The 144,179-nt window shown below is 42.7% G+C and overlaps 1 protein-coding gene across 1 annotated transcript; it reads right to left on the bottom strand.

Moving 5' to 3' along the window:
* Window positions 1-54,218: 54,218 nt before the first annotated feature.
* On the bottom strand, window positions 54,219-109,383 carry LOC144797983 (vomeronasal type-2 receptor 26-like). The gene is made up of 3 exons (XM_078668783.1): window positions 109,265-109,383; window positions 104,432-104,555; window positions 54,219-55,123 (listed from the first exon to the last, which is right to left on the bottom strand). Exons 2-3 carry the CDS (start codon window positions 104,529-104,531, stop codon window positions 54,219-54,221), a joined length of 1,005 nt encoding a protein of 334 aa, XP_078524909.1. The 5' UTR covers window positions 104,532-104,555; window positions 109,265-109,383.
* Window positions 109,384-144,179: the final 34,796 nt, after the last annotated feature.

The raw sequence follows: 144,179 nt of genomic DNA, 5'->3' as shown, positions 1-144,179 counted from the left end.
GGCTATATTTATATATTCTAGATTTCCAGGAACAACTGTTGGTGCAGTAATTGTTTTAAACTTCCTTAGTAGTGCTGTTTTCTGCAGCTCAAGCTGTGTAACCTCGTTATAAATAACGCATGGCATTTAAAGAATGTCTTTGCACCTTTCCACTGAAACAGTAAACAAAGAAATGCCACATGCTTGTGCCCTCAGCAAGAATGTGAACAAAAACTACTTGAGGTATAAGGTCTCCAAAACACATTTTGCGTCTCTAACCTCTGATGGAATCAGTGAGGCAGGGGAACAGATTCCTCCTCGGAATAACTGGGTTTTGGTGAGAATGTGCTTTTTGTCCCTGGACGGGGTGAAGATGGGTAAGTTCTAGGGGGGATGGGCGGTGTGGGGCAGATTTTGTGACACTGAGACTCTGATTGATCCCTAATGTATCTGCCATGTGGCAATATCTCACTTTGCAGCCCCCATCTTTTTTTCTCTCTCCCTCCTCGAGCAGAGTGCAGGCCCTAGTCGCAACTATACTGTTTTGGGTGGGGAGGGCTATTTTGGCAGACAATCAAATAATGGTGAAATCGGATGAGGGTCTGGATACTACTCTCGAGCGGAATGTGTTTTTTAGTAACACTGTTCAATATGACAACATTTTAAAGAATGCAATACATTTCTGGCTCCTTCATTTTATTGTTATTATTCGGGGCAGGAATATTTTTTAAAATTATTAGTTATTAGAGCAAATTAAAGTGCAACGGCTCAGCAATAATGGTCAAAACCAGAAGGCTGATCATTCTCACCTCAGATTTGTCTTGGACTGTTATATTTTAAGTACACCAGAAGAGTACATCAGTCAAAACTTAATGTAATATGAATATACTGTTTGAGTGCGCTAGGGCCCTGTAAATATATTTGTTGTACAGATTTTGCTTTTTAAAGTATTTTAAACCAGTAATATTAATGGAAATAAAAATTGAAAACAGAATTGCAAGGCTTTGGTGGGATCCACACAAGGATTTTGTTTCTTCTAATGGCATTTGATACCATTTAAATACAGAAAAGTTCTGCAGAAAATTGTGAATGTTTAAATAGCCATAAACAAAGACATCTGAGGACAATGGATGTGTTTCAAAAGCAGGTATTTTCTTATTTATGTATTTATAAAGTTTTGTAGAGCGCCAACAAGACCCCTGGGTTTCAGAGCGCTTCACATCTAGGATAGTCAGGATACAGTCGAGGGCAAAGAATATTTGTTACAAATATAAGTATAAAATGGCTACGCTGTCTACCCATATGACCAACAATGTAGTAAACAATCATAGCATTAGTAGATTCGCCATGGAAAAAAAGCAGTAGCGCCAAGGCACTTTAGGGAAGAAACTGGTTCATTAGTATTTTTTTCACTTCCTTTTTAGGTTTCGCCTGGAGAACGGAGCGTAAGCTCCGCCTCCAGAGAAATCTCTTGATTTTAGTAAGGACTCTGGAATACGCCCCCCTGTCCCATTGGCTAGCTCCATAAATGGAGGCTAGCCATTGGAACAGAGATCTGTCCGTCATTCACGGACCAGATTCGGGGGCGTTCCCGAGATTTTTTCCCTGGGCGTGCCCTCTGTGTAGTCATGCGGCCGTGTGCGGGGTTTATTTTTTTTTTGTTGACCAGGTTTTTTGGGCCATTCCGCGGCCGACCGCCAACGGAGAAAGCCTTCCCGACCCCCCCCTGTCCGTTCCCGCCGCCCCCCCCCCTGTCCGTGTGCTTCATGTTTTTCCGAGCGCACATTAGCGTGGGCGGGGTTGCCGAAATGCCCGCTCCGTGCTGGGCCTCCGTTGTTCCCCAGGTGAGTGCTTATTACACTATGCATACGCAATAGGGGTTAATGTGGAGAAAGAAGCGTTTGCATCGCGACTTTTAAATAAAGTTGCGGTGGTGTTGAAGTGGAGCTTTAAATGAGCACGGCATGGCAGGACCGGATGTTGACACCGGAAAGACTTGGGAGGCCAGAGGGCAGCGAATGCGGGCTGAGCGAGGTAGGCTTGATGGCGTTTTTGAGTAACAGGAGGAGTTAAAATGTGTTAATCGCGGAAGCCTGATGACAATGAGTGACATCGTTAATTTATGGTAGAGACAATTTTGGGATTAAAGTGTAACCGGCGCAGGGCACGGCTATTTTCATTACGGAGGCGAGCGAGACAGAGATTGGGTAAGCGAAGGTTGATCTGTACCAAAGCGCACATACGGACATAATGTCATAAAAGTTAGTCTGAGAGAGTTACCTCTGCTTTTCATAGAGTCTGGCATTCAAGTTAACCCGGCGCAGAGAACAGCTGTCTGGTTACGATAGAAAGTGGAAAAGAGACAGGGTAAGCGAAGGTTAATCCGCACTGTTCACACGGAAATTATTCAGAGAGCAAGTATGAGAGGGTTGCGTTTGTTTCTCATAGACCTGTGAATGGCAGAGAGGGGGATCAACGAAGAGGAGTGGACTTGGTGATTACAGGAAGGAGGTGGTAAGTCCGTTTAGGACAGAGTGTTTTTGAGCAAGAGTAACTGAAATCTCCTGACCAGTATAATGGGTGAAATTTAGCTAAATGGTACCGTTTTTTGTTACAGTAAAGACGTGTTTCTGAATAATACCCCGAGGGCAAGAGGAGACAGTTATTCTCTTTTCACGCGAGGGTGTTTTGTATTTGTACAGGTAGGGGGTTGAATGGAACCATGAGTTTGCACTACCAGTATGCACACGCTTGGGGTGAGAAAACATCACTAAATGGTTACATTTTAAAGTGTTTACCTTGGATTGTCGGTCGGGGTCGTGCAGTATGATGAATTCTATTCCACATTATTTTCCTTTCCATGAGTTTCTTTGCCTCTAGCCTGATGGCAATGAGTGACATCGTTAATTTATTGTAGAGACAACTTTGGGATTAAAGTGTAACCGGCGCAGGGCACGGCTATTTTCATTACGGAGGCGAGCGGGACAGAGATTGGGTAAGCGAAGGTTGATCTGTACCAAAGCGCACATACGGACATAATGTCATAAAAGTTCGTCTGAGAGAGTTACCTCTGCTTTTCATAGAGTCTGGCATTCAAGTTAACCCGGCGCAGAGAACAGCTGTCTGGTTACGATAGAAAGCGGAAAAGAGACAGGGTAAGCGAAGGTTAATCCGCACTGTTCACACGGAAATTATTCAGAGAGCAAGTATGAGAGGGTTGCGTTTGTTTCTCATAGACCTGTGAATGGCAGAGAGGGGGATCAACGAAGAGGAGTGGACTTGGTGATTACAGGAAGGAGGTGGTAAGTCAGTTTCGGACAGAGTGTTTTTGAGCAAGAGTAACTGAAATCTCCTGACCAGTATAATGGGTGAAATTTAGCTAAATGGTACCGTTTTTTGTTACAGTAAAGACGTGTTTCTAAATAATACCCCGAGGGCAAGAGGAGACAGTTATTCTCTTTTCACGCGAGGGTGTTTTGTATTTGTACAGGTAGGGGCTTGAATGGAACCATGAGTTTGCACTACCAGTATGCACACGCTTGGGGTGAGAAAACATCACTAAATGGTTACATTTTAAAGTGTTTACCTTGGATTGTCGGTCGGGGTCGTGCAGTATGATGAATTCTATTCCACATTATTTTCCTTTCCATGAGTTTCTTTGCCTCTAGCCTGATGGCAATGAGTGACATTGTTAATTTATTGTAGAGACAACTTTGGGATTAAAGTGTAACCGGCGCAGGGCACGGCTATTTTCATTACGGAGGCGAGCGGGACAGAGATTGGGTAAGCGAAGGTTGATCTGTACCAAAGCGCACATACGGACATAATGTCATAAAAGTTAGTCTGAGAGAGTTACCTCTGCTTTTCATAGAGTCTGGCATTCAAGTTAACCCGGCGCAGAGAACAGCTGTCTGGTTACGATAGAAAGCGGAAAAGAGACAGGGTAAGCGAAGGTTAATCCGCACTGTTCACACGGAAATTATTCAGAGAGCAAGTATGAGAGGGTTGCGTTTGTTTCTCATAGACCTGTGAATGGCAGAGAGGGGGATCAACGAAGAGGAGTGGACTTGGTGATGACAGGAAGGAGGTGGTAAGTCCGTTTCGGACAGAGTGTTTTTGAGTGGACTTGGTGATTACAGGAAGGAGGTGGTAAGTCAGTTTCGGACAGAGTGTTTTTGAGCAAGAGTAACTGAAATCTCCTGACCAGTATAATGGGTGAAATTTAGCTAAATGGTACCGTTTTTTGTTACAGTAAAGACGTGTTTCTGAATAATACCCCGAGGGCAAGAGGAGACAGTTATTCTCTTTTCACGCGAGGGTGTTTTGTATTTGTACAGGTAGGGGCTTGAATGGAACCATGAGTTTGCACTACCAGTATGCACACGCTTGGGGTGAGAAAACATCACTAAATGGTTACATTTTAAAGTGTTTACCTTGGATTGTCGGTCGGGGTCGTGCAGTATGATGAAATCTATTCCACATTATTTTCCTTTCCATGAGTTTCTTTGCCTCTATCTATTAGTTTTTTTCCCCGTGTGCTAATCCGATTTGAGATTGATGTATATCCAAAATGGGTTATGCCTAACATAAATACATTTACTTTGTAGTGCCCGAGTGCTGGCAAGAAAATTACCAGAAGAACCAGGAAAATTATAAAATTATATTATAATTTAGTACCCCTGACGAAGGGTTCCAATGAACCCGAAATGCATTGGGGTTTTTCTTTCGTTAAGTTCTTTTTAAAAAACTAAAAGACTTTATGGATAATTGATAGTTTTTGAATGTTAGTATATGTTTTGATATTTTCATGCAACCTGTTTGATGATAGTATAAACAGATTTATGTCAAAGGTGCACTAAAACTTTAATGAATGAAACATTTGACTATTTTGTTTACTCAAGGGATTGACAATGTGTTAAAAAAAGGATATACTTTATTAGAAACCTTAGGGACTTCATAGATGGAGCACCCTGCAGACTTAGTCGCGTCTAGGTCTATACAGGGCAGTTTATCACATTGAGTTGTGGGCACAACCCTCATCATAAAAAATGTAAGATTAACTAAACATTGCAAGTGTGCAGGTCTAACACTTACAGAGCTAAATTGAAACTTACCCAGAATGCATTGGTGCGCTTAATCTACCATCTAAAGAGGAGGGACCATGTATCCAATGCCGGGAGAGAATTGCACTGGCCAGATGATCAGCAGTGAGTTCAGTTATTAGGTCTGTCAGTCACAGTGCCTACTATAAACCAAGGGCCTTAGTACTCAAACCCTTTGTTTTAACGGTCCCTTCTGGAGCTCTGTGATCCAACTTAGTCTTCTTGCTAATGCAAGAATAGGGAAAGGCTATGGCAGCAGATCACCAAGATCACTCCAGCCTTGGTGATGAAAAAGTACAGCAAAAAAATACAATCCATCGTTCTTTTTTCGGAATCTGTGTTTCCGAGGTTATTAGCCTTTCCTGTACTCTTCCCCCGCCCTTGTGCTCCGCCCAGCGGCCGGGTTTTGCTCCGCTGTCCGGCCGGGCACAGCCAGCCACTCTTCCCCCGCCCTTGTGCTCCGCCCGGCGGCCGGGCTTTGCTCCGTCGTCCGGCTGGACACAGCCTGGTGTTTTTACCTCCTTGATTCACGGACCGGAGCGGTCTCCCGTTTGGTGAATCCTTTCCCATTGGCAGTGGTACAGATCCAGAGGTGATCTTGCGTGGACCAGAGGTGGTGTGTTTTCAGGATGCTACTACATAGAATCACGGTAACAGCGTCTTACGCTGCCTTAACTTACCTTATGTTGGGGAGATTATTGGGACGTATGACTAATATTACCAATTATATGTAGATGACCAGAGCAGACAGCAAGATAGAGACTCTCACTTCTCTGCCCTCTGTCTCTACAATCACAATCTGCCCGCTTTTCCTCTCACCCTCTTTGGTTATTTTACTTCATCCTTGCCTTCTCTTTATTGCCTTTTTCTCTCCCACTCCTTCTTTTTCCTCTTTGTTTGCCTGCAGTCAGTCTGTTCTCTTCTCTCTCCTGCCTCCCCTCTCGTGCTTTTCTTTGCCTCCTACTTTATTCCTCTCTTTCTCCCTCTCTCACTGCCACACGGGCCTGTGCCTCCTTGAAGGGCCCTACTTGACAAACGGCTCTGACGGTTGCAACACACAAAACCTCCCCCTTTCAGTGGAAAAGACTAAGGTTTTGTTCCTGAAGCAGAAGGGGGGTCTCAAATCTATGATTTCGCTTTTATTTTTTGCAAGCTTAAGATAGTCAGCGGGGTGGGGTGACGCCGGCCTCCTAAAAACGGGCCCTGAAATGATAGCTCTGTTCTGTGGTCGAGGCCTCCTGATTTGCATGAAAACGCCTTGTGGGTTTTAATGAGTGTCTGGGCTCGCGGGCCTCAGCCCTGGAAACCCCACAGTGCACATACATCTTGTAAGGAGAGATTAAGCTAATGGCAATGTAAATGACAATGCCATTTATTTATCTGTTTTCAAAACCAACACATAAATACAAATTTTGCCATTTACAATGCCAATAGCTCAAACTTTTCCAAAGGCGAAACCATTGCATTGTAAATGCTTGTTTAAAGAAGCGGTGGAAGAGATTCGACGGACTTCTGGTGGAAGCATATTCCTTATCTTCAGTGCCTGAGAAGGCTCTGTGACTCGTTCTCTTTTTGGGGAAGATCTGTGGTTTCAGATGCTGTGAACTTGCACGACATGATGATCTGCAACCCCCTATAATTCTAGCTTTTGAGACAGGCAAATAGGTGTGGAAAATTAGTGCGTTTTGGTGAACATTATCTGCGCCATCTTGCCTCTTCCCCTGATGCCACACTTTTGTCGTGCGCGCCCGCCATTTTAAGATGCCCCGATCAGAACAAACCCTTTTGCATGCCGCTGGCCCCTGACATAGCCCTTTGCCTTCACTAAGCCTGCACGCTGACCACCCCCTGCTTGCACCTGCCTTGAGTCATAAACCCCTCTTCGGCGCTGCTCTGCCCCAGGCCCTCATCCTGTTCCCAGCGCGACACCTCCCTGCTTTCCTTTCATGATCTCCGGCCCTTAGATGCAAACCCCCTTTTTTCCCCGTGTGCCCGTTTTGTCCTCCCCGTTCCCAAGCCGACACCCAGCTCTGCCGATACCATCCTTGCCCCTCCCCGTACAATAGAAAGCTTCCCCCATCAAAGAATCCCCGGGTTGATCAAAGCCCCCACCCCATGAGATCCGATCAAACTCCCCACATTCCGTGAATCGGCGGATTATCCAGCTGCGCGATGCTCATCACCTGTTGTGACTAGGGTGGGGACTTCAACTGTAAATGTGTGTGGGAACGGGCCCAAAGGGGAGTTCCGAGAATGTCTTTTCCGTACATCAAAGCTTTAACATGTATGTGTAATCTACAATAAAGTCATAAATGTGGGTATAAGAGGCCAGGCCTCAGAAATACAGTTAGAGCACCTCAGAACGATACCTTCTGTCCGTTTTCGTTGTGTTCTCCTCCGGAGCGAATAAAAACCTTGTTTCCTGCTTTCCAGTCTCCAGCGCCTGCCTCTTCATTGATTTAAATAACTAGAGGGTCACAGAGGCAATACCGCCGGGCAAATATCGATTGTCCCCGACCCGATTGAACTTTTTACAATTGGCGTCCCAAGCGTGGGGCCCATCAGCGACTCGTGGATCCAGTGGGAGAGGTCCCGACGACAGAGTGAACGACTGCAACGATCGGGAGAGCTCTTGCCCAATAGACCCTCGTCTGGCAGCCGATCATCCGAACTTCACTAGTTCCGAACAGACCTCTCTCGAGTGATCTACGGTCCTGACTGGGAACCATCAGGAGTGCCGTGAGAAATACGAGAAAAAGAGGACGATCGGGCGCTGGATTCGGAAGACAAGAAACTGTCCACATGGTCCGGGTAAGGTCGTGTTGCCACGACAAGTTGCGAAAAAAAATTTGTTTGATTGCTTGATTGTTCAAAATACTAGTATTGCTCTGTTTATTTTTATTTGGAGATTCACTGTCTGCAAACGGAGAAACAACAGGCTCTCTCTCCCTTTGCAAGCAGTGGAGGATAGGTAGGGTAGCAGCCGTGCTTGTTCTTTTTCTCCCCCACTCAATAATTGCTTGAAACTGAACTGTTGTTCACAAAACTATTGTTTCCTGGAGATTCCCTGTCTGCAAGCAGGGAAGAGACCACCCTTTTTGCAGATAGTGAAAAGGGTAGGTAACGCAGATCTTTGCGGACCTACTCATTCTCCCCATTGTTATTTATTGGTCGTTTGGTTTTATATTTTTTTTGATCCATGAGGTATTCACTACCTGCAAACAACGTAGAATAGAAATATTCTGTCTAGTCTTTGCACCTAGTGATAAGATAGGCAGTGCTGACTTTTTAGTCCCTCGTTACGAGCCGTCATGTCTGTCTTCTCCCCACTGATAAATAGCCTGTTTAGCCCGGACCGGGTGTTAGAGGTGGACCATATAGCTCCACTAGAAGGCACCCCTAATAAGGACATGTTCATAAACTATGGGTTAGTCACCATAGCTTATAATAAATTATGGCACAGGTATACCGAAGATAGCCAAGACAAACAGTGGCCACTGGCAGGATCCTTTGACCTTGATAAAATAGAAACGTTAGAAATAGCCCTTCGAAATAATAAGACGACGCCAATTATGCTCGACAGTCTCGGTATGTGGCGCAGAGAGGCTACGAAACAACAGAGAAAAGACGAGGATAAACCAAGTAGGGAAATATACCGACAGGACAACCCCAGGACACCGCTACCCACAACTTATCCCCCGACACTATGCAAAGGACGACCAGACTTAGGGTCAGACCAATGCGCTTTTTGTAGGTATGTCGGACACTGGAAAGCCCAATGCCCGACTCTACTGAGCGTGAGTAAAGGCAAAGGGCCGACAAGAACGACAGACCGACAGTACGAGAAAAGGCGCGAGACAGAGAAGAACCCGACTTACATAGACAGACCAGACAGAACCACCACGTTTGATTATGCCCGATGGCACAGATTTCGCCAGGAAAATCTCAGCGGCATGCTCAAGTTCTCCTAGGTCGGGCAATGTCAAGACGGGAACCCAGCCTCGTTTAAAATTCACAGACGGAAAGAGATAATTATGACCAATAACTGTTTTTATATTTGTCTAGGGTCTTTGTATGTCGTACTTGTACTGTCCCCCGTCTGAGTTCGTGTGTATGTAATGTACAAATCTGCGTCATCCCTCTACACGTGTTTCCGTGTTACTCGACCTCTGTTAGCAGAAACTTAGCATAAAAGCAACCTGGAAAGAAAGAAATGGTAAAACAAAATCCGTAGACCATTAATAAACTTGAACTTTTAATTTAACACAACAAACAAGGAATAATAACGATAAACTGTAGAAAATGAAAGTCAAACAGAACATTCGCCCCCCCCCATTCTGGAACCTTCCAAAGTAGGGCAGGGTTACGGCTACGCCCAACCAACGGCAACCCATATAAGGCGAGCCCCGCCGCCAACTCTTGGTCAGGAAATCTTAACGTATGGGGGAGCCGGAGGAGAGGCAGGAGCCCGCAGCCTGGGCATTTGCAGGTAGTCCCGCCACATGTCTCCTTGGCCGGCCGCAACGGGCCTGGAAAGACTAAGGTAGTCCCGCCACATGTCAAGAGGAGAACGAGGCACCTCTTCCTTTTCTCTTCCGTCACAGCCGCAGCAGTCCTGGACGGCGGGATGTCCTGCACGTACCTCCACAACAATTTGTCCAAGTTGGGCTGGGAGGGAGAGGCGACGCGGACGAGCCTCTCCCACCTCCACCGGTAGGAGGTTTCCCAGCCCCCAGCCCGACGCCGAACACCCCCAGTCAGGCGATGGTGCCCATACTTCCACAGCACCGGACACACCATGGTGGCACCCCAGTACTTGCGCAGCACCGAACGTACAATGGTGGCACCCCAGTATTTGCGCAGCACCGAACGTACAATGGTGGCACTTGGGGAACACCGGATGTGGAGAGGCCTTCATGCGGGGCGATGAAAAGGAGCGGCATGGAGTGCACCGGGAGAAGGAGACGATGTGAACGAGTCTCCCTCGCCCCCCAGGTGGGGGCATCACAGCTGCACCCCAGCTGAACGTCCCGCTCTCACAAAACAGGGACCTCTTCCTTTCACTCCGAAGGGTCTCTTCCATTCTTGCAAACTCGACGAGAGTGGCCCCTGTAGGGCCTCAAAATGGCGTCTGGATCCGCTGGAAGGCGGGCCCCGGCCACTAGAGTAACTTTGGCCAGCCGTATAACTCGAACATTTGTCCCATGGAGCACGAGCCCCCATCTCCGACAGCATCTCCGCAGCCTTGAAGATCATACAAAGGTCCCCGGCGGAACCTTCGGCCTTTGCAGGTTTCCGGTAAGGGACGGCTGCCTCGATCGCCAACGAAACAAACATGACATTGCCACACCTTCTGTTAGCGTGAATTCTAGAACTGCCGAAAAGGACTCTGGTCCAAACTGCCAGTAATGGAAACATTTCCCCCTGATGCTGCTTCCGGACTGTGCCGGCCCCGCCCAAAATGGCGCTGGTATCAATCGGAACTTACGAACACCTCGTGGTGTTCCTTCGCACTAATATAAACTTGATGTTCTGAGATTTTATATGATCCTTTGTACACTTGGCTAGAAAAGACGAAGAGAACTCACTCGACGAATAGTGTGAAAAGATCCCCGTTACAAATGTTGATTACGAATGTACAATGTATTATATTTTATAACTGATGTAAACCCCATTTACGACGCACACGTACGGTATGCATATAGGAAATCTGATTACAACTGTTATGATTATGCTTCTAAATTATGAAAATATATGCCCCCGAACCCCCAGCCAATTAATAGACGTTTTAGTCTCTTACAAATGAATGAGTAAAACTTTCCGAAGTTTTTATTGTTGCAAACGACACCCCCCACTGTACGCACTTTAGCCATTGCCACGACCGACCAAATACGACCGCACCCTCATAATCCATATGCTGAAATGATTTTGCAAAATAAAGTCTTTGAAACTATGGACGGGTATTGCATGCTTTATTTTAAAACAATATGGGATGGGTGGGAAAGTTCTTTTCTGTGCACCCTACTCTGCTCTCTCTTTAAGGTTAAAAGAAGATGGTTGCCCAGCCCTGGAGGACGGATCGGATCGACAACACGACACCCCGCCTTCAAAAGTACGCGACTGACTCATGAACTCTCGCGTAGAGGAAGACCTTGACTTCCAAGGATGGGTAAAACGAATGGTGTAAATGAGGGAATGTAAAAGGAGGGTGAAATGAAATAATGTAAATATTATAAAGTACAACGTTCCAAAGTAGCAGGGACCCAAGAACCGAAGAACTTTAGAACGCCACGGCGTTGAAAGAGGTTTAAGGATCCCGATAGTGAGATATATCCTTTGACTAGATACCTCGCACTAGGCACCTCTGGTTTCCTTTTTATGTTTCCCCGCACACGCCCTACATGAACACACTACCCCCCCCCCCTCGACTCCGGAAACCATATCCCCGGGGACCCTGCCCCAAGGAGGAAAGACGAGTAAGAGGTAAGTAAAGGACTTATGAATCCATGTATTTGAATGCGCGCGAATGCTGTCTCCCCCACCCCCCCCCCTTTTTCCCTCCCTCTGCAGGTTACATCAGAGATTACAGCCAAGGTGTGGCGAAGATCTGAGACCTTGCCATGTCTAAATACACGAAACGGACTAGCGCCGCAGGGTGGTGTCTAAGCACGCCTGCAAACTACTCACGTATCGAACAGACCCGGAAAATTAGCACAACTTGATAGAAAGTGATCACCCTTAAACCAGACCGGACGAATGAACCCATGTCACGTATGATGCGAAACTGTGAGGGAATGTGTGTGTGTGTGACTGAGGCGTTGACCCAACTGGTCAAAGGACCGAGAATGCGAGAAAGTGCGACAAAATGGTACCTCCTTTTTTCCTTCTTTCCTTTTCTCAAAGCACGTCCCCTCTACCCTGTCTAATGCTCAAACTGCATGATTACAAGATTCTAACGCGGACTCGTGAATACCCTTTACTGTGTAATGCCCTAAATAGCCTTTCTTGAATACACTGCCACCCTCTCTGTTGCACGTGTACTATTTAGCCTGCCGTTACACTCTCTCTCTCTCTCTCTCTCTCTCTCTCTCTCTCTCTCTCTCTCTCTCTCTCTCTCTCTCTCTCTCTCTCTCTCTCTCTCTCTCTCTCACTCTCTCTCTCTCTCTCTCTCTCTCTCTCTCTCTCTTTTTTTTTTCACTACCACTCTTCCGAGTGGTTAGCCCCGAAATTGGCAGATTGCCACCCCTAGCACACCACCTAATTGGCTCCAAATACCGTCAGTATTTGCACAAACGCTCGTCTTTAATACAATCACCCTGAGGCCGCGTCATTACCTCTCCTTTTCCGCTAGAAGTCAATGAACCCAGGTTGGGCCGTAAGGGAAAGGACAGGTAAGACGACAGAGGTTCCCTAATCTGACCCGAAATAAGGGAACTACATGTCAACGGCTCCTATAGTATAAAACAAGGACCTCAGAATACGCGACCCTCCCCTCCCCGAATTGTCGCAATACCCAAACCAGAAAAACGATCACCCCCGTTACCTCCCCTGTCTATGTCCCTGGTTGTTTCCCATAAAACCCCTGTCCTTCCTAGTTAAGTAACCGGGCTGTAAAAGGTTACGTAGGACCCAGAATGATGTTTTACAAGGTTAACAGACTAGACCAAGGTAAAGAAATCATCAAAATGAACCCCGCAGTAGTCGAAAAGCAGGATGCACCGATAGAAAGGAAATGTTTAGCCATGTTCGTCTCTCAGCAAAATACCTGTGTAGTACCATGTTGACGACTCACTGTACCCTTTTGTAAATGTAAAACTCTAGAGAACGGCATATCTTTGCCAGATTTGTCTCCCGAAGGTGGGTTACCATCAGATGAACTGTCATGCCTGTAATAAATAATTATGAAGGAAAGTCATAGTAAATCCAACAGGTCCGCCACCGGTCATTCATATGCCAGTTGTGAACATTAAATATAACGGACATTTTCATTCTTTGCCTGGAGCTGGGAGAGAAATAGACTTTTTGATTATCTTCATCTGCAAATTTTCTAAAGACTGTCTTTTCAAACTTGTTTAAGGGTACTGCTGTTGGAGGAGAAAAGGACCGGATGTGGGAGCACGAGGCCCGACTGCAGACTAAGGAACACCTGCGACATTAGCCAAGGCGAGACCACGACTGAAAAGAGCTGCAGGACGAGGCACTGTTTTCGACAGCATGAGAAGAAAGGGTCGACCTGATGCCCCTGCTCGATGTCCAATGCCTGTCGACAAGTCCCCGCTCTCTGAATTCGGTCACACGCCCGCCTATTTGAAGTCTCTCGTTCTCCTAGTTTGTTCCTAATTTGGCCTTGCTCCATCCCCCTTTTCCTCTGACCTACCCTATGGACTGTTTTGTACTCTCTTCTTCCATCTGAACTTTCTGACAATCACCTCAAAGGACACAGGGCGAAAAGGACCTTACCGACCAGAAACGCGAGGAAAGGGTCGTGCCCTGCAACGCAGAACTTAGAACAGAGCTGGACTCGTAGCTCCACCGCCGGTGCTCAACAGTGCCAACGAAAGACCACAAAGAACAATGAGAACTCGTAAAACTTCGAACATTTGACATCCACAATCACCGTTTTTGCTATGCCTCATTTCTCTCCCAGCCGCCATTGTATTGATCCTGCTCCAATCCAAACCTGAAATATGTAATAACCTGCCAGTTCACGTTATGATATGTACTTGCTGCTCGCTACAGAACCGTTTTTTGCATTACATTCCTATGACTTTCCTGCTGAACAAGTTTATCAAAGTTTATCAAATAGACCCGCCTCCTGAAAACTAGAAATGTTAAAATGTATTGTTTACAACTCTTTCCACCTAGGGTTCCTACCGTTTTCTTTCTCATGCTCACCACAGTAGAACAGAATAGAAAATGAACCAGCAAGATGTCTTGAATATGTTAAAGGGAGGACTGTGGAAAATTAGTGCGTTTTGGTGAACATTATCTGCGCCATCTTGCCTCTTCCCCTGATGCCACACTTTTGTCGTGCGCGCCCGCCATTTTAAGATGCCCCGATCAGAACAAACCCTTTTGCATGCCGCTGGCCCCTGACATAGCCCTTTGCCTTCACTAAGCCTGCACGCTGACCACCCCCTGCTTGCACCTGCCTTGAGTCATAAACCCCTCTTCGGCGCTGCTCTGCCCCAGGCCCTCATCCTGTTCCCAGCGCGACACCTCCCTGCTTTCCTTTCATGATCTCCGGCCCTTAGATGCAAACCCCCTTTTTTCCCCGTGTGCCCGTTTTGTCCTCCCCGTTCCCAAGCCGACACCCAGCTCTGCCGATACCATCCTTGCCCCTCCCCGTACAATAGAAAGCTTCCCCCATCAAAGAATCCCCGGGTTGATCAAAGCCCCCACCCCATGAGATCCGATCAAACTCCCCACATTCCGTGAATCGGCGGATTATCCAGCTGCGCGATGCTCATCACCTGTTGTGACTAGGGTGGGGACTTCAACTGTAAATGTGTGTGGGAACGGGCCCAAAGGGGAGTTCCGAGAATGTCTTTTCCGTACATCAAAGCTTTAACATGTATGTGTAATCTACAATAAAGTCATAAATGTGGGTATAAGAGGCCAGGCCTCAGAAATACAGTTAGAGCACCTCAGAACGATACCTTCTGTCCGTTTTCGTTGTGTTCTCCTCCGGAGCGAATAAAAACCTTGTTTCCTGCTTTCCAGTCTCCAGCGCCTGCCTCTTCATTGATTTAAATAACTAGAGGGTCACAGAGGCAATACCGCCGGGCAAATATCGATTGTCCCCGACCCGATTGAACTTTTTACATAGGGGTCTTGAAGTGCAAGGCTTTGTGAGTCAAGCAGGCAATCTCGAGCTGTATTCTTGCTTTGTAAGGTAGCTAGTTTAGGGTTTGCAATGCTGGGGATATGTGATTGTTTCTTTTTGTACCGGTAATCAATCTAGCTGCAGAATTAAAGGAAGGGGCCAGGCTCTGTTTGAGAAGGCCATAAAGCGTAGGGCTTCCATAGTCTAGCCTTGGATGTACTAGAGATTGCACCGTCTGCTTAAAGTCATCCCGTGGGAGAAATGGTTTGAGATTCCTTAGTAAACTCATCTGGTATTAGGCTGTATCGGTTTCATTGCGTATATGATTCTTCATGTTCAAGTGCATGTCGATTGTGATTTCGAGGGATTTTGCTAACTCAATAATGTGGGGAGAGCAGTTGAAAGCTGTGAGATGTTCCATCCAGAGGTCGATATTGGGAGTGTGATTCGGGGAAGAGATGAGGAGGAATTCTATTTTGGAGTTGTTCAGCAAGAGGTGGTTTTCTATGAGCCAGTTTTGTGTGTTCAACAGGGTAGAGTTGAGTGTAATGAAGTCTTCTGGGGAGGTAATTTTCAGATATAGTTGGTTGTCATCTGCATATATATGAAAAAGAATGCTCATGGAGTTCAGAGCATTTGCTAGAGGTTCCAAGAATAAATTGAAGAGTATGGGTGAGAGGGCGAACCCTTGAGGAACTCTCATGGTTACTGTAGAGGGCTGAGAGAGGCCTGAGAGAGGGAATGATTCAACATGACTCTTTGAAAATGGGGTGGGAGTGCGTTGCTGAAGTGGTTAGATGGTTTGATGTTATGTCATGGCCAAGCGGGACTAGAAGGTGAAGGATAGGGGTGGAAGAGCTGTTCAGCCAGGTTTTCTCGAGGATAATATCAATATCACTCACAGGGGACTGTAGGCAGATGCCCTGGCCGGTAACCAAGGTGTGAAAGAGTATAGTTTGGTGAGGAGTGGGTCACAGTAAGACCAATAGGCACCTGTTTCTGTGATCGTGTGGACAGTAAGGGCTCTGCTGACACTAAATCAGGGGACTGGATGGGGTAGGGATCAATTAAGGAGTGTGCAGGGTGTTTTGAGTTTGGAGAAACCCCTGTTGTTAGGTGACCTGCGGTGGAGAGGTCATGGGGAATAGGGAGGTTTAATAGGGTCCGAGAGGAATTAGAAATTCCCGCATTCTTGAGTGAAGGGAACATAATATCCATCTTAGCTAAATTGTTATGTGAGGCTTGGATTAGGATAATACCGTTGTAGAAGAGAGAGATGGTAGCGATCGCATTGAAGAAGGGCGAGGGCGAGATTGACAGTTTGAGACCATAAGGAGTTTTTTTGGAGCAGGTTATACGAAGCATGGAATAAAAGACATTCCTCCAACGTTCCCATTTTCTGGAGTAGACGATGAGGTCATTTGCCAGTTTACCCATATTAGCACAGAAGTAGAGGCCTGAAATAAATGTTTCGGATTGAGATTTGAGTAAACAATGTTTGTGCTTTTTGGTCTCAGTTTTTGAAAGATTAGGAGAGTAAATAATAATGAAGCATTGATACCAACCGGATCAAGCTTTGAGAACATTATGAGAGGGGGAAAGGTGTCCCAGAGGGAGAATCAGTTTGCCTGGGGAGGGAGAGGAAAACACACTACTACAGTTTTAAAAAAAATCCTTTTTTTCCTTCTTTTTTCTTTTCTTTATTTTCCTTCACCCTTTCTCTTTCTCCTTTTGTTTCTTTCTTTTCTTCCTTCTCTCTTTTTCTTTCTTTTTCCTATCTTTCTCATTTCTTATTTTCTTTCTCTTTTCTCTTCTTCTTTCCTTTCTTTTCTTTTCTTTCCCCTTCTTTTCTTCATTAGTAACCCCTCTCTCTAGTATCATGATTTCTTTCAAAGGTTCAAAGGAGATCAGTGATCAATGGCCTAGTTAAATCCTAGTTCAGCACACCTCCCTTGAATTAAAAAAGACCGGTCAAAGATGGGTACCAGAATAGCTGGAAGAGAGAGGACAGATGATGGTCGTCTTTTAATTTCGACTTCCCTCTGTGATAGAGAGAGGGCGCCATCTCGTGGGGTTGAGCCCCGACAATGAACAAAATGTATGATAGGGTCTTCTAATCCCTGGAGAGCTGTGTATCTGTGTTATCCCTGGCAGGCTGCCCCCTGAACAGAGATCATTGACAGGTCAAGAAGTCAAAACACCCTGGTTCCTTTTCAGGCGAATCCACAGCAGCAAACGCACCCAGCCACGAGAACTGGCTCCTGCTGGTTCTATCTCGGAGCTTAAACGGAGACGACAGTTGGGAGACAAGGTCTTCCCACCTGAGCTCAGCAGATGGCTCCGAGACCCAGAACCATGAGTACAACAGTGTGAAGTCATGTACGACTGTGACGAGTCACCATCCACTTCAGAGACCAGATCCTGACGGTGGGGGCAGCTTCGATTCCGCAGGCTGTCCCACTTGCAGGTACTTCAGACCCATCACCTGAGCCCTCCATCAGCATCAACGGGGAGGAGCCTGTCACCCAGATTCGATTGATTGGCGACAAACACTCTGTTGGTCAGCATGGGAGGCGGGATGGAGCCCTGGCTCCCAAACAGCAATCTGTATAGGTCATCCACACAGCCGGTGAGTGCTGGAAGGGATCAGAGTATTTGTAGCATAATTTGCTCGCTCAAAGATGGTGTGGGTCAGCAACGGATATGTTCCAATGGGAGGTCCCAAACCCCGGGAGCCATAACTCACCACTCCTACAGCGCAGCCATCTTGCCAGTATGTCAATTCTCAGTTATCAATACAAGAGCAAAATGCCACAGATATACCGGATATTGATTCCATCTCTAGGTCCAGTCAACGGGGCAGACTAGGCAGTAACTCTTCCCTCATCTGGGAGCAGGGGACACTGAGACTGTGGCAGTAAGTGACAGTGCCTCTAGTTGGGCCATACTCCTGCGTAATCTGTACTCTCTCTCTCCGTCATTAGCTGGTTGGACTTCCACTTTGGCAGAATACGTTCCTTGCAAACACAGAAATAAATACACCATTCTAATCTACCTTCAGGAAGCCTTCTCTTGCCAGCAAATAAATCATCTGTAGATATACATACATGGTGAAAATGCCAACACTTTTTGTTACTCCTTGAAGACATTGGTTGTACTCTGGAACTGTACTTTCAAGTATTGCGTCCATTATTAATGCCTCCCTTGTACCTAAGTAGGCATTAGTATCCCATTTATAAAACTCATCAATTAGACCCACACAATCCTGATAGTTTCGACCAATCAGGACTATTGTCAATCAGCAAGATTCTTGAGAAAGTCACTACACAATTCTGGGACCATCCGGGGGCAACATAATTTTTGGGGATCAATACCACATTGAAAGATATAATCTGATAGAAACCTTTGCTCAATGAGACACTAAGATATTTGTGTTACTGGAGCTTGTCACAGCCTTCCATATGGTGGACCATGATATCTTGGTCCACAAGTTGATATCAGTCCCCAATGTTATTGATCTTTGATCTAAGTTGTTTATGTCCTTTGGACTCGTAGAGACCAAGCAATACCACTTGAAAATTCGAACTATCCAGATTGCTTACTATGTGTCATAATAATCAAGAGATACTTCATTCGGCCACTAAAAGCAATAAAAGCAAACATTTAGTAAGAGATTCAGTGATTAAATGATCCAGCATGTAGAATTAAAAATCCAAATCACCCAGGCAAATAGGCTAAAACCAATAGTACAAACAAGTAAAATTAAAAACTCATTAACAAAAGCCAGCATTAAACGCTATAATAAACATAAAATACAACAGGTAAAGTGCAAGAGTAATAAAACGTTAACTCAGTGGATTGACTAACGAGTTGGCATAACGTGCGTAGGGTGGCACGTGCACTTCCCAGACATAGCTGCTAACGTTTCAGATTGCTTATAAGTGACATGTTCATAATTTTAGTGTAATTATCAGTGACATTCAACAACTCTGAGTGACACTTTCTTGCAAGCAAAATCAAGCAATGAAGACGACAGAAAGATATAAATATTAGAAAGCACACCCAATTGAGCAACAAGATACTCTAAGACGATCTTAAAACTGCTGCAATGCACCAGAAATGGATGGGCACCAACCTAGTAAAAAGCAATAACTCACAGCTAACACTCAAACATAGCTGCCAAGCTTTCAGGTGGCTTATTTATGATACGTTCATGGTTTAAGTGCAGTTATGAGAGATATTTAAGTATGAAATGTGTGATACTTTGAGTGACATTTAAAGGTCATAAAATCAACCAATGACATTCATGTACAGAGAAAATTATCTAAGATGTGTGTGCTTCTTTTCAGCAATTTTTATGCATCTCAATCTGAATTACAAACTAAGAAACACATACCTGGTGTGAGCTAACCGAAATTGCGGCCTAGGACAAATAAATCACATAGGTGAATTGCAGTGTAGAATCTCATAGGAATTTAGAAAGTGCGTGAGTATCCTGAGTAGGGTGCTAGTCCACAAGTGTCTGTTGTGTGACTGTCTGGAACGCTTACCTCTTTCATGTGACTTCTCCAAGTTCTTTGTCTGGGCTGATGGGCAGTGGAGGCAAAACCAGTTCATTATGTTCTTTCTGTCGTGCGCGGTCCTCAATCTCACAGCTCTCCTCTCGAGGGTCTGGAGCTAGCCTGTACTGATGCAGCTTTTGCCTAGCTGAGGTCATGACAGGACACCGCCCCCAGGGCCCCCCCTCCCCACCCCCATGAAAGGCGCTGGGAGCACGTTTTAAAGTCAGGAGGTCACCTGCAAAATTCCTGCGTCCTCCTGTAATTATTGAAAGTAGCACGGGCGGTAGCAGCAGTCCTTTGGGCCTAGCCGGGTGGACAGGAAATTGAAATTAAAAAATCTTGTCACAATCTGCACCAACCAGACCCTCCTCCCTGGTGTCACGAAAATGAGACAAAGGTCTGTTCTGTCTACGTAGGACCTGACAGACCTGAGAGAGCCTCGAGGTGCCAACCAGCATCGGATTGGTAATGCGGGCACTTGGGCAAAGCCAGAGGGGCCGGTGTCCGAATTCCAGCCTTGGACTGCTTTTTAGGTCTCGCTTGAGTCAGCACATGCTATCTCTTCAAGACATTTAGTAAGTGGCTTTTAAAAGTGCCACCAGAGGCTTTTGCTGGCCTGCAGCTTGCGTTCACGAGCGCATGCACGTGCCCAGCTGCCATCTGTATTTTTAGGTCTCGCTTGAGACAGCACATGCTGTCTCTTCGAGACATTCAGTAAGTGGCTTTTAAAAGTGCCACCGAAGGCTTTTGCTGGCCTGCAGCTTGCGTTCACGAGCACGTGCACGTACACAGCTGCCATCTGTGTTTTTATTGCTGTAATCAGGCTCCTCTGCTCGCACTCCCCCTCCCTTCTCCCCCTCCCTCTTCGTCAGTTTAATTTGTGTCTTCTATTGCTGTGAATGCTCCTGCTTCCACCAGGCACACACACCTTCAGTCGCCAGGGCACGCTTTTACCAGACACACACACCATCAGCCGTCTGTGCACGCTTCCACCAGGCACACAACCCACCAGCCGTCAGTGCACGCTTCCACCAGGCAGACACATCACCAGCCGCCAAGGCACGCTTTCACCAGGCACACACACCACCAGCCGTCAGTGCATGCTTCCACCAGGCACACACACCACCAGCCGTCAGTGCATGCTTCCACCCGGCACACACACCACCAGCTGTCATTGCATGCTTCCACCAGGCACACAACCCACCAGCCGTCAGTGTGCGCTTCCACCAGGCACACTTCCACCAAGCATACACACCACCAGCTGTCAGTGCACGCTTCCACCAGGCACAATTCCACCAGGCACACACACCACCAGCCATCAGTGCACGCTTCCACCAGGCACACACACCACCAGCCATCAGTGCACGGTTCCACCAGGCACACACACCACCAGCCATCAGTGCACGGTTCCACCAGGCACACACACCACCAGCCATCAGTGCACATTTCCACCAGGCACACTCACCACACAGCCATCGGTGGACGCTTCCACCAGGCACACACACAGCCATCAGTGCACGCTTCTACCAGGCACACACAACATCAGCTGTCGGTGCACGCTTCCACCATGCACACACACCCCCAGCCGTCAGCACAGCTCTTCTCAGAGTTTCTTGGTAAATATGTGTTCGATGCCTGGGAGGGAGTGGGTCGAGTTTCCTTAAACCATGCTGAGTATGCAGGTGCAGTGCATAAACTCCTGTGTGAGTGAGTCATGCTGCCTTGGGCTCACTCACTCTACACTTTTTCTCATTTGCAAAGTTCGGCGCATGGGCAGCGCCCACACCCCCGGGAATGACTGCTTCCTACAACCAGAATGGAAACAACATTCAGAGCAATGAAAACAAGTTCATTTGATGCAAAGAACTGTTAACAAAAACCATGTCCAGCTATTGTAGATCTGGCAAATTAAACAAAGCAGCAACACAAAACAAACAAGCATTGGCATAGCCAATAGGTCTCGCTTTTTGGACCCTAAAAGTATTTAGTTATGCAGCAGAATATATTCTTGGTGCAACAACACCAACTGTTGCATGGCTAAACACTTATAAGGTCTCAAATGCAAGACCTATTGGCTATGCCGATGCTTGTTTTTAGTAGCCTGGGGGCCGATTTGGTGGGTTCTGCGTTGCTCGATGCTGCCAGTGGCCCAGTGGGTGCCTGAGTGGCCTTTCTGGAGGTGAATGGGCGTTCATTACCTCCTCGTTATCAACAGCAGAGATGTCACTCCCTTTCTGTCCTTGGGCTGGGTTTCACCAGTGTAAACTAATACGTGCATTTTATTTACCCCCCCCCTTTTTTCAAAAATTTTACCGAAGGAGTGTTTTACTGAAAGGCAATATGCATATGTGGGCCACTTTTTATTTAGCGTGCCTGAGCCGATTTTTTATCCTAATCCAACCCATGCCAGCTCAGAAGATAATATGAGCATTCTTTGCCCCTTATTCATCTTGATGATTCTGTGGCGGCAGAATCCAAAGCCACTAAAAGGAAAGGTCACACACTGACACTGGGGGTGGCGCCACTCACTCTTCTGTTGACGCAAAATAGCACCAGCCAGGTCACGTGCCGTGCCTTAAGTCAGTCCCTAACTATCTATGTAAAGGCTTAGAGGCAGCGTGACTGGCGTTGGGGACTACCTGCAACTGGGTACCAGGCAGGTCCGAATACCCCCGTGCGGCAATCACCGTGAACGGAATCACCTCTAGGTGCTCCTTAGTACAGCTAAAAAGTTAAGGGCCAGCAGCCGGCCGGCCGGCTGGCCGGCCGGCCCCACACTGTGCATAGCTAATCAAAGTATGCAGCAAGGTTTTTCTGCCAAAAAATCAGATTCCTTGGTTCCATACGAGTTTTGCACATTTGTTTTGCCCCAGATTTATAATGTGTGTAACCCACCTGCGTATTTTCAATTTCAGCTTCAATTTCAGGCACAAACAAGATGAGCTGAACTGCAAACAGGAAAGGATGATCGGTTCATTTTTGTTAAGAATGCCGGCCACCTTAGTCCAAGCTGAAGCAGCTGACTGTCTCTGCTGTGAGTTTTGTCTGTCTTGGCAGCCGCTGAATGAACCTTACACGCCGTTCAGTGAGTGCAGATAACTCCCACAAAGTCCACTGCACACTCCCTCGGCCCGGCAATATTGGATTCACAGCGGGCGCCAGCAATCAGTAAAGCCCCACATAGAGCACGGACGCCAGGCCCTGTGAGCATTCAGCAACAGACAGCAGCTCTGTGACAGGCCAGCGCCACCCGCAGACCAGTGAGGCGCCGGCCCGCCTCTCAAACTTCCCACAGCACTCTATCAGGAGGGGACATCACGTCCCTCGCGGCGCCACCGGCCAATTGTAACAAACAACCTATCTGGGCTCAGCCTGAAGTCAAGTTGTCTGAATCAGAGCCATGCCGCGCCCAGAATTATCACATTAAGATACATTTTAGCTCTGTAATGCTCCCAGCTGCGCCCAAGCCTACGGGAGCAGTGCTCACACGGCAGAGACAGCGCGCTACCACCTACCACACACAGTGCCTTCCACAGCACTTCACAGTGACAGCTGACATATCTGCAGGTATGCGTGACAATGCATTTCAGTGCAGTGATGCGGAGCACCACACTGAAATGCGTTAGTCTAATGCGAGATGCGTGATACTTGGCAGGACTGCCCAGGACACAGCTAACAAATACAGCCTAGCTACTGCAAAGACAACTTCTTCCTATATCTTGTGGACCCTGTAAAAATGCCTTACTTGAGCAAATTGACCATTTCTGAGCAGGCGAATTCTAAACTTTTTGCGTAATGGGTCCTAAAAGTCACACAAAAAGATGAAATGTAGAGTATTCTTCTCAGAAAAGTTGTCACAAGGGCAGGGCCTTAGTGCACCAGGTTTCATATAGCCTTTGGTAAAAGCTAATAACCAGAGTACCAGATTCAGAATATGGTTAACACAAAGCAATGGCATGCTTTAGTGACAAGCAACAAGTATGGCTGTACCTGTGGGCTCAGACTCAGTGTAACAGGCTTTCTCACAGTGGGCTTAACTAGCTCCTTACCTTCCCTAAGCCCCTGCTTTTTGGCCAGAAACAGTTTTTTATTGTCTCTAATGGCTACTGGGTCTAGGGGCATAGGAATAACATACAAGTCGGGGCAGCCTAACCATTTCATTTGCTCCATAATATACTTTTGCCAGGGGATACGTAAGGCCCCCTCATGTGCAATGCAGTTCATGATGAAAGGTTAATTCAAAGTGGGGGAGGGACAAGCCCAGAATCTCAGCCAGCCCAACAGCAGGGCAACGGTAATGAGGTTTGAGACATACCCCACGCCCAGTTCCTTGTGTAGAATGTATGCCAGAATAGTGGGGGGGGGGAGGGGGCGGCGGCAAGAAGTTTGAGCCTGAATTTATTTTCTGTTCCCTTGATGTCCCGCTTGTCTTGTAACCCCAGACATTAGACCGATACATGGCCATAGAAGTGCATTTTTCTCTGTAAGCAAGTTGGAGATGGGATTATACCCCTGCCAGAGTCCAAGGTAGCCCCTAATGCTCTAGTCAGGACATTCTGTTTGTGTATTTGTTGTGCAGACAAAGTCCCTCGATCATCAAACAGCACCCCCAGCTATGGAAAGGTTGACACTTTTGTTAGTTCTTCCCCTTACAGAAATACTTAATCGTGGCAGCCTTCTGAGAGCTTATCGACATGGTTTTGGATTTAAGGAAACTAGTGGCTAGATCAAGTGAATGCATAAAATCTATAAAACCATTTAAGAGTTTTTGAAGACCCACAGCAGTTCTGGCAAACAGTACCAAACCGTCTGCGTACAAGAAGGCAGGGAATCATCTTGGATCCAACTCTTGGGATGTCTTTACAGACAGATGATAGTCCCCTAACTTATTGATATACAGCATGAACAGCAGGGGTGCCAAAATGCACCTCTGCCAGACCCCTCTCTTGACCGCCCAGGAGTCCGTCATCCCGCCATCCTCATTAAATCTCAATGCAGGCATGGTGTTAATATGGGCAACATGTAAGAAGAACTCAAGAAGTGGGTCTAGAGGTGCTCTAGAACCATCCCTTCACAGGCACTCATATAATTGTCTCCGTTTATAAGAAGACTTCCACTCTGAAGTTCAATTCATTCATTAAATGTTTAATTTCAATAGCATTCAATATAATCCATTATATTTCCATTCCTTTTGTGGTTGGTATAATTATTGTCATCTTATTACATTACAGACATTGTCATCATGATGTATCCAATGCATTTCGGGCATGCAGTAATCTGCCCTTCGTCAGGGAAAACGACACTGTCAAACATAAATAATAACGCATTGTCAGTGTTATGATCAATGGTATAGCAAGTATCAACAAAACAGTGTGGCGATTAGTGAATAACAACGAGAATTTTGTGAGGTCAGTGCTCAAAAAGAGTTACGTGATTGTGTGAATTTGCATGCATTGTGAAGAAAATGAAAATACGGGACCAGTAGTACGGGTCTAATCAGACTCACATGCCTGGAGTATCCAGAATCGGAATACAATCTGTAAAAAAACGAGTGAAAACGCAATTCTTAAAAACATGATTCTTAGGAAATACACGAATGCAGTCCTGAGCTAACGCATACTAATGCGCACGTCTAATCTACTGACCTTAGTAAATGGAAATGACGGTTCTACACGAATCCTCTCGTAGGTACGAGCTGGTACACGGTTCGATGTTAACCACGATTGTTTAAAGAAAAAGTTCCGGTCATGTGACTTGTGACGCGCCACACTCATAGAAAACAGACTATTGGATGTACCGTCGTGTATTTTACGTGCAAATTGAATATGCACGATAATTTTATGATGTTCTGGCCAGAACAGAATTAAAAAACGGTGATAATTATTTTAGAACGATGAAAAATATAAACTAGTAGCAAAATATATTTACTACGCAAAATATGTAAAAAACTGTTTAGGGTGAAGTTAAGATTCGAACCATATGGGTTCAGGTCGATCGTAAGGTGTTTTAGTGTTGATAGCCATAATGAAAGGCGATAGGAAGCGAAAAGTGTGTGTTAGTATAAGTGTCTGATATATACATAAACAACACTCAGTATCCACAAGATACAGTCTTCTAGAGCAATTAACATAGATTTATAGATAACATGCAAGTTCTATTCTTTCATTAAGCCCCATTGGTTTCTGGGTGGAGAGTTTCTGTATCCAATAGTTCTCTCTCATCAATAGGAAATTAGTATTGTTTCTCCCTTCAGTTTTTTGAACGGTTTCCAAAACTATGAATTTGATTTGGGATATGTTATGATTTTCTTCTGTAAAGTGCAACGCTAATGCTGATTTGGTGTTTTTTAAACGTATGTTGGATCTGTGTTCAGTTAACCGCACTTTTATGCGTCTTTCGGTTTTTCCCACATACATTTTTCCACATGGGCATCTGATGCCATATATCAAATTGCTCGATTCGCAGGTGGCGTTAACTCTCAGTTTGATTGGGTAACCTTTGGAGGGATGGCAGATTGTGCTGCCTCGGATCACACTGTTACAATTACCACAGTTGAGACATGGTTTTGTTCCTGTGAATGATGTATTGTCCTGTATTTTCTGATGAAGAATTTCTCCCAAATTCTTTGATCTGGTGAATGCAAAAATCGGAGGTTCTCTGAAAGATTGTTTAAAATCCGGTTCGATGTTAAGAATTGACCAATGTTTCATTATCGCTTGTTTGTACTTTTTGCTTGAAGTGGAGTATTTAGATACTACTACTATTCTTGTCTGTTCAGGTTTGGTTTTGGTAGTTAGTAATTGTTTTCTTTCAATTTGATCAATCCTCTTTCTTGATTCATCTACTAGAGATTGTGGGTAACCTCTGGACGTGAATTTGTTGGCCATTTCACTAAGTCTGGTATTGAGAGTGTTTTCACCTGAAGTGATTCTTTTGACTCTGGCCATCTGTGAAAATGGTAAGTTTTTGATGAGATTAGGTTGATGGAAACTTGAATGTAACAACATGTTGTTTCGATCTGTTGGTTTAACATATAAGTCGGTCATAAATCCCTCTGTGGTTATCGTTACTTTTACATCAAGAAAATTCACAGTCGTATCTGACATGACCCATGTTAATTGAATTCTTTGATCAATTTCATTGAATTTGGTAAGTGCCTTCTGGAGTTGATCTTCTGTGTTGGTCCATACGATAAAAAAGTCATCAATATATCTAATCAGTAATTTCAGGTTTTGCGTCCATTCATCATTGGAGAAGATGTGTCGATTTTCATACCACTGCATGAATATATTAGCATACACAGGGGCTGCTGAATTGCCCATAGCCATGCCTGTTAATTGTTGGTACCATGTTTCATTCACTTTAAAATAGCTATGGTATAAAATGAAATACATCAGTTCCATCAAAAAGATCTGAAAATCATGATCTAATTCTGAATTCAAAAGCGCAGATTCAATCGCTTCAATGCCCATGTCGTGGGGGATGCTAGTGTACAAACTGCATACATCAGCTGTACATAGAATTAGTTTTTCTGTTGGATCCAACTCTAGTTGTTGTACTATCTGTAAAAATTGGGACGTATCTTTGACATAAGTCCGCATTGACTGTACTATAGGTTGTAGATATCGGTCAATCAGTTGACCAATTGGTTCGTGCAAGCTCCCTCTCGTGGACACTATGGGTCGCATTGGTGGGTCAATAATATTTTTGTGTATCTTAGGTTGCATTCGAAGTGTGGGGCTTTTTGGATCTGAACTCAATAGGAAGTTTTTAGTTCTTTCTACTATGGTCCCTTGTTTTAATGCACCATCTATAATGTCTTTCAATCTTTTGGCGTATTCTGGTGTAGGATTTCTATCCAATTTGCAATATGTCTTGTCGTCTGAAATGTGCTCATTGACTTTCTTGTTATACATTTCTGCATTCATGATGACAATGGCGCCACCTTTATCCGCCTTTGTGTATATTACTTTGTCATTAGAAGCCAATTTATGTAAGGTATCAAAATCCTTTTGTGTAATATTCCTACTTTTTGGTTTGACGTGTTTGATTTTTCTGATATCTTGTTTTACTAGGTTTTCAAAAAGATCCAGCGTCTTGTGACTGGTTGGAGCTTGAAAAGTACTATGTGGTCTTAAACCTACTAGTTGATCTTTTTCTTGTAATGGTCTATCGGGTAATGTATTGTCAAAGAAATGTCGCAGTCTAAGTTTTCGCATTAGTTTAAAAAAACTAACTTCGAGTTCCAAATTGTTGGTGGTAGTGGTCGGTATAAAAGATGTTCCTTTTTGTAGTAGCCCCAATTCATAAGGGCTAAAGTGATGATCACTAATGTTAATTACTAAGTGCTCTGCGGTTGGTTCTTTTTGGCTTTCCTCTCCTTCTCTTTCTCTTTGGAGGTCATGGCTGTACTTCTTGTATTCGGTGGATCCCTTTCTTTGTCCTTTACCTGACCCTCTCCTGGGTCTCCTTTTTGGGCTTGGCCCTGGTCTAAAAAAGGACTAGTTTCAGTAGTTTTACTGGTGGTTGGTTCTTCAACAGTCGGTCTCTCCTGAGGTGTAGGTTGTGTCTTACGTGTTCTTCGACTGGTATCACTATCGGATGAAGAAGTTTCGGTATTTGAATTATATGGACGATTCCTACGTTTTTGCGCGTAAATTTCTGCCCACGTATATACTTCACCAAGACGATAGTCAAGTGTGTCTCTCTTAAATTTTCGGATTTTTCATTCATTTATTTCTCTAGAATGTCGATCTATTTGACTCTTTATGTCATTTAATGTGGTTGTTAATTCGTCTTCTGACATCATCTTGGATAGTTCCGTTTTTGTTTCCTCAATTTCTGCGCTCAGTTCTTCTAAGATCGTAGATAATTCCTGTATTATTAAAAGAATTAAGTCCAACGAACATTTATTAAGAATTTCATACCAGCGTTCCTGAAACTTTTTAGAATGTTTACATAGGGACGGTTTGAGTGCAATTCTGAGTCCACGTGGTATGCGTATATTCCGATGTAAGAAGGCCACCAGTTCTGTGTCCAGACCCAGATCCCAGAGAGTCAACCACAGTTTGTATCTATTTTAAGCATGAGCGCAAAATCCGCTCCGATCGCGGATTTTGCGGATTTTCGGTAAATCCGCGATCCGCGAACTCTCGCGAATTTACCGAGAATCCGCAATCCGCGATCGGAGCGGATTTTGCGGTCAAAAGTTCAAGCCTGCATAATTTACGATGGCGCCGGCAAGCTGCCAGCGCCATCCTCAAATGGTTACTTAATTAGCTTCGACAGGAAGCTCTAACAGATAAGATGAAGCAGGGGCTCGAGCGCCTGCTTTATTTTATCAGTTGGAGCTTCCTGTTGAAGCTAATTAAGTAACTTTTGCAGGATGGCGCTGGCAGCTTGCCGGCGCCATCGTAAATTATTTACATGGTGTCTGAAGGGCAGGGTTCATTCTGGCACGACGGTCCTGGCACAAAAAATAAACCTCAACAGGAAACACTTGCAGATATCAATAACGCATGTGCCCTAGTTGCAGCTTAAATTCAGTGACTCATTCATCAGCCAAAAAATAATCGTGAGCGTTGTGGAGGCTGGGCAGGTGTGCCTTGTTCCCAAATATACCATCGAAAATCCGCTGTGATGCTGGTCTCTGACCTTTTATACACACAAGAGGCATGTGCGCTCGCATGGAAGCCCCGTCCGTTTGGCCCCGCCCACACACTCGAGGTGTGCACCGTCTTCCCGCCATTTACCCACTATGATGGACATTTCACTCAAGGGACCCCTGCGCACTTCGGCGCGATTGCATAGTAACACACACTTGGTCCCTGGAACTAGTTGAAGCGCAAATGCAGTGACTCATTCATCAGCCCAAAAAAAATCGTGAGCGTTGGGAGGCTGGGCAGATGTGCCTTCTTCCCAAATATACCATCGAAAATCCGCTGTGATGCTGGCCAGAGGCATTTGCATCTTTGACTTTCACGAGCGCAATCCCCGTGCTGTTCCTGTGACCAGGGGCTTCTGTCTCTTAATCTGCTGCTCTGATCGGTCTCTGAACTTTTGTATACACAAGAGGCATGTGCGCTCGCATGGAAGCCCCGTCCGTTTGGCCCCGCCCACACACTCGAGGAAGCCCCGCCCCCAAATCCGCCGATCCGCAAAATCCGCGGATTTTGCGGATCCACGATCCGTGAATCCGCAAATTCGTGAATCGTGGATCCGCAAAATCCGCCCATGCTTAATCTATTTACACAGTCAAACGCTGACGTCAGGTCCATAAAAGCCATAGGTAAAATTCTCTTCTTGGCAGCTGTATATTTCCCAACCACCAAGTGCAGGTTGAGACATTGATCCAGCGTCCCTTTGCCTTGCCTAAAACCATACGTGGGTCATAGATAGAGTTTGAATGGTCTAGATACAATGATAAACAATACATTATCACTCTCCCCATGATTTTAGCAGCCGAGTCCAGAAGCGAGATAGGTCGATATCGAGATAGGTCGATAACAAGCAGGGTCATCCCTTGAGCCCTTTTTAAAAATAGGGATAATTATAGCCTTGGCCCAGGATGGAGGGAAACCAGGTATACAGCCTGCATTGAAAACCTGTGCCAAAATATTTGCCTAAACCACAGGGTCGCTAAGCTGGGGTCCCTCTGTGCCTCAGGTTCTTCTAAATTGTCACCACTATTCATGCCTTCGAAGTGCTGAGCCAAGCGCTCAGCAGATATGGTACAGTCTGCTCTATAGTTGGCTGTATCAGAAAAGAATGAACTATTGACTGCGGCCCAAATCTTTGAGCTGTCAGATAGAACACTAACTTGTTCAAGAGCCTGCCAGGTCTGTTCCCAGATAAACGTCTTCCTATGATGGACTACAAACTTATAAGCCTTCCTAGAGCTCCTCACTGTGGCCTCATCCCTCAGGCTTGTTTGAGTGCCAGCAATAACTGGGCCTAGGGGCCTATATTAACATCACACCACCTCTTGTCCTTGGGGCCTTTAGTCCTGCTCTTGGTGGTTAGACCGGAGGCTATCTGCTTAGATAGTTTATCAAAGGCATCTAGTACAGCTCTATCCTGCATGTTGTTGTCTTTACAAACTGAAATCTCTGAGGCACATGCAACATACAAATTATCCAGGAATATTTTCGGTATTACCTTCTCCCACTTCAGCCTATGTGCTTGGTCTTTGGTACCAATGTCCTCATTTGGGATACTCCTGCTCTCTGCTCCTTGCAGAGCAGATGGGTAACCCAGCTCAAGCATAAGTGGATTGGGGTCACTGTGGCTGCTCCAGGAAAGGCTCAGTTTCTCCACTGCCTGGAGCAGAGGTGCAGGAAGCATTATATAATCAATAGCACAGATGCGACCTCTGCATGTATAAGTGGGAACTGGCGTGCTCACCTCTCTTTACTCTAAACAGCACAGATTGTTAGCTGAGAGGATCCCCTCTATGTATGTGCCTGATGGTGAATGCTCAAAATGTGTGACCAAAGATGAGAAGTCCCCCTGATCCATTGTGGCGGTACAATAAAGGTGGCATTGATGAGTGTTAAAGTCACCCAGGATTATTATCTCGTTTTATGAGTGTTTCCCCTCCCCATAATGTTCAAGCAGCCCCTCCAAGGCTGTTAAATGTTTGTCTCGAGGCTGCTAGTAAAGGGATTATATTAAAATTAACAACTAACAGGGTGGGATGATTCTCAAATGTCAGCTCCACAGCTAACAAATGGGGTGATTGAGACTCTACCAATCTACTTTGACAGGTTAATTCAAGTGAGACCAATAAAAGAAGATCCCCCCTTGCCCTTCCCACGGTTAAATAAATTGCACACTTAAAGAACAAAATAAAACCATCCAGAAAAAAACTATTGGTGGTGTCCCAAGTTTCCTGCAGGGCAATAATATGACACAAGAAGAGGAAACTCTACCATATTGTGTCATCTCTTTTAGACCTTAAGCCTGCTATGTTCCACGAAAGTATCTTCATACAGGGGGGGCCTTAGCTTATCAGATGTTAGAGCTGGCTTAAGTGAGCAGGCAGGCACTGGCTTAGGAGGTGAAACAAATAAAACTGTGACATTAAAGACCAGAGCCATGGGCCTTGTGCCCTGCGGCTTTGCCTGGGCTGATGTTTGTCAATCATTTTCATCAAGTCCCCGTGTACTTAACAAAGGTTCAAATCTGTTGGCCAGGGGAAAAACGGGACCTATCTTTCTACCCTGGGCAGGTTTAGCTTTTCTGGGAGGTAGCTGCCCGGGATGATTCAAGGAAGGCTGGCCAGAAGGACAGAAGTACTGAAGGGGGACAATCCTGATTGATGTTTTAAAGCTACACCAAAAATGGCAGCCAGCAAGCGCTTTGGATTGTACAGGATGTTTAACGGTAACTATCCACCTCCACCTCCATATTTCTCCTGATACTATGGCCTACCCAGCCCACTCTTCTGGCTATAATATCGGGAGATATGTTTTGGCCATTAACCATTTTATTATTACACCAAATGAGCAACTTTATGTATTAGGTCCACCGTAGATTCCCTCGAGCTGCGTGACAGTGGGGGAACTCCCTCTAGGACTTCGGACAAGGGTGCTGATTCTGGGGACAGATCTAAAATGCACTGATTTTCAACTTTTGACCTGTCAGCTTGATGCAAAGTAGATATATCAATCCCCCCCCGGGTACTTGCAACCCTTGTGTTTGCGCCAGCTGTACTGCAGGAATTGGGTTAGTAAGGGCGTAAATGTTCCTAGACCCATGGGTCAACCCCTTTACCAATGGGACAGAGTTTTGTGTCTGTTGTGTCACTTGAATCAGGCTACCATGGGCAGCAGAAAGTATCCCTATGTCAGAAAGCCACGATGAGACGTGCCTAGCATAACAAGACATCCCTCCCTCCTCGTCTCCGTCCCGTTGGGAGGATAGGGGGTCATTGGAAAAAGGATATTAAGCCTTGCCTCTGTACCCTCCAACTTTTGTCATATGGATGCTATAAGTTCATTATTCACTTGTTCCAGCCTGGAGTAAAAGATATCTAGCAATGGTTCAAGACTAGTGCGAAAGTTGGCTGGTAATATTGGCTTACCAAGTGATGTCTTCCGAGGGGCTTTTTTACAACCGTTTTTCTTCCTCTTAGAGGGAGGCGGCAGCCAGGACTGAATCATCTCCTGCCATAAGCCTAATCGGCTCAAAATTGGAACCCACCGTAGATGGAAACACAGGCACATGCAGAAAAAGGACCAGGCTGAGAGTAGCCCCTGCGGTCCCACAATTCTCCACTGTAGTTAGATCCTGGACAAGTTTTCCAGTCTCCAAAGAGAGCCTTCTTTCAGTTAGGGCTATCTCCTTTGACATGACATTGATTGCCCTAGTTAGGAAGAAGTCAATAGTCGCTACTGTATTGCCCCCAGTGATTCCCCCTGTACACCCAGCAGCCGGTTACCTTTTGACCATAGTTGATGGGTCACAGACCCCGTAGAGATAAAGTGCAAACACCCTGGTGAGGCAAAGAGAACAAAATATACGCTCTCTTGGCTGTGATAAGTTGTAATGAGCTGTCAACAAAATCTGAGGTAGCCGATTATTGTGCAATGTCAAAAAGTCAGCTATGGGGAAAGATGTTATATAGCTCCTGCTCCCCTATCTGACTACACTGCTACTTTTAGCACCGGAACACCGCCGTTGGTGGCAGCCGAGCGCTTTATAAATGTTGATAGAGATCGCAGGTCACCCGACCAACAAATTTACCAGATGCGTTTCGGGCCCATATAATTCCAATTTACCACATACATTAATCAGGCGACCTTGCTTTCTACTACCAGTATCCCTGATTCCTTCCTATTTATTTCTAGTGTACCTGACTTTCCAATCAGGTCAGTGGCAGTGACATCGGCCGGAGGCGCCCCTCGGAAGACGTGATTCCATAGGTCCACAGATAAACATTGCCGGAAAGGAATATGAACAGCTTCACAATAATGGGCTTGGAAAGTTAACATATAGGACCACAAATTACCAGCGTCGAGTTGGGTAAAAGCCCCTTGAAGTGAACAAAATACCTAAATAAACAGTCAGTCTGCACAGGATCCAGACACAAACCGGAAAACGAATCTGCCACCTTTGTCATTATTTTTGAAACCAGTGGAGATTTTCTGCTTGGCCATACTGAAAATATAAAACAAGTCACAGACAAATGTGAACCCCCTGTTTTTAATAGTATGTTGTCCAGTTTACATGTTGGCCCTGAGGAAGGTGATGTAAAGCAATGATACCACCGAAACGTACGTAGGCCGTACGCACCAGAGACCCTCACACAAACCACAACTATAATTTTGGAGAAAGAAAGAAATATAGTGCGAAAAGACTATTTATCCCTAGTACTAAATTAATATCTTGAGGAGTCTACAAAAGGACACAACATATGTATTCGCCTTTTTCACTGTGTTTGTTATGATAGTTTTGTCAGGAGAGTGAGTATGAGAGATTGAGTATGTATGACTGATGGTGTGAAAGATAGAAACAATGCTTTGGGGTTCCGGATAAGAAAAGTATTAACTTTGTATTTTTACATTTATCTGTATATATGTCTTCATGTCACTGTATAAAATATAATCTTGAAAAGATTGTCACTAAAAAATGAGAAAAACAAAAATGAAATAAGAATGATATAAAATAAAAGTAATGAAGAAACTGAACATCAAATCTAAGTGAATGATTTCAGTATTATGTTTGCATCCTTTGTAAATTGTAAATGAGCAGTAATGCCTAGTTGTAAATGAATATAGGTCAATATAGAGGTTTTCTAGTTTGCTGCTGGTTTGCCACTCCCTCCTCTAGACCTGAAAGTATTACTGGGAGTACCCTTGTTACCCAAGCTGAAAGATGTTAAGAGTACCTTAGACTTTGTAGGGTGCCCAGAAGTCCAGAAACCCAAATAAAAGCCAAGGGACCTGGCCCAGCCCAGCCTCTGCCAAGTGTGGTCGGGCGACCAACTTTGAAAGCACCTCCTAGCGCGAGTGTTTCCAGGGAGTGGGGTTCTGCCACTCAGCTTCCAGCAATGCGAGTGTCCCTCGCAGCGGGAGCCCACAACCTACTTTGAGAGCGCCTCCTGGCGCAAGTGTTGCCGGGGTGTGTGGTCCCATTGAATATAATTGGATTTATATTTTGGTGGATGGGCTATCCGTCACCGTTGTGACGGATTGACCGACCGGTATTTGCCTTCCTACATCTGGCCCTTAATGTTTATCTTGCTCCTCTGGCATCTGCGGTGGAACACTGTGGAGTGAGAATGATATCATACGCTGATGACACACAGCTTGTGTTCTCATTCAAAGACATTGCAACGGCTGCGTTTGATAGCTTAAGGCATTTCCTAACCAAGATTGCCTCCTGAATGACGGACAATTGCCTGAAATTAGATGCTGACAAAATGGAGGTGATGTTTTTTAATCAACCTTCACCCCCATGGGCAGATCTCAGGTGGACGACACAGCTGAACCCCCCTCCCATCCCTGTCATCTGAGTCAGAAATGTAGGCTTTAAATTTGATTCTTAACTGTCGGGCAAGGCCCAGATTGGTCAAGTTTCCAGAGCTTGCTTTTGAAAACTTAAAACCTCACGAAGATTCCTCTACTTGCTGCCAATGGACTGTCGGGCTACAATAGTCCATGCCCTTATTCCATCTCAGCTGGACTATGCTAACAGCTTGTACTTTGGTCTCTCTGCCTATCTTACCCAGAGATTGCAGACAGTCCAGAACGCTACAGCGAGGTTAATCAGAAATGTGCCCCTCCGGCAACACATTTCTCCTCACTTGTGCAGCCTTCACTAGCTTCAAGTAAAAAGGAAAAATGAATTTAAGGCACCGTCTCTTATTTATCGAGCCTCAAGAGATAGAGGTCCTGGATACTTTAAACAGATACTTCATAAATATCAGAACAGGACCTTGCGATCCAACTCTCAGATGCTTCTCCACACACCTCGCTTTGATAAAGCCAGGATTGGTGGGCGAGCCTTCGCAGTAAGAACAGCCGCTGTTTAGAATTCTATGCCTAATCACCTGCGTAAAGCAGAATTGGAATCCACTTTCAGGAAGGCATTGAAACATGGCTGTTTGATTTGCCTTATATAGCTCCTGCTCCCCTATCTGACTACACTGCTACTTTTAGCACCGGAACACCGCCGTTGGTGGCAGCCGAGCGCTTTATAAATGTTGATAGAGATCGCAGGTCACCCGACCAACAAATTTACCAGATGCGTTTCGGGCCCATATAATTCCAATTTACCACATACATTAATCAGGCGACCTTGCTTTCTACTACCAGTATCCCTGATTCCTTCCTATTTATTTCTAGTGTACCTGACTTTCCAATCCACCGTTACGGGTACCTATGACCACAATGGATCAGGGAGCTAGCTGTGAAAGAAAAGGCAGGCAAAATACAATATCATTTTTATTTCATGTGTATTCATCAAATGACCACAGACTACTGGGAAGTTTTAAAGGTTTTATCTAGAAATCAGTTTCGGAAATCATTATGTTTACAGTCAAAAGGCAATCGATAATCAAGATAACGAAAATCACATAACTATAGAGAAAAAATATAAGGGCAATCATTTAAGTTGTAAAATAGTGAGACAGGGAAACACGCTAAGTAGAATTTGAAATGAAACTCAAGAATAGACATCTATAAATGGGCAACCTTATGCACGTACTAGACTTATACTATGGGGACGTGCTTCATGAAAATGATTTGAAAATTAGGAAACCTATACATCTATAGGAAGGGTGAGAAGTGGAACACGCTATAATTCTAACATCATTACTTCAAAAATAGATTGCAGGAGAAATTGCAAACCACATTTATAATTCGTAACCAGTATAGAGTGAATATGCTCTAAAAGGTGGGGTAACATAGGAACATGCTATGAAAATAAAATGCAATGGCTTTCATATAGTAGATTGCGGACAGCATGGAAATTAACGTGTGCAAAGGTATGTCTTTATTAAAGCAAAGGCAGAAAATAGAAGGTGCAGTATAGAGTTCTCAGCAATATAATTACCTAGAATGGTGTGAAAACCAACCCTGGCCACGGATCAGTCAAGGACAGGAAATACCCCAAGGAATAGCAGTCATCAATGGGACAGCAGGTGCAGAATGGACACCCCAGGACAGGACAGGAAAACCAGATTAGGATCAGGACAGGACCACCAAGGCACGAAGAGCACCCGCAGTTTGGAAGCAACGCCTGCGCTCCACCCTCTCTGCAGCTATCAGTCAGAACCCCGATTGGGTTAGCGAATTCTCCAGCAAAGTGCTCCGCCAGCACTTAAGGTTCAGTAAAACCTCTCAGAGTCTATGGTATATTCGGACAGAGTGCTCCGCAGCACCTCTGTATCAGTCACCTATTGAGTGCATTGGGTCAGTGACAGGTCAGCTATTCAGACAGGTCGGACAATTTCTCTAGCTAAACCTAGGCTAGTTATACTGTTTTCGGGTCAGTGTACCACCCCCCAATGTTGCAAAGTGTCAGAATCCCCACTTTCGATTGGTCCCCAAGTAGGCCAGGTCTACACACCAATCAGAACAAGCTCCTACAAGCTGGCATTTACATTTTAGGGAACCGCCTAGCAGGTTTGGGGTTCCCATGAGAGAATGCACAGAATACAATAGAGAAATTACAAATGTAGCAAGTGAGGAACAAATTTCTCCATCCTCCTGGGTCAGAGGTGGCTTTCACAGGAGCATCTTGTCTGTGGCTGCCAGCTGGCTGAGTTCCACTGCTCAAGGCTACTTCTCCCTTGGCTGCGCGATCATGCGCGGAAGGGACCTTCAAGATGGCTCTCGACCCATTCGGACCCCCCGTTTATCATGATACATGAAAAGTAAGCGAAAACAAATTAAAACATAGAAATAAATGAATATACTACATACCATGATTGTGTACTTATGGTTTCTCATGGGAAAAAATATATACTATGCGATTATAGGTTAGAGCAACACACAATAACACGAGAGCATCTGCACGAGCTTCACCACGTTAATACATAAGCAGCCATCTTAAGGCTATTACGCATGCGCATATTCTCCCACCAAAACTACAACTACGTCACGTCACGTGAGTGTGACTAACGCATGCGCAGAAGCAAATTCCAAACAGCGGCCATTTTTAGGGACGAGAGTTAATCGTTTTAGTAAAACACATAGGCAAGCATCACTAAGATACACACATATTCGAAATAAAGGGAAATTAGTACAACATACGAATTTTATTACCGGGTTATAACAGATTCGAGGTTCATGACTCGCGCAAGTCGCGATGCGAAATCTTGCTCTATCAATCCCCTCTTTGATGATATTTACTATCATCACAAACAAAAATGGAACCAGATGCCAACTTTCTTTCACACCTTATTCATTTCTATTTCTTCCAGCATTCTATTCAATTTCTTTTTCACATCTTTGTTAGGGTGAGACTTTTTCACCCTTTTGTAAATCTGATTATTCAGATCCTCCAATTCAAGTTCATCCACGCTTCGTTTCACATCTCTCTTATTTACAGTGTATCTTTTGGTGTGCTTAGGACATTTACAACAGACAAATATGAGGAATAGGATAAAACCTATTATAGCAATTGGCATCAGTACCTTAAACAGCAACCCTCTACCTAATTGGGAAAATCAGTGACCTACAGCAGAGAGACCATCAGTGAGTCTTTTCCAGGCACTGTCAACCTCCAGTGGTTCAAGTTCTTTTTCCAAATTGGTAATGTTCCTCACATACCTTTGAATGCCTACACTTTTGTCAGGTATGTAAGTGCAACAATGTTGCGTTTTCAGCATTCTGCAGACTCCGCCCTCTTTTGCTAATAAGGTGTCAAGCGCAAGTCTGTTCTGTAAAACCATTGATCTGATCGCAACCATTTCGGTATTGACCATCAGGAACCCCCCAGCAGTGTCGGTAGATAACCGATCTACTACTGTAGACAATTTGCAAAGTTTGTTCGAGTTCAGAACCACTCCCACTGCAGGTATTATTGCGCTAAAAATATCTCCTACAATCTCTCCAGCAGTTTCTCTTCTATTGCGCACTAATGGGTTAGTTTCTTCATTGCTTCCAGTGATTTTTCCCACATGGTATATCTTTGGGAAGACAATACCAAAGTAGCAGCTCCCGTACCAATGGCCGGGCAATTTGAAGTAAGCCTTGTTCCCACAAATGAAATAAATTCCAGGAAACACAGGCTCTGTCCCATCTTTGAAACCCCAGCCCCCAATTACCTTATAAGTATGTTCACATTCACTGGAACCGATGAAAACATTGTTATAATAACTAGTCATTTCCCTTTTAAGACAGAGTTTTCCCTTCTTTTCAAAGTCCAGGAGCATAGCAGCAGTCGCTCCACCATCTGAGGTTTTTTCTATATTTTCAGCCCATTTAGGAACTTTATGGTTCTTGTCTTTGGCTTTCTTTTGAAAACTCTCCCTTCTTTTCTCTACCATGTCCAGGAATTCTTTTTCCTTTTCATGTAAAGAACAGGTCAGGTTATTTTTATGTGCATCATCTATATTAATTTTCCCTACAGTTAGAAAATAATCACCCATAGATTTAACTACGTTTCTAGTTGTTTTTACAGGATTTAGGTCTCTTCTAACAGGAAGTCTTGAAAACGTCATATCATAGTTGGAATAGGAATACTGTAAAGGTCCTTTTTTGTAAAATAAGCTAGTCAGTATACTACAGGAAATTCCATAGGTTAAGGGCAAGTGGTGATAGGTCACGCCTTCAGCTACAGAAGTAGGTAGCTTCATGCAGACATAACAGTCGTCTATTTCCATGGTCTCTACATAATGCAATAATAGGTTCGCGAAAACGTTTAAATGAGTCTTGTTCTTAATCTTATTGAAGTGTAATTCATCCTCATCTGGTGCTTCTAAAGTTAACTGTCTTCGTTTCAGGCTCAGAGGTTTGTCCAATGTGTCTACTCTTCGTGGTGCATTCTTAGTATGTGTTTCTACAGTGTCGTCAGGTAAGTTATTATTCGGGTACAAACTTGGGTTTTTACTCATCAGGGAAGGAAGGGTTACAGTTAGTCCTATCCAAAGGATCAGTACTATAGCTACACTACATAAACATACTTGGCAGCATGTTTTACAACAACTGCGTCTAGGCCTTCCATTCACGTTTGAATCAGACATTTGCTCAGAAGAAGTTTTCAACCCCTCTTTGCAACTTTACCCAGGTAGCTTACACTGGGCAACTTCAGGTGAGTTTGTCTTCTTCCTCTGCAGAATGATCAGCAATCGGTTCTCCGTCACTTTCGTCAGTTATATCAAGATCCTCAAAATCCTCCAAAATTAAATAGGTCCATTCAGGATCTTGATATTTTTCGTTCAGTCTTTTTATTCGATCACTCCTTCTTTTGGAGCTTTCTCCAGTTTGTTCTGTGATACGAGGACTTTTCCTTCTTTCTGCAAGTTTCTCTTCTACTGTTTTTATTCTTAGTCTCAGTCTCTTAATATATCTTGGTTCGATATTTTTCTTTTTCTTGAGTCTTTTAGCTGGCACTGTGGTTTGGCTTTCTTCTAATGGTCTTTTATTTTCGGTCGTTCGTGGCACTTCTACTTCTGTTTCTTCCCTTTCTATCTGACTAGTCCCAGGTCTTGTATCTATTTCTTCTGCCTGGTTACTAAGCTGGCCCGGTTCAGGTGAATTTTGGTTCTGGCTTTTGAATGTCTCTGTTTCTGTGTCCTGAACACGTTCCTCTAATTCTATCTGATCCTGTTCAAGCACTTCGATCTCTTGATTTTCTTCGGCTCAAACTTTTTCACTAGATCTAGACTGTCCCTTTTCGACTTCAGGAGTTTGTGGAGGTGTGTCGATCACTTGCTCTGTCCCTGTATGACCTTCCTCTTCTTCCTCAGATTTGACGTGAATCTCAATTATCTGAGGAGCTTCACCTGTGCCTATCTCTTCCTCTCTATCCCACTCTCTATCTTCATAGGTTCGCTCTCTTGTTCTGATTTGGGTCTTCAGTTGAGTCGATTATGGGTATCCAATCTTCTTGGCTGGTGCTCGGCTGTTCGTCATCAGCTACTTCAGGACCAACGTCTGCAGACCCCTCAGCTGGACAACCTTCAGCTCCAGGTTCTTTGTCTGGAATTACCTTTTTTGTATGGCTGGCATGGATCCACTTGGGAACTCCTGCACACTTCACCGCTGTTGTGGTCACCAGTATTATTTGGCGTTTTTCTCCCCACCTCGGTGCAAGGCAACTTGAGCGAGTATGTTTCTTGATTCTAACCCAGTCACCAGGAACCAGTTTGTGGACTGGGGTTTGTAGGGTTGGCGACGGCGTCTTCCCCAATCTGGCGAGAGATAGAACGCACTTGGTCACCTAGTTGCTTGCAGTACTCAAGTACCAAATCATCAGTAATGTTTAACAGTTTGTATCCTGGTACCCACGCTTGTCTCATCACTCTTCCTATTAGGATTTCGTGGGGGCTCAGGCCTGTTTTTCGGTCTGGAATACTTCTGAGTCCCATCAGAACAAGAGGCAAGGCATTTATCCAGTTCAAGCCAGTAGAGTCACACATCTTTGCTAACCTCGATTTTATAGTGCCATTTATTTGCTCTACTACTCCAGAAGCCTCTGGACGATATGCACAGTGCAGCTTTTGTGTGATCTTGAATGCTTTACAGAGCTGATCGATTACCTCATTCTGAAAATGTTTGCCTCTATCTGATTCAATAGTGACTGGAACCCCGAACCTAGGTATCAATTCTCGTAGTAACAATTTGGCTACTGTTAGGGCGTCACTTTGTTTGGCAGGGTAGGCTTCCACCCATTTGGAAAATAGGCAGACAATGACAAGGACATATCTTTTTCCCTCACATCAAGGCATGGTGATGAAGTCAATTTGTATTCTCACAAAGGGACACCCTGATTTCCCAATCTTGCCCAATTCAACTACTGTTCTTTTCCCAGCGTTGAATTGTTGACAGGACAAGCACCTCTGGCAGAGCGACTCTGCTACTTTCCTGAACTTTGGATTAAACCATGTTTGTTGGAAAACCAGGACCATGGCATCCCTACCCATGTGTGAATCTCCATGTATCAATCTGGCCATTGGAGCAAGCAGATGTCTAGGCAACACAGGCATACCATTTGGGCCCACAATGACACCATCCTCACTCCTTGGTTGACAACCAAGTTTCCTCCACCTTTCTTTCTCTTTCGAAGGCACAGCATGCTGCCAATCTCTCACCTCATCCCAGGTAGGCACTTCTTCAAACATCATAAGTTGGCAGCTGTTTCCGGTTCCTCCCAGTTTAATATTTACGGACATGCGTTCCCTAGCGCACTGTCTTGCCACTTCATCAGCAAAATTATTCCCCAAAGATACAGCGTCAAGGCCCTTTTTATGGGCAGCACATTTGACCACTGCCAATTCTTTTGGTAATTGGATTGCCTCCAGTAAATCTTGTACAACCCTTCCATTTCGAATGGGAGTACCTGATGAAGTCAGAAATTCTCTTTGTAGCCATAATTGGCCGAAGTCATGCACAACCCCATAACAGTACTGACTGTCAGTATACACTGTTATTCTTAGGTTTTTCCCAATCTTACAGGCTCTTATCAATGCAATCAATTCGGCTACTTGTGCAGACTTTACTCCAAATAAACAGGATGCCTCTTTAATGCTGTCTAAGGTGACTACAGCATAAGCAGCACTTAGGCCTACAATTTCGTGTCTCATACATGAGCCATCTACAAACAACTCCAAGTCTTCCACTGGCAAAGGTGTCTCTTTAATGTCTGGGCGGGGTTTGGTACTGAATTCTGTCAGGTCAATGCAGTCATGCTCGTCCTCTCCCTCGGCTTCCATAATCATGGTGTCAGGGAGCAGGGTGGCTGGGTTCAGGATATTACACCGAGTGATGACTACATTTGCAGCACCCACAAGAATCCTCTCATATTTAGTCAGCCGACTAGGGGTGAGATACTGCGTTTTAGTTCTGGTCAGTAAAATTACAACTGCATGTGGAACATATACAGTTACAGGATGTCCCATGACAATGGATTCACTTTGTTCTAGACTCATGCAAGTTGCAGCTACTGCTTTCAGACATCCTGGTAATCCAGCAGCCACTGGATCCAGAGTGGCAGAAAAATATGCCACCGGACGTCTAGTCAGCCCATGCTCCTGAGTTAAGACTGACAGTGCACAATTGTCTCGTGTGTCACAGAACAGTGCAAATTCTTTGGAATAGTCAGGCATCCCTAAAGCAGGGGCTGTACACAGACAGTCTCGCAGCTTAGTAAAAGCTGCCAAGCTTTCATCATCCCATTCCACTGGGTCCTTTGCTCCTTTCTTTGTCATTTTTATCAAAGGTTTTGCTAGGACTGCAAATCCCACAATCCATTGCCTGCAATAACCTACAACTCCAAGGAACATTCTGACTTCCTTCTGAGTACGGGGTAACTGCATCTTTTGAATTATCCTGACTCTTTCTGAGGTGACTTTTCTAATGCCTTTTTCTATCTGATGCCCCAGATATTTCACTGACTTTGTACAGAACTGCAATTTGTCAGGGGATACTTTATGTCCTTTTTCACCTAGGTGATTCAGTAGGGCAATGGAGTCAATCACACAATCTCTATGACTTTTAGACGCCACCAATAAGTCGTCTATGTATTGCACTAGGACAGACTTCCCAGGTAGGACTAGAGATTCAAGGCATTTTTTTAGAATCTGATTAAAGATAGAGGGGCTTTCTGTATACCCCTGGGGGACACGATTCCAAACATACACGTGACTGTTGAAAGCAAATGAGAAAATAAATTTGCTGTCTGGGTGCAATGGGATCGAAAAGAATGCGTGACATAGGTCTATCACCGTGAACCACTCAGCATCCCAGGGAATCTGATATAGGATCACTGCGGGGTTCGGGACAATAGGACAGCAAGGAACCACAATCTTGTTCACTTTTCTCAGGTGCTGCACTACTCGATATTTGCCACTAGGTTTCTTAATTCCAATTATAGGAGAGTTACACGGACTACTCATCACCTCTTGTATGATGTTGGCGTCTAGCAATTTCTGTATCTCAATGGCAACTCCTGCTCTCACTTCTACACTCATTTTGTAAGGCTTGGTATTGGGGTAAACTGCGTTTTCTCTCATAGCTATTTTGATTGGGTCTACATTTGCCATTAAACCTACATCCTTTCCAGTAAAGTCGCATACTTCTGGTTTCACTGTCTTTTGGAGTTCTTCAGGTAAGTCTTGTACAGTCATTCGTTTAATCTCGGAGTCAGGTCTGATTAACATTAATTTGTATATGCCATCTTCGTCTGGAGTCTGAATTTCAACGCCTTTTGGTGTGCAAAAGATGGTACAATTCATTTTGCACAACAAATCACGTCCCAGTAAGTTTACTGGACTGGTATCACAAACTACAAATCTATGCATTTCTTTGAAGTTACCTATTGTTATCTCCATGGGCTCAGTAACTGGGGTACTAATCAATTGATTAGACACACCCACTACTTGGATTGCTTCTCCCGAGAGGGGTAGGTTTGGAAGGTCTGCTGTTCTCACAGTAGAACGGGTAGCACCAGTGTCCAATAGAAAGGTGACATCATTTCCATCAACCTTTCCTTCAATGTATGGCCCTGACTGGTCTACCGGCAAGGAGGCGCCAAGTACGCACTCCTCGTCCTCCCCTCTCAGGCCCCGTCAGTATTGATCGTCACAAAAAAGTGTCATTCAACAGATACTGTGAAGTTGCTGCATTTCTATTCTCATTTCCACCCCAGATTTCAATGTCATCTCCCTGCGGTGATTTTCTCTTGTAATTCGGTTTTGGCGCACGGGGCAATTGACTTGCTTTTACCTGATGCTGGGTCTTTCTTGATTTCTCATTCTGCGTCTGTGGAGTTAAATCAGGGGTTTGGGCATTATCATTCTGTAAATATGGACACTCGTCTCTCCAGTGCCCGATTTCTCCGCACTGGTGGCAGGGAAATTTCTTTTTAGCTTCCTCTCTGCTCATTTTCACTTTGGGCTTCCCTCCACCCCCAGAGCCTTGATTTTGGGTATTTTTATTTATCTTATTCAATTGCTTTTCTTGTTGTTCTGCTAGCCTCACTTGTGCCCACATGACCTTCTCCTTGAGTGCCTTTTTCTTATCTGCCATCTCATCCTCACAGTACTTTGCGTACCGTAGGACTTCATCCATTTTCTTGGACTGCCAACATATTTTATTATCTTTGATCCACTGACAAATTTCGGGTCTTAAACCGTTTACAAACCTGTAAATGAAGTGGGTCATATCCTTCATCTCGATGTTATCTATACCACTGTACGTTTTAAACACTTGTAACAGTCTTTCATAAAAGAAGTGCACAGTTTCGTCCCTTTCCTGCGTGGTTCTATCTATCTTGGTCCAATCAGTTTCTTTTGCAGGCACTTTTTGCTTCAAGTGTAACATTACCTGTTCGTATTTTTTCATCACCTCATTAGAAGGAGCTCCTGTTATAGAGTCCCTTGGGTATTCCTCACTAGGCCAACCAATGGCAACCTTGCATTCGGTCCATAAATCCACAGGAACAACTATGTCGAAAAACCCATCCAGGTCTTTCCATAGGCATTTTTGCACCTTTACAAATCTTTCCACTTGCCTGTACCAATCTACTGGTTTTTCTCGCAATTTTGGGAAATCATTGGTAAAGGACACAATATCCTGTCTGGACCAGGGAACGTGCACATATTTGCCACCTGGCACTTCACGCATAGGGTATAACTGCTCTGGTTTGTCAGCTTCTTTTAGAACGAATTCAGGAGTCGCCTGTTTGGATCTAGCCTCATCCTTTTTCTTGGTCCATCTGGCTTTCCATCTTTCTACGTCTCCCCATTTCTGCAACACTGTCAACATTTCTTTGACCTGTGCCTTTTTTCCTGACACATTCAGATTTTCCAAATCTTTGTCCGAAAACTCGGCCCTATAAGGTTTTTGCAAGGGTTTTGATTTCGAGATATCTATTCCCATACTAGCCGCCGTGTCTGTTAGTTTCTCATGAAGCACTCGGGCATTTCGGGTAAGACTTTTAACTATAAACAGCAGCTCTTCTTCAGAATAGGTATTTAATCTATCTAAACCTACGTTTCCTGCCATCAGTTCTTCTATTTCTACTCTCAGCTTGTAGATATCTAAAGGTTTCGTCTGAGGAATTTGTTTTTCTAATTCTCGACTCCATCTTTCAATTTCTTCAGGAGTCACTAACGTAACGCTCTTAGTACCCGAAGTCGATTCCATTTGAATCTCCCTCGTATTGAAAGGATTATGCCTTTTCTGTAATCTTTTCCCTGTATCCCTAATGGGCAGATCCATTAGCGAGACCTCAGACTCGCATTCACTTGTCTGGTCATCCACGATTAGAGGTTCTGGTCTCGCCTGTACTATAACTGGGGTAATAATTGGAGTTTTTGGACTTCCTTGTCGGTCCCCATACAACGGAACCACAGGTCCAATAGTTACCGGAATGGTCAATGCTTCAGGACTTGTATTTAACTGGGAAATTTTCTGAATTATTTCAGTTCTCTGTTGGGCTAGAGCTTCTCGCTCTCTTTCCTGTAGTAGTCTATCCAGGCTTATTTCAGGTACTATTTGCGGAGTCAATGTTGGGGCAGTTGGGTGCGTTATACTAGGTCCTTCACCATAGTTAGGTCTCGGGAACAAGCTTCCTGTGCTTACGGATCTTGTATCTTCCGTATATGGAGGTCTCGAAAATGGATTTCCTGCATTTGACGGTCTTGCCTCACCTTCATAGGACGGTCTGGGACTGAAATCTCTCTCACCTGAGTATTTTGACTCCCCACTAAATGGTAGTCTTGAACAAGTATCTCTAGCACCTATGGGTCCTAGGCCTTCAGGGTAAGCAAGCTTTTGGCTACTATCTCTTGGGTTTACACCTCTATTCCCTTCCGAACATGGAGGTTGTTGGGAAGTATTCCCTTCACTAGAGGGTATATTTCTTTCATTATAAGGAGGCGGACTTCTCATAAACAGGTCATCTATCAATTCGTCATCCGACTCCCCAATGGGTACCCAATGTTTGCACTTCTCTGCTTTCTTTCCTCCCTCCGGAAGACCACCCACTGGCATCATTGGGAACAGTCCTTCTACCATCATATTCTGTCTCCACTGTTTCATCCTTTTGTCTCGGGTCTCTTGTTTCAATTTTGGATAACATTTTGTTAAACCTTTATCCATACGGGGTTTGTCTCCCTCAAAAGCCTCAATCTCCCAAAATTCTAATGCTTCATACTGCGTTAGTCTAGGTCTGGGATGTAAATCATTCATTCGGGTTCTCAAGTTAAACAAAATCCTGCCATTAAATGTACCCTCTAACAGGAAAGCCAAAATTCCGTCATCCTTGGTGTATTCCACCCAATTTTCCAACCATACACAGGTATGGTACCCTTTGTCAAACATCATGAAAGATGCGGGAGTATTTGGCGGCGGAATGACAACACCTTCTCTGGTTCTAATAGGTTTGTCTTTCTTGAAAAAATTCTTTACCTTGTTTACAAGGGATAATTTTCTCTTGTTTCCATACATAATGTCGTTTTTAACACCTTTCCACTGGTCGTTCTCAAATCCCATATACCGAGGATCGGGTCTAGTATGCGGTCTATACGAATGCCACATACGATTCCTACGAGTGACTTTTGTTTACAAAATTACTTCCAATCCAAGTGCGTCTTTTATTTTCATGCAACCAATGAAGTGCACGATTTCAAATAATCTCGACCAATGGGTGCGCGGCCTTTTCGCGAGACAGTTCTCACGCTTTGGCACTCACCCCTCCTTTACAATTCCAGCTCCGCTACACACCCGCTGCGTCTACCAATCCCAGCGCGGCACGGAGTGACGTCAGAGTAGCTTCGCAACTGACTCCCTCCTTTTTCAAGGTAACGGAAACTTTCTTTCTTTCTAAAGTGCTAGTGCTTGGTTATTTAACAACGAATATACATTCGCCACTGTACTCAAGTGTCTAGACAGTAAAGATTTGTTTCACTGCAAGTAAACTACTTCCATTTACTTTTCATACACTACGGATAGATCTCTTCCGCCTACCCTTCACGCAAGCCTTAGGGAACCTGCTACTTCTTTGACTCATCCACTTCTTTTCGGGATATATACCGAGCCTAAAGTTTCACCAGCGAACCCCTGTGCTATCACCCAAGCTCCGACGAACCTGCTACTTCTTCCGGTGTGACCCTCTCTAGGTTTATGTCACAATAGAAGTTTTGCTAGGGACCTCGTTGCTATCACTTATTCAAACAAACATTCAGAAAAAACCCTAGTTAGTGCTTCCAGTTCTGCCTAACCTGCACTAACTTTCCTGGAGTAAGTGACCTCGAAGCAAGTGGATTCTATTCACCACTCACTATTCAATTCCCCGGGGATTCCAGACAAACATTTAACATTAACTAACGAGTGGGTTAATACATATATCAGTATATCAATAAGAAAAAACAATTTAAAACATTTCATAATTTTCAAAGCAAAGCATTTCACGTGAGTGATCAGTTCACCTAAAATCTTTACTCTTTAGCAGCAATAATTCTTTCGCCTAGTATCAATGATTTCTAGCAGCATCCAACTTATCTAGCTTAACTAGTCCTACCTAACTTTAACTAGTCCCTAACCATAGCTCTGCTACCAGAAAAATACTGATAGAGATCGCAGGTCACCCGACCAACAAATTTACAAGATGCGTTTCGGGCCCATATAATTCCAATTTACCACATACATTAATCAGGCGACCTTGCTTTCTACTACCAGTATCCCTGATTCCTTCCTATTTATTTCTAGTGTACCCGACTTTCCAATCCACCGTTACGGGTACCTATGACCACAATGGATCAGGGAGCTAGCTGTGAAAGAAAAGGCAGGCAAAATACAATATCAATTTTATTTCATGTGTATTCATCAAATGACCACATACTACTGGGAAGTTTTAAAGGTTTTATCTAGAAATCAGTTTCGGAAATCATTATGTTTACAGTCAAAAGGCAATCGATAATCAAGATAACGAAAATCACATAACTATAGAGAAAAAATATAAGGGCAATCATTTAAGTTGTAAAATAGTGAGACAGGGAAACACGCTAAGTAGAATTTGAAATGAAACTCAAGAATAGACATCTATAAATGGGCAAGCTTATGCACGTACTAGACTTATACTATGGGGACGTGCTTCATGAAAATGATTTGAAAATTAGGAAACCTATACATCTATAGGAAGGGTGAGAAGTGGAACACGCTATAATTCTAACATCATTACTTCAAAAATAGATTGCAGGAGAAATTGCAAACCACATTTATAATTCGTAACCAGTATAGAGTGAATATGCTCTAAAAGGTAGGGTAACATAGGAACATGCTATGAAAATAAAATGCAATGGCTTTCATATAGTAGATTGCGGACAGCATGGAAATTAACGTGTGCAAAGGTATGTCTTTATTAAAGCAAAGGCAGAAAATAGAAGGTGCAGTATAGAGTTCTCAGCAATATAATTACCTAGAATGGTGTGAAAACCAACCCTGGCCACGGATCAGTCAAGGACAGGAAATACCCCAAGGATTAGCAGTCATCAATAGGACAGCAGGTGCAGAATGGACACCCCAGGACAGGACAGGAAAACCAGATTAGGATCAGGACAGGACCACCAAGGCACGACCAGCACCCGCAGTTTGGAAGCAACGCCTGCGCTCCACCCTCTCTGCAGCTATCAGTCAGAACCCCGATTGGGTTAGCGAATTCTCCAGCAAAGTGCTCCGCCAGCACTTAAGGTTCAGTAAAACCTCTCAGAGTCTATGGTATATTCGGACAGAGTGCTCCGCAGCACCTCTGTATCAGTCACCTATTGAGTGCGTTGGGTCAGTGACAGGTCAGCTATTCAGACAAGTCGGACAATTTCTCTAGCTAAACCTAGGCTAGTTATACTGTTTTCGGGTCAGTGTACCACCCCCCAATGTTGCAAAGTGTCAAAATCCCCACTTTCGATTGGTCCCCAAGTAGGCCAGGTCTACACACCAATCAGAACAAGCTCCTACAAGCTGGCATTTACATTTTAGGGAACCGCCTAGCAGGTTTGGGGTTCCCATGAGAGAATGCACAGAATACAATAGAGAAATTACAAATGTAGCAAGTGAGGAACAAATTTCTCCATCCTCCTGGGTCAGAGGTGGCTTTCACAGGAGCATCTTGTCTGTGGCTGCCAGCTGGCTGAGTTCCACTGCTCAAGGCTACTTCTCCCTTGGCTGCGCGATCATGCGCGGAAGGGACCTTCAAGATGGCTCTCGACCCATTCGGACCCCCCGTTTATCATGATACATGAAAAGTAAGCGAAAACAAATTAAAACATAGAAATAAATGAATATACTACATACCATGATTGTGTACTTATGGTTTCTCATGGGAAAAAATATATACTATGCGATTATAGGTTAGAGCAACACACAATAACACGAGAGCATCTGCACGAGCTTCACCACGTTAATACATAAGCAGCCATCTTAAGGCTATTACGCATGCGCATATTCTCCCACCAAAACTACAACTACGTCACGTCACGTGAGTGTGACTAACGCATGCGCAGAAGCAAATTCCAAACAGCGGCCATTTTTAGGGACGATAGTTAATCGTTTTAGTAAAACACATAGGCAAGCATCACTAAGATACACACATATTCGAAATAAAGGGAAATTAGTACAACATACGAATTTTATTACCGGGTTATAACAGATTCGAGGTTCATGACTCGAGCAAGTCGCGATGCGAAATCTTGCTCTATCAGCTCCTGCTCCCCTATCTGACTACACTGCTACTTTTAGCACCGGAACACCGCCGTTGGTGGCAGCCGAGCGCTTTATAAAAGTTTATGGTATGGTATGGTATGGTATTCCGGCAGAGTACAACAAGGCAACAACTTGTGCAGCCTTTCTTTACTCCAGATTTACCTAGCTACACAGGGCCACACCAGATGGCCGTGCACAGGCTTGGTAAATCTGACTTTAGCACTTCGTTGCCTTCGAGTCACCCTGCATGATGCAAGGACAACACAATACTTTGATAAGTAGGTGGATTTTATTTTTATAGGTTTGGAAACTATGTTGTCTGAAAAAAGTCTGAAAGATGATGACGGACGAGTGACTGACTCCAGCAGCGAATAGGAAGAAAGTCTCAAGCAGCCTCTTTTAGAAATGCTTTGCAAGCCCCACAACTGTTAAATGTGATCTAAGGAGCCTGAAGGAGGTAGGGGGGGTCTCACAATATTTTTCAAGGTGTGCAAATTACGGCTAGTTATAGGACTTACCATTGTAAAACATGTTTTCCCATTGCAGAAATTAATTCCTTGAATTCATAGCCTTACATTTGTTTGAAATATCCAAAATAGTATCTATGAAAGATTGAATGCAAAAGAAAAGCCAAGCCCGTCTTTTCTATGACACATCTTCCAGGATGCTTTGTAGCGCAATGTCACTATAATGACATAAAGTGCAAGAACCCCAGGAGGAATGTCCTACAAGTGTTTTTTTGAGACGAAGAACCAGGTTCTCTTCCACCTTTTTCACCAGGGAATTTATGTGAGGATGAGAGAGGTTTGAGCTTGTTCTTTCAAAAGAGGAACCATGGTCCAAGGTTTTGTGACTTGAGCGTTATCATACATTCTTTTCTTAGTTACACCTTCCAAACTACTCAGCCAGTATGAGTGCTGAAGTACTTGGTGATGTAGTGGAATGCTGAATGCTTGGTAATGTCATGGAATGCCTGGGTCTTTGGCGTGATGCTGAATGGCAGTTGAAGCACGGAGGCTGAGCAGCAGGGAGGCTGCTCCTCGTGGGGCTATCTTCTATATACTTACCTACTTACCTCAAACTTACCATCTTGATAACCTGTAACTAATTCTTAATAAACCATCTTCTACTATCAACTATATGGCTACTTGGACTCCTTTTACCGTTACAACACAAGGTAATTTCTTGATGAAGCCCTAGGCCTGTGAACTTGAAAGAAATGGAAAAAAAGAATTTTGCGTCTCTGGTGAGTCACTGAAGGATGAGGTAAATGTGACTGCCTTATATTTCATCTACTAAAAGGGGATTCTGTTACTCTTATTGAGCTGTCTAGTCAGTGTGCTGTTAGCTTGTCCATTTTACTCCCATCTTTCCAAGCCTCCATCTTAAGTAACTTATTCACATCAAGTCTCTCTCTATGTACAACTTCTTTTCCAACTGACCTGGAGATGTTCTTTATGAGAGCACCATAAGAGGCACTTGGACATTGGAGGAGCCACAGCCAGAGAGTAATAGGAGTTCTGTTGACAATGCAGGCTGGTAAGTCCTTCTATTCAGTACTCTCAATGTTGGTTTTAGTGTTCTTTTCCCATGAAGAAGAATGCCTTCATAGGACGAAATTGGGTTGAGTGATGATAGTGTTTCATTTCTCCACCCTGCACCACTGCATGGTATGTACATGTATCTTTAAAGATCTGTTGTCCAAACCTAACCCCAGAAGAGCTCCACATCCCAGGGCACAACCCCAAGTTTAGCATTAAATACTTTACACTTTTCAAGTACTGGTGGTGGGAGCTGGCAGATTAACTGATTTTTCTGGTGCCATGTTGTGGGTACATTTCACAAAAACACTTTTTTAAGTGTATGCATTACCTTAAATCATGATTGGAAAAAATATTGGTCCATATTTATCAATATTGTGCACAATGAAGCAAGCCTCCTTGCTGTGCTGCGTGAAAGGGAGAGGGCATGAATGTGCCGTATTTAACGTTTTACAGCACATTCTGGCCCTCTGCCTGCGCTGGCACACAAACTGCTGCCTAGTGGCAATGCAGACATTCGTGCACCATGGTACAAGGGTGCCTGCACTGTAGGCATGATTGTTTTTGTTCCGGAAGGGGCACCTTCCTGCACAAAAACAATCCTCATATGCATTTCCCTATTTCTAAGTGTGCTGTGGAATGCAGCACAGTTTGAAAGAGGAAACAACGAGAAATTAAGATATTTCTCTTCAATTCACCTCTGGTGGGGAACCATACAATTCTGACACACTATTAGGTCTACCAGTGTTGGTAAGTCTGGGAACCTGTCAAAGCACATGGGTGGATGCATGAGAACAGCCCTGCTTTACCCATGGCACGCTTCCCTACCGCAGAGTAACACAAGACAGCAATGTGTGCTGCCTTGCTTTACTCTAGATTTATTGAACAACACATGGCCATGCAAGGTGGCCTTTAGTGACTTGGTAAAGCTCATTTAGGTTTTGTGTCACCAATGCAAAACCTTGATAAATATGGGCCATTGTCTCTAATGCTGAGAATCTTAAAAGGCAGATTTACATTGACCTTTGCCTATGGATTGCTATCGATCATTTGCTGTATAGGAGAAATATATAACCCCTGACAACTGGGTCAACTTAAATCACATTTTCATAAATATTTTTCCAAAATACCAGTTGCAATTCTAAGAAACTCAAGTTTGGTAGGTAGTGGAAGATACTTCAATCAGTCAAAGAGCAAATGCATCATGTTAAAAGGGTATTTGTACAATTCATTTATGTAACCCTTGAGATTTTCAATGTTTAGGAAATTCAGAACAGAAAGATAAGCAACATGTTAAGCATCGCACACAATATTAAATGAGATTATAGGAAAAACAAGTCTCTTGCTGAACTTGTCCATCCATCACCAATTTATTTCTTCAGTCCATTACTGGATGTCTTTAGTTCTAAGACCTCAATGACTTAGCTTACGCTTCATTTGATTTCTGTTGTTCAAATCAGGTCGGACCAAAATGATGTAACACTTGGGAAGAAATATGCAAACTACAATACCCATTGAGGAAGAGATAATGGTGAATACCTCCACGGCAACCATGTACTTCCCTTTGGTGTTCTGGTATGCAGGCAGGAACAGTGCCCAGACAGTTAAGAAGGTGACCATGCTGAATGTGATGAGCTGAGCCTCATTGAAGCTATCAGGCAACTTTCTAGCTCGAAATGCAACCAGGAAGCAAGCAAGAGCCAAGAGTCCCATATATCCCAGAACACACCAAAAGGCTTGAGAGGAGCCTTCATTGCACTCAATCACCACCTTCCCAATCAGGTACTTCATATTCCGTTGCACGTGAGGAGGGGATGAGGCCAACCAGACCCCACATATCAGAGTCTGCACAAGTGTACAAGTAAAAACTATCATGGCTGGCACTTTAGTGGCAAAACCATTTCTGAGGGTGGTGTTTGGGTAATTGGCTTCAAATGCCATCAGCACCAAGACCGTCTTTGCCAATAAGCAAGACACACACATGACAAAGAGGATGCTGAAGGTAACCTGCCATGTTTTAATGTATAAATATCTCTAAAATCAGCCTTGTATAGATCCCAACTCTAGCTACACCATTATGAAAACTGTATAGGATCTGACAATAGTAGTCTGTATATGTAGACAACAAGTCACATATATAATGAAGGCATGCACACAATAATTATGTATATTCAAATGACAACTGTGCTTTTTATTATAATGAAAATTCAATAAAATAATTTTGTATCATGCTTTCTGTCTCACTATAGTCTGTGCTGTCACTAGTCCGTCTATGTCCATGGTTTCTAAATACTAGTTCCTAATTTCTTTCTTTCAAACACTTTAGTTCTAAGACCTCAATGACTTAGCTTACGCTTCATTTGATTTCTGTTGTTCAAATCAGGTCGGACCAAAATGATGTAACTCTTGGGAAGAAATATGCAAACTACAATACCCATTGAGGAAGAGATAATGGTGAATACCTCCACGGCAACCATGTACTTCCCTTTGGTGTTCTGGTATGCAGGCAGGAACAGTGCCCAGACAGTTAAGAAGGTGACCATGCTGAATGTGATGAGCTGAGCCTCATTGAAGCTATCAGGCAACTTTCTAGCTCGAAATGCAACCAGGAAGCAAGCAAGAGCCAAGAGTCCCATATATCCCAGAACACACCAAAAGGCGAGAGGGGAGCCTTCATTGCACTCAATCACCACCTTCCCAATCAGGTACTTCATATTCCGTTGCACGTGAGGAGGGGATGAGGCCAACCAGACCCCACATATCAGAGTCTGCACAAGTGTACAAGTAAAAACTATCATGGCTGGCACTTTAGTGGCAAAACCATTTCTGAGGGTGGTGTTTGGGTAATTGGCTTCAAATGCCATCAGCACCAAGACCGTCTTTGCCAATAAGCAAGACACACACATGACAAAGAGGATGCTGAAGGTAACCTGCCGGAGCATACAAGTGATGTCTGTGGGGTGTCCTAGGAAGAGGAATGTGCTTAGAAGGCAGAGTGTCAAGGCCACAAGAAGAAGGCAGCTTAGTGTTCGATTGTTGGCTTTAACTACTGGAGTCTCTCGATGTTTGAAGAAGACAGCAAGAATCACAATCGGAACTAAGGCACTAGCTGTTGCCACAGCAACCAAGATATAACCCAAGGCTTCATGGAAGGAAAGAAACTCAATAGTTTTGGGGATGCAGTGATCACGTCCCACACTAGACCATTGGTCATCTGGGCACTTGACACAGTCTGGTGAATCTAGAACAAGAGAACAATGTCAATGAGAGGACAACAAAAATGCAATAATTGACTACAGGTGGCTTAAATATATGAACAAAATAGTAAATTTATATTTATCTTTTCTTATGATGTGATTTCTTTTTGAAGAGGTAGTATGGCGGATGGGGCTAAGCAGCTGGGAAATCAATTGGACATAATTGGGTGGGGTTTATGTGTCTGTGAGTCAGGAGGGGCCCTAGGAGATTGGTTTCTGTATGGTCTCAGAGGTTTCTATTCCCAACCTTGGTAGTTCCAGTAGTTCTGGAGCAGAAAGGTGTGGGTTAAGGCTCCTATAATGGAATATTGCTGGTCTCCAGAACAACCTAATAATTCCAGATTGGATCTCTGAAATAGGGAAAGCAGATATTATATTACTGCAGGAAACATGGTCCCTAGATGACTTTAGTGTTGATGGTTCCCATTCCTTTTGCAGCTCTGCTTCCCAGTCTAGCTCAGTTCAGCCAAGAGGGGGCCTAGCTGTTTAAATCTCTGTTACGCTTTAAGGCATCTCATCTAGAAATATTAGTCTTTATCTCATTTTCGGATTTATTACAGATCTAATACTCATTTGATGTGAGTTTGATTAACTTGTGAAATTATGTATTCAACGCAAGAGTGACAGATGTAATTGAGGGTGTGGAGACTAGTGTAGAAGCCTTAATGTGGAATTACAAGACGGAGATGCGTACAGTATGGGCAGGCGTTTTAACATTAAGCTGTGTGGTGATAATGATCCTTCACCCTGTTGAGCCAAATAAAAGGATGGGGGGACTCTCCGCATTGCCATCACTCGCCAATTGGGGAGTTCCTGAATGGGATCATGGTCTCTATGAGCGTGGGGCTAGATGTAGATATAACTGGTCGCAAATACTTATCGTAATTTGCGACCAAAGTTTTTGCAACCAGTGTGCTAATTTGAGAAGTGACCCAAGTATTAATAGGTCAATTTGCAAATTATTTATCGTAATGGGTCACAATGTGACCTACCTTATGAATAGTAATGAGATAGGTCGCAATCTGCAAACCATTCCAAACAGAAGCCATCACAAAGATGGTGCGCTGCTGTGGTCAGCAGACCACAATGTCTGTGATTGCTTTTTAATAAAGCAACCCTTATTATTTTTTTAAATCAGCACATTTTCCTGAAAGGAAAACATGATGCATTTAAAAAGAAAAAATGAAACTATGCGGTTTCATTTTTTAAGTGTAGTCAGTGGTCTGTGGGACCACTGCCTGGTCTTAATATTTAATTTTTATTTCCCTGGGACCCCTTCCCCTTTGCGAATGAGTTACCACTAGTGCAAACTGGCGGTGAAGTATTACTGTTCTGAGACCGGAATTCGGTCACAAAACAGTAATACAGACCATACTGATTTAGTATTAGGAGGGTGCGCTCTAAACATGCCTCATCCTAATACCGAATCAGTATGTATTTGCAATTCCAAACTGCGATTCAGTAACATGTTTCCAAATCGGAATTTGTGACTGATACATACCGAAATGCATTTGTCCAGTTGCAACCAACCTGATTCAGGTTGCTTAATATATCCAGCCCCGGGTTAAAAAAAAAATCAGGGTGGATGCGTCTTCTCTGCTTCCCACTTATACGGGGGCCACTAAGGGAAGCAAGATTGAGTTTTTTTATCTTATCCCTAGATTTGGCAGAAATCAAAATGGGTTATGAAGTCACTGCTTACTGTATTAATGATCTTAGCCCCCTGGTTTTGGACTGCAATTTGCACCTGGTGGTAACGCAGGGAGCCGGGAGACGTTGTTGCTAACCAACTTGGGTAATAAACGCCTAAGGATGAAATGGGAAAATCTAAATAAGGGCTCCTTCGTGACTAATCTTGTCAAGGGGAACTTGAATTCTATTTCAATATGGACTTCGGTGGAGAAATCCCCTGGGTATGTTATAAGTGCTTTTAGTGCCCTTTTGTGCTGAAATCGACAAAGGTCTGAGGTGTAATAGAGCTGCTAAATCATTGCCTCCTTTAAGTTTGTTTGACCAAGCATGCACTTTGGCCCATAAGAGATTGAAAGTAGTTCTATCTTAAACTCCTCATTCCAGGGAAATATTTTTGAATGCACAATGGTCTTGTGAAGTTAATCTGGAGGCCAGGAGATCTGAGTTGAAGTCTGGGTACAACTGGGAGAGGCTGGCAGATAGAGTGGCAGTGCCGTCTCCTGGAAGGTGGTTAACCAACATTATTTTACTAGGTATGATAAACCGACATTAGAAATAGTTATATCAGTGGACAATTTCAGTAATATCTTTAACCCTGACAAAGCAATGAAGTAGTAGCTCATAATTAATCGGTGTATGATGCCCATAGTGACTTTATTTATAAAAAAGGATGTCATTACTGCTATTACTCATAGCCCTGTGGGAAAGGCCCCTTACCCTGGTGGGGTCCCACTGGATCTTTCTAAAGAAAGTTAACTGCCATGGGCCCCCATCCTAACCAATATTTTAAAGGTGTTATTAAAATGGGAACCCATTCCTACTTGGAGTGAAGCCATAGTTGTGCTCATCTTCAAAAAGGGAAACCGTAACTCAACGGCCTTCTATCGTCCAATTTCCCTCCTGGACATCCCTTTAAAGATTATTATAGAGAGATGTAATGGAAGACTGTCTTGCCTTCGACAATACTTGTGCAATTCCATGGTTTAGTTATATCAGGAAGGATTCTTTAGAGCTGGGTATGTTAGCACTGGTTGGCGTTCTGTCGAATGTAGACCCAAGGGCTATAACTAAAGTGATCAAGCAGAATAGACTCCACCAGGCAAAATTTGATAATCAGTCTGTGAGCGCTAATTATAATTTAATCAATTCATCATTTGGGCGTTCGTCTTACCTCTTAGAGTTTCATATTGGGAATGCAAGGTTTTACCTAACTAGATTATGATTTCATTTATTGCACTTGTTTGTTTCTTTCCTTAGGAATGCAACCCTGGGGCTCCATGCTGATGTGGTGTCCTTGCAATAATGGTACCCAACAGAGCACAATGCACTTTATTGTATTTTGCAGTCCATATTCTCATGCAGGAAAATCCTGTTTGTATGCTATTTTCTGCTCCCTTAACATTAGATTCTATAACGAGGCATTTGCATGTCTGAAAATATGGGAGAACTTGGAGATTTGTGTGGCTGTGGTAAATTTTAAATATTTTGCTCAAAAGATCAGATATAGTTATGGCTAAGTGTAACGATTCCTCTCACTTTACATATTGGGGGCTTTAAGTTTGTAGATTTTATTCTGGACTCCCCTTTACGGTTTTGGGATGCTTCCTATGGTTTTCCCAAGGTGCCCTTTTGTCATGTAGGTGTACATGGTGAAGTTGAATAATACAAAAGAGAATTCAAGACTAAAACACGAATCCTATGTCTGGAAAGTCTTGGCAATTTGGGCTGGATAGTTCCCATGAGGAACAAGGTCAAGACTGATTTGCATATGGCTGGGTCTGAACTGGGGTGACGAAGTGAGCTAAAGAGCGATGATGGATTCAACCCAGATCTGTGACTAGGGGTGTGTGTCTGAAGGTTTTAGGGCTCCATCCATCATCTCCTTGTGTTTGCTTTGTTTGCCCCAAGTTGGCAATGTATGCCAAGACATGGGTCCCTTGCTCACTTTGCCACTGGGTTCAAGCAAGTCTGGCTGATGAGGGGTGTTACCCCAAAACCAGTCCCGGATGCATGTTTCCGGTACAGGGAAGCCCTGGCTTGGCATTTTGGGCTGGACTGTTCCTATGAGGAACAGGGTAAAGACTGATTAGCATATGGCTGGGTCTGAAGTGAGGTGGCGAAGTGAGCTAATGAACGATGATGGATTCAACCCAGATCTGTGACTGGGGGTGAGTGACTGAATAGTATCAGCGCTCTATCTATCATCTCCTTGTGTTTGCTTTGTTTGCCCCAAGTTGGCAGGGTATGCCCAGACTTGGGTTCCTTGCTCACATTGCCTCTGGATTCAAGCTAGCCTGGCTGATGAGGGGTGTTACCCCGAAACCAGTCCCAGGATGCTTGTTTCTGCTCCAGGAAAGACCAGGCTTGGCAGTTCGGGATGGACTGTTCCCATGATAAACAGGGTCAAAACTGAGTTGCATATGGCTGGGTCTGAACTGGGGTGGCTAAGTGAGCTAAAGAACGATGATGGATTCAACCCAAATCTGTGATGGGAGTGAGAGTCTGCAAAGTTTCAGCGATATGCCCCAAGTTGGAAGGGTATGCCCAAACGTGGGCTCCTTGCTCACTTTGCCACTGGATTCAAGCTAGCCTGGCTGATGAGGGATGTTACCCTGAAACCTGCCCCAGGATGCTTTTTTCTGGTTCAGGATAGACTTGGCTTGGCAGTTCGGTCTGGACTTTTCCCATGAGGAACAGGGTCAAGACTGATTTGCATATGGCGGGGTCTTAACTGGGGTGGCAAAGTGAGCTAGAGAACGATTATGGATTCAACCCAGATCTGTGACTGAAAAGTTTCAGCGCTCCGTCAATCATCTCCTTGTGTTTTCTTTGGAAAGTAAGAAACTAATGTCAGCTCAGGGGATATCTTTATACCAATCTAGAGAGTGAAAAAGAGAACGGATCAAAAACATCTTGTAGGAGGGGGAGATAATCAGATCGTGAGGATGAATGACACTTGTGTAAATAGTAATAGACCAGTTACTTTGAATAAGGAGCTTCCACAATGTGGTGCAGAGCTCACACACACATTTGTTTTTCGTACTTTTGTCCTATCAACTAAATGTGTGTGCTTATTAGAGAGGCACAGGGCCTTATTACGTGTTTTGCGGTCGGACCGCCCAAAGACTGTGGCTGGTAGCAGAGCCAGTGGTCTTCCAGCTGCTGCATTGCGAGTTGACTGCATTGTTTGCGGTGTTGCCGCGGTGGTCTTGCAGCAGTGGTGAGTACTTTTCCATATGTATCGAAGCACGTGTATTTTGACTGCATGTGTCAAATACATACCTATGCATGATACCTAAGTAAAAATACCACCTACCCATTGCCGGAATCAGGCCCATATATGGGCCGTCCTGGCAATGGGTATATAGTACAAATAGGACTTACCTCTAGATCACCCCAGACAGGGTCCTATTCCTCGGGGTGAAGATGCTGTTGTGAAGGGGGGATCTGGAGAAAGGGTTCAACGTTAACTGCTGCTGGAAAGAACAGGGAAGGAGCGAGTATGCCGCCCTCCTAAATCCTTCATTTCTGGTGACCTTTAGCTGGCGGTACCACCACCACAGTTAGCTCATGGGAAAGCCAACTCATAATAGGGTCAGCAGTGTAGCTCCTCTGTACCGCCTTATGGAAGATACTTTCCCTTGACTGCAACACCAGTAGTCAGTCGTGTGCTCGCAGTGTCAGCGGTTCAGCCATGGTCTTTGCAAAGGCAATCAGACCAACTTGTAACACAGCAGTCAGACCACCAAACTCACAGTGTCAGACCATGGGTACGGCAGTCTACAGACCGCCGAACTTGTAATAAGTTCCATAGTTTCTTGTTTGCTAAGGACCAATAATGTCTACTACCATGCCACCCATGAGTTAAACTTTCACTCTTAATATCCATGTTGCTAGGTGATGATCAAGGTCCCAGTAATGTTCAAACTTCCTTACATAGGAGGACTCCAAAATGGGTTTGTCTTGCCTACTAATAACATTATTAATACTTCCTTTGTACACTCTTGTTCCACTACTTTATTGGTGGTTTCTAAATGATCATAACATCATGCCTGTCACATGCTTAAATTATTGAGGTCATCACCAGCTGACATACGTAGCATGAATAACAAACCCATTCAAAATAAAGAGGACCCTCTTTGGAACAGACTAACAACTTGTGATCAGAGTTCAATGAGATTTAGATTTTTGTCTTCAGCCCTTTACAACAAAGTCTATAATTTAGGTATCTGAGTCTTGACTATTTAATGATGATGCATTATTACACAAAATGCCCAAATGGATCCCTAGCTAATGTTTTAATCTTGTAATCAAAAGATGGATGTGTTCTGGGAAATCCCCTGGTGATCATATAAGCAGAGCTTGGGGTGACTTCTATTGTTTTATAATACCACGTTTTTACTTTAATACACAATGTACCCCATGCAAAGAAGAACCATTTTCAAAGATATTAATTTTCTAAATGAAAAGTGAATGATATTGTTGAAAGGGCCATACCAATAAGAAAATGTTTTTATTTTCTATATATGTATATATGGTTCTAACAAGATCTTTAATCTATTTAAATAGATTTTGCAACTGTTAAGTTTCAAGTGTGTAGGAAATTGGGTTATTAGTTGAGGCCGGTGAGAGCCCCACTCAAGTAACTAGAAGGTAACACCCACAGTCCTTGTCAGAGTGAACCACAAAAGTGACTAAATAAACCTGTGCTTAACCCACTTGTAGCCTTGCACGAAGCAGTCAGGCTTAACTTAGATGCAATGTGCATAGTATCAAAGCAGCACTCAAACAGTAATAAAGTGAAAATACAGCACGAGAAAAATCTCAAACCAATTTAGAAAAATAAATAATGTTTTAATCTATACTATTACACAAAAATGATAAGAATAAGTAAACCGGAGACACAAGCTTACAAATTTTAGGTGAAAATAGTGCCAAAAAGTTATCTGGTCAAACAGGATCAGGAAAGTTACAAGCACAGGCTGACTGAGATGGAGCATGGGTCGAATACAGGGACAAGATTCATTCCACTGAAGAGTTACCATTTAATGACCATACAAAGAGCTGCTGTTCGTGTTGGTGGGGGCCATGAGGAGGTCATTGTTGGTGTGAGGTGCAAGTCGGGTGTCACGTACAGTTGCTGCTTTGGAGCGAAGAGCCAGTTGTCGTTGGAGTTTCACATTGGTGGTCAACGTGGGCTTTCGCTGTTGGCACGAAGAGCAGCTCTCACTGGAGCTTCGCATTTGTGGTTGTCACGGACAGTCATTTCTCGGTGTGAAGAGGACACTTTGTAATCATAAGTAGCCTAGCCTTATGAATCTTCTAAGCAATACCTCTTGGAGATCAGGACTGACTCAAGCAGAGGCCAGCATCAGGGCTTCGACATGTCCATGCAGGTCCAGATGGCACTGTTCAGCTGGGCAATTGCAGTGAAGGCTCTGGAAGCTCCTCGTGTCCCTGTAATATTAACAGAAGTTCGGTCAACTGACTTTTGGATTCACTTTTGGGAGTCTAGTCTTCTTTCTCCAGACAGCAGGACAGCCATCTCTTCAGGGGTGTCTTGAAGAGATGTTCTGAAGGTGTCACTATTATTCCTAGTGCCAGGCTATGGATGCCCCATCTGTGTAACCTTCCACCTTCCCCGGTTTGGCTCCAAACTGTCTAGGGAAACAAAGAGAAGGTAGGCCTAGGTGTGAGCGGCATTTGTCAGTGGAAGGGCAAGCAGTCTTTAGAAGTCAGAGAAGTTGTGGAAAAGGCTTAAGGCTACCTTGTAAAGCTCAGGAAGGGTGAAAACAACCCCCAGGACATTCTGCCCAGGAGAGAAACACTGTGTCCAAAATGCAATGCCCTTTTGTATCCATTCGGAAGCAATGCATAAAACACCACAAGAGAGTGATCCAGCGGCCTATAGAAAATATATCATAAACAACGCTACCCAACTTCATAACCTATAAACAAAATTCTATACTAAATATGGACCCATTTATAAACCTGACATATTTTGGGCCTACTGAATCAGGTGGTCAGATTAAATCTATATACACATTATCTACAAACTATATACAATTTATATATCTGCGAAAGGAATGTTATCATTAGAATAAAACTATACCATTTAAATGACCACCATTGGCGACGTGATCTAGCTAATAGTAACCTACACTCCTGAATAACCAAGACCAGCTTGTTTGTCAAAAGTAAGATTTTATTTACTAAATTATGGTATATAAGTTGATAGTTTTATAAATGAATTTTATTTGCAATAAAGCAAGCATGTTTGTAAAGAATTATGAGAAAATACAATTTAAGCAAGTGAATCAAAATAAAAGTGAATATTTAAAGTTTAGCATTTCTAAAATCTAATTCCCTAACTGAGCTAAATAGATAGAAATTAAAGTAAAGTTCTTTGAGGATTCTTACGTGCTCCACGCAAAGTCCAACAGCACATCACCCTCATCGGAAAGTCAGAAAGCAGCAGCCAGCCCATCCCTAAGGGCATGACTTTTTATACCTTTCTATGCTAACTAAACTACGCAAAGGAAAGTTTTCAGAAATCTTCGACGTCCCATTGGCTGAGAGTGACAAGTGACATGTCACCCAGTTTTCAAAAAGTTCCACTAAATCATATTTCATAGAGACTATTGTTCCTTCCACGTGAAGCCAGAAGCTTCCTCATATTGCAACAAATGTATAAAGTCATTCTCGCAGCGTCCATTGACTTTCATTATACTTCCGCGGATGCCAAGTTAAGGACTGACAAAATGTTCATTTTCGACCTTGGCCATGTCCGACAGAATGATGACAGCACATTAGTTTTTGCTTTGTGAACGCAGCTTTTGACGAATAATTTATTTCAGAATGGGCGTCTCGTGACTTTCTGCAGAATTACATGTCAGCTCTTTTCTGTGACTCAAGTGACTAGGCCCAAAAGCAGGCAACTTATGATTTCTAATATAAAACAAACACAAGAAAAGTATTAATGTAAGAAATAATGTAGATTCTGTATCCACCCCTAGTTTTACTAATTATTTAACCCACCCGATTAATCAAAATGTTACCTAGCCAATGCAAACAAATAAAGCAGCGTTTATATCTACCAGTCTCCGTTATTCCATAAGACTCATATGCACCTAGAATAGTAGAAATGACATCACACAGACAAGGAAAAGCAAAACAAGCACATGCTTCTTTTAAGTTTGCAGCAGTTAGTAATGACAAAAAAACGAAAACAATAAATTATTTTATTATTTTGCACGAACAAAAAGATGCAACAATTATGCACGTTTATGAGCACACATGTTAGTCCCCCCACGTGTAAAGTTTAATCTAAGTTGTATTAGCACAACATATCACAAATCATTAATATTTTTATTCATGTTATGGAAATGTGACTTCGCGAGTTTAAACAAAATTTTGTTTTCTATCTCGCTCCATCAACTCCCTCATCTGGTGATTAACAAATCACCACACCAGCACTCAAAATTTTGGTAAATTAATTTTTTTAAGAAATCGATTCAAATTCATTTGTATCAGTAAACCTAAAAGTCTGTTTCTGCATAATCTTTGCAATTAACATGACGCTCTCTATGTAACTCCTGTAATTCGATCTCCCTTTCTTCTTCTTTTCTGAGTTTATAGATTCTTTTCTTTTCTTTCAACTGTTTCTTTCTTTTATGTAACAAACAACCTAATTTGGTCAAAATAAAAATGAATACTATTATAATCAAAGGTGCCAGAATCTTGCCAAGAATTGAACTTCCGATATTATGAAACCAGTTTTTAATTGCTTGAAACCTTTTTGAAAGTTTCCCTGTAAAATCTTCTTCTTCTAAAGGAATTATCTCTGAATGCATTTGTGTAATATTCTTAATATACATTTCAATATTCTTACTTTCATCAGGTATATATGTACAACAATGTTGTACATGTAAAATGCCACAGACTCCTCCCTCTTTTGCTAGGAGTATGTCTAAAGCAAGACGGTCTTGAATTACCATAGATCTAATTGCAATAACTTCAACATTCACTAATTGAAACCCATCAGCTGTGTCAGTTGATAATCTATCAACTATAGTGGACAATTTTCTGATTCTCCCTGCGTTTAGGGTTATACCAACAAAAGGTATTACAGCTTGAAAAATATCTCCCAGAACTTCAGTAAAAGTTTCTCTTTTAGCTCTATTTACATAATTATGAATTTTAAACAATCCTTCTGAATCTCTGTCAACATGAAACACTTTAGGAAAAACAATTCCCACATAACAAGTTCCATACCAATGGTCTGGAAGGTTGTAGTAGGCTTTGTCACCACAAACAAAATAAATCCCAGGAAAGATAGGATCTTTTCCACCTTTAAATCCCCAACCTCCCATAATCTGATAAGTATCTTCACAGTTACTTGCACCTACAAAATAATTATCAAAAAGTGTATTATCTCTTCTAATGCAAAGTTTTCCACTAACTGGTTTGTCTATGTGAATTGCAATATTTTCAAGCATTTTGCCATTTAACTTTTCATCCTCTTTTTGCCAGAAGGCTGACTTAGTCTGCTTGACTAATTCATTTCTCTTATAAATTGCTCTTCTCTCCTCAACCATGTTCAAAAATTTCTTTCCTTCAGCACTTAATTTACATGTTAGATTATTCTTGTAAGCATACTCATAAGTGAGTTCATTAGTAACAAGGAAAAATTCTCTCATTTGTTTTGCTTTCTTATGCTTATTTAAAGCGTTATCAATCTTAATATTAGCAAAAATTTCATCATAATTTGAATAGTAATATTCTAAACGTCCAGTTTGATAAAATAAACTAGTTAATACACTACATGTTACAGCATAAGTGAGAGGAAGCATGTTATATGTTACTCCCTCAGAAACAGAAGCAGGTAATTTAACACAGACATAGCAGTCTTTTGCATCCATTACCTTAACATATTCACTCAATAGCTTTGTGAATGTATTACTCGAAAAATCACCTATTGATTTATCTTGATGAATGTTAGGCTGATGATCAATAACTTTTGCAGACGCACTATGTTTAGTTTGGCTAACCAGAGCTTTGTTTGTTATGTTAACTTTGTGTAATTCTCTATTCATTTCTAAAGGGATAATCACAGCTAGAACCAACCAGAGCAGAACCAAAATGAGCAGACACACCAGAGTCATCTTACAGCATCTTTTAAAAACAGAACATTTTGAAGTGCTCTCCTTAACATAAGGCATTTTTGGTTAATTTTAGCCTCAAAAATAAAAATAAATTTTAAAATTCTATATACACCCCCCTTTTAAAATATATTTTTCTTTTATAACCCTAAACAAGATTTCTTCGACCTTATGTCATACATAAGTTTTCTTCAACTAAACAGTTTTTCTTCGACCTTGTGTCAACTAACAAATTTTCTTCAGCCTTTTGCCATTTTAATAATTCTGTATTTCAATCATTGTCACTAATTTCTTGGATTTCGTTTTCTTCTTCACTACTATCATATATGTCAATAACAGGTGGAATTACTAAGTAAGTCCACTCAGGAGACTTGTATTTTTGGTTTGGTCTTATTATTCTCTTCCCTTTTCTCGATATCACTTCTATTTTCCTTCCAACTCCAACTTCTTTTCCAGGACTCTTTTGACTACTGATTTCTTCAACTTGTTCTATTGGCTTTTTGATCAATCTGACTCTTAATCTTCCACCTGGCCAGTAGTCTGCTTTTCTTACGTACTTCTTCTTTGGTTCAGAATTATATGATTCTAACTTCCAAGTCCTTTTCTTTCTGTTTTCACTTTCACCTTCCACGTCACTTTCTTCAGTTTCGTAGTCTGAAATTTCAATTGACTCAGGAACTTCTCTATTCGGCAATTTCACTCCTTCAGGAACTTCACTTTGTCTTCCATCACTGGTACTCGGTAATTCGTTTTCCTCCTCTTCCTGAATTACTTCTAACTTCCCAGATTTCGGATTTTTGTTCCTTACTTCAGAGTTTGTTCTCTGCCTTTCGATACTCTCCTGGTCTGAAACTTCTTTTTGTTCAGCTTCTTTGTCTTCAATAGAGACAACCGAATCTTCAGTTATCTTTCCTTTTAACAGATTCTCTTCACCTTCAGAATCTATTTCAATTATTTCCAAGTCTTTTCTTGTCAGATTTCCATTCACTGGCACAGTTTCTAGATGTCGACTTTCTTGTCGATCTTCAGAATCTGGAATTACTTCACCTTCTGTTTTGCCTTCTGCTTCAGAATCAGAATCATCTGTAGTATCACTTTCAACATCAGAACTCTCAGGAGTTGGTACTGGAATAGTATGACTAGGATGTATCCAACGTTTCAATCCTCTGCACTTTACAGCATTAGTAGTGATCAAAATTATCTGCCTAGGTTTCTGCCATCTAGGAGCTAGACAATTCCTTCTCCGATGTACTTTCGTTCTGACCCAATCGCCAGGTCTCAGATCATGTGTCAAAACCTTTTCATTTGATTGAGCTTCAGTTCCCACCTGATTAGACACAGAAGTTACCATATCAGATAACCTTTTACAGTAATCCAAAATTGCACTGTCATTTATGCTCAACAGTTTACCTACAGGTACAAATGCTTGTCTCATAACTCTTCCCATTAAAATTTCATGAGGACTCAAACCTGTCTTTTTATCTGGTGTACTTCTTAATGACATCAAAACAAGTGGAAGAGCATCAGTCCACTTTATACCTGTTTCAAGACACAATTTTCCAATTCTGTTTTTGATTGTTCCATTTATTTGTTCAACTACTCCTGATGCCTCTGGTCTGTATGCACAGTGTATTTTCTGCTCAATGCTCAAAGCTTCGCAAATTAACTTCATCAGTTTGTTATCAAAATGGCTTCCTCCATCACTCTCAATAGTGACTGGAAAACCGTACCTTGGGATGATTTCTCTTAGCATTAGTTTTGCTACTGTAATTGAATCACAATGTCGTGTAGGAAAAGCCTCTACCCATCTTGAAAATAAGCATACAATTACAAGCACATATTTCAAACAATTGTGTAAGGGCATTTCGATGAAATCCATTTGTAACCTGGTAAAGGGACCACCTTCTCGACCAATTATTCCTGTCCCCACCACTGATTTTCTGTTTGGATTCATTTGTTGGCATGACAAACACCTTTGACAAAAAGATTCAGCAATAGTTCTAAACTTGGTATTGAACCATGTTTCTCTGAAAAGTCTGACCATAGAATCTCTTCCTAGATGTGCTGGACCATGATATAATCTGGCCATATCAGCAATCAAACAATTTGGTAAGACTACTCTGCCATCTTTGTAAACCCACACTCCATCTTCTTCACGTGGTCTACAATCTGATCTTAACCACAAGTCTTTTTCATCATCTTCTGCTTCATTTTGTAAATCTCTAATCTCATGCCATGTTTCTACAACAGTTGTTAGCATTAATGAATTTGAATCAGTTTCTTTACTCCTCTCCCGATTGTATGAATAATTTTTCCTTGCGCAGTATTTAGCTGTTTCATCTGCGAAGGCATTTCCTTTGGAAATATAATCAGTTCCTCTAGTGTGCGCTGCACATTTAACAATGGCAATTTCTTTTGGCAATTGTATTGCTTCAATTAATCTCCTTATGAAAACTGCATTTTTAATTGGTGATCCTGTTGATGTCATGTATCCTCTCTGTGACCAGAGTTGTCCATAATCATGCACAACTCCGTACCCATACTGACTATCAGTAATGATGGTAACTCTTATATCTTTTGATATTTCACATGCACGAATTAAAGCAATCAATTCAGCCACTTGTGCTGAACGAACTCCTTCAAGACATGATGCTTCTTCAACATCTACGACTGTACAAACTGAATATGAAGCTTTCAAGACACCTCCTTCGGATCTTAAGCATGAGCCATCTACAAAGTAGACAAAATCCGATTCATACAAAGGTCTGTCTTTGATGTCTTTTCTTGGTTTAGTACAGAATTCCATGACATCTAAACATTCATGTTCTGTTTCAATGTCATCAACAATTTCAGAATCAGGCAGTAATGTAGAAGGATTCAGATTCAAACATCTTGAAATCGAAACATTATCTGCTCCCAGTATGATTTTCTCATACTTTGTCAATCTGCTACTTGTTAAATGTTGAGTCTTACCTCTTGTCAGTAATATTTCAACTGAATGAGGCACAAAAACTTTCACAGGAAATCCCATAATGATTCCTTCACTTTGTTCAAGGCTGATACTTGTAGCTGCAACTGCTTTCAAACAACCTGGTAATGCTTTTGCAATTGGATCAAGAACTGCAGAGAAGTATGCAATAGGTTTCTTTAAATTTCCATGTCTCTGAATTAACACAGATAATGCACATCCTTCTCTCTCGCTGCAATACAGTTCAAAATCCTTCTCATAATTTGGCATACCTAAAGCAGGAGCTTGGCATAAGCTCTTTTTCAGGTTCTCAAAAGATTCCATCTCAGCATCATTGAGAATAATTGGATCTTTTACATCTGACTTTGTCAGTCTTTGTAGTGGTTTTGCAATTACTGAAAATCCACTTATCCATTGTCGACAATAACCAACCATTCCCAAGAACATTCTTACCTGTCTTTGTGTTCTTGGTGGTAACATTGCTTGAATCATTTTTATTCTCTCTATTGTTACTTGTCTTTTTCCCTTTGCAATTCTGTGACCAAGATATTTTACTTCTTGTTTGCAAAACTGTAGTTTTGCTGGGGACACTTTATGTCCTTCTTCTGCAAGGCGATTTAACAGAATTATTGTGTCTGTTACACAATTTTCTCTTGTCTTTGCAGCTATTAACAAATCATCAATATACTGCACTAACGTAGACCTACCAGGTAAGTCTAGGTCTTCTAATGATCTTTTTAACAGTTCGTTAAAAATTGAAGGACTTTCTGTATAGCCCTGTGGGATTCTTGACCATCCGAGGGTCTTACCTTGGAATCTGAAAGCAAATATTTCATAACTGTCTGGATGTAAGGGAACAGTAAAGAATGCATTGCAAAGGTCGATGACTGTATACCATTCAGCATCATGTGGAATCTGAAATAGAATTACTGCTGGATTTGGAACCACAGGACAACATGGAACAACAATTTGATTAACCTTTCTCAAATCTTGTACGATTCTAAATGTTCCGTTAGACTTTTTAACTCCCATAATTGGTGAATTACAAGAGCTACTCTTCATTTCCTTTAATACACCTTGCTTGATTAATTTTTCAATTATAGGTGTAATACCTTCAATTGTTTCTGTTTTCATTTTATATTGTGGAGTGTTTGGAAATTCTATTCCTTGTTTCAATGTAATTTTTACTGGATCTACGTTTTTCATCAGACCCATCTCATTTCCAGTAAAATCCCATATTTCAGATTTCACTGTTTCTTTGAGTTCTTCAGGTAGATCTTTTTCTTCAAATGCAGGAAACAATTTTGTTTCTTCTGCTTCTATCATCATCATTGTCATTCTGTATAAACCATCTTCCTCCATTGTTTGTAACTCAACTCCATCAGGAGAACAATATATTCTACAATTCATTTTACATAGGATGTCTCTACCTAATAGATTCACTGGACTACTATTACAAACCACAAATCTGTGTTTGTCTTTGTAATTTCCAATTTCAACTGGTACTGGATCAGTTAAGTCAGTTTTAATTTGCTGATTACTTACTCCAACAACTTGGATGGTATCCCCAGAGAGAGGTAGGTTTTCAATTTCCACTGATCTAACAGTAGAACGGGTAGCACCAGTGTCCACTAGAAAAGTGATGTCTACATCATTAACTTTCCCATTTACAAAAGGACCAGACTGGTCAACCTCAAGAGTGGCTCCAACAACACACTCTTCCTCCTCTCTCGGGCACCGTCAACAATAATCATCAGAATCACTGTCTTGACTTTCTGCTAATAAAAATTGTTGTGAAGCATTTTGCATTTGAACCCTTTGCTGCTTTTGCTGTTTTTGTGGTTTTATTACCTGTTCACTTCCCTGAAATCCCACGTTTGGATTATATTTTTGAACTCCCCCACAATTCGGAAAAGGTGGTTGTGGCAATTGGTCTTGACGATTATTCACCTGTTGTTGTTGCTGTTGCTGTAACTGTCGCTGAATATTAAATTCGTTTAACCCCTGTTGCATCTGTAGCTGTCGCTGCAGGTCAACACCATTCTGCATCTGTGAATTCAATAAGGGATTCTTTAAGTTTTTAGGAGGATGAGGACACTCGTCCCTCCAATGTCCAATTTCGCCACAATTAAAACAAGGTAATCTTTGCTTCAGCTCCTCAATCTTTGGGCTAAATTTCTTTGGGAAATTATTACCTTTAAACTTTCCTTGTATCTGGTTTGTATTTCCAGTTTGAACAAAATTAGTGTTCTTATTTCCCATGCTGGCAATCTGTTGCTCAGCCACCTTTACCTGAGCCCACATGGCTTTCTCCTTCAGCTTTTTCTGTTTTACTTCTATTTCATCGCTACAATACTTTGCTTTTCTTAGAATATCATCTACAGATAGTGATTGCCATCCGACAATACTAGTTCTGATCATTTCTCCAATTTCAGGTTTTAGTCCATAAACAAATCTATAGACAAAATGACTCATGTCTTTTTCATCTAATTTTTCATAACCACTGTATTGTTTAAAAATTAACAGTAGTCTTTCATAAAAAGAATGAACTGATTCTTTTGTTTCCTGTTCTGTTCTTTCTATTTTAACCCAATCGACTTCTTTGGGTGGAATTTTGTTTTTCATCCAAACTATTACTTTCTCATAAAAATCCATTACAAGTGGATTTGGAGCACCTGTTTCTTTAATTCGCTCAGGTTCTGCTTTTGGCCAACTAATCGATATTTTGCATTCTGTCCAAAGATCAGATGGAACGACAATGTCAAAAAATCCATCTAAATCAATCCACAGAACCTTTGACACTTTGATGAATCTATCAACTTGCCTGTACCACTCAACTGGTTTTTCCCTCAATTTTGGAAAGTCATTTGTAAATAACAGAATGTCCTGTCTCGACCAAGGGACATGAACATATCCTCCACCTGCAATTTCTCTCATTGGAAATTGTTTTGACAATTTATCCAATCTTTCATCTTCCTTCTTTTTCGTCCATTTTACTCTCCATTTATTCAGTTCTCCTAGCTTTTTGATATAGACAATCAAATCTTTAATATGAACTATTCTTCCCATTGAGTTCAAACTCTCAATGTCACTTTCTGAAAAGTCTAATCTGTAATGCTTTGCAAAATTCTTTTGTTTACTCACATCGATTTCAAGTTCTGCTGCTAGATCCTCTAGTTGATCATATTTATTTTTCGTTTTCCACTGAATGCTTTTGCAAATGAACAGTAGTTCATCATCCCGATAGTAATTTAAACTATCTGGACCAATTGTTCCAATTATTAATTCTTCGATATTCGCTTTTAATTTGGCCACATCTAGTTTTGGTGTGGTTACCCTGACTTCAGGTCTCCCTATATCTGATATAGCACCCATTGGTGTTTTTGGAGATAAATCCTCATTAAAGGTTAAATCAGGCATTCTTGATTTAGAAGTGTTTATTTCAGATAAATCTGAATAAAATTTTTCAGCAGCCTTTTGAATTTCTGTATTTAAAGGAATAGTTAATCCAGTTTTGTTTGTTTCCCTTTGGTCAAATACGGGTTGAACAGGACCAATTGTTACTGGAACTGTCACAGCTTCCATGCCTTTTGTCATTCTTTTTATTAGTTCTTCCTTTGATCTTATATATTCATTATAATCAACATCTTCAACATTTCTTGCCTCTCTTGTATAATCTTTTGGAGGTTCCCTTGCTCTTGGAGTCATTGTAAAATGTCTACCTTCATTTCGAGCATTCTCGAATTCTGGTCTTCTAGGAGTTTCATTGATTTCACAATTATTTGGATAAAGTTTAGGAGCTTCATTAATTGGAGGTGCACTCGGTGAAGTTTCAGTAGAAACCACCGGAGTAGACCATGATCTAGGAGGTCTCAAAGGCTGATTAGGCTGATTCTTTCTAGCAGTTGTATATATTTCTTCCATAACTGCATCCTCAGATTCACTTTCCATAGATTTCCCTGTAGGAGTACCCATTACCATTTCATGAATTAAATACAATCCTTCACTCATGTTTCCCTGTCTCCACATTCTCAATCTATCTTCATGAGTTTCTCTTTTCCAAGATGGATTTTTAGAAGGTCTTTTAATTCCACTAGCTTCTCTTTGTAACTGATACATCTCGTCTTCCCACTCAACTAAAGCTTCAAATTGAGTTGGTCTCGGTTTTGGAACAAGAGCATTCATTTTCTCTCGTAAGTTTCTTAAGACTCTTACATTAAATGAACCATCATCAGGCCAAGTTAAAACACCATCGTTTTTAGTATAACGTTTCCAACTGTCGAACCATAAGACAGTATGATATCCATATTCACCTTCCATGTACGCTGCAGGTGTTTTATACTTATGAAGTAGTTTACCACCTCGCGTTTCGATTTTCTTGTCAGGTGAAAATAAATTCTTGAACTTCTGAAATAATGTTGACTTTTTCTCAACATGTTTAAAATGATAACTCATTTTTAAGAGTTAAATCTAATTCACAAAATTGTTCGTAAAATATTTCCGGGATGTTCCGCAAAACAACCAATCCGTGCGCGAAACACACCAACAAGCCAATGACAGTTGAGCTACGTCACTTTTCTGCTCAACCAATAAATTTAGAGTTTTTCCGAAAGATCAATCAGCTCACAGGCCGTCAGAGACTCAAGAGCCAATCAGAATATAGCTTGTGACGTAGGTCACCCAATCCCAGCGCGGCTCTGTGACGTACACAGCAGCTGCGGTTTCTCGTTTCTCACTCTTGGCGCTTAGCCCTCCTTCACAAAATCTTTTCACAGCGCCATTTTAAGAACACTTTTCAGTGTAAATTAATTTTTTAACGATGACTATAAAGACAACATCTGTTCGTTTCACTATTTAGGATAGTTTACATACACTCAAGTATCCACACTTCGGAATAGACGGCGCTATTCACACTAAGGATAATATTCAATTGTCAGTAGAGTAACCTTACCCCACCCTTCTAACGCGTATAATTATGAACTCGCTTTGCTCTGAACCCACCGCGAAGTGAAAGTTCTAAGAGTTTCCACTTGAACATAAAATACAATTCAAACTCGCACTTTCACACTGAAATTTCCCTAATTTCAAGCACACATGAAATCCGTACAGGACTCTCACCTGTTTATAGAAATCATGCACCGTTAGCAAAATAATGACGTTATCCGTACAGGGCTCTCACCTGTTTATAGATATGAAACATGTACCCGTACAGGACTCTAACCTGTTTATAGATAATCATGTACCGACGCTAATTTACCCTTCACTCAAGCTCGGATATAACTAATACTTTTATCACAGTGAGTTTTATGGAAGGCGCTTTGTCCCTATTCTCATGCTGCTCTAATTTCTTAGAAAACCCTCACTATACAAGATTCAGACCTAGCCCTAAAACTGTGCTGCTCGGCGACAACACTATGGTACACGGCGATACCTCTTGTGATACTCGGCGATATCACTACAAACAGAACAGATGGCTTGCGTGACTAATTTCTCGCCACACAATCTATACCGGTATAGTTTACAGATAGCACGAAAAACGAACTCAACATGTGTTAAAACATCGATCCTATTTCTATACCATAACGTAACCCTTAGCAACCAACATATTACCTTGGTTACCCCTTAGCAACCATCAATTTCTGCTACCAGAGAATTGATCCAGCGGCCTATAGAAAATATATCATAAACAACGCTACCCAACTTCATAACCTATAAACAAAATTCTATACTAAATATGGACCCATTTATAAACCTGACATATTTTGGGCCTACTGAATCAGGTGGTCAGATTAAATCTATATACACATTATCTACAAACTATATACAATTTATATATCTGCGAAAGGAATGTTATCATTAGAATAAAACTATACCATTTAAATGACCACCATTGGCGACGTGATCTAGCTAATAGTAACCTACACTCCTGAATAACCAAGACCAGCTTGTTTGTCAAAAGTAAGATTTTATTTACTAAATTATGGTATATAAGTTGATAGTTTTATAAATGAATTTTATTTGCAATAAAGCAAGCATGTTTGTAAAGAATTATGAGAAAATACAATTTAAGCAAGTGAATCAAAATCAAAGTGAATATTTAAAGTTTAGCATTTCTAAAATCTAATTCCCTAACTGAGCTAAATAGATAGAAATTAAAGTAAAGTTCTTTGAGGATTCTTACGTGCTCCACGCAAAGTCCAACAGCACATCACCCTCATCGGAAAGTCAGAAAGCAGCAGCCAGCCCATCCCTAAGGGCATGACTTTTTATACCTTTCTATGCTAACTAAACTACGCAAAGGAAAGTTTTCAGAAATCTTCGACGTCCCATTGGCTGAGAGTGACAAGTGACATGTCACCCAGTTTTCAAAAAGTTCCACTAAATCATATTTCATAGAGACTATTGTTCCTTCCACGTGAAGCCAGAAGCTTCCTCATATTGCAACAAATGTATAAAGTCATTCTCGCAGCGTCCATTGACTTTCATTATACTTCCGCGGATGCCAAGTTAAGGACTGACAAAATGTTCATTTTCGACCTTGGCCATGTCCGACAGAATGATGACAGCACATTAGTTTTTGCTTTGTGAACGCAGCTTTTGACGAATAATTTATTTCAGAATGGGCGTCTCGTGACTTTCTGCAGAATTACATGTCAGCTCTTTTCTGTGACTCAAGTGACTAGGCCCAAAAGCAGGCAACTTATGATTTCTAATATAAAACAAACACAAGAAAAGTATTAATGTAAGAAATAATGTAGATTCTGTATCCACCCCTAGTTTTACTAATTATTTAACCCACCCGATTAATCAAAATGTTACCTAGCCAATGCAAACAAATAAAGCAGCGTTTATATCTACCAGTCTCCGTTATTCCATAAGACTCATATGCACCTAGAATAGTAGAAATGACATCACACAGACAAGGAAAAGCAAAACAAGCACATGCTTCTTTTAAGTTTGCAGCAGTTAGTAATGACAAAAAAACGAAAACAATAAATTATTTTATTATTTTGCACGAACAAAAAGATGCAACAATTATGCACGTTTATGAGCACACATGTTAGTCCCCCCACGTGTAAAGTTTAATCTAAGTTGTATTAGCACAACATATCACAAATCATTAATATTTTTATTCATGTTATGGAAATGTGACTTCGCGAGTTTAAACAAAATTTTGTTTTCTATCTCGCTCCATCAAGAGCCATTCACAGTCATGTAACCCTGGGCCCTGGCAGAAATGCACATTTGGTTAAGGTCCTTATTATGAGTTTGGCAGTGCGGGAGCCTGACCGCCCCGCTTTCATGCCAGCGAACCCATGGAGGAACCACCTGCAGAGCAGAAGTTTACTCCCGGACCGGTGGGTGGTTCCTTGGCGTTCCCACTGTGGTAACTAGGAAATAGGCACCGCAATGGGAATGTCAAACAGACCATCTGCATGGTATGGACTGCTGCAATCCATGCTACGCAGGTACTGGGGTGCCTGCACACAGTGGGGTATATGTTGGGCTCCCCTATGTGCATCCACATGGTGTGAGGCACCAGGAAACCCTGTAGGTCCCCCTTTGTTCCTCACAGTCCACACTTTTCATGGTGGGTGCACTGCTATGAAAAGTGTGGGAGTGTAGAAACTCGTAACATATTTGGCGTGATGCAGTGACCCCGCAAAGGATATTACGACCTCAAGACCGCCCAACCACCCTGGTCATAATAGGGTGGTCAGACGACTATTGTGCCGTCACCAGTCAGACGGTCCATGGACTGCCAGACTTGTATTAAGCTCCTCAGCCTGAAAAACAACAACTTTCTTCAATGTGGTAGATTCTGAAAAGTAACTTAAAGTCTGACTTTACCAATAAAGAGGATTTATAATTACAATTCATTTGAGTGGAAAAAGCATTTCTCTATCTGTTCACAAATGGAAGTTATCACTTATTAAGTGTAATAAGATAACCCAGTGATAGACTGAGAGAGATAGCCTTACAGCAGGGAAAAACAACTCTAGGAGTTTTTCCCTGCCAGGACATGTAAAACTTAAATCACACATGCCCAACTTTTTAAATGGATCTCTGACACAATATGAAAACCATAAATATTGTAACACCAAACAATTGTGTCAAAAATATCAATCACAAAAATACTGGTTTTCTATACATACACAAATAAAAAAAATATTGTTTCATACTAATTTTGAAAAATATATATAAAATATAATTATTAACTATATATGTAGTTTAAATAAGTGAACCTTATAAATCATGAATATAATGTAAATTACATATTTTTAAATAATATTTTCCGCTCGAAGTCGTTTGGGCATTGAAACGCTTGCTTGGTCCCTGTGCTCCACGGATCATTTTCTGCATTCTTTGCTGGGGAATCTGCTGACCTGAAGAGCGGGTCCCTGTGTCGCCTTGGTTGAATTGCTGCTGACTGTGGGGAAGCGGGACTGCGAGGACCAGGGTTCTCAGCGCTCCTGACATCGCGCGCACCTGGTGCCTCTTCCCGCCCCTTCCCCCCCGCCTACCTGGAGCTTGAAATACGACTCACGGCCCCCGGTCCGCGGGAGCCGCTCGAAGTCGTTTGGGCATTGAAATGCTTGCTGGGTCCCTGTGCTCCACGGATCATTTTCTGCATTCTTTGCTGGGGAATCTGCTGACCTGAAGAGCGGGTCCCTGTGTCGCCTTGGTTGAATTGCTGCTGACTGTGGGGAAGCGGGACTGCGAGGACCAAGGTTCTCAGCGCTCCTGACATCGCGCACACCTGGTGCCTCTTCCCGCCCCTCCCCCCCCCGCCTACCTGGAGCTTGAAATACGACTCGCGGCCCCCGCTCCGCGGGGGGCGCTCGAAGTCGTTTGGGCATTGAAACGCTTGCTGGGTCCCTGTGCTCCACGGATCATTTTCTGCATTCTTTGCTGGGGAATCTGCTGACCTGAAGAGCGGGTCCCTGTGTCGCCTTGGTTGAATTGCTGCTGACTGTGGGGAAGCGGGACTGCGAGGACCAGGGTTCTCAGAGCTCCTGACATTGCGCGCACCTGGTGCCTCTTCCCGCCCCTCCCCCCCCGCCTACCTGGAGCTTGAAATACGACTCGCGGCCCCCGCTCCGCGGGGGGCGCTCGAAGTCGTTTGGGCATTGAAACGCTTGCTGGGTCCCTGTGCTCCACGGATCATTTTCTGCATTCTTTGCTGGGGAATCTGCTGACCTGAAGAGCGGGTCCCTGTGTCACCTTGGTTGAATTGCTGCTGACTGTGGGGAAGCGGGACTGCGAGGACCAGGGTTCTCAGAGCTCCTGACATCGCGCGCACCTGGTGCCTCTTCCCGCACCTTCCCCCCGCCTACCTGGAGCTTGAAATACGACTCGCGGCCCCCGCTCCGCGGGGGCCGCTCGAAGTCGTTTGGGCATTGAAACGCTTGCTGGGACCCTGTGCTACACGGATCATTTTCTGCATTCTTTGCTGGGGAATCTGCTGACCTGAAGAGCGGGTCCCTGTGTCGCCTTGGTTGAATTGCTGCTGACTGTGGGGAAGCGGGACTGCGAAGACCAGGGTTCTCAGCGCTCCTGACATCGCACGCACCTGGTGCCTCTTCCCGCCCCTTCCCCCCCCCGCCTACCTGGAGCTTGAAATACAACTCGCGGCCCCCGCTCCGCGAGTGCGCTTGAAGTCGTTTGGGCATTGAAACGCTTGCTGGGTCCCTATGCTCCACGGATCATTTTCTGCATTCTTTGCTGGGGAATCTGCTGACCTGAAGAGCGGGTCCCTGTGTCGTCTTGGTTGAATTGCTGCTGACTGTGGGGAAGCGGGACTGCGAGGACCAGGGTTCTCAGCGCTCCTGACATCGCGCGCACCTGGTGCCTCTTCCCGCTCCTCCCCCTCCCCTCTATTTTAGGAGCATTTTTCCCGCAACCGCGGGACGCGTGCGGGCGGCGCCGGGCGAAGCCCGGGATAAGGGCGGGACCGTCTGCGGCTGTCAGAGGCGGAAGTAGGCTGGGCTGGGCCCCGTCCCTTTGGTTTTTGTTTTTACTTCCTTTGCTTATTGAACTTATCCTATTTCTGGCTAAAAGTGATATATTATTGTTTTGCTTTTTTGTTGTGCTCTTCTGTTTTCAAATATGATGGCAAAAAAACTTCGTTCAGGTCGTGTATTAGTGGGGAGGTCAGGTTCTAAAACGAAATCGAATCCCTTGCGGAATAAAATTAATTCTACCCTGCAACTGAAAGGTCAATGCCAACTGTACAGTTTATGGGAAAGGGGAAAGGATAAAGTTGGGTCGGATGCCCAAAACCCTGACGAATTAAAGGGCAAAGAGTCAGAGGCAGTCTCTCTCCCTGTTAAGGATAATATCAATTTGACTGAGGTTCCCTTATCGCGCCATCCTGGGAAACCCTCCTCTGAAATAGCGGGGGGTCCCCCTCTTGTTCTGATAGATTTACAAAGGCAAATGGAGCTCCCCCTTGGGGCTTCTGGTTTTAATAATTTAAAAACCTCTAACGACATCTTCTTAAAATTACCTGAGTCAACAGTGCTTAATCCAACATATCCGATTAAGGAGGAATTAAAAGTCTCGTCTGGCTTATCTCTCACCCCCGTAATTCCGGAGGGTGATTTTACATTACCTGATATTGATCTAGAGACCCAAAAGAGGTACTCGGAATCCGCTCATGTTAAAGCTATGGTTCATACAAATGCTAATGAAGCTCCTTCAACCCCTAGGCTCCATCTTTACAGTAGCACTCCTTCTGATAAATTAGATTTTTCACTAGCTCAGCTAAACCTCACCTCTAGTTCTGGCACTAATATGAATAACATCCTTCCGAGTTCTCCGATTGACAATGATAATTTAATTTCTAAATCCTTGTCTTCTTTAGAATACTTGTTATCATCCATTTTACGTTTACTGGAAAAATTTGTTGGAGACTCAGATTGCGTCCTGGATACGGTAACCCAAATTCTTAGGGTGCTATTACATAATAATGGTGGCTCCGTTCTTAGGTCGCACCCAGAGTCTGCCAACTTATTGGTGAATACGAGTAAAGACAAGAGGCTAACAAAGGAGATGGAAATTTTAGACACAGCTCAAATGGATTCGAACCTCGTTTCCGACGGTCGGATTGGAAATAAGATAGCGGCAATTCCGGCGAGTCTCATTGTCGACAATGTAGTGTCAGCCGGAGGCAATTGTATTGCCATCCTTGATGAAGTGATAGAACCCTTGGTAGACTCAGTTGACATGCAAAATATGGAAACGCCTCCTGTATTTCCTATTTTTACCCCGCATATAAAAAAGAAAAAGAGGCACGTATTGATCCCCCAAATAATGATGATAAGGTAGATCCCACAATGCAAAAAAAGAATAGAGCAAAAAAAAGGAAACCTATCCGAAGATTCTATAAAAAAAGACAGAGGAAAATTAATTTTGAAAGTAATTTAGAGGCCTCGCTAGGAAAATGCTGCCCGAAAGAGTTGTCTCTTAACTTACCTGATGACACAACTGATGTATCTAAAGGAGACCATGTGAATATTATTTTCGATTCTGCAGGAATCTCGAGCTATTCTCGACCTGTTGAATCGATTTTTCCCGTAAATGCTTTACCTCCAACCCTTAATCCTCTGGCTAAGCCATTTCAGGATTCGCCTGTAATTGAGCCTGTCCCCATTTTGTCTATTCAGGAGAAAGAAAGTGTAGATACCGCCTTCTTAGATTTTATTCCTCTTTTTGATACCGATCTTATTTTAAATAGATCGGCACTTCTTAAATGTTTCCGAGAGATTGAAAGTCTAAAACTAATTCAAACCACAGACCTGGATTAGGTATCGCTTCTTAATTCCCCCATGGGGAAAACAGCCAGGGTTAAATTTCATTCTAAACTGGTATTAAATCACATCCTACACTGGACAGAGGAATTACAAATTCGAGGGATAGATGTTGCCCCTTTCTTCATTGAGGAACAGGGTAACAAACTATCCACTAACTTGTCAACAATCCACGGAGTAAATCCGGTTTCTACAGACTGGTCCTCAGCTAAAACTGAGGATTTAAAAATATGTGTATTAAAAAATGAACGACAAGTACTTTATAAAAATCCTCCTCCTTCTAAACCAGTTTTGATGGATGACATATCTAAATGGAGTTGGTTGCCTGGCGTTCTCTCAAGCAAACCCACCTCTACCTTTAAACCGCATTTAAATTTTTAACAATGATTTGAAAATTATTTAGTGGAATATTGCGGGTTTGAAGAATAGTCCGGAAAAATTGTTATTTTTACAAACATTAGAAGCCGATGTTATTTGCCTTCAGGAGACCTGGGTGGAAGGAAAACTAATGATGGAAAAAGAGTATTTTGTCTTGGATGGTAGTGCACTTCCCTCTAGGAGAGGCCACGCAAAGGGTGGAATAGCATGTTTACTCTCCAATAAGATTAATTGGAATTTTTCCCATTTCCTAGAGCCAAATAAATTGTTCCAGGCAGTAACTTTGAAAAATGTGGTTAAGGATGGCTCAAATAAATCGCTTGTCCTAATAAACACTTACATTCCACCCGACACTTGTTTTAACGTTGGCCTAAAGTCGCTTTTTTCCTTTATATTTAAACTTATGGACGCTCCATCGCCTCCATATATATTGTTATTGGGGGACTTCAACTGTAAAATTTCTAATCGTGGCCTTGATTTCTTCAGGAATAAGCTTAAGGAAGAATCTCTCCATATTCCACAGGCTCAGTTCCCGGCGAATATTAAGTCCAACAAAAAAGGGAAATTAATTTTGGAAGGTCTTTCTAAGGTGGATTGCCTAGTAATAAATGGTAGACTCCCCTCTGACACCCCTGCAGCTTTTACACATAAGTCAAAAAATGGAGAGTCAATTATTGATTATGTAGTAGCAGATAGCTCCTTCTTTTCTTTCCTGAAGGATGTTTTGGTGGTTAATTCTGAACTAAGCGACCATAAGGTGTTGACCATTAAAGTCGATCTCAAGCCCCCCCCCTGTCGGATTCCTGGCACATTGATACTAATTTGGTGAATTTTGGAGCCAAGTCAGGGAAATGTTACTGGATTTCTGGGGTTATCAAGAATCTGCTGAGTACCTTGGTATCTACTGTGGAGAATTTGTCCCAATGGGGCGGGAGGGAACTCCAAGGTTTTTCAGATTTTTTGGAATTAGTAACCTCAATAGCAAAGAAAGTCCCTCCTATTAAAAAACCTACAGTATTCCCCAAACCACTTCGGCAATTAAATATTGAAATAAATAAATGATAAGGGGTCAATATTTAATATTTAACCAGGAAAGGCACCATAAATTAGTCCTGCTAAAAAGAAGGAGATTAGGTTGAAGGCTAGATTAAAAAGAGATAAGGAAGATTCTCTATGGATCAAACTCCGGGAATCCTCTTAAAAGGGTCAAGCCAGGACATTCTGGTCTTTAATTGGCGAAGGTTGCGGTTCTAGATCCAGTCCCACGCCAATTTCTATTGATGAGCAGACTTGGGTTCAATATATTAAGCATTTGTATAGCAGTAATGGCTTGCAGCGGGATAGTGATTCTCTTTATGAGGACAATCTTCCCTATGTCCGAAAAGGATATCGAATTAGCTATCAAGGTCATGCGCTCTTCTGGCGCGATGGGTCCGGATGAGGTCCCTATTTCTGTTCTAAAACATCAGAGCGAATTATGGAGTAAAATTCTTTACCCAGTGTTCAAATTTTGTTTTATTAGCGGAACCGTTCCCCCATCTTGGAAAGGGAGTATACTAGTCCCTCTTTTTAAAAAAGGGGCTAGAGATCTACCTCAAAATTACCGCCAAATCGCCCTATTAGATGCTATTGGCAAGGTATTTGCAAAATGTCTTCTTAATTTAATTAACGATTGGGTGTCTATGGCCGAAATTTTACCTTATGAACATACCGGTTTTAGGCAAAGGCACGGTACACTAGATAATCTGACTGCACTCCAGGTTATAACTGAGAAATATGTTAAGGTCCGTGGAGGGCGAGTTTATGGCGCATTTATCGATTTCTCCACAGCTTTCGATAAAGTGGATAGAACATTGCTGTGGGGAAAGGTATTCGATTTGGGGATGCCATGCACTCTTATCAGATTAGTCTGTGCCTTGCATTCGGATACCTGGTGCAGAGTGTTGTTGGGTGGGGAAAGAGGACTATCTAGAATTATTTCCACAGCTAATGGGTTAAAGCAAGGCTGCCTATTGGCTCCTTTGCTGTTTTCTCTATATATAGCCGACTTGCCCCAGGTTCTGTCTGCAAGCACAGGTATTGTTACGAATTTGGGGGGCTCCCCAATCGTATGTCTTATGTATGCTGATGACATCTTGATTTTTGACCTAACGCCTAAAGGGTTGAATAATCGCCTGCATGCCTTACACAAGTACGCAGGAAAGCATCATTTGCTGATAAATATCGCAAAAAGTAAAGTGATGTGTTTGTCGAGTGGGAAGAATTCTAAATATGCAAACTTTAATTGGACTGTGGGGGGCCAAAAATTGGAAACAGTGAATTCTTATACTTTTCTTGGCAAAATTGTTACGAGCAACTTAAGTGAAAAAGCTCACATAGCTAATAAAATCCGGAAAGCTATTGTCCAGGGAAAGAGTTTGGGGTCTCTATATAAGGCCACAGGCAGAAGACACTTTTCGATACTGCTGGAGGTATATCGAGCAAAAATTCCTGCCTCCTTACTTTACGGAATGGAGATAATCGATATGAAAAGTTTGAGCTTCTTGAACTCCTCTGAAGGCAAATTCCTACGTAGCCTTTTATCTGTCAACACCGCTAGTTCAACAGCTGCTCTTAGACAGGAATTCGGTTTACGTAGCAGCTGGGTTCAAGGTCTAGCGGGGAGTGTGCGCTGGGTTTTTAGCCTGGCAATGGGTGAGCCTGGCACGTTAAGACATCACATAAAACCTGAGCTGCTGGGAAACTTTAATGATTATTCTTTAATTCTAAAAATTTTTAGATATGCTGTGAGCCAATTACAACTAGATGAAGCTGTTTTATTCTCTTTATCGGCTTATCAGCTGAAAACCCTCCTGAAGTCCGCATCTTGGGAATTGGGGTTTAGATTGGATAGAGAGTTTCGTATTCTGAAAAAAGGCATCACTCCAGTTATGGATTCCTGTCTGGTGAGGAATGCGCAACCCTATGTTCATTGGAACATCCCTCATTGAGTCAGGCGTCTATTGTTCTTACTAAGGCAGGACTTACTTCCTTTGAAATCTCTCCTATCCAGATGGTATGGTTCATCAGCCTTATGTGATCTTTGTAATATGAAAAATCAGGAATTACTCCATGTTATCTTTGTTTGCCCATCTCTAATGTCGCATAGGCGAAAGTGTCTAAGACCCATCCGTCTCCAATTGAATATTTTGTCTGCTACTGCCTTTATTGCGGCTATGAACATCCCCCCCAATGAAATGTTCTGTTTTAAATTGTATAACTTTTTTTAATGTTTTTTGACTCTGTATTAGGTGGTTGTTTCAACGTCCAGTTTACTTTGTATATTTTTTATATTTTTATTATTTTATCTAAATGCAATTTTTCTTATTCAAGATTTTATGGAATGTAATACTATGTCTTTTATGTGGATCTCATGAGAGTTCCGTAATCATAAATAAAATAAACTTGAAACTTGAAATAATATTTATAAATACTTACTAAATGAAACAAACACACACACAGATATAAAAAAGTATGTTTTCTTATATACACATATAATATAAAATTATTTAAATAAATATTCATTTTAACTTATATTAAATTTGTATAATTACTTTAAAATGTACCAATATAACACCTATATATTTATGTGTGTGCATGTGTGTATAACCTGCACATCCAAAATATAAAAGCACAACAAATAAACTGCAAAAAAAATTAAAATATTTCCAATTCAATTGTACATAAAAATATGTTTTACTAAAAAATATTTTAAATGGCATACATTTATATAAATAAAAATATAACATTAAATACAGAAACACATAATGATAATGTATATTTAACCACTATTAAAAAATTAACAAAATACTTAAACCCTATAAATAATATATAAACTCTTTCCAGTATAGAAGGGGCACAATTTACTATTCACACACTAGTCAATGCAACAGTAGGGTAAGTGTTGGACTGAGGAGGAGTAACAATTTCTATTCCTACTTCAGTCAGTGCAACAGTGCAACAGTAGGGAGAGGTTAGACTCAGGAGTGGTAAAATATCTTATTCCCACCCCAGTCGGTGCAACAGTAGGGAAAGCGTTGGATTCAGGAGGGTCAAAAATTACTGTTCCCAATTCAATCAGTGCAACAGTAGAGAAAGTTTGGACTCAGGATGGGTAAACATTTCTATTCCTACTCAGTACAACAGTAGAGAGAGGGTAGCTCACTTCAAACAAATAACATATTTTAACAACTCTATTAAATAACAAAAAATATGAACATTTAAATTTAGAATTATATGTCTAAATTCCAAGAAAAATTAAATAGATTACATATTTATTACAATTGTTAATAATTATTATAAATTAAAACAAAATTATTCTAATGTAATTAAAATATCACAGTAGGGGCCTGACTAGGATGGCGGTCGGCCGCCATCCTGGTAGGAAACAGGATCGCCCGACAAGCTGTTGGCTGTCCCGCAGCCTGAATGATGATGCATACGCCTTCAAGGCGGTCGTAAAATGTATATTTTGTATTGTGGTGGGTGCTGCCGGGTGCAGCACACAACGCAGTACAAAACATGCACCCCGTGCATATCCTTACTCTATGTAGTAGACACCATGCAATGCCTGCCACATGGTGCAGGGATATGTAGGGTGGAACCATAGGTCATAGTTCCAGGGGCAAAAGGGTCCGCTACGGGCCACCAAAGTCCCTTTCCGCCAGCCTTTTCATGGTGGGTTAACCGCCATGAAACGGCCGGCGGAAAGGGACATTGTAATCCCTACAGTGGCGTCTGAGCAGGCACCGCCAATGTTGTAGGGATACAACTCCCTCTGACGCACCAACGGGCTCCTCGAGCCCGTTTGAAGCATGGCAGTCAGTCTCTCCAAACGCCAGACATCCACCCGCCATCCTAATCTGGCGAGCGGTAAACATTAGTACGATGGCGGTGGGACTGTCACCGACAGGATGTTGGTGGCGGTCCCACCGTCATCGTAATCAGGCCCTATATTCTCACAATCGTAAAAATCAACGAATAAAATGTAATTTAAATGAAACACAGAACATAATTATTATACACTGTATTAAATAAGGCAATTTTCAATAGATGAATAAATATTTTTAAATTGATGATTACTTAAAGAAACTCCCACCATATAGCTCTAAAACTAAACAACACGCACCTAAAATACATAATTATCAATTAAATAAGTACTAACAAATTCACAATGAATTATCAATAAATTATTTTTAATTAACTTCGTACCCTGTACCCCTAAAAACCCCACAACCTATCCCTGAAACATAACTTAAAAAGTATAACAATTACAACATTTACATAATTAATTATCAATTAAACAATTATTATTACACAAATAATTAATTAATCATATTGAATTGACGTTCCACTCTTTACCCCTCAAACCAAACAACCATCACCTGATTTATAACTTAAAACAATATCTTATTAAAACATCTTACATAGTTATCAATTAAATAATTATTATTAATTAGCAGTACATTTTTAATTATTATAATTAATTACCTTCCCACCCTTTACCCCTACAAACCCCACAACCTGCACCACAAATATAAATTAAAATTGTAATGAATTACTCAATTTACATACATAATTATCAATTAAATAATTACAAAATAATTGATTATTAAATTATAACATTACTTTTCAACTGCACCCCTACAACCCCACAACTCGCACCTACAACGTAAATGTATTACATAATTTAAATAATCATTTATCATTTAAATATTTAATCAAAATTAAAAATGGATTATTAATAATTATAATTGATGTACTTCCCACCCAGTATCAATACAAACCCCACAACCCACTACAACACTAGGAATTGCAATAAACAATTACATTAAAAACAACAAAACATTTATAAACTATTTTAACAATAATTATATTAAACAGTTATCACATAATTAAAATATACACTAACATACATCAAAATAATTAAAAAATGATATTATTACCATCAATATTTTTTTTTTATTTTGCTTTATTCGAGAATTAACTCATAAAAGCTTTTACAAGCAGCATTAAAAAACCATTAAAAAACATATATATTTTTGAAAATGAGGCTAAAAAGTTAATAAAAATGCATCAGTTACATTATCACTTAAAATTTTGCTGATAAAATACAGTTTAAACACTCTGGTAATAACCTCGTCTTAATTCATCTGTCTAAAAACTTTTGTCTAATGGACCATGACCAGCCGAGAAATTTAGAGGTGGCTGTGGCTATAAACAGTGAAGAACTAGTACATATAATTCTTAAAGCCACAGCACTGCTGGTCGTACCTAAATTCTTACACATGGGGGTAAGCCAGATGCGTCTGGGCTCTGCATAGGATTTGCATGCGAATAAAAAATGTCCAATTGTTTCATCATGCACTCCACAGGATGGACAAGAACTATTTGATGGGCCTCCCCATCTGCCTGTTAGAGATCTGAGGGGAAGAGCACCTGCTCTAATCTGGAAAAGCAGCTTCCTATCCCTCTGGCTAGTGATGACATCCCAATAAGGTTCGAGGGTGGGAAGAAACTTTACTTCCAAAAATTTTCCCGCCATAGTCTCTGAGCTAGTTTTATTCCAGGTACGTTCGACCACCTTCTACCAATAGATCTCTTTTAAATTAGTCTTTGATGGGAATGAGGCAGTCTCTGGATTTTCCCATAGCATATAGAGGCCAAGTACACCCAACATTTTTCTAAGTTCTTTTAGCCATCCTATTTTGTGGAACACATCTGCCTTGATTATGTCCATAAATCCCTCTGCATAGTGTAAGAGTTCAGGTGTAGTCGAAAGTCTGCGCCAGTACATAATAGGTCTCAGTCTTGCTAAATCAGTTAATGCCTTCCTGCCCAGATCATACCTTAACGGCAATAAAGGGGTACCCTTGGGAAGACTAGTAATAAATCGGAAGAACTTATTTTCCGAAATTGGCAATTTCCCAAGGTTCTCGTAACCCCACAGCTCGGCCCCATAAAGTGAAGATCCTAGGGCTTTGGCCTCATACACCTGGAGCAGAGGTTTTACTGGTTTTGTTAAAGATATTCTGTGCTCAGAGCCAAGTGCACCTGCTATTTGCCTGTGTCTTATAGTTGCAGTATCTATACGTTTAGTCCATCTTTGGTCATTTGATATCAATATTTTTGCAAATGATAATAACAACATAGATATTGTTAACATCGATATAGACAACATAGATATTTTTGTACACAATATTAACAACATAGATATTTTTAAAATCGATTTTACCTACCTTCAAAATCGATATTCTTGTCAATGATATTCTTGCCTCATGATATTTGTGGATTGCGATATTAAAAACTCAGTGTTTCTGCATCTCAATTTTTTTTACTCAATATTTTTTACATTTCATGCACCCTGCCCTCTGTGCAGTTTTAAAACTGCACACACGAGCAGTTGGAGCAGGCCTGAGACATGTTTTACAAGGCTACTTCTGAGGGTGCACAATGAATGCTAAAGCCCACTAGTATAATTTAATTTACACGCCACAGGCATATATAGTACCACATGTAGGGACTTAGATGTAAAATTAGTATAACAATCAGGTATTTGCCAGTTTTCCCATGTTTTGGGGAGCGAGGACCAACCCTTTACCACTGGTTAGCAGGAAAACAGGGAATCCTAATGCCAATAAAGCAGGTTCAGCAACAGAAGGCAAAATCTTGAAGTGACCCTGCAAAAAGGGTCATGTCCATCAAAGAGGATTGGTACCAACACACTCACCAAAACTTGTTGCATATCCTGACAACTCTCCTATTGGTTTTCAGTGGTGACGCTGACATCTTTGGAAAAACTCTCTTTGGTAGGGACCAGTTGATCTACATGGCATCCAAGTACAACCCTATTTTAAGGTAGACTTTCTGACACAATGGCCACTGCTATCTTTCTGAGTGGGAATAACATGGCAGTCTCGAAGCAAAAATAACCAAAATTTTCCCCTATCCGCTATGCTTAAAGAATGTCAATACGATGGAGGTCTGTCTTCAGAAACAGAAAAATTAGAGCTGATGGGTCTAGCACATCACAGCAACAAGTGGACCAGCCGTCTCACACTTTTTCACCAAAAGGACAGGAGTGGCTTTGATGAAACATAAATTCAGATCCTGTGATAAGCTCTTATGTTAGCATGTCAGACATGGCTGGACCAGTGGGAATGATGCATCTGTTGCCCAAGCGAGTGGATGGCCTACTAATACATTAGGGGGCACATTAGGATGTCCGCCCGCCATCCTATCGTGAAATGGGACCACCCGCCATATGTTTGGGGGTCCTGTGGGGGCCATTAGGATGCGCCCGCCACAGTGGCAGGCGCATCCTGCATTCCTGACAGTGTGGCGGGTGGTGCACTCAGCACCGCCCGCCACAATGCCAGGAAGGCATGTCGTGCACTTCCATGCACAACATGGCAGGCACCACGTGATGCCTGCCATGTTGTGCCTGGAACTGCAGGAGGGTACCATAGGTAATGTAATGTAATGTAAATTAGCATTTCTTACGCGCAAGCTGTCACTCTGCAATGAGTATCCTGGCACTGAGGAATAGACGGTGAGCGCGGGTCCTGTAGCATACCAGCTTATGTTCCGACTAGATTAGTGCAAGGCAGCGGACATCAGAAATGTTGTATATCAATGTCTTCAACGCCTTCCTAAATTGAGACTCAGTTTTCTGTAGTCTTAAGTTGATTGGAAGGGCATTTCATGTTTAGACCCCAGCACGGTGACAATTTTCCATCCTTTAGTGATCCGTCTGAAAGAGGGAGGTTTCAGGAGGTTGGCTGAGGATGACCTAAGAGTCCTGGTGGTGGTATATGGGGAGAACCGTGCTGAGAGATACTTAGGTCCCAGTTTAAGCATGGCGCTATCAGTGATTAAAATAATTTTTAATAGAATTCTTTTATGATTCGGACGCCAATGTAGAACTTTAAGCACCACTGATGCGGCGCTCTGCATGGAAGCCTCAGAAAAAGGAGTTCTGCAGCGTTTTGGACCACTTGTAGTTTTTTTATCGTGGTTTTATTTGCTCCTGCAATGAGGCTGTTGCAGTAGTCCAAACACGAGAGAATTAGGGTCACTGCTACTGATTTCCTTGCAGGGAGCGGAATCAGATCAAAGAATTTCTTTAATGATCTTATTAGGCTACAGCAGGTCCCTGCTGTGTCTGACGCGTGCAGCAGAAAGTACAACGCAGTATCAAACTGTACCCCTAGATTTTTAGCTACTTTAACCATGTCTGGTGGCGGGCATAGTTCGCTCTGGCCACCACACATCCGGAAGGAAAATTACATCCCTCTCAATGGGCCAAATTTCTGTTTAATCGGTATTACGTTTCAAATGGTTGTCCCTCAACCACTGTATGACTTCTGATAGACAGCATTTAAAGTTCACTTCGGCATCTGTAGTGCAAATCAAATCAAATAATACTTTATTCGGTATTCATTTTTTTGAACAACCATAAACGTACATAAAAGGATACATCCATTTATAAAACTGGTATTTAAAAAAGAAACAAAAGCGTTTGACGATCAATCGATGTGCAAAAGAACACATTTAAAAACATGATTTCAGTCTCAACAAATATTAAAAACGAATTAAATGTAACATTTTAAGAGGAAGCAGAATCAAGAATACAGATTCATCCTAAATCGAGGGTTGCCCTACACCTTAACGTGGACTTCAATAATCTCGCTACTTGATTAGCTATATGGATATCAGATAAGAACGGAAGTCTAAGAAATGTTGGGCGACAGGTACGTAAGGTCATTGCTTTCAAAATTGGTAATAGCCAGCGTTTTCTTTGATCCGTATAATATCTACAAAACAGGACAACGGGAATGGTTATTTGCATATATATGCCATCACATGGACATGCTGTTAAATTTCTTGCCCAGTCATTCGTCCGTGGAAAGGTGACAAAGTGATGGAACGTATTCATCCTGAATCGAGTTAAAAGTAGCCTGTCGTAAGGCGACATGCTGAAAACAAGGTAGGGCTCAATGTGGAATGTAGTTTGGGTCGTTAAAGAGTGTTGTACACTTTTTTTTGTCACCTCATTAGTTAGTCTCAGCTGTTCGAGATGTGTTATGCAGATAGATTTAAAAGATTTTCTGGAAACCTCCGCAATGTCTTGGGGGGACTCAAAATAGTGTATAATTCCCAAATCATACAGAAAATTCCTAATATAAGCAATCCAGACTATCTTTAGGGCTTTATCCAGACCGAGACAGTCAAGGATGAGATTTTGACAGGAAGATGTTTTTGTTGACGTCCAGATTCGGTGCCACAACAAGAGGGCTGGATTCTTATTAGGTCTGTCAGATAGTGTAGCCCTAACTCCAGGTGTAAAATGTAGCTAGATGTGCCCTGTGGTACAGCAAGGAGATATCTCAGGAATTGATTTTCTATAATTTGAAGGGTGGTAACATTCCCATGGCCCCATATGCCTGCCCCATAGATAGCTATTGCTATACATTTTGCTTTGTAGATGTGTATTAGTTCACTAGGTGGTCACTGTCCCAGTCTACGTGACAAGCTGGTTAATGCCATAGTTGTTTGTGTAAATAACAGTTTCCTATTATCTATCGCCTGTTTCCAGGATTGTCTGTTGTCAATCACAATTCCCAGGTAAGGATAGGTATTTGTGCTCTCCAGCTTGGTATTGTCTACATATATTGGCTTGGGCCTATATCGGGTCCTACCTAGGGTCATGACATATGTTTTCTTGATGTTAATTTTTACCTGTAGGTCAGACATATATGTGTGGTATCTAGCTAGAGATCGTTGCAGTTCCTGGGGGGTACGGGCTAGTATGACAGCGTCGTCCGCATAGAGCAAGGCGGGTATCGGGCGTTTTTTTATATACGGTAGATCCTGGCATCCCTCCACCATGGCTGACTCAAGGCCGTTTGTGTAGAGCGTAAAGAGGAAGGGTGCCAGGACACATCCCTGCCTTACTCCACGCCGCACAGCAAACGGCGCTGTCAGCTGTCCGGCCGACCCCTACCTCACTCGGGCGGTGGCCCCTGAGTAAAGTTCGCGAATAAAGTTCACCATCGCTGGTTCTACCCCCATGTCATGCAAGATAGACCGTAGCTTACTGTGACTGACGCAGTCGAATGCTGCTGATAAATCGACATATGCCAAATGTAACGACCCTCCCTTTGCAGATACATATTTGCCTGCAAAAAGTGTTACATTTAAAACCTGTTTAGTAGTTCCCAGTCCCACGCGGAAACGAAATTGAAGGTCTGATAGGACCTTGTTTTCTGATGCCCAGACTTGGAGTCGCTCTAAAATGATTCGACCTGCTGTCTTACCCAGCGAATCCAAAAGTGATATAGGACAATAACATACGGGGATAACCTATCCCCCTTTTTGAAAATTGGGACTAGGGTACTGATTGACCATGTTTTAAGCAGTCCCACCTTACAGGACGCTTCCAATACACGGGTTAAAATTGGGGCCCAAAGTTTCATGTTATGTTTGTAAAGATCCACCGGGACTCTATCGGCGCCCGGTGCTTTACAACTTTTGCTTGCTAGCAATGCTGACTCTACTTCTGCCAAGGTGAAATCCAGATGGATTGGAAAAGGGGAGAAATGTATGGTTCATAAGAGTTCCCTTGTTATGACCCGTCAATGTGCTGTTTTACTCTTCTTGAGGGAGGTCAAATATTAGTGCAAAGTGATTGATCCATGACTCTTCATCGATCGCTAAGTCTAGCTTTGGATTGTTGGTACTGTCTGCAAGAAAAGGGGACTTTACTACAGCCCAAAAAGCAGTATTATCCTTTATTAAGGTGCTTTTGTGCAATTCTGCCCATAGGTCGTCCTTTATTTCCTTATTTCTCTGTTTTATCGCCTTATTATAATCCCGTCTGAGAATGGAGATTTCCTTCTTGTCTCTCACCTGACTACTGAGGGCTCTTTTCAGTTTAGAGTATGCCTTGGTTCATTTGTTGTCGAACCATCCCTTGACCTTTGAGTTTTTTGTTCTTAAGCTCGCAGTAAAAGCTTGTTTTACCGACTGTGTAATACTCTCAAAATTTTGGAGGACTGCCTGATGTTGAGTAGTAGGGTCAAGACATTTGTTAATTGCTTCAAGGGAGTTCTGCACTATCTCGGTTGTGATTTATTGTGGGTCTATCTTCCGCCATTTTAGTGCATAGCCATTTAATCTGTCGAGAGACAGAGTAGCTTGGGCCAAAGATTCAAGAGGGTCGTCTTTATCTTTTGTGGCTGGTAAAATTAATATAATCCCATTTGGATAATGATCGCTTAATGCGATGTCGTAAGTTACAAACTTACGTAATCGAGGTGCCAGGGCTGTAGTAGTTAATATGTAGTCAATTATACTAGAACAACCTCTCCCATGGTATGTGTTTATTAAAGAGACAGGCGAATGGACTAACTCATTTCAGAATCCCATTTCGAGAGCAAAAGTTATTTCATTTAGGAAATTACCTGTCAAGGAATGGTGGAAGTGGGTAATGGGAGAATGGCTATCATCCTCGAGGCCACATGTTGGTCCTGCGCTATGCCCACAGAGATATTGGTTGAAGTCCCCCCCCCATACTATCTCTAAGTCCTTTCTTAGTTTTCCTTTTAACTCTAAGAGGATATTATAAATCTCCTTTATTATAATAATGATATCATGATGGTTAAGATTGTTATAGAAGTTAACCAGGGCTAATGTGTTTGTATTGTGAGTTTTCAGGGTAATAATTTGATAGTTTGGCGCTATTTTGATCTGTTTGACTTGTAATGCTTTGATGGTGTTGGCAATGAAAGTAACCAGACCCCCCTTCGCCCTTCCAGAAGTTGAGGGCTGAGCCATAAAATAAAAACTTTTATAGCCCTCTATGTGGGATGGTGTTGTTGCCTGGATACATATTATGTTAAATTTAGCAACAAAATTTGACCATATTTCATTATTTAATTTAGATTTGAGGCCAGCAACGTTCCAAAAAAGTAACCCTAACTCAGAATTGCCAGGGTGTTCGGGTGTGTGTGCCTGTTGGGAAATCATACTAGGGTGTTCTACAAGGTCCTGGGAGATATTAAGATCTGTTAAGACCTCTTTTGATTTCTTTATCACCTTATCCTGGACATCCCTCCTAGAGAGTCAGTCTTGCTCTTCCAGTCCTGAGAGGATATTATATCTATTTGTTGTAGGGAATACCTGATACGAATCCTGTCTCTGGGAATAATTAGTTGAATTGTATGCTGTATAGTTTAAAGTGGATAGAAAAAACCTAACGGGAGAATGTTTATCTCCCCTCTCACTGTATAATTCCTACCTAGATCATCGTGAATTTTGTTTACCAGCGAAGGTGACCTAAAGGTGAGCACGATACACTCCCCTGTCAAAGATTTGGGTCCCGGACCTACCCATTGCTCTCTTCTGGCCATTTTAAACTCTCTAAATAGACAATCGTCGAGACCAGTTTTGAGCCCTAGCCAATGTAATGCCTTATTCCTTAGTGTTTCCCAGCCCTCATGTTCCATCGGTGGTTTGCGCGGAACATTAGCAAGCACAATTACATAAGGTGTCGCTGTAGGTGGGAGATCCAAGATCTCGTCAACTCCCAGTTTTTCCCTGCATTGGTTGTCGGACTTGTAGAGAGTTGGGGGTGTATGCTGAGGCGAGGAGCGGGGTTGCCTGTTTGTATACTGCTGTTCGTGGTCTTAGCAGGGTTGTTACCTTTAGCTTGACGATTAGTTTGGAGTAGATTAGGTGTTTGGGTTTTTAATGTGGTGTTGGTTCTCGGGTGTTTAGTTGCTTCCCTAGTAATCGGTTTTTTTCCTTCCGCCACTGGTACTTTACTGGGTAAAGGGTTGGTGTTTTTGATGTTATTGGGGAGCAGTGGTTGCAATGGTAGTGCTTGTTCTATTAACTTTAATCTGGCTTCTATTTGGTCAAACCTTACTCTCAAATACATGTCAAGTCTCTCAACCACTTTGATTAGGAACTTGACATCGTTGTTACCCTCTCGCCTGTCCCTATCAGTTGTCTTTTGCGGTTGTGGCAAAGGTGTTCCTAGACCCGCTTTCCTGTTTCCCTTTTTGGTATCTTTCTTTAATGGGATTGGTGGCTCTAGTGGCTCTCTCTCACTCCCTGGGAGGGGATGTATGGTGGGTTGGGTTGTATTGTCCGAAGGCTGTTTGCTAACCTCGGGCAAAGGATTTTTAAGTTTCTTTTTCTTGGGGGGTTGCTGGTCAGATGTATCTGAATCATTTAGAGAAGGTTTCTCCATTATGTGCTGAACACAGCCGTTCCTACTTGCCTCCCTAGAAACAACAGACTCGGGAGTCACTGTGGGGGCCAGGATATTAAGTTCTAGGGAGTTAGATTTGATACGTTCCTCTGCTGAACTTATTCGGGTATCTGAAACCCCCATCGCCCCTGTGAGGTAGCTTAACAGTGTTTGTTGTGTCTCCGAAATAACCCTACCTCCCCCATTCAGTTTTGGACTAGCCTGCTTCCTTTTTCCCATTGCTCCTCTTGTTTATGGGTTCCTTATTTTACTGGTATAGTTCTTTGTTATTTACTTCGTGGCACACTTTCGAACAGTATACTGCGCGGCACTAAACATAATACAAAGGAACACGTTTTGAACCAAAACCCCCCTTAATGCATTACTACCGAAACACACTGTTAGAATTCTACAAGGTCCCAGTTCGTTAATGGTTAGCGTCCTGGTTTGGAGGGAGAGAACCAAAAGAGGTGGCCCAGCCCAGCCTCGGACTGCCCCTGACGGCCACAGATGGCCCGCCCTTTGCCCGGGCTTAGCCCGGCGCACGCCCGCACGCGGTCCCGCGACGCGGGGGCTGACCTGCAATATATGCGCCTCCTGGCGCAGGTATTCGCGGCTTCCGGCCGCTGAGGCCCCTGGATATTGTAGTACTTCTTTGGTCTCCCCCCCACTGCGCCCACGCTCGGCTGTTGGAGAGCTGCGGCGGCAGGAGGAGACCATGAGCGGGATTGCGGGCGGCCGTGCGGGCGCTGAAGCAGCTGGATTTCTTGGCCCCAAGGTTAGTGAGCGTCTATGGCAAGGTGCAAGTGTGGCAACAAACAAAGGATTAGTCCCCCGCTCCGCCAGGGCTGACCTCTACATTATGCGCCTCCTGGCGCAGGTATTCGCGGCTTCCGGCCGCTGAGGCCCCTGGATATTGTAGTCCTCCTTTGGTCTCCCCCCCACTGCGGCCGCGCTCGGCTGTTGGAGAGCTGCGGCGGCGGGAGGAGACCGTGAGCGGGATTGCGGGCGGCCGTGCGGGCGCTGAAGCAGCTGGATTTCTTGGCCCCAAGGTTAGTGAGAGTCTATGGCAAGGTGCGAGTGTGGCAACAAACAAAGGATTAGTCCCCCGCTCCTCCGGGGCTGACCTGTAATTTATGCGCCTCCTGGCGCAGTTATTCGCGGCTTCCGGCTGCTGAGGCCCCTGGATATTGTAGTCCTCCTTTGGTCTCCCCCCCACTGCGGCCGCGCTCGGCTGTTGGAGAGCTTCGGCGGCGGGAGGAGACCAAGAGCGGGATTACGGGCGGCCGTGCGGGTGCTGAAGCAGCTGGATTTCTTGGCCCCAAGGTTAGTGAGCGTCTATGGCAAGGTGCGAGTGTGGCAACAAACAAAGGATTAGTCTGTAGTGTTGTTATCAAGAGATACAATCATTTGAGTATCATCTGCATAGGACGTTACTTCGATTCAGAAGGAGCTCATAAGAGAGATGAGCGGGGTCATATAAATATTGAACAACAGAGGGCTCAAAGAGGAGTCTTGCCGAACTTCTGTTGTTATAATTTTCTCTGTCGAGAGGAAGGTACCTAAGGTCACAGCTTGTCTCCGATTGGAAAGGAATGGTTTGATCAATTCTAGAACAGTACCCGAGATGTCGCTGCGTTCGAGTCTCTTTAAAAGGATGACATGCGAGATAGTGTCGAACGCAGTCGATAAATCGAGTAGGATCAAAACTGCCTTCTTACCCTTGTCTGCTAAGATTTTTAGCATCTCAGTAACTTCCAAAAGGGCTGATTCAGTTGTATACTTCGGACGGAAGCCCGATTGTTGTGGATGGAGAATATTAGCTACTTCGATAAATCTCGTGAGTTCCTTATGTACAAATTTCTCTGTTAATTTACCCAACACTGGAAGCAATGAGATGGGTCGGAGATTAGAAAGCACCGAGGGGTCAATATTCTGTTTATTTTTAAGAGGTTTTACCAACGCCAATTTCCACTCATCTGGTACAATGTCCGTACTTAGTGAAGAATTAACTATTGAATTTATGACAGGGTTGATTATATCAATAATTGTATGAAGGATCATGGGAGGACATGCCTCTAAGGACGAACCTGATTTGCAAGCCCTGATGGCCTCGTAAGTCGACTCTAGTGCTACCAGTTTAAAGGTTTTAATGCAATGAGCCCTGGGGCTGGGAGCTGGTTCAATAGGATCATCCCTATTTTTACTGGGGCCAATTGGGAAATAATTCATTTCAATATTAAGACTCTTTTCTTCGAAGTAAGTTGCAATCTCATTACACAGAGTGTGTGAAGGAGGCAATTCCTTCTGCAACAGATTGGGGTTAGTAATGGATTTTACGATCGTGAAGATCGCCTTTTGATCTAAATTGGCCTCCATTATTTCCTTTGAATAGTACTCTTTTTTTTGCAATTTTAATGTGGTGGTGATAGAGTTTCCTGCTCTTTTTGTAAGCTATTCTGTCTGAACTATTGTACGACCTTCTCCATTTACGTTCCTGTTGCTTACAATTGGAATGATTTGATGCTAAATCGGGCGTGAACCAGGGGGCCTTTTGAGTTTTTGATTTCTTGATCTCGTGATGTTTCTCTAGTGGCAATAGCTCAATATAAACTGTCGTAAGCCAGGAGTGGAGATGAAAAGCGTCCCCCCCCCTGGGTTTCCTGTCATAGGTGGTATAAGTGCTTGTGCATGTGTGATCAGCTTTGGGTTGTCAGCTAGTTGAGCCCATTTACATCTGGGTTGGGCGTCAGAGGCGGGTAAATCAGAGCCCCTTTTCTGTGGCATCCCAATTGGCAATGGTACCAGAAAATGGTCTGACCAAATCACTGGAACGGGAGTGTCCACTGATAGGGCTGTAACGTTGGAACAGACCCCATCAAGGATATGTCCCGCCTGATCAGTTGGATGCTCCACTAGTTGGTTTAGTGTAAGGAGCTCTATACTCTGGAGGAAATTATCCGCTCCTAGTGCAAGTCTTGATTCTAAGTGAAGTCACCAAGCAGCGTTAAAATAGCATATCTAAGAAGTAGCTGACTTAGGGAGTCTTCAAGTGAATCTATGAAGGTGGAGCTATGCCCTGGAGGCCGATAAATCAGGGCACCTGAAAAGGACATAGAGGCATTTAGGGAGATGCAAAAGCCTAAGCTTTTCGCACCCTTGATAGCATCAAGATCGAACCTAGAGCAATGCAATGAATTGCGTAAGATAATGGTACCCCCCATGTGCACCCCCCACCCCCAGAATCCCTTGGGGCCCACAACGGGCCCCCACAAGCAATTCCTGCATGCCTTTCTGCCACCACGTAAAGGCATGTTTCTGCCTCCATGGTAATATGGCTGGCGGTGTCTAACAGACACCGCCACCATATTAAACTCCTTTCCGCCTGGTCGACTTGTTAACCGGGCGGAAAAGCGGCAGACGGTCTTTCCATCCGCCACGTTCCCCCCCGCCATAGTAATATGGCGGGGGGGAAATGGGTGGCGGGTGGGGACGGATCTCGGGCGGATCGCCACCGCCATGCGGGCGGTGGCGATCCACCCGAGATCCTAATGGGCCCCTAAATGAGGGGACTAGTGCTTATTTGTAGTATGTATAACATTGATTTGGGTATGCATCTATATTGCTTGATAAAACTTAATCCCCAGACAAGAAGGTTGCAGTGAGGGTGCATCTAGGACAATGACAACCCTCAGTGCAGTACAGCTGCAAAACAGATGTGTGGGCAGTGCATATGATCTGGCTCATGTTCTATTATCTGAATTGCTCCGTTGAGTGTAAACACTAATCAAGATATTGAAGCAGATTGTTTTAGTTCCTAAATGGAATAAGACACCACCTTGAGTGTATTTACTTAGCCAGATCATTGTTCTCAAAGACCTAAACAGCTTGTGTAGGTCTGAATTCCAACTTCTTTTTGCCTGATACCTCACAGGACGTTCCTGACAATTATAAAGGCACTTAGGCGAACCCGTCTTTCTACACAAAAACACATCCAGAGCACATGTAAGATGATTACCGTCTGGGATGACTCAATCTACTATGGAGACTTACTATTTTTTATATATAACCCTCACACACTCTGCTAGTGACATGCTTCACCATCCATTCATCCTGGCTCCCAAAGGTCAGGGTGGGCTCGACCATATTTCAGGGAGCTCTTTGGATATATTTTCAGGTGACAGGTGGATAAATCTAAAAATGACTCATCCACACCCAGGTATCCCTTTATTAGCGGGGTGGATGGACACAATAATAATATTAATAACAGAAATATGGAGGGGCACTCAAGAATTACAATGGTCCTATGACCCTCAGGTTGTTAACATGTTTCTGTCCTACTCTGATGGCCAAAGCTGGTCCATGGCATTCGTCACAATGGAAAATACCACATTGCCCCAGTGATAATCTATTGTTGTCTAATCACTTGTGACATGCGCATATCTTGACATTCGAGGTAAATGTCTACTCACCTGTTCAGAACCTGGTACCCGAACACTTAATACGTGGTACCTGTAGAAGTAGAGAAGCAGATATGCATGCTGTCAGGGATCACAGATGGTGATCAAGTTGGTGCACATGCACAAGGAATGCTGCGTGCTACATTCCATGGGGCAGATTTACAAGAAAGTGAAACATCTATAGAGGTGCGTCAATTTCCTTACGCCACCCTAAAAAATGCTTGTGCCACCATGGATGCGCCATATTTACAACACAGCGCACCGTGGCGGAAGGATTGACAGATGCGTCAGAAATTCTGACGCATCTGTTGGAGCAAAAGTCACGCATTGTTGTAGTCTTTTTGCAAGCACGACACAACTCCAGTAATGCATTTTGTGGCCTATTCCCACTACACTATGTCACTCCTTAGGTCTGCTTCAAGCAGGCGTAGGGTTTTGACGCAGTGGCGTCCTAAAAGTGACGCAGTAAAGTCTTGTAGATTTCACTGCGTCACTTTTTCGAGGCTTTCCTGCGTGGGAACACCCCCCTGCAAACATTATACCTGATGCAGGTATAATGTGACGCAGAGCTTTACAATGTGAGGCATCTCCCTAGATGCGTCACATTGTAAATAGGGCGCATTGTTTGCGCCGCCGTTGCGTCAAAAAAAGTGATGCAATGGCGGCACAAATAGGCGCAAGGGGCTTGTAAATCTGCCTCCTTGTATACTATTCAGATTTAGCCAAGCTTGCCGATTTAGAGTGCTGGCCTTGCATAATGTGAAAAACTGTTAAAAACAGGGAGGGGTGTGAGTGAACACTGACATTTTCACACTGTGAAGGTAGAGTTCTAAGTGGTGACTGCAAGCCTTGCGTTTTTTTATCTTTGAATGAAGAAAACCTTTCAAGGGCATCATTAACAAAAAGGTCATGCACATGTAATTAGTGCACATTAATACTCACCTGTACGGGTGTAATTATCAGACCCCAAGGGATGTGGAGGGAGTTTTACCCCTGTAGTCATACACTGTTGCTCAAATGGGCAATGCATGTAACATATGTGATATAAAAGATTAAAAAAATAAATACACACATAAATAAGACAATTGCTCAAGTTGCTGGTCTCAGTGGACCATGATAAGAGAGGAACCATGTGCACAGATGGGGACTGGAGTCCCAGTACTGACGTCCTCAAGGGTTTCAAAAACACCCATGCACCAATTTAGTACCGTACTCATCCAGCTTGCCATACAATTGGACCAGCTGCCGGGGTGAGCATTTATTTCTCCCAGCTGTTCCCACCTGTGCTGATTTATGGTCAAGTGTGAACAGCTGCAGAAGTGTCATGACCACTGTAGTGATTCTGGGAAATGTAGTTCTTGACTCCCTGTTGCTGCGAGGAGCCAGGTTTTCCAAAAGCGGCTTGGATTAATAGCGCCTTGTTTCAAAAGGAAACCAGAGGAGGAAAAGGAGGAAAATAAAAATAGCCATACAGCTTAAATTAGGATTTATTCTGCAGTGGTGTCTTCATCACCCCATGCTGCTTGCACCTGAGGGGAGTAATGAACGTGTGCGGACAGTCTTGTTGTGACCTCTATAGAAGCTGGTGGGAAATGTTGTATATTGCCTTGCTGGAAGTAACCGGGCATCTGAAGATCGGCTTCGATTGGTACCGCCTTCTTTTATGACAGACACACTGGGCGTCCTGCACGTTTTCAACCTTCTGACCCATGGCCACAATGTCATCCTCATTGGTCACCACTCGGCCACCCAGGGCCTGTATTTCTTTTACTACTATCAAAAGGTCAGAAGCTAAGTCTGCCTTCAAGGCCAGCATTTGCATTCGGACCTTATTCTAACGTTTTTACCAAATAACGCAGTAGGTCTTCCTTCCTTGTGGAAGTTCTCCATATCCCCTTTCTTAATGGCCATAGTGGGGCACGTGGTGTAACCGGGTTTCGACTCTGGGGCACCAGCCCTGTGCCATTCATTGGGGGCCTTATAGGCTCCAATTCTGTTTAGCCTCCTTGAGCTATTTATCGTTCATGCAGACCGAGTGATCTAGTGAAGGTCAGCCTCGCTTTCTATCACACAATCTCCAAGCAGGCTGCAAGATGGCCACCAGCACCACTCACTTGTAGTTCAAATGCCACCCCAGAAGGTGATATCTCATGATGGGTGCTGTCATAGATGTTTATCCCCCAATATCTGATAACCAAAGGCAACATGAAGATCAATAGAACCACGGACGGGCTCTGCAGGGATCCCGGCACTAGAGCTCATTGATCGAACACCAATCCCACCCGATCACAGGCCAAGTCCCCTGACAGATATTTTCAAACAATCAGGTGTTTGTTAAGCGCGACTACTCACCCGTAAGGGTCTCAAGGCACTGGGGGTTGGGGCGGGGTCGCAGGTTCCAGTCCATCAAGGAGGGGGTCTGTCGAAGAGCCAGGTTTTGAGGTTTCTTGCAAAGATTGGGAGCCATGGTATCTGAGGTGGAAAGGAAGGTCGTTCCAGGCTCTGGCCGCGCAGAAGGAGAAGGAGCGGCCTCCCGATCTGGTCTTTCTGGTGCAGGGGAGCACAGCGTAGGAGAAATGGGCTGATCCTAGGGTCCTTTGCGGTGCATGGAATTTGAGTCGGCTTTTCAGGTATGCTGGTACGGTGTTGTGGAGGGCCTTGAGAGCGTGGGTTAGCATCTCGAAGGTGACTCTAGCTTCGATGGGGAGCCAGTGGAGTGTGCGCAGCTGCTGGGAGATGTGGCAGTGTCTTGGCAGTTTAAGGACCAGTCTTGCGGTGGCGTTTTGGATGTTCTGTAGCTTGCGGGTGAGTTTTTTCTTTATTCCGGCATTGAGTGTGTTGCCATAGTCGAGCCTGCTGGTGACCAGGGCGTGAGTGACGGTCTTTCTGTGTTCGAGGGGGATCCATTTGAAGGTCTTACGTAGGAGGCGGAGGGTGTGGAAGTGGGAGGACAAGACAGAGTATATCTGGCGGTCCATTTTGAGCTCTGAGTCCAGGATGATTCCCAGGTTGTGTGCGTGGTCCGTGGGGGTGGGCAAGCTTTCGAGGGCGGGGGCCATCAGGTGTCGTTCCAGGTTCCGGGGTTTTGGCCCATGATGAGTACTTCCGTTTTGTTAGTGTTTAGTTGTAGGCAGCTGTTTTTCATTCATTTGGCGACAGCTTCCATGCCTTCTCAAAAGTTGTGTCTGGCGGTGTTGGGTTAGTTGGATAGGGAGTGGATGAGTTGGATGTCATCTGCGTATGACACAATGTTTAGTCCGTAGGTTCTGATGATTGACTAAATGTCACTGTCCCACCTCTTAAAATCTCATCTAGCTATCTCCTTGGACTCCAATTGGTTTCTATGGAGACACACATCTCTAAGGTACCAATAAACAGCCACCTCCTGAATTCATGCAAAGACATCATGACCATCACCCCAACCTATATTACTGGCAGGCTCCCCAGTTTTGGTGATTATCTGCACACTAGCCAACAGGACATCATCAGTCTGGAAATGAGGAAGTGCAAGAAAGAGAAAAAAACAAGAGAAAAGGAATGCTCTATCTATATTTCCAGGCTCTGGACAAATATCCTCTATTCATCAAGTTCACAGAAACCCTGTTCCAGTTTAGGAAATAGCTGAAGACATTCCTCTTTGTAGAATACTAAATCATAGCATAATATCATTCTCAGAACCCAGCCCCAACTCCAATTACTTGTTGACTCTATCTTTGTGTTTGACCCTATTCCTGTCAGCTAGGTTCATGATTAACCCTGGGCAAAGAACTACGCTCCGTTCGCGGAGCTAGCGGAGTTTCGGCAACTCCGCGTTCTACGGAGAACGCGAAGCTGTTGATTACTCCGCGATCCGGTGCGTAGCGTAGGTCTCGCGCGCTGAATAACATTATCGCGTGCGCGGCAATGGCTTACCTTGGCCCGTCGCGACCGCCTGGGTAGGTTCGCGCGATATTTGACACGATCACGCACTTTTGTAGTGCGAACGAGAAGATGAGTTCCCGAACATGTCTTACACAACGCGAACACGTTACTTGTGAACCGGAACAGGAAATAAGGGAACTCAAGTGGGCGGGACAAACCTCTTGGGTAACTTAGCGCGCTAGCTATCTCGAGCATGCAGGCAGCGCCCCGAACACGCGCACCGCGCTCCCGAAGACGAAAAACGGCACGCGAACGGGTCTAGCAAGCAACTACGCATGTCCGCGGAGCTACGCGTAGGTCGCGGAGTGCAAGTGCGTCTTCGCGTAGCTCCGCGGAGTGCGGCTCCGCGAACTACGCCCAGGGTTATTCATGATATACAAATGTCACATACATACATACATGACAAGCCTTCCCTGTTACTCCTATTAACAGATTCTCTTCTTTGGTTTATATATAAAGCTCTTCTCCTGGCTATTTGGTTTAATTACAGATACTGATCTGTGATGTATATACAAAAGCCCATACAGTATGCCTTTATACCAGATTGTGGAGAATGTATGGAGGCAAATGACGGTTCTCTAAGGTAGGGCCATCTAAGCTCACCAGTCTGGTTGGAGATCTCTCCATCTGAGCATGGAAGACAGTCATAGCAGCAGACTCCTTGGCCCTCACGTGTGGATTTTCTGAAGCCAAATGTGCACATTTCACTGCATGAGGACTTTGGGATCTGGAGACAGAGACAAACATTGCTTTGAATGTATACATTTATTTGTATGAATATTGGGTTTATTCAGAGTGCAAGGTACAGCTCAAGCTTTCCAGAGACACATAATAATTAAACTGAGAAGTTACTTCCCTGTAAAAATAGTTCTCCAGGCTTGGCATATTTTTTGACTATCACAAAACACAAACAGGCTTTCAACACGTGACTGACCGGTGCACTTGCACTACAGGCTATAAATGGCAATCAACATGATACGTAATTGCTTCTCACGCAACCTGACTAGTTTGCATAGACACAGACTCAAAAAGAGAATGATTCTATTGCAGCTCTCCTTATCTTCCTGAAGTACCAGACAGTTTGTGCTTGAATATACCCAGCCCTCACAAGCAATGGCTTGGGATGAGACTGATTGCCTCAGTCCTACCCACTTACCAACAAACGTGGGTTACATATGGGACTGTTTCCCAGCCACCGGGACCCAGATATAAAATATCGACCTCATTGCGAGAAGTAGTCTGTAGCCATCATTATTCTAGGTCTCTAGCTTTGCTCCAGACAAACTATCATTTTAGAGGTGGTGATGTGTTAGACCTGGCATGCTTTGCAACCCCTTGGTTTTTGCCATCTGACCTTCTGTTTTGCTGACTTCATGTTTGCTGGCTTTAAGTTTCTGGCCACTTGACCACTGCTAACCAGTGCTAAATTGCATATGTCTGTACACAAAAAATGATAGCATTGGCTTATCCACAAATGGCATATTTAATTTACTTATAAGTCCCTCGTAAAGTGTACTATATGTTACCCAGGGCCTGTACATTACATGTTACCAGTGGGCCTGCAGCACTGATTATGCCACCTACTTCAGTCAACAATCAATCCATCAATCAATCAAGGGTTTGTATAGCGCAAGCTACTCACACAAAAACATGTCTCACGGTGCTGAAAGGAGGGGGCACAGGGGTGGGGGGAAGGGAGTTCCACAGATCCTGGAGGTTCATTGAGTTCCATCGAAGAGCTAGGTCTTGAGGATATTTAGGAACTTGTGGAGTGATGCAGTCTGTCGGAGGTGGAGAGGGAGGGAGTTCCATGCCTTGGCCATGAGGAGTGAGAAGGAGCGCCCTCCTGTTCTGCTTTTCTTGATCCGAGGTACTGTTGCAAGGGAGAGCTGGGCAGAGTGGAGAGAGCGCTGGGGGGCGTGGAACACGAGGTGGTGGTACAGGTTGGTGGGTCCGGTGATGTGGAGGGCCTTGTGTGCTGGGGTGAGAAGCTTGAAAAGTATTCTCTTCTCAACGGGGAGCCAGCGTAGGCTCCGTAGGTTTTGCCTTATGTGGCCATGGAGAGGATGGTTGAGGACTTGTCTGGCGGTGGCGTTCTATATGTTCCAGAGTTTGTGGGTGAGGTTCTTGTTGATCCCGGCGTAGAGTGCATTGTCATAGTCCCGTCTGCTACTGATGAGGGGGTGTGTGACAGTTTTCTTGTGTTTAGGGGATCCACTTGAAGGAGTTGCGTAGTAGGCGGAGGCGACCTACACTGGCAGTAGAGCACCACATCCTCCTGGGTACTAACCAATATAGGGGACTACATTACCAAGGATCCCTAGACTGAATGTCCGTAGATGGAGTCCACCGCGACTCGTAATCGAAAGCAGAACACCCTTCCCTTTAGGAATACGTGATGAGGACTACGTATGTTACAGGCAGCATTTTTATGAAAGGACTGCTACAATCGAACAGAGTGCAGTCTTGTATTTTGATATTGGGCAGAAATGACTAAACATACCCAGCTTTGTTAGGGGCTTTGATCAACAACATAACTTTATTACATCCCATGAGGCTGGCATACTGTCCATTTGTGGTATAGTACGCACACTACCATAAAATATTGGAACCTCTGGCATGACACACTTGGACAGGGCTCCCATAAAAAACATGAGAAAGAGAAACAATTATCTAATGAAGGAGTGAATGGAGGCATCATTTAGTACTCAATGAGAACTCAGTCTCTTCAGTACAACAGACAGATTAGAATACCTGTCAAAAGCCACTCTATTTCCCCTTTTCTGAGATCAAAAGATCTCATTCTCTCTTTTTCTTCTTTTTTTCACCACTCTATCAACCCCAATGTACAGATTGCCATGATATCCCACCTCATCTGTACATATGAGGCTGAACAGGAGACCTTAGCAAGGTAAGTATTATATCTACCTTACTTACCATAAGGTACCGACTATTAATGATAACATTTAGGTCATTCATAAGTGTACACAACTAAAGTAAGGACAAGTCATGCTAAATATTGTGCAAAGAATTTTACCATATCTCTTAACATTCAATACTTTTTCAAAGCACTATTCCTAAAGTTTGGATCACTATACTACAGAAAAAGGCCTACAGCTTGCATAGTAAAATGTTGGATTTATGAAATGCATTGACACAGAATACGTTTATCTCTTGCATAGATGCAAATGAGCATGTCAATACCTGGGTTTCCATTTTGAGAAAGTAAATGACACCTTCTTAATAGTAATGGTTAAGGCTCAGCAACTGGGCGCTCTTGCTCCTCATTAACCTTTTTTCTTTTCTACGCCTAACAAGGTTTAGGCCCAATGAAAGCCCATGCTAACTTTCCCACAAAATAAATTGGACTGAAGGGTCTACATAACACAAAAACCATCAGAGAGAGACCATTGAACCTCTATGTTTGGTCCTGACAAAAGCCCAGACTCTTTTGGGCAACACAGGCTGAAACATGTTGACCTTCAACTACCGATGTGTGATGTAAAGGACAATTTACACATCCGTCTAATGTCACCATTGCACCATTTTAATCTTACCCCTGTATATTTCACCATAATTAAAAAATGTGCAGAGCGACAGCAGATAATGTTAGATAAATACCTTACGGATCCCGCCAGAGCTTTCCCTCATATAGAGGCAGTACTTAGATAAGGAACTCAATGCCACTCAACAATACACCATAGTGGGGATCACTATACACCACCAGTGACAATGATTGGTCAATCATGGAAAGCTCAGACCCTATGGAACCCACAGGGATCACTCACGTTTGATCAAAGATAATTACTAAGTGGAAGCAGAGTGACCTCTACAAACACGACTTCTACCTCCCCCCCTTAGTCTCACTTTTAGAAAGCTGCCATTTTATTACTATAACCATTGTGTGCCTCTGTCTGTCTCAGAATACATGTGTGGGTTGGGTGACAGCTGGACTTTGTGCATTCCCTTTAGACAGACACACTAAGGGAGATGGTGTGTGACATTTGCATCCTGACGGCCCATCACGAGGCTGATGGGACTTCCTGAGGTAGATTGAGAGGGAAGAGCTGACACTTACACCTGAATAGGGCTGTGCCTGTCCCCACACAAAGAGCCGCATAACCCCTGCAGTGAGTCTGGAGCCAGGGCAGGAAAGGCAGGGACCTTTGTTATCTTCAAATGTGTCTTTGAAGGGTCCCCCATCTCAAAGGCACAACTGCATATAAGTACTGGACAACTGACACCACCAAATCAAAAATGTGCTGGAACCAAGGGCATTCTGCCTGAAAGAAGAGCTGCTGTGCTGCAGGAGGAACAGCCACTTTGTTAACAGCTTTGCTGTGTTGGCCTGCTGCCTGCTGATTCATGTGCTGTAAGAGGCAATGCCACTTTGTTACCTGTTTTGGCATGCTGCCTGTTGCTTTTTGCTTGGGAGCGACAAGGGCTGAATCTGCTCTCTTCATCCTTGAACCAAAGTTTCTCAAAGGGTTTGCTGATTTGCCCCCCGTTCTTGAAGTCTCAGGGCCAGCAACAACTTCCTTCAATTCTGATTCTGCTGCTGAGCTTTGCCAACTGTGAGTCCTGCCCTGCCAAGAGGTGCCAATCCTGTCCTGGTGCTTGAAAGTGGGTTCTGAAGCTGTTTTCCTGCAAAAAGCAATTCAGTGACAATTTTGTGCCACTTAAAACGATGCAGTGTCAATCTGAGGACTTCCCTGAGGTCCCAACTTGGACAGGGTTCATAACTCTGCCAAGTATAGACTCGATTCTAACAACATGACATCTGGACGTTTTAAATATGTAAGATTCTACCTAAACCTCATTTATTGCCAGACTCACAGGTTTGTATGGTCACCAGACACTGGGCAATAAAGGAAGTTGAGGTGGACTGGCTGCTGACCTCCAAACCCAAACAATCAAATATAAGTCAGTAAGGACACTCGATGAGGAGCAATATGCCAATAGCATGCACAAATTAGCTTTAATGAAACAGTAAAGTAAATATATGGGTTAGCACAAAAGCAAGGTGATTAGATACCTTTTTGTATCATGGTATAGTGAATGGTAATACCAATCAAAAGATCAGATTCACTCAAATAATAAAGTATGATTGTAAACACAAGTATGAGGTTAACTAGAATAACATTCAGGAAGCTCAGCCGCTCAGTGTCAAATACCTAATTGATAACTATGTCAGCGTTGAAATACCATTCCCTTGTTCCTGACTTGCAAAACAGCATTAATCAACTGGCTATGAAACGCACAATGGCTACTGCATTACATTGGAATATCCAAAGCAATTCTGTACACATATGAATCAGAATGGCGCATAATACATTTGATTACAAACACCACAATGACACTTTGATCAATTAGAATAAAGCAGTGAAATAAAGGCCCTTCATCCCTGGGTGGAACTTAAGATAGAACTTAACTTACCCACAGTGCTGGGAAGACCTCTACTTTCTCGAGTCCCTCTCACTCGAGCGTCACAGCCAAGGAACAGCACGGCCAGGAAGGCAGCTACGTGGGCGATGGCAGTTTGCACAACTCCATCTGCGATCTTCAATCCCCCACTTGTGCCTCTGCGCTTAAATATCCTAAAGTTTGGCTTGTTTCAGATTCTGTTCCTTTCTCGCAATTTCTAGCTGTGTTATCAGTGCATGCCCTGACGCTCACTAATCATCTCTTTGGACATCTTATGGCCTTTTCCTGAACTCTCTTTCTCAGGATTAGAACAACCTTCATCTGCATCTCTCCCGTACGTCCTGCTTGTTGTAGCTTCTTATTGTATTGTAAATAATATGCCGGCCGCAGATAACTTTGTCTATGGAATTCTGAAAACAAGCTTGGAAGTAACAGCATGAACCTTATGTGCTGTTCAGGTTTTCTGCATGTATTACCACTCAACTACACTGTTCAAACGAATTAACCCTTTGAGTCACAATGTCTACCGCAAACTATCCCTATACTACACAGAAGGAAACCTGGGTTCACACATATAAGAAGAGTCCCAGTAAGTAAAATAAAAAACAGGCAAGTCTTAGCCAATATGATTTTTGAAAATATGCCAACCTGGGTCCTAGAGATTAGCAAAGTATCACCTGAATTGGCATGAAACCCAATGTAACACAGCTGCTCAACCTCAAACAAGCAACAAACCTCTTCCAATTCAAGATGGCAGGAAGTCCACTTCTGGGTCAAGGAAGGAAGCAGAAACCAAGACAAGAGTAAAAAACGTGCAGAGATAATTTTTCACAGAGCCCTGGAACAGTGCATTGTTGGTAGACGTCCTTCGTTTGCAGAGTTCGCACCCCACCTCCTTAGCAGAACCTTTTTTGTGTTTCCTTCTGCCCTTACCGGCAACTGAAGTTGGCTTGTCCAACGTGGCTCCCCTTCCGGAACTTCCACAGCTCTTATTCTTGTTTGCTTCTTCCAGAGAACCTATAGTGAGTGCTATTTACTGCATACATACTGTTGGTGAACTATAATTGTTGACTATACATATTTTTAACTTTGATAATTCACTGTGTTTATATTGGCACATGGTTACCATATAGAAATTCTCACATCAGGAATATAACAAGAGGTCTAGTTTTTTTCCATTTCTACCCATCATCCTTGTTTCCCTCAAATATAATTATTTAACTTTCCCTACATTCAGGAGTTGGGAACTATATTTCAGAAATGACTTGGGGAAGCCTGCATAATTACTGCTCAGGTTCATGACAGATTACCAAGCAATGGATACCATAGGCAACCCTCTGAAGTCTTTTCCTTAAGCTATAATGAGATCCAAAATTAATTAACTATATACAACAATGTTTATAGGTTATGGAAACTCCAACACTCAATCGTAGATGGCAGGTTTATATCCAGTGCACCCTTCTTTTAAGAATTTCTTTTGTATTGAACTGATATTATTGTTACCAACAACTTCAGTGAAGCTTTCTGCACTAACTGATTTTGAAGCTTAAGGAATATTCATGGATAAAAGATTTGCTTCAGATAATCATGTGCCTCTAATGTTTAAGGAAAGGAGAGAGTTAGTACTATGGGTGGATCCCATCTGTTGTATGGAGATATTGTTCAAGAAACAACAGGTCTGCACATGGCTTCTCTGATTAGGCAACATGAAATAATAACTTCTGATATCATTCCTGCTCCAGCATTTACAGGTATAGTGGGCACTCCATAGCTCAATACATAGAACCCTAGGTTAAATTAGACAGAGGCTCTGTATCTCATGAGTTTCATAACAACAAGCACTAAGACAGCAGGCATGGAAGAGAAATTACCATAGGAATATGCTTAGTTTGCTGATGTATTTGTGAAAAGGGGGTGGAAGAGTTATCCCCATATCATATATAGAATTGTGTCTGAGGCAATGATGCTGCTGAGAAGAATATATGCCCTTACTCACAAACAAGAAAAAGAATTACAATGTTCATTACAAATAACTTGACAAAATGATCAAGTTATTCATCTTCAGGGTCACCCATTTTTTGTCCCAAAACAACATGATGAAATGCATCTATACATAAATCACGGAGAATTAAATGCAACTACAGTTAGAAATAGCAATCCTTGCTTATCATATTCATCTTGCTAGACCAATTCAAGACAGACCAGTGGTTAACGAAGTTGGATTGAAAAGGAGTGTATATCCTAGTGTGCATTAGAGCTGGAGATGGATGGAAAACAGCATTTAATACAAAATAAAGTCACTAAGATTGTTTAGCAATGTCATTCATTTTATGCAATGCTCCCACCATTATCCACCATTTCGTCAATAATATTCTTTAAGATTTATTACATCAATTTGCTGTAGTATGTTTGGATGATAGCCTAATCTAGTCCAACTGCGGGAGTGGACATAGGCAAGAAGTAATGGAGGACTTGCAATGAAAACATTAGCTATAAGCTAAAATATGTAAATGCTCTTTTGAGGTGAATAGTGACTCTCTTTTTTTGATCTTCCATATCATCTTATGAAATTAGCTCGGACAATGAAAAGTAAAGCAGTCATAGAATGACCTATACCCAAAAATGTAAAAGAGATTCAATGGGGCTGATTGCAATATGACCCGTAAAGACGCCGACCTGCGGTCGAAGCCTTTAGAGCTTCATCATAATGGGCCAGCTGGTTTACTTTCTGACCGCATAATTATGTTGGAGGCGGTTGGAAAGTAAACCTGCCAATCATTCCGAATAGCTTCCTATGGTCTTGGAGAGCCCGTTTGCCACTCTGAAGGCAGCAAGTAATCTCAAGGTTGGGTCTTTCCGTCCTTAACCACTTCGACGCTAATGACAAAGCCAGCTCGTCATGGGCGTTACCTGCCCTGCGCTCATGACGAGCTGGCTTTGTCACAAACAAGCCATTTACTACTTTTTCAGCGCACAGCAGGTAAACGCGGTAGCGCTGAAGCAGTTAAGATTACAATCACGGTTTCAGACCTAGTTTCCATTCCGGCCTGTCCGGCATGGAAACCATGTCAGAAAGTGTGTTTGAGGGCCTCCAGCAGGGCGCCCTTTGGTGCACAGCCTCCGGTTGATCCCTGCACCTTGTGTCAGACACCCATGGTGCTTGGCATGGGATGCAGGGAGGAACTGCACCTCCCTTTCCTAAATGGGTGGGACCTTGCGTTACAGCTGGGTTAGGGCTCCCATTGAAAAAAGTGGAATGAGACCGGACAGTGTTCAGGCACATTATAATATGCCGACCGGGGCCACCGACCGGAATTCCGCCCGACATCTAAATCAGGCCCTCAATGTTTTGTAGGATTTGCTAACTTTTATAACAAATTTATTACAACTTTTTCAGCTCTTATTGCTCTTATCACAAGACAGACACACAAAAGATTCAATTCATATGGAGAGAGAAAACAAGAAAAAGCCTTTAAAAATTAAAGCATGTTTTTACTACAGCACCAATTATATATCATCTCAATTGCCTTGCTCCCTTAATTGTGAAAACGGAGGCTTCAGAGACTGGTGCGGTTCTTTCATAGTGAGAGCCACATACGGAGGACCTGAACCTTGTAGCTTATTATTCTCAATCTTTTTGAGCCACAGAGTGACATTATATAAGTTTGGATTGATAACTATTGGCTATTAAGGGCACATTTATTTCCAGGGGTCATAATCTGGAGGTGGCTAATCATGAGGTCACAGTGTGAACGGACCATAGAAATCATTGATTTTTAAAGTCTATGTGAATATCACAAACATGCTCAACACTTTGTTTATAGCTTTAATTTTAACATAATTTGCAGATTCGGAAATCTGCATTGGAAACATGATGCTCTGACATGCACTTCAGAAGAGATGTTAAAGCATCCTGCTCCAAACTTTCTTCCAGTAATAGACACCTCTGGGAGAAAGACTGATTTTTTTTGCTCACTGTGGAACAAGCCAATGAAGGAATTGATAAATATAAATAGGTTTGAAAGGAATCAAAGACATTTCAGTCTCAAGTGTGTTTACTGTTAACCCCTTTCGCTGCTAGGCCTTTTCCCCCTGTGCTAAGCCTTTTTTGGCTCTTTGGGGTAGTTCACACTTAGCCCCCTATAACTTTTTGAACACATAAGTTATCTGCGCCAAATTTACGTCCTTTTCTTCCAATATCATGGGGATTTTAAAGGTACCCAGGGATTATGGATTTTCCTGGAGGGGATCCAGAAATTAGTCAAAATACAGCAACATTTTGTTTTGTTTGGTTTGTTTTTTTAAATGGGAAAAAGAGCTACAGATGACAGCATCTGTTTGTTTCCCTGCAAATGGTATCAACAAAGGGTTTGTGGTGCTGAAATCACCGCTTCCAGATTTCAGGGACAAGCAGACTTTTGTCAGAAAGCTTTCAACCTCCTTCCAGTTCAATGATAGATCCTGAATTCAGCAAGGGGTCATTTGTGTAGATCCTTCAAGGTTTTCTTATAGAAATTAACTGTTGAAAAAGGGTTAAAAAAACAGCCATATGCGCCAACGTTTTCATCTGAAACTTCTTTTAAGAATGACAGATTTTTTAAAGCAATATAGCGTTACATCCGCGGGTCCCTTCTGGTTGTGGGGATATATAGGACTTGTAGGTTCACCAACAACCCAAGGAACTGAGAGCCAATAACTGAGCAGCGTCTTGCAATGGTTTTTTGTTGTGTACCGGGTATATAGCAATTCATTTGGGAAAATATAAACAAGGAAAAATCGGTATGAAAACACCTATGTATTTCTGAAATGGGAACAAAATATAGAGTTTAGAAACAGTAGCTATTTGCACATCTCCAAAATTATGGGTACCCATACCAGCATGTGAATTATAGGACATTTGTCAAAGTGACTTTTTTCACACATTGTCTTACATTTGGAAGACAGAAATGCATTGAAAGTCAATAGGTAATAACAGTTGCTCTACAATTCTGTGTTCCCCTAAGACTCCCGTTAAAAATGGCACCTAACTCGTGTGGGTAGGTGTATTGACCTTAGAGAGTTGGCCGCCGTGAGCACACAGAGCAGTATAGAAGTGAACTATCTTGACAGGGTTTTCCCCACTGTCGGAAGGATTTGAGAAAAGCACTATGCCAGTTACTGGGGTGATTTGAAAGTGAGATGAGACCTAGTAATTTAGAGAGCTAGATGATTAGGTTATATGTCCTTAGTAATTTGTAGAGTTTAATTATATGTATGTATTTTTAGGATTAGATCCACTAGCGTTTACAGGCAGAAAAATGGAGACTAATTAGATCACATATAGAAATGTATATTGAAAATAAGACTACGACCACACAGAGAATATATATTTAGTATTTTGTTTGTAATTGTTTATTTAAGACAGTTATTGCGATACAATAGTTACATTATTTTCTTTAAACAATCATTTATCATACAATCAGTTACTTCCTCCAAATAAGGTCAGTTTTAGCACAATCTAACTGTATACAATAATTCAGATTTTACATTTCTAAAGATATATTTCATAAAAACTATAAAAGTATCAAATCAGCAGCAACCTTTCAAACTTATTATTACACTTCATGAACTAAAAACCCTAGAACGCGGTTTTTTATTGTGATCCTGTCACTGTTTTACATAAAATGATCTGGGTTAGTTCTTCTAAAATACCAAGTATTTGTAAATTAACTAAGAATAGTTGCCCAAGTAGCGTTCCTTCCTCTGACTGCAGATTGTCCATGCAGCGGGTATAAATTTAGTGTCCCAATTGTGCACAGCAATGTTCCCATTGTTTGTCAGGTATTTGTACACCAAGTTCCTGCTCTCAGTGGTCTGTGTAATGTTATATATACGTGTTATCAATTTGTGGGGAGAGGGATTGGACAGTACATTCTCCAATGCCGGTAGGGCTGTCGGTTCTTGTGGAAATTCAGCATATCTCGCTCTACAGGACGACCTAAGTTGGTAGTACAGCAGTGTATCTAACGCCGAAGGTGGTTGCTGCTCTCACATCTCCTGCATTGTTAAGAACTTGGCCTCTGGGTACAAGTCACCCCCTTTAACCAGGCCATGTGCCTTTGCCCTTTGTGCAGTCGCCTTGTCCATAAGTGGCGTCAGCAGCGGGTTGCCCCCTAGGGGCATAGATGGGGGATATAACTCATGCCCACCTGCCCTCCTAGCGATACTCCGCCAGGCCCAGCGTGTTGCCTCAACCGTATCTATCTCCTGATGTGGACACTTGTAAGGGTGGTATACTGCTGTGTTTAAGGGGGTCGGGCTACTTTATCTATCTCTATCGCCACATGTGGCTGATATGGAGTTGGGTGCTGTCAGAAGTACAGATATTGAGCTTGTGCACTATATGCGTATAGCTCAAAATCGGGGGCCCCTAGCCCTCCTTGACTAAAGGGCAACATCAAGAGGCTCCATGTGACACGTGACTGTTTGCCCGCCCACACCAATTCCAATATTGCCGACCGCAAGTGCCGAAAAAAATGCACAGTAAGCGGCATTGGAATATTTACAAACAAGTATAAGAGCTTCGGTAACAGTACCATCTTTGTTATTGCTATACGTCCTAGCAGGGAAAGGGGTAAATGCTTCCATCTGTGAACCTTAATTTCTACCCAATCAATAACCCTTCCATGATTTGCTGTCCATAATTCCTGCATAGATCTACTTATCTGAACACCTAGATAACGGGTTTCACTTTCCGCCCATCTTATGGGATACTCGGTATCAAAAGGGACAGTACCGTCAGTCAGTGCCAGGAGCATGGATTTAGCCCAGTTGATTTGTATACCCGTCAGGCCGCCATATCTGATTAGTTCCCTCACTACTATGTCGAGATTGTCTTGAGGATCAGTCACGTAAACCGTCATGTCATCAGCGTACATTGAAATCAGCAACCCCCTGGATGTGAAACCTATGCTCCGGTGTGTATGGTGTTGGTAGAGTCTAGCTGCCAGTGGCTCCGTCGCAATAGAAAATAGTAACAGCGATAAGGGACAACCCTGCCGGGTGCCACATGTGATATCAAATGGCTCAGACACCTGTCCATTAATTCTCACTCTCACTACTGGGTTTGTGTAAAGAAGTTGGATCTGTTTAATGAATATGGGGCTGAAGCCCATGCAGGAAAATAAAAGAAATAGAAACTTCCACTCCAGGGAGTCGAAAGCCTTAGTGGCATCCAGCAATGCAGCCACGGCCCGTACATGAGGGGCCAGATAATGTAAAAGACCGAATAGTGTACGCAAATTATGGGTGGTTGACCGCCCTGGGATAAACCCGGATTAATCAGGGAGCACTATTTGCGGCAGCATCGGTTGTAGTCTATTATCCAGGAGTTTAGCGTAAATCTTGGCGTCAAGGTTAATTAATGACAGCGGTCTGTATGAGTCGGGCGAGGTTGGGTCTTTATCTGGCTTAACTATAGCTATGATCGTAGCTTCTCTCAGTGTGGGTGGGAGGACACCAGTTTCCATCGCCTCCCGATACACGTCTAATAATCTGGGGGCAAGGGTATCTGCATACTCTTTGTAAAAAGACACTGTCAAACCATCAGCTCCTGGGGCTTTGTCAGCAGGCATGCTGTTGATGACCTGTTGTACATCTTCCACCGTCAGTGGCATCTCCATATATTCTCTAGCTCCGTTGTTAAACCACGCCAGAGCCACTGTGTCTAGGTAGTCGCTCATTTCAACCAATGTCGGGTCCGCGCGAGAAGTGTACAGTCTTTCGTAATATTGCAACATAAGTGCTAGTATATCCTGTGGCATTCTGGCAATATCACCCCCATCCGATCGTAGTTCTGTGATATAGTCAGCTCCTCTTGGAGCTCGTAGTAGTCCTGCCAGCGTCTTCCCGGCCCTGTCTCCCTCCCCGTATTGTCTTGCCTGTATATACTTATGTAGATAGGCCGTTTCCCTATCTGCCTCCTCCTGATATAACATCAAGGTAGACCTTATCAGCGCAGTGGTAGCGGGAGAGGGGTTCTTCTGAAATTTCCGTTCTAATCCCCAAATTTCGCGTTCTAGCCTCTCTAATGTAAAGCGAATATCTTTAAGGACGCCTGCTTTCATAGCTATACAGTTACCTCTGGTTACCACTTTGAAAGCTTCCCACAATACCCCTGGTGAGTCCACCGATCTCTCATTCAGTGTAAAATAGTCCTCTATTTTCTCTCTAAGTCCTTTTTGGAATACCTGGTCCAATAATGCTCCAGAAGGGAACCTCCAGGAAAACGGTTGTCTATAGGGCGGTGGTATTCGAATTGTCAACAACGTGGGTGAATGATCCAATAGTGTGTGAGGGAAGTGTGCAGCATCTACCACCCAAGCTTTCACGTCTTTTGTCACCAGCCAATAGTCCAATCTGGACCAGGCACTACGATGGTGCGTCACACATGTGCCCTCCCTAGCGGTTGGGTGAAGTGCCCTCCAGGAATCTACCAAATGCAAATCTACCATGATATCAGCCAATCTCTCTGCGGATTTAGGATGGTGCTCTCACTACACTCCCTTTCTGTCCAACTCTGATGATAGCACGACATTAAAATCACCCCCCCACAGTACTGCCACATTTCCCATTTCCTGTATCTTCTGACAAACATGTTGGAAAAACTCCGGAGTATCTGTATTTGGCCCATATACGTTAACTATCACCGTCGGAGTATTATATAGTATACCTTGCAGTAGTATGTATCAACCCTCTGCATCCCTGATTGCATAATGTGTTTTCCACTGAAGCCCCACGCACCAAAATAGCCACCCCCCTAGCATAAGATGAATATCCCGCTTCCACTATCTCCCCCCATCTACTATTCCTGAGCGTACCCCCTGCCGTGGTCGCCAGATGTGTTTCTTGAAGCAGGCAAATATCAATCCTGTGTCTAGAAAGGTAGGAATGTACCAGCCTAGTCTTCCTACGATCATTCAACCCATGTATATTCCAGGGGCTTGGGTATGTTGTTAGCTTAAAATTTACAAACTGAGTTCAGTTTGCATTTTGCATGCTCATAGCGTCTGGTGTATTGTGGATGCAAGGTACTAGGGGCCATATGTAGGTGGTGTAATACCGGTCGGTAACAGTGAAATTCGGTAAATTTCACCGTTACCGACCGGTATGTAGGGATTTGAGATGTAGGTGGCAGGATATAAGTATTCGGTAATTTACCGATTCGGTAATTTAAGGAATCGGTAAATTACCGAATCAGTACATTACTGAATCCTTATCTCCTATGTAGGGAGCACTCAAGTGAGTGCATTTTTCATTTAAGGATTCGTTATTTACCACCAACTACAAGTTGGTGGTAAATATCGAAAACCTTTAAAAAAGCAATTTTGTGTTTTTTTAATTGTGCCATGTGGCAGACATACATGCCCTTAGGGCATGTATGAGTGCCACATGTGCACGCATGCACGATTCAGGGGTGCAACAGGATGTCAATGTGACACCCTGCCACCCTTGAATATGTTCCCCCTATTACCGAGTCGGTATTTACCGAATCGGTAATAGTGAATGGCTTCCCATTCATTCCTATGGGCCTCCAGGTCCATAGGAATGAATGGGAATTACCGAATCGGTAAATACCGAATCGGTAATACCGAATATTACAGATTTGGTCAAAGTTACTGAATTTTTACCTACATACTATTTACCGATTTTCAAATACCGAATCGTTAAAATTCGGTATTTAAGAATCGGTAAATAGTGATTACCTACATATGGCCCCAAGTATCTGTTTTTTCCACATAAAAGATAAAATGACAGCAAGATCAATGGTTTACAGGATCAAAAAGCATACCTTCAGACAACTAATTACTGGTTGATATCTGACAGTAAAAAAGCTGAAGCTTAAAATTTAAGATCAAGCATAAAATATTCCACTCAAGCTAAATTAGTCTGCAAAGTTTCAATGGCATGGCAGTTGCAAACGTGTTACTTGGTTTCGAAGACTTGAGTCCCGTATGGTTTCTTGAGTTAAGTTGACAAGCAGAGTTGTTGACCTTGGACGGGTTTGAACAAGCCTGTGTAATGCGATCTCAAAAAGTGCCAAGTACATTCTGCATGAAAATAAATGTCATGTAACATTATGCAATCTTATAAAGCGCACTATCACCCCATGGGGATCCTGGCACTGAGGTTACATTAGCTCCCCTATTCGCACGTATTACCCTGAAGCTGACTGTTCCGCATAACACCCTTGGGAAGGTTTTAAACGTGTAGGAAATCTTCTATTTGCCTAAGATTTGGTGGGAGTTCGTTCCATAGATGAGCACCTGCACAGCTAAATGTTCTACCTCCAAACCCAGTAGTTCTAATTCTGGGTGTGCAAACAGATGGGTTCCAGAGGATCGAAGACTTCTTGTAGGGGCATACCAGACAATTTTTTTCTGCAATGGCTCTGGCCCTAGTCTATGGAGTGCCTCAAAAATGATACATAGTGACTTACACTGTATTCTCTGTGGTATTGGAAGCCAGTGGAACTCTTTAAGGGACACAGAGGCAGAAGATCCATGTGGCTTCTTTAGGGCTAGCTTTTCAGCTATCGTCTGAATTCTTTGAAGTTTCATGATCAGAAAGTTAGGGGCACCCAGTATCAGAGCATTTCAATAGTCCTGTAGACTCAAAATAACACTTCTCACCATGAGTGCCCTGGCTGTCATTGGTTGCATAGGGAATTTTTTCCGCAGTGCTCTGATAAGAGAGAAGCATGTTCAAACCGTGTATTTACGTGGGTTTATAGACTCAGCTTGTCGTCAAAATCTACCCCGCGATTGTGCACTGCCTCGGAGGGTGTGGGGGGCTTGTCTGAAGGGGAAGGCCAAAAATTAGCTGGGAGCAGACGGGGAACTTACTTGGCTGGGCAGTACAGGATTTCTGTTTTTTCCCAGTTGAACTGCAGGGAATTATCTGTAAGCCATTAAGCAGTTTTTTGCATACATTTGTGAAAGCAATTGAGTGGATTTGACTTATTCCCTGGTATTGACAGGATGAGTTGTGTGTCATCCACATAGTAGTTCTATTGAATTGTAAAACAGCAATACTGATGAATTTTAAAAGTTTAGTGTTGTATATATGCTGTGTAATTTAGTGTACTTTCACTGTATTTTGACAAGTTTGGATATTGCAGTCTCATAAAGTGCCTGGTGCCGTGTGCTTGGAGTTAAATGACTTTGGGTCTCTGGATTTGAAAAACAGCTATACCAATGAGATCTTCATTTTAACAATGTGTAACTACTGTAGAAGTGACAAAACCACGTTTAAAGCTCTGGTTGTGTGCCAGATGTCTGATTTTTTTCCATACCCACCTCCATGAATTTTACAAAATGACACGGCAGCTGTACGTCTCCACCTCCAAGGAATGCCTCCACTGCTTGTCTACAGGAGCTTATCCTGTTGTTTTTAAAGATGGCTTTCGGAAGCAGTCGTCATTCTAGATCCAGTTCTCCACAAATGCATAATGGATGTAGAACACTCTCTTCTGCTTTCCCACATAGGCTGCACTTAGTCGATGCCAATAGACGCTTCCAAGGAGGAAGATGCAGCAGGATTAGTAAGATGGCCATTCATGCTCGTAAGTATTCTTCCTTCATTGTCCTGTTGAAGCCAGCACCCAAAAAGGATTGTGGAAGAGGCCTGGTGTAGCTCTAGCACAAACCATCCATGGGCCCTCTCCTTGAGTGCTGCCTTATTCTTGACTATTGATAACCTTTTAACTGTCTTATTTAAAAGTTGCTTAAAGCTGTTCTGTGTTCCTGAGGCTGCTCAGAGGTTCTCCAGACCTAGATGTTTTAAATATTCTGTCAGGTAGTCCATGGCTGCGCATACCTTACTTGAATTTATTTTGTTCCATAGGTGGGTATTCAATGTTCCTGGCTCTAACTTTCTAATCTTGCACCAGCATTTTACTTATCGCCATAGTGGGCTATCTTTTTTAGACTGTAATCCGAGTTCCAGCCTGATTTGTGCAGGCGAGACATAATTGGGTAGGTTAAAAATCTTTCTAGCTGATCTTGAGAGTGTACGATCCAGAATGTCCACATCTCTTCCCATCAGGCACTCACTCCTATAGGTGATAGCCAGGATAAGCATTGCTTATAAGACCTGTAATAGTTGAATAATGCTGGGGCCAGCAGTTTTGTGCTTGATTGATTTTAAAGCTACCACCATTGAATTGCCTCTTCTCTTGAAGGCTTCTTTTTGTGTTTGAATGAGCCATTGTTGTTGATTATCACCCCCAGATACTTATACTCTTTCACTACTTCTAGGGGTGCACCTGCCAAATACCAGCAGTAACTTGATTAATTCTTTTTCAGGTTTAATCGCATGACCTTCTATTTATCTAAATTAGTTGATAGACCGTTGGTAACTGCGTGACTGCTGGACGCATCTAGCAGGTATTGGAGACTAATAAGAGTTCGGCTGATCAACACAACATCGTCTGCATACAGCAGACTGGTGAGTGGCATCCCTCCCATCCCGGGAGCATGCGATATACAGGTGTTTAATTCTGTCGAGAGAGCTGCCATATACAAATTGAAGAGCGTCGGCGCCAGCACCCACCACGATTTCAGTCCCTCAGTTGTTGGTATTTTTCTGGACAGAAAGTTGCCAGAGCCTAGCTTTACTTGGACCCATGTGTTGGTATGCAAAAGAATTATCCGATTTAAAAGAGCGGATGTATTTTAATTTTCTCAAATTTGTTCCAAAGTTTGTTCCTGTCGATATTATCAAAGGCTGTGGAGTAGTCAATAAAACACAGGATGAAGTGGAGTTTTGCTGTTTTGGCACCATCTATTAGTAGCGACCGGCCGAGTATGTTTGTTATGGTTACCCTGCCCTTGCAGAACCCCGTCTGATTAATGGGGATGATCGATTTTTCATTTGTCCAAGCTGTAAGGTCGTCTAGGAGAAGGCCAGCGTAGTATTTGCCCTCAATATCGATTAGTGCTACAAGCCGCTAGCTGGTTTGTACTTGTCCCCATTCCTGAGTAGTGGGGCTATTATGGAGCCTTTCCAGGAGTCAGGTATGATATCTCCTCCTCCTATTTGTTCGGAAAGCGGTAGTAGTGCGTTCGCCCAATAGTATGGGTCAGTTTTGAATACAATTGGAGGGATCCTGTTGGGATCCGGTGGTCCCTCCTGCTTGCCCTTACCTATCCGGATCTTAATCTGTTGGGTCAAGAATAGAAGGGGATCATTTTGCTCTATGATGGTTTTGTTGCTGGGAGCTGCCTCAACAATATGACAAGGCCAAAGTTTCCCTATCCTAAGACTATCCTCATCAGAATTAAAATGTTCCAAGAGGTGTGATGCCCAGGCTTGCTGCGTTAAGTGTGAGTTGATTCTTTGTATGTTTGGGCTTTCATAGTTGTTTACCTTGTGCCAGAATCTTGCACTGCTGTTTGTCTTTGCATCACGCAGAAGCTTGGCCCCCAGGATGTCTTCCGATTCCTTTTGCTTGCCAAATGACCTTTTTCTTTTTTGCCTTTACTGCGCTAGGTTGTTCTGGTTTGTGGGGTTGTATCCCATTCGTCTAAGCCTACGTAAAGTTGTATTTATTGCTTTCTCAAGCACCCAAAGATTTGGTATCTTAGACTTGGGGAGATGAATATTGTGGTTGTCTGACAGACGACGTGTGCTCTGAGTTTGGGGCATTCCCCTAGGAGTTGAGCCGCCACCTAATCCTATGATGTTCGGGTCTCCTTATTTTTGGACGAAGCGTTGCCAGCGAGTTATTACGTTTGTGAGTGCCTCATCCTGGTTGCCCTTGATTGAGTTTGCTAATGCTTGCAGTTTTTCTGGTTGGTTGGTTTTACATTTTATTCTCTTAAAATTCTCAGTGTAAACGGAATCTGGATCCTGCAGCAGTTGGTCCAGGATCAAACTGGCTATTTTCATGGTAGTTTCCTGTGGCAAATGATCACTTTGGTCCAGTGTCCCAATCTGGAGGCTTGCAATCTTGCTGAAGAGTGGTAAGGTGACAAAGGTATAGTCAATTAATGTGCTGGACGCAGCAATATAAAATGTTGCAGCAGGAGGCTGATCTCCCGGGAAACGCCCATTTAGTACGACAAGTCTTAACTGCTAGGAATATTCCAGGCTGAAAATTGTTCCTCCCAGGTCTCGTCCCTTTTGATGCAGTCCTAGTAGATGCATGTTCAAGTCACCTGTCAGCAGTAGGTTAGTCGTAGATTCTTTTGAGTGTAATCTAGTCATTTCTGAGTCCACCAATTTGACTCCTTTAATTTTGTCCTGTGGCTGTGTGTATATGTTTAGCACTAGAATTTGTTTTGTGTTGCCATCCCATATATTTGCTCTAAGAGCTTTGATTCCATTTGTGGTGGTTGCGGTAGTGTATACATCTTTCATCCCCGTTATGGTCCTAATTGATGAGCAGATTATTAGCCCCCCCCTATAGGTGCCCAAATTTGGTTCCATTCACTGCTGGTATGTGGTGAATTTTAAGGCTGAGTAAGTGCATAGGTTCTTCTAGCCATGTCTCTTTCAGTAAAATGAGGTTGAAGCCTTGGAGGTAATCAAGAAATTCTCTATCCAACGCCTTGTTCCCTAAGCCATTTATGCTCCAAGAGCAGATTCGAAGTTGCTGGCCGCCTTTGGAGAGTTATTTAGTACTGAGTCAAGCAGTCTTGTCATGAGTATTTATTGTTCTGGCCAGCCAGGTCCAGTCTTTCTGTATAGTTGCTCGGTCCTGTTCTTGCCGTTCTGACTGTAATGCATCTGTACTGCGGGCCCCTTTGAGGGCAGATTGTGGGTGGGTGCCCGGTCAAGGGGTTGTTGGATCAAGTCCGTTTGGTAACAAGGGGCCTAGGTAGTTTGGCTTTTGATGTGGGAGTATTTTGATACCCCTGGCTTTTAGTTGGACCTCTTCCTCCAAAATCCTCCTCGCTGTTACCTCTGAAAGCCAGGTTGCCTTGGTTGTTTCTCTGCTTGAGAGTTCTTTGATAGTTTTTTTAACTCTATTCTTTGAGGTCCAACGAGCTTATATCCGCCAAACTGCTGACTGATTGAAGTAATCGCAAGATGTTCCCTCTATTGAGGGTATCCATAAAACCTCTGGATTTGAATTCGGGAATGAATAAAATTGAGTGACTTTTTAGTTGTGTGTAATTGGTGGTTGGAAGTTTGGCCTTACCGGCCTGGGCCTCTTGGGGGTGGAGATTTGGAGAGCTTGCTTCTGCTCCAAGGGATTCCCTGGCAGTGGGAGGAGCGTTTTCTGTGGAAGGTGAATGTGCCTGTGTATTTTTAATTGAGATGGCTGGGTTGCTGCTGCTCGTGGTCTTCGTACTTTTATCTACAGGGTTGTTGGTTAACTTCGGCAATTATCCCTCAGCACTTCCCGACTGGAACGAATTCTGAGCCCCCCAAGGATATGGTTGTAAACAATTGACATGATTTGTTGTCAACTTTTGAGTTCAGTTATTTGGGTGTTGGGCTATCAATTGGGATATTTGTCCAGCACCCTGCTCTTTCTAATTGGAAGTAGCCCATTATATTCTTCTTCCTCTTTCTTCCTTTTCTCCACTGCTTATCGCTGGGCTTCAGCTCCTCCTTTTGTAGACCGATGTTCAGGTCTTGCGGTTTAGTTCCATGTGTTATTGATTGTACTCCTTCCAGTTGCTGGAAGTGATGACTTTGTTCTAGGTCTGTTTGGTTCTTTTGCATTATAGTTTTTGCTGAGTCCTTCAGCCCTGGATTTCTCATTGTGATGATCTTCTGTTGTATTAGCTGTGCTTGTCTGTCTGGCCACTATGAGAATCCTTGGGAGGGGCTTTTCCCCAACTCTTGTTTGTGGTTGACACTGTCCTGCCCAGTAGATCCTTCTGTATTACCATGTTTTTGGGCCTCTTGAGCGGTTATGCTTGTTGTGTTCAGTAGTTTCTTAATATCTCCTAAAACCTCCCCACCACTGTTGTGAGAGTAGACTGTTTGTCTACTATGGCAAAGCAAGTGCAATGAGTTCACATTAAACGTGTTTCTTCCTGAGCACATTGGATCAAATAGGTCATATTTGATAGTCTGCAATCGATGTTTGTGATGTGGGAGGCTACTGAATTAAGGATGGTTAGTTGAACATCCATCTTGTCAGAATGGTACTTCATTGATTTAATGGATAGGTGCATAGTGTCCAATAAAGAAGACCAGAGCTTTTCTGTATCTAACCCATTCATTTCTTTGGGACTGTTTTGATGGACAAGGGTGGCCTCCGTCTCCCTTGAGCCTGAGTTGTGTGCAAGATCGTGCCACTCTTGTTCAGGCATTGTGTGAGCCACAATATTGCCTTTTTCTTTGTTGAAATCCTCTGCGCCTCCCATTTCTTGCATCCTGGTGTTGCCTACTGGTCAATTGGGGGATGATTTAAGTGCTGTTCCGAGAGTGCGGGATTTGAAGTAATACATAGTCGTTGTGGCGTTTTGTTCCTATGTTGTCTATGCCCCGTGATTTATCTGTCCCATCGGGGCTGATTGAGGTGCACGGAATAACTTGATCTGGCTCCGGGATGGAATAACCTTGTTCCAGTGTGACCTGTGCCTCTAGTGGCTGAACAGTCTCATAAGTGATTAAATTTTGTTCCTCTTTAGGGGGATATCGATGCTTTCTATCTTAGACCCATATCCCATGCATGAGATGTTTGTAATGATGTATAGTCTTCCTTAATTGGGCTGTTATTCATTGTCTTTGGGGCTGCCCGTCGTTGATGGCCAACTAAGCATGGGAAGGCTTTGCCCTTATTCTCTCCCTTTTCTGTTCCTGGTTCTGTCATCTCTATTGTATTACTGAGATGGCCTGCTGCCACTGGGCATAGAGGGGAAGGGAAACCATTTAAACTGTTGTTGCTGGAGGAAAGTGTGCCCCGCGTCCTTCAAAAATGAGATCTTAGTGTAGATCTTAGGCTGGTGGCTTGTACTTCCTGTGAATCTGGTACAGTCTACATCTACTAGCCTCTGATGATGGTATGCTCTCTCTTCCATTGTGTGGTTCTGATTATTTGAGATATTGATGATGCATCTGCTCTTCTTTTTTCTTTTACTGAGTATGGATGTGACCGACCGTCTCTCCTTTCCGAATCTTATCTCTTTGCATCCCGTAAGACTCCTTGAGATTTTTGGTTGCCATTATGATTTAGATGGTGTGGCTCTCTTTACTTATTTTTCTCCTTCTCTGTTAGATTACTTTTCCTTTCATTTTCATTAGTTTTTGTTTGTCAGCCGGCTTTACCGGCCTTCTGAAGCCATAAAGCAAAGGTGTAATGTGCTGGAGCTGTGCTGAGCTTCTTTGAGGATAGAGGCTTTTGTTCTGCCTGCCTCTACGTGCCTCTCTCCGGCTTTGTTTACTCAGTAGAGGTCAGTAGATAGTGGATTTGGGGCTCTGCTTCAGCTCAGCTCTGCTTCAGTACAGTTCTAGTGCAATTTCTGCTGTCCCTACGGTTTCTGCTGCCCCAGCTGGTAAGTCGGTGGATAAGATTAAGTGGTAGTGGGTCATGGTTTGAGCAATTCTCAGCGCTGAGCAGGGCTCACCGGGGCACCACAAGCCACACCCAGACCCAGCTGGACCGCCTCCGTGGAGCATCCTGTGGCACAAACTTGGTGGCAGCTCGCTAAGGCTACCATGCTCATGCCCCCAATTGTCTCAATGCTTCAATGCCTTAATGATTCAGAAAAGGGGGTGGTGATGAACAGAGTATCTGAATTAAGCAATGCCTTAATAGCGCACACAAATGGGCCTGCTCAAGCCCCGAGCCCTGACCTCTGCCCTTTGAGTGCTAATGGTGGGGGCCCAGAGCTCCGGCTGTGTGCTCCGCAAGCCTCCCCTTTCAAGTTGACCATATTGCAATGTTATAAGGGCTGGCTGTGCTCTGCTCTTGCTCCGCTCTTGCTCAGGTGTTGCTGCAGGCAGCTGCACCTCCTGGCCAACTCCTGTGAGGCTGACCCCCGTGAGGTGAGGACGATGGTGGTGGCAGGTGGCTGAATCAAAGGTCTGCAGATGGCAAGCGTCAAGCCGCAGACAGCAAATGGCAGACAGCGAACAGCAAGAGGTGGTAGCGGACAACAGAGGGCTATGCGGGCTGTGCGGCAAACAGTAGTGGAGAGTAGCTCCTCCTCTTCCTGGGCATCTGAGGTCTGCTGTAAGATTGCTAGATTGACAACAATAATGTCAGGTTATGCCACAAAGTAATCCCTAATTAAATAAAATTCATAACCTCCTCTATAGTATGTTGCTGGCAATTATTTATGTTCAACTATAGGCCCCGGTCAGTGCAGAACATCAGGAATTGGTTCAGAATTTCTTGGAGGCCTCTTGGGGTCTTTGAGATGAGCGGAGTATCATCTGCAAATAATGGCATTGGGTATTTTACAGCATCAGTCTGGGGAGCATCATTATTTTGAAAATCCAAGGTTTCTTCCAGGTCATTTACAAACAAAGAGAAGAGAGTCAGGGATAAAACACAGGCTTGCCTAACTCCCTTCTCTATTTTAAAAGCTTCTGTTTGTTTGCCATCCTTCCCGTATCTCACCTGCACTGGATTATTCTCATGAATCTTTTTCAAGATTTCTAACATATAAGTTGGTACTCCCATGTTGCCAAGAAATTCCGACACTTTCAATCTTGAAACCATGTCAAAGGCTGTCTTAAGATCAACAAAAAGACATATAAATGGCCTTTACCAAGTAAGACGCTTTTCCAGTATATCAAATTAAACCTAAAACTTTGACCTAGCAAGCTTACTTTGGGGCAAAAGCCTGCTTGCTGGTTGGTAAATGGGTTTGTTGTTGATGCCCAGTCAGGCAGTTTTCCCAGGATCCACTGAAAAAAGTTTTTTTGGAGCCCATCTAAAATAAATTATAGGCATGTAGTCATTGGGGTTGTCCCGTTGGCCTTTCTTATAAATTGGGACGATTCCTGCACTGTGCCAAGACTCCGGTATTGGACCCCCCCTCATAACTGTCCGCATAATAAGATTTTAATATGTGGCCTAAATATCTGTCTCTGAAGCATACAAGTCAGAGGGTATGCAGTCTGGGCCAGGGGCTTTGTTGGGAATAATTGATTTTACTGCCCAAAAAGAATCTGCAAGGGAGATTTCAAGAATATCTGCTTGACCTTGAATAAAGGTCGATGAGTTATCACTTGTCTTCCCATCTTGTAAATCCATTTAGTAAAGAATAGTGAGTTAACAATATGTCACCAATGATCACAAAATACTGTGAGATTATAAAAGTTCTTAATATGTTATATCAAAAAGTCACTAGTTGAAAAAGAACTTTTGGTTTCTGGAAAACCTTGATGCAATGAATATGTTAATCTACTACTTTGGGGCCGATTCTGATCTGGGTCGGCAAGCTCTCTGACTGAGCCGGTTCCGGAGTTTTTTCTGACCGAGCCAGACTCCTGCAGTCCGACGGAACGGGTACGATGCGGCCGCATGCTGCCGGACTCGGTTCGGTCAAACTCCCATAGAAGTAAATCGGAGCCGGTCGTACGATGCGTTGATGGGCTCCCATTGACTGAATGGGTAAGTCTCGCACAAGGGCACCCCCTACAGTGGGTACGTGTCGGTGCCACCCGTACTGTACATGCCTGTGTTGGGGACACCCTTGGGTCTCCCCCTGTGTTCGAGTTGTATGGCTGCGGGTGACGGGGGTCCGACGGGGACCCCTAAAGGCAGTTTCCCGGACATTTTGTGAGCTGGAAACTTCTGCTCGATCCGGCTGTCTGACGCGTGCATCGTACTGGCTTGGTCGGAATTCGCCTCCATTGCACAGCACGTTTTGCTTACGGATGTGGTGTTGAGAGCGGTTCGGACCCAGAAACGTTTCGGTTGGCAATTTTGCGTTTCTCGCATCGCTCATACAGCTGTACGAGTTGGGCGGAGAACACGCGTACGGCTCGTACTTTTTACGGCCATATCGCGTTCGGGGACCTTACGCGCGAGATCGGAATTGGCCCCTTTGTTGTGAAATATTATCAGGTGTCTGTCTCATTTGAATTCAATGTCACCTGTTAAACTGGAGTTAGATTTAATAAAGAAATGCTCAATTGGATTTTTAAGTGTTGTCAGTGAATATTAAATATTTTCTTAATGAGAAAAGTTTTGCAAAATAGTTGAAATACAGTAATATAACATATATGAAGTACTGTTGTTTGAAGAATGGATTCTGATGGTAATCTGGGGAATTGTATGGACAGGATGATTTACACATCTCTCGGAAATGAGAATATCGTCTGTTAGATATATATTGATCAGTATGAATTTTGGATTTCATAATTATAGTATTCAATATATCCCAAATTTGTTTCTTTCTTTTTGGCTTTTGCTTTAAACTAACCTTTATGGAAATACTTCCATTCTTGAAGTAGTGATGATCATCAAAAACATGTTGGCCCATTTTTTCCTAAAAATTATTGTTATAAATTCCCTTTGAAGAGCACCTTGTATCTTTTCTGTGTGTGAAATTTCCTATACTCTTTCGACAGACAGGAGGGAGTAGTCTGCCGGTCAGGGCTAGTCCAGTTGTCCATACTGATTGACCCTTAATGCTAGGTCTTTCTCAGAGGACCATGGCCATCTGACCGTGGCAACCTGGCCATTCTATCGCCCACTCTAAATCTGGAGGGATGTCGAATGGCCAAACCTCCAATGGCCCTTATGTATGTCAGTGATCCAAAAGGAGTAGACTCTGTCGCTGTTATACTTAAGGTCCACCTATCTGCAAATCAGATGGATGGACCTTCAGTTTGGCAGAGAGGGTACTCTATTGCATATACAATGGAGCAGCCTCTTAGCCAAATGCTAAATCAGCCCCTTAGTCTCTGAAAGGGAAGTGAAGACCCTCCAGCGGTGCAAGGCAGCATGCTACATCTGGTTGATGGCACTTTGAAGTCAAATAGGAATAGGGGTTGAGTGAGCTCTTGCTAAAGTCATTTGTTTTGACAGCAAAAACTCTGAGTCTGAAAAGTACAATTCTGCACCATGAAAAGTCCGCCAGTCCGCTGAATACTTGTGGCACCTTTGCCCAGTCAAGATTTCTACCTTTGGATTTAGGGCTAGAATGAGGACAGAGTTCTCTCCCCTCTAAGACTATGGTCCACTTGCCCGACTTAAGCGTGGACAGACAATAGTTTGAGGATGGTGGAGACAACTCCATCTCTGCCATTTTCAAACTACTCTGATGGCCTGACATAAAAAGGGCTGTTGGAAGGTTGATTATATGTCAGCCTACTTAATTTAAATGGGCGTACATGGAGTAGTATTTTAATGTCCATCACCGCCAGGAAAAACCTGGAGGTAAGGGGCACAGAAAAGTGCAGATGTCACCATGGAAGGAAACTCTCTTGGTGAGGGGGGCATGATTGTTTTAATTTTCAAAAAGAAAATCCTGCTCTGGAATTTATGTGTGGAAATAAAAAAAATATTGTTAGTTTGCCATATGGCTCCCGTTCAGCAAAGATACAATGCATTGGAAGAAACCTCCTTGAAATATCCGCTGGGCTGAATGACATTTCAGAATTAGACAATTGACCCTTCCACCAAGGCAATAGAGTAATTTACTCTGTTGTCCTGGCAGAGGACAGGCGAACCCCCCAGATGTAATTAGGCCCTTTAGTCTCTTATTTTGGAGCTCAGCTTCCTCTAGTAGAGCAAGGAAGGAGGCTGAATCAAGGAAGGTTGCACTGAAGTCAGATAGGCTTGGTGCAAGTGTCCACAGCAAAATGCTCATGGTGGGACCAACCTGACTTTCTTGTTCGATGAGGTTGCATCTTCTATAGTGTAGTTCCTATATTCCCAATAGGCTCTGCGCATTGGAATAGTGTATCCTGTAGTTTAGACATAGGACTGAAGTCAACTAGGTCTCTACTGAATATACTAAACTTAATTGTGTGTGTGCCAGCTAGCTCTGAGGTCACTAGAAACTTTCTCGAATAAACAAGAAGGGATTTGTTTCTGACAACCGCTTAAAACATGACAACTTTGTTTCCCAAGAATAAGAAATATATCTGTAGAGTCGCGGAAACAATAGATAGTTATTTCACTCAGTCAATCGTGCATGCTTAATTTCACCAGAGGTGCAGAGAAATAGAGAGATGGGCGTTTTCAATAAAAAGGGTATTTATTGAACAGTCTTCTTTCTCAAGCATAAGAAATGAACTGCTGCAATTGTAATACTTCCTGTAAAGTACAGAGCATATAATACGAAGAGTATTATAAAATAGTACTTTAAATGCATGATATGGTTTCTAAGCCATAAGACACCTAAAATGCATAAAATACATACAGGCGTACATAATGACTAAAATATACTCAACTGGTGATTCTAAAATACGCCTACCCCGGTGTACCTAACCTAGGTCTAGTACACGGGAATAAGTAAGTGAGGTGTAGCCTAGTTTTAGTATTAGTTGCCAAGAATCTATTCCAAGAATTCTCTGAGGGTCTAATCAGCTCCGTACTTTGGTTTAGAATGTAGGAGGTCATGTATCTCTCTCTCAGGACTCGATTTCCCAGCTAGCCTGGAAACCCTGCAGCTGGATTATTTCGGCAGGAGAAAGTACAGCGTCTCTCAGTGCATCAGCTGGAGGGTCGGCTTCCTTCGGAACTTCCTGCAGAAGGGCGCGTCAGGCAAGTAGATAATCGAACTGCTCCAAACCACTGTGTCTTTGTTTTGACAAGTTTGGTCATATTTATTCCTTGAAGGTGCCGAGTTTGACGTAAGATTGGACATAATAATGTCATCAGAGACTTAATTCTCTGAAAACTCCATGATTTCTTGGATAACCTAATATTCATGAAGGGGGAAGTCCCTGACTGCTGAAGGTGGGTTTTTCCAAGAAATCGTTGTAGATTTTCGGAACTGGTGGAAGTAGCCAAGCCATATTAGGACTACTTGAGCTATGTCTTAATATGGTTATGATTTCTATGCCTATATAAGGATACAGTACTTTATATCTATATAAGGGCATGAATCGGGAAAATTACACTAGGGTCCTAAAATGCTATACAACACCCACTCCACATATTATGTCTAATATTACTAAATCTATAAGCATAAGAAACATAACTAAAGCATGTGTTCATAATCCCACCCAAAATACATGAAATGTATTAAACATGGTTCATACACATACATGAGTATTTGTCTTGTACGCATTTTACAAGCAATGGCTGTCATTAAGAAATGCTATCTAAATTAAACATGAAATGACAGTTGTGAAATGGCTCTAAATTTACAGAAGAAAAAAGTTGAGACCATTCCATAGCATAATATATAAACAGTTAAAGTTTTCTTGAGATAATGTCAAATATTTGTCTATAGGAAGTATCGAATGAATCTCTTGTTCTCTAAGAATAGTTATACTTTAAGCAGATTACTTTATGCCAAGTGAAAAAGGGTCTATTCTGGGATGAAGAGAAAAGGTTTTCAAATGTAGATTGTAGAAAGATAGAGTTCCCAAGTTAGAGGGTTTGTTTTAAAAAACCAAAGGCCAAATTTCAGAGTTCATGGTGTGCACTTTCAAAAGTTATTCTCGGTGTCGGGAGAAAACATCAAATCATCTAAGCTGGCAAAGAAACCGTCTACCACAGTTGGTGAAAGTGGAACTACTTCATCAAGTAGATCAAATGTGCATAGATGTGAAGCATCGCCGTCAGTGTCAGTCGCATTAGCAATGTTCGATGTAAATAGTACCTGTGTGCCTGTTGTTCCACGTACCTCACCAAGAGTTGAATTCGATGGTGAGATCTCAATGAATGCCGTCATCAGGATTGGCAGCCGTTGGGGGCAACATGATACATGAGTCGTTACTGGACCTAGCAAGGCGTCAACATCCGTTGGCAGTGCTGATGGAAGTGTAAGACAGATGTCTAAAGCGCATTCTTCTCCGCAAAGCAGGCATCGTAGAACAGGTAGGATGCAATCTTGCCAGATTGGTCTGAATGAAAGGAACCAAGTGGTATTCAGATCTCTTAAACGAGCCAAGCCAAGAATCTGTGTAATTCTGTCACGATACCGCATGGCAAGGAGACCTTGTTCCATGGTAGTATGGGTATCGCTGGTGACTGGACTTGCCATATCGGAGCAGGAGAAATAAAAATGCTACGAGTCCCAAAATTAGAGGCAGCCAGCCGAACACAGAGTGCACAAAATTTGGAAAAATGCCGAGGACTGCTTCAATTGGTGCTAACAGTCCTGAAATGATTGTCTTAAATACATGTGCGATGCCACTGGTATCAGACATGTTTAAGATTTGACCTAACATTTCTGCGAAATGTACTGGGCAGTTTGTTGATAATAATGCATGTATCTCTGCAGAAGTCCATGCAACTTGCAGATCATACGTTTCTCTAGACGAGGTCAGTGGCACAGTTTCTTTTATAAAAGAATGGCTTTCATTCTGCTTAAAGTATCAATTTGTATAGAAGAGATATTCAGTGAGGGCCATAACGCTGTCTCCCTGTCTGTAGTACTCTTTGGATACAATACTTGCATACACCAAGTGACCCTGGCTGACACACTAACCAGATAGGCTCTTCCTGGCAATATGCCACAACAGCTGTGATCGTTGAGCATAACATAGCTCCCATTGGAAAGCCACCTGAAAATTGGTTCTATCACGGCCCCTGGAGTACCATGCATGTGGCAAGAAAGGTTATTTAAAGAACCTTCGTAGGCTCCATGTAAATTAATACCTTCACATAAAAGTGTACAGCTTAGTGAGTTTTTACAGTTCTTATTACTAAGAAATACCTCCTTTCCCCCACTCCAACATTTGTGTGTATATGGTAAATTCCAGGTTGACTTAATGTATCCTTTACCCAACCTTTCATACAGGCCTGCTGGTATGTGCTGTAGACAGTACTGAAATTGAAAAATCGTCACTGGTATTGAGATGGTGCCATGTATTATCCATTCAATTACATGTTTCTCAGTAACTGTCAATGGTAATCTTTCCAGTTTTTCAATGCTCAGCACCGTATAGTCTGCTCCTCTTTGTGCCAAAGAGATTTGTTTATCTGTAAGGTTAAGGACAGTAAACAATGACGTGGTATTGATTAGACACCATGGCACATAGCCTGAACGGAGATTTTGCAACGTCCAGCCTAGTAGCATTATAGAACGCAATTGAGACTGGTCATGTTGTAACATTAGCAAATCCTGTTCTATTATGTCAATGGCAGATGATACAATGCAGTCCAAAGAATAAATTCTGGAGGACAGAGTTGTTAACCCATTGTCCACTACAGAGAGTGCTTTCTCTAAATTAATGCGATCCATTTATCGTATTTTTTCTGCAGTTTCCATTTGCGTTATTTTCCAAGCTTCTTTGTACGCAGCGTATATACCAGCGTATATGAAACTTCTTTGTTGTTGTTTACGAGGCCCGAGTAAGAAGTCTCGCAAGTCAACGTCTTCTTTAAGTAAAGGCAACTGTTGTTTAATTTCTGGAAGTGTGGATTTCTCTAGCCAATCAAGGCATAGTTTTCCTACACTGTATGTGGTGACTATCCCTGGATGTTGTCTCTGGGAGTACCTTGGATCTGGCCTATTCATTTTGAACCCTTTTGTTTTGTTCATGAATCTATCTTGACAGTTATACGTGTCTATGGGCCAGATTAACCATTGTTTCCAATCAGGATTGGTTCTGTTGTGTTTTTTAAAATCTGTTTCACGTCTACCTCCTCATCTGCAGTGCCATTACTGTTAGGTGTAGCCTTAGGTATGGACGGTTTGTTTAAATCTTTTATCTTAGCTATGCCAAGACATGTGTCATTCAAAAATATAATTCGTTCTGGTATAATGCAGGCTCTGAACAAGGCTTCTAAACCCTGCACCTGCCATTCTTTTGTGCCCCAGACAGTTTTTGTCTCAATGCTGTCTTTCCAAAAGTTAAAACCTAATGTAGACAGTTGAGCATAAAAGCTTGCAGAATAAATTTGTTTAGTATTGGTCAACATGGTTTTCATTCCTATATTTTTTAAATAAAATGTTTCTGGATTTGTCACATTAAAACCTGTAAAATATGGAAATTTCTCATAAAATATTTTTGAGCTGCCTTTTGGCGGCATTGGACAATGTTCCCATTGATTGTAAGAAAAAACAATTCTAGGATTTACAGATTTATGCAAATAATGGTGACCAAAATGATTATAACAATACAGTTCTTCATAACTTGTTTAACCTTCTAAGTGTTCATGTTTTTGAAATTTTTCTGACATTTCTAAGTCTGACATCATATTATTAATAGTTTCAAAGTCTCAATCATCTGAAAGAGTGCTTGATGAAACAAAATCACTTAAAGAAACCTTGAACTGGTGTAGAATTTTCAACTGTTCCACCGGGCCCAAAATGTCATAGTCAGTTGAGTCCCATGCTATACCACCAGGTATAGGAACGGCTGTGATGTTCACTAATGACAGGTCTCTTCACTCACAATGAGATGATTTGTAAGGTTGCAGGAGTAAGTTGATGTTCTTACTTGCTGTGTCCATTGTACTGTATTTTCCATCTATCATTCGTCCCAAAATTAGAACCAGAATGAGTAGTAGAAAAAGCACACCTAATCCTATCCAAAATTCAACCCATGGCGAAACCAGATATGTTTTCTCAAGTTGATGAAAGAGTTCTGTTATTTTTTCTTTGAAAGTTTTATTAACTGGCATTGTTTCAGGTTCACTGGGATCCTCAGAAAACTTATCGAAGTTGATAAAATAGTCAGAGGCAGTTCTGTCAATTGTTGGTATTGCATCCGGATTTTTTGAGATCACTGGAATAGCTTCCTTTTTTGACATGTTTGTATAGTCAGATTCTACATCATTGTAGACAGGAGTTTTTTGACGAACTGATATGTGGGTATCAAGAGGGACGAGTTCCATAGCTTTGTTGCTTAGTCCTTCTTTTCTCACTGTAGGTCTATCAAAGGTGATACGTCTTTCAGTTTGAACCTCTTGAATAGTAGCCAGATTTGGTTGTCTGCTACTTCTTGGGAGTCCACTGGGCCTACTACCTATTATCGGCCACATGATGTGGTTTTTGCAGGTCTATTGATACTGTTCTGTTCACCCTTTTACCAGCAAGCAGCGATAGTAACACTGATCTTGTTCCTAGAATTGCTAAGACAGGTACTGCTCTTCTATAAGAAGGCCCAAATTCCTTCTCCACCCCAATCTTTTCCCTGACTGGTTCCCCAATCTTTGGAATCCAGACAGGTCTTGCTGGGACAGGTGTTTTTTCTTCAGTGGTCGGCTTTTGTGTTGTGTTACTCAGACTTCTTCTTGTTTCATTTAAGTCCTGTAAAACAGCCAAACGGTCTTTGATATCAAAGCGTTTCTGTTCCACCACTGAAGTGTGACAATCAAGGTCCTGGATAAGCATTCTAGTACCAAATAATAAATCATATGGAGTGATTCCCCTAGAGAATTTCTTGGCAAATTATTAAGACTTCTTAGGACACTATTTAGATGTTTGACCCACCCGTCACCCGAACCTAATACCCTAGCTGTTATAGATTGCTTTATGTCACGGTTTTTTCTTTCCACTAACACATTTCCCTCAGGATGGAAGGGACTCGAAAACCACAATGCAACGCCCAAGCTGGCCATTGCCTCCTTGTAAGCTCGAGAGCTAAACGCAGGACCCTGGTCAGAATGTAGCGTGCCGATTGCGTATGTGCTGATAAAGACTTGCAAATCTTTTATAACAGTTCTGGCGTCAGCCGAGCGCTGGGGCCACATCCAAATGAATCTTGTCTTAATATTTGTGGGACCGCGTATGTCTATGGCGACCTTTGCGTGTAGAAAGCCTGATGCTGTCTAACAATGGTGTCTGGACTAGGCTGGCTATACTGTAGTCAGGTACCTGGTGGTTTTCAAAGCTATGATCTTTGTAAAAGGTGTCGCAGTTAATTCCGAATTTGTAATTTTCGACGTTTATTCCCGGCCACCAGTACATCGCTTCTTATTCTATTAGAGATTCTATGATCCCTCAATGTCTCAGACCCTCTCCGTTATGTTCTTCGTGTACCAAAGCACCTTTCTGGTTCCTGTTTGGGATTACTCTGTCCCCCACTCCAGGGATTCGAGCAAAAGTAACGGAGTTTCCATCAATTATGTATGTATTACCGAGTGGATAGTTTACAGGTAACGCTGCATAGCTACCTTCCATTGAGGCTTTAACTGCTAGCATTGTTTCACCGTCTATTTTCATTTTTGAACAAGTGATTGTGGCTACGGAAGCCGTATGCACAGCTGCCTTTGCGGCTTTGTCAGCCAATGAATTCCCTTCAACGTGAACGCCATCACACTGATGACTCAGTGTATGAATCACGTGAGTCTTTTGTAGTTCTTTTTGCAAAAGAACTACTTGTTCCCAAAGCTTTTTATGCTTGATTGTACCACCTTTTTTATTTTTGAAACCATTTTGAACCCAGGTCTGCAGATATTCATTATAATTCCTGACGCAGTTATACGAATCGCACACTATGAGTGTGGGGAATTCGCGATCGGTATTTTTAAAGCGCCATCTTGAAAGCCTGTAGTTCAGCTCGCTTAGCTGTACAGTCTTCAAGTGATTGAGTTTTAGTGACCATAGGTCTGAATTTACCTTCACACCAGCGACCTTTAACAATCGCGCACGCAGCACTGTAAGCTTGTTTACCCCCAATTGCGGGTTGTGCTGATCCGTCTGTATATATTATACAGCCGTAATTTTCAAGTGGCAGAATTTCAGTTGGCAGAGGACATTCTAATTCGTATTGTAGGAATTCTTGTCTTTTTAAATATGGGTCAAAAACGTATTCAACGTCTGTTGCAGCAAGAGAATTAACCCATTGTATCCATCTTGGATGTAAAGCGTTAGCATTTGGAATGCTTGCCTTTGTCACTGCCTCTATACCAGGTACAGGTGTAACGATTTTTATGCGTTTACCCTGTGCGAGGGCTCTTTCTTTTGCTACTGCAGTCTGAACCGCTGTCAGTATTTTTTCTGTTGAAGTGAATTTCATTTCATCTTGTGTGTACAAGTGTGACTTGTATGCTATTGGTTCCGTTTCACCTTCCTTAAAGGTTAGGTATGTGAATCCGCATCTCCCTGGGATGATTCGGATCACTAGGTTGTGCACGTTGTCGCGTGTTTGTAACTGTGTTTTTGCTAACATGTCTGTTTGTACTGAACACAAAATTTCTGTGTGTTTTTGTGTCCAATTTGTAGGTTTAAAATCAGGTTTGATTAGTTTGTAGAGAGGTTTAACCCTTTCTGCGTAGTTTAGAACATAAGTTCTTCTAAAAATCAGGAAACCTAGAATTGACTGTAAGTTTTTCAGCATTTTTGGAGGTTGGAGCAGTGCACATTTCTCTAAAAAGTTTGCTGCCAGGCTTTTTCCTTCACTTGATAACTCATATCCCAAAAATAGGATGTTGAGATGGGCAATTCGTGATTTCTTGAAATTGAATTTATACCCCTCAGAAGCAAACCCAAGTATTATGGTGTTCACTCTTTTCAAGTGTACGTCCAAATCATCATCTGTAAGATAGATGTCATCGACAGAGGACAATGCCTCATCATCGTACATTTCTAGTAACTCTATTACTCTGGCTGAAAATAACCCTGGACTATTCTTGAATCCCTGGGGAGACGGCAACGTTGTCGCTGTGCCCCCATTATGGAGAAAGCGGTCAAATACCTGCTTTCTGGTGCAATGTTTTGACAAAATAAACCATTTGAGATATCTAATGTAGTTTTATATTTTTTTACTCATGATGTCATTCATCAGTGCTGCACTATGTGCGTTTTGTACTGCAAATGTTTTGCAACAAGAGTTTAGATGTCTGTAATCCAAAACTAGACAATATGAATTGTCTGGTTTGGAGACAGGAAACAAAGGATTGTTCATTGATGAGGTGCATGTTTCAATCACCCCTTGGTATTCAAGTTGATTTAAAATCTCCCTGACCTGTTTTTTGCTTCCTGTTTTACAGGATATTGCCTTTGCATTGTTGGTTGAGTTTTCAACTGGATTTTATGGTGAGGGGAATCCTCATCATATCCTACATGATTTGTGTATAGTGCTGGGGCTTGGGCTACAGCCCATTTCCTAGCATATGTGTATTTTTTATGAATTGGAATGTGATTTGAGAAGGCTGGCATAATGATATCTTCGCCATGTGGACACTCCCTGACAAATTCAGGTGGCCAGTCTTGTTCAGCTAGTAGGATGTTATAACCCTTAGAGAGCTTCTCCCAAAAGAGTGCTCTAATTTTTCCTGGTTTCTCCCCCTCCATCCGGAGTGTTACTTCATATAACTTATGGGGTACACTAACCCTGGTATCTGCAGTTTCAACTTGGATACTTTCATTCAAGTCCACTGTCTCCAGATGATCCTTCAGGATCTTGGGAGCTATGGTTAACTCTACTGGGCTGTCTAGCATTGTTTGGGCCCACTCCCCGTTCTTGAGTTGTCTCCTCAAGATCCTCGGCATGTATGATCTTTATACTTGCTACCTTCTTTTTTGGAAATTGTCTTTTCTTATTTTTTGAAACGTGCTGTTCGTCTTTGGATTTCACTCGTTCTTCTTTTAGTTCTTAAGGTCCTCTTCTTTTGGATTTCTGCGAGGAAGTCTGAAAGGTACGAGAGGAAAGTGCATCATTATCTTGATATCTATCAGGTTTTCTCAAATTATCCCTATTTCTAAAGTTGTACCTTTTTTTGGAGGGCTCCTGCTGAGGAGACCTTCCTCTGGACTGGGAATGCTTCTCTTTAGGAAGTGTCTGTTTAGTGCTTTCCCACTTCTTCTTAGGAGAAGTGAGATTATTTTTAATAAAAACTTTGTTTAGGATTTTCAGTTAGTTGAGGTTTTAATTGTTTCCCACCCAAACTATCTCTACCTAGTTCTTCATAGGATTTTTCAATAATTCTGGCAAGCTCATAAGGTTGCTCAGTAATATCAGTTTCTTTTAGTTTTTGGCGGATCGCCACTGATGCTGCTTCACCTTTTATGTTGGCTAATAGTATAGCCGAGACCTGTTTGAAATCTTTCAGTAATTTCATACCCAGATTTAAGGCCAGTTCTGGACCGTATTCATTTTGAATCTGTCTCAGAACGTCTAGTATTACCGCCATAGACGGGACACCATGTGTTTTAGTGTAGATTGAAGCAAAGACTGTACCCCAAGTGTCACAGTCCTCTACGTGTGGTGCAATCCCCATTTGTAAACAGAGTGTCAGAATCCTGTGTTTCTCATGAGGTGTACTATCAGGAAATAGTGCCTCTATTTGAGTAATTTTCTGGGCTAACCATAATGTAATTTGTTCCCTTTTTGTGGGCAACTTACCGATTACCGACTGTATAGTCTGTGGTGTAATCATGTTTGTATTCCCCTGGTGCGGGGTGTGCTGCGGAATTCTTACAGCTGGTTGGACTGTTAAAGTCCGCATGACATATTGAACCAACTGCCTGTGTATTTTAATCAGCTGTTTTAGCTGAGCTAACAATTTAGGAGCGGTTATTGTTTCAATGTCAGGATGTGGTGTATAGCTGGCTAGTACTGGCCATGTTGCTCCTGGTCTACCTAGTGGACCGAGCCTGGTAATGTGATTTTCATGTTGTAGGGCGCCTTTAAACCTAGAGCTGATGCTCTTGGTAAGTTAATGGAATTTCAATATCCTCGTAAGGAATGTATTCTGCTGGTGGTTCCTCTATTTTTTAGTAGTGGAACTCGTGTATTTCTGCATCTGCTTCAGTGAACTGAATCCATGAATAGAATACATCTGTCTGTCAATATTCATGTGCCTCTATAAAAAAGATTACTTTACCACCTCTTGATGATACCCCATTATTTATGAGTTTGTAAGCTATAGTTTTTCTTACATTTACAGGAATGATTATAGCATCATCGTCGATTTGTTGAAAACCGGTGTTTTCTACGGCTGGTCGAGCTGCTGCTGAAGTTCTACGCCTTTCCTCTTGACTGGACGTTTTTTGCAGAACGAGTTTTCAAAGAAACAAAGATTAGGTGTACAATATTTTGGAACACTGTATCCTTCAACGAAGAACAAACTAAAAATTAATACATAGGATTCTTCATCCTAATCAGTTTAAAGCGGATATTTTATCCTTTAACCCACTTCAGACGTCTATTGGAGTATTTTACGTTAAAAAGGGGTCTGTGCGAAAAGCACGACTGAGTTACTCTAGTATCTAGCGTTAAATTATCGCCTTACCAAACATTGGGCGCCATGTAGTGTAGTTCCTATATTCCCAATAGGCTCTGCGCATTGGAATAGTGTATCTTGTAGTTTAGACAAAAAGCCTTAGAGGAATCCCTGGAAACCACTATGCGTCATTCAGATCCACTCCTTACACCATACATCCCATGCCCAATAGGCCTTGATTTATTCCACAATGTAATCACACAGTAGAATGAAATACTGGCAATATTTTATTCAGGTACACAATCTCATTTTTTTAAAAAAAGAAACATTCTTTAAAATTCGGGATTAAATTCCGAAACAGTAAGAACAACGCATGTATTACATAATATTATTACACCATTAATCCATTTCACTGTATATTACAACCCAAGAAACAGAAACAATATTCACAATTTTGTACGAAGACACAGTAAAGATAAAAAAATATATAAAAACACATGAGATAATGTTACCCCACTCGAAGAAAAAAATTATTTGTTCAATTCAAACTTTAAAAACTGCTCCAATAGCCCAAATATCATGAAAAAGGACCTATTGTACAGAAATTCTCTTGTATCTTATATGGTCCATTGGCTTTCTTGGATTCTTTTTAACACACAGGCGTCCATGTGTTTTGGTGGTTGGGGACCAATAGATATGGGGCCACCTTCTTCAGAACAATTTTATATCTGGGGTCACTTCTTTCACTTTACTATTTTGGTCTCTCGGAAAGTTCCTATATCATTCCAAGGTTATTCCACTGAAGACTCTGATGTAGTCTAAGCGTGGATACTTGAAGGTGGGATGCCTTATATCATTCCCGGCTTGATATTCTCTCACTTCCTCAGTCAATTTCTGATGGTGGAGAGGTGTTGCATTTTCTATACTGGGTCTAGAGGAATGCACTAAACCTTTCCTATCTTTAAAGCGTATTACGTTCCCTCAGTGGAAACAGTCCGGTGACAAGGAATCTTCATGTGCACCTTACACGGAATATGTCGTTTAACTTTTGAATTCTCTTCAAGGGTAATGGGCACGGCCTTAGAATGTCGGTCCGCTTGTGTCCCCTCGTGTCACTCTGATGGATAATCGGCTGGTCCTGTAGTTTAGACGTAGAACTGAAGTCAACTAGGTCTCTACCGAATATACTAAACTTAATTGTGTGTGTACCAGCTTGCTCAGAGGTCACTAGAAACTTTCTCGAAAAAACAAGAAGGGATTAGTTTCTGACAACCGCTTAAAACATGACAACTTTGTTCCCCAAGAATAAGAAACATATCTCTAGAGTCGCGGAAACAATAGATAGTTATTTCACTCAGTCAATCGTGCATGCTTCATTTCACCAGAGGTGCAGAGAAATAGAGAGATGGGCGTTTTCAATAAAAAGGGTATTTATTGAACAGTCTTCTTTCTCAAGCATAAGAAATGAACTGCTGCAATTGTAATACTCCCTGTAAAGTACAGAGCATATAATACAAAGAGTATTATAAAATAGTACTTTAAATGCATGATACGGTTTCTAAGCCACAAGATACGTAAAATGCTCCCGCTCACCATCTATGGGAGAACTAGCCTGATAAAAATGAGTATTCTCCCGAAATTTACTTTTATTTTTAATTCCATCCCTCTAGCCTTCGATACCAAACAGCTTGCAAAATGTCAGCAAAACATTAATTCATTTATTTGGGGATATAAATCCAGCAGACTCTGGAAAAAACTGAGAAGGAGAAGGGAAAAAGGGGGGCTCGCATTGCCAGACTTGGAATACTACGCCTGGGCATTTCACTTGTCCCATTCCAGGATGCTACTTAAGACCCCCGGGGAAAATGCAAATGGGCTTATGTATAAGGCAAGGCTACTGGGTTCGGACCTTCCACTGAACGGCTTTCTCTTCAAGTTCGGCCACCAGAAGTTCTTTAAAAAAATTAGATTAAAGTCATTATTGGGCACTTTAAAAGAATGGTTTCAAATAAAATCTAAGTCTGGGATAGGATATCTATCTAAACATGCCCCGATTTGGCACTTACCTGAGCTATCATCACAAGAAGCTAATGCCGTTAAGAGAGTTCTATTAGACGCAGGTATAACACAGTGGGGGGATCTGCTGGTGGAAAGATCAATCATGGACTGGGATATTTTCAAGCTTAAGGCAACGTCATCACTCTCTTGGATAGTATATTTACAATTAAGCAGCTGGCTTCGAACCCAAACTAAGAAGAAAGCAATGATGGGAGAATATAGTCCTTTAGAAAACATCCTAGTTGAGAGACCTGCGGGAAGAAAGGAAGTCGCACTCTTCTATTGGCACATCATAGAGGATGGAGAGAGCGACCTCAACCTTCCGAAAAAACTTTGGGGTGCGGAGGGAGCACCACATATGGAGGATATATGGGAGGAATCTTTTACCCTCCTCTATAAAATCGTCAAGCCAGCATGGCTGAGACGTAACCATTTCTTCACACTTCACAGAGCGTATTACTCTCCTAACCGGCTGTCGAAATTCCAACCCGGGAAGTGTTGCTGCAAATGCCTTTTTCCACCAGCCTCAGATCTTCATATGTTTTGCGAGTGCCCGAACATTGTCACCTTTTGGCAAGAAGTTAGGACAACACTTGAATCTATCCTCAGATCATCTATCCCGTGCTCATGGTCTTTAATGATCTTCGGATTAAACAATAACATCAAGGGATTAGA

This window comes from Lissotriton helveticus, chromosome 12 (genome assembly GCF_964261635.1).
Source record: "Lissotriton helveticus chromosome 12, aLisHel1.1, whole genome shotgun sequence".
NCBI lineage: Eukaryota > Metazoa > Chordata > Amphibia > Caudata > Salamandridae > Lissotriton > Lissotriton helveticus.
The sequence above is the reverse complement of the archived record's forward strand: the minus strand, read 5'-3'. Positions and strand labels throughout refer to the sequence as shown.

What these genes read in the sequence shown, in the direction of transcription:
- LOC144797983 (XM_078668783.1), bottom strand. Translation starts at nt 104,531, where the DNA reads ATGTGCACATTTGGCTTCAGAAAATCCACACGTGAGGGCCAAGGAGTC. An exon ending in AGAGATCTCCAACCAGACTG is followed by an intron (nt 55,124 to 104,431) that starts GTGAGCTTAGAT and finishes CTCTTGTTCTAG; the next exon opens with ATTCACCAGACTGTGTCAAG.